The following is a 101,197-nucleotide window of genomic DNA, read 5'->3' as shown; positions in this document are numbered from 1 at the left end:
GGGAATTTTACAATTTATAATTCCCTCATCTTCCTTAGTCTCAGCATCCGTATGATGCTGATGCTCTGTCCTGATGGGACATCTGCTCAGCGCGGTGAGCAGATGGGACGTGAATTACAAATTGTAAAATTCCCTCATCTTCCTTAGTCTCAGCATCCGTATGGCTTGCAAATTGTAAAAGCCTTGGAGGTGTAATCAGAGAATTGTTCCCATGTTCCCATTGTTTTCAGTCTGGTGGGATGTAGAGTAACATTATGTTGTTTTATATGCCATCAGAGTGAAAACTTAGTCTATGTGATTTTAGGTTTATGTTCATTTCTATTATTAATTGATTATTTCCCAGCTAGAGATGTTCTTCTTAAATTTCTTTTTGTAGTAGTATTGACCAATGGGTGTTTTGGGGGTTAAATCCCCCCTAGGTTTATAAAGTAATGTAAAAAGTTTATTATTTAAAATACAGTTTAGGATTTAAATTAATATTTTTTATTATATTTAGATATAGACACCTGAATCTTTGGCACTACTACTATATCTTTAGTTGATACTTTAAATTAAACTAAAACCCAAATTTTAAGGACTCAAAATGGAGGTAGCATAAAAAAATTCGGTGCCAAGCCAACCCTCCCCTACAGAAAAATTCTAGGTGCGCCAATGGTATTGACACTCCTCCTTTTACATGTTCTTCCTTCCCTTTTCACTTTCACTCCATCATCATACTATGGTCATACCTATATATGTGTACCTATATAACTTATCTATGTTTGAGGTACCCTCTCCCCCTCCTTGGTTGAGTATGTTAAAATAAACACAATAATTACTATACCAAAAACGTATAATTGCTTTATTTGAACAAATAACAGATCATCTGGTTTAAAAACATATATTTAAAAATCCAATAGAAATATCACATTCCAAACATTTCGGATTTGATGCCGAGCTGCAAAAAAAAAATAGAAAATAATTAAAAATGGCTAAGAAAGGACATCGCACACATCTTATGGAAAATATAATGTCACTCAAATTCAATAAAATTTATACGAATAGATTCGTTTTAAATTAACGGTCAAATCTTATCATTGCGCCAACTCCATATTTTCAATAATAAGAGCAGAAATTGATATAAATAAATCTGAAATCAAATGGATACGTACATAAGTTAAAGAGAGAAAAAATATTTTATAATACCCAAATTGTCGGTACTCCATAAATCAGCGGATTAGTTTCACTAATCCGCTTAGGCCCAGCGGGGTTTAAGGCTCTTTTGAATAGCACCCAGAGCAATAGTAATTGTAACTGACAGTTTTACTGACTCCAAAAATGTAATTTCGATAAACTTTAATTGCAATTTGCGCCGTAATTAATCATAATTAAGAGTTGGCGCAATGATAAGATTTGACCGTTAATTTAAAACGAATCTAGTCGTATAAATTTTATTGAATTTGAGTGACATTATATTTTCCATAAGATGTGTGCGATGTCCTTTTCCTTAAGTGTATATAATGGCATCACACCCATATATATATACTAACCTGTATATTAGGCTAGCTATGGGCCGCTCTGAGCATCGAGGTGTAACGCCGATATCAAGGACGCCATTGGTCAATATTCATTTTGAGTGGTCTAGCCATCTTTGTCCGTCATATCAGCGGTATCGCTTAGTAAAAAGAGATAGATAGACCACCGATCGACTACTCGCGCCTTACGTTTTTTTGCTCAGTATGCCTTGTCTACGGTTAACATGTCAATGTCTCTGATCGCACCTCGCCAAGCACATATAGGCCTTTTCATCGATTGTGATTTGTTTCGAGCTTCTGTCATGTGTCACATAATATTAATATATCTACGTCATACGTCTTTGTTTTGTATCATTGGTTATATCAATAACGTATGGCGTAGATATATTAATATTATGTGACACATGACAGAAGCTCGAAACAAATGACTGTGAATGAAAAGCCCTATACGCTGCTATTTAAATGCATTGATTTGTTTCTTGTTGTTCATGTTTCACGTTGTTCGTTCTTATGAACAACAAGGATTTAGAAGTGGAAGATCATAATGTAACGATGCAGTTTTTGTAATAAGACAAATAGCGGAGAAATCATTCGAATATAACAAGCCAGCCTTTTCTGTTTCATAGACCTAGAGAAAGCGTTTAATGGAATAAAAATACAATTAAAAGATGTGATACACCTACATATGACAAAAATTTACCACTGGATAAATATCATAAAACTGATAGAAAACATATACAGAGAGAGTCTGTAATTTGGAATAAATTCAACATCTCAAATATTACTAATGATTTTTTTGAAAAATGCTCAGACCCGTCGATTAGTATTTCAAATTGTCCTTATTGTCATACAATAATAATGTATACAGGGTGTCTCAATTTAGAGATATAGTATTTTTACTACAAAAGCGATATTACGTAGGTCAAAATTTTTTACGTAAGAGAACTGTCAAAACATTAGAATGTGTCTTTTCATTATTTATTATTTATAATAAACATGGCAATAATGAAAAGTCACATTCTAATGTTTTGACAGTTCACTTACGTCAAAAATTTTGACCTACGTACTATCGCTTTTGTAGTAAAAATACTATATAACGTCATCGTTGATTTTCTTAAATGGCAACACTGTCATTTTGATAGCTATTTTGATCGGGTGTGTAAAGTTATACATAACTGCAAAATATAAAATTTTTATTCTCTGCCATTTACAAGATAATAAAAAATAAAAAAGTTATGTCTGTAATTTGGAATAAATTCAATAATTCAAATACTAATTGTATTTTTGAAAAATGCTCAGACCCGTCGATTAGTATTTCAAATTGTCATTTTTGACATACAATAATAATGCATACAGGGAGTCCCAATTTAGAGATATGACGTCATCGTTGATTTTCTTAAATGACAACACTGTCATTTTGATAGCTATTTTAATAAGGTGTGTAAAGTTATACATAACTGCAAAATTTCAAGTTTTTATTCCCTACCATTTATAAGATAATACAAAATAACAAAATTATGAAAAACAAGTACATAATCGAATAATAATTGAATTTAATTATTTCAATGAAGCAAATGCTCATAATGTTGCCCATTGACTATTTGACAATCATTAAGGGCAACATTATGAGCATTTGCTTAATTGAAAGAATTCAATTATTATTTGATTACTTGTTTTTCATAACTTTGTTATTTTTTATTATCTTGTAAATGGTAGGGAATAAAAATTTGAAATTTTGCAGTTATGTATAACTTTACACACCCTATCAAAATAGCTATCAAAATGAGAGTGTTGCCATTTAAGAAAATGAATGATGACGTCATATCTCTAAACTGAGACACCCTGTATACATTATTATTGTATGTCAAAAATGACAATTTGAAATAGTAATCGACGGGTCGGAGCATTTTTCAAAAAAACAATTAATATTTGAATTATTGAATTTATTCCAAATTACAGACATTTGTTATTTTTTTTATCTTGTAAATGGTAGAAAATAAAAATTTCATATTTAGGAGTTATGTATAACTTTAAACACCCTATCAAAATAGCTATCAAAATGACAGTGTTGCCATTTAAGAAAATCAATGATGACGTCATATCTCTAAATTAGGACACCCTGTATACATTACTATTGTATGTCAAAGAGGACAATTTGAAATACTAATCGACGGGTCTGAGAATTTTTCAAAAAAACAATCAGTATTTGAGATATTGAATTTATTCCAAATTACAGACTCTCTCTGTATGTAAGAAATAAAATAGAAATTAAAGTCAATGGAATAATAACAGAACCCATAGAAGCAAACACAAAAATCAGGCAAGGAGATTCACTAAGACCTCTACTGTTTAACATAATGTTGGATGCAATAATAAAACAAGTGAAGAAAGAAAAAGGGTACAAAAATGGGCGATAGAGAATAAAAATACTATGTTATGCTGATGACACCGTGTTACTAGCAGAGTTCGAAGGCGACCTACAAAGATTACTGCACGAATTCAACATTAACGCAAAAGAAATGAATATGAAAAGATCAGCCCAAAAAACAAAAAGCTCAGTAATAGCCAAAAGAATAAGATGCAAATTGGAGTTAGACAATCAAATTATACAACAAGTAATGGCTTTCAAGTACCTGGGAATTAATCTACCAGCCGACAACAATATCGAAGAAGAGGTAAAAGACCAAATAATAATTAAAGCCAGTAGAACGGCCGAATGCCTAAACGACAAAATTTAGAAAAATAAATACCTAAAGTGGAAACAAATGCCCGAGTATATAAGTCAGTTATTAGGCTAATAGTTATGACTTACACGGTCTAAACAAGACCAGATACAAGCAAAACACAAAGACATCTAGAGACCAACGGAATGAAGATCTTAAGAAGGATTACTGGAAAAGGACTACAGGACAGGGTAAGAAGTGAGGAAATCAGTCGCATATATGGGGTAGACAATATAAATACCTGGGTAAAGAACAGAAAAGAAGAGTGGAATGAGCACATAAGCAGGATGTCTGAATCAATGATAGTAAGAATATTCAGGGAAAAGTCACCGTTAGGCAGAAGAAGTATAGGACGCCCAAGGAAAATATGGAATGACAATTTAGGGACAGAATAAAAGGCACCGTTGGAGACACAGGCAGTACTGCCTATACAGGGTGTCCAGAAACTCTACCGACAAACGAAGACAGGAGATTCCTTAGATAATTTTAAGACAATTTAACCCAATTCACCTAGTCCGAAAATGCTTCTTCAGGGAGCTAGAGCTCTTTGAAGATGGCGCCATGAAATTAGTTTTTCTTAAATACCTCCAGAAAGCGTCTATTTAGAAAAACGAAAATTGGTATGCTTATTTACTTTTCAGAGATGAATCGATTCCATCCATTGCAAATTTTTAGTACTGGTCATAGGTGTCCGTTTTAGGTAGAGCAACGGGTATTTTATCGCATAACTTTTTTGTCCTTAACTTTTATGCATTTCTGACTCCGGATTATTAAATTGTGAGGTATTCTAGTACTAAAAGGTACTCTTGATTTAAGTCGGTAGGGCACACCGTTTTCTAGAAAAATCGATTTGAAAGTTTTTCGTTCTTGGAATTTGAAAAAAAATTGAAAGAACTTTTCAACAAAAAACGAAGTATTTTACAAACATAAAGTAAGAGTAACCTTTAGTACTCGAATACCTCATAATTTAATAATCTAGTGCCAAAAATGCTCAAAAATTCAAGACAAGAAAGGTATGCTATAAAATAACTGTTGACCTACCCAAAACGGACGTCTATGACCAGTACTAGAAATTCGCATTTAATGAAATCGATTTATCTCTGGAATATAAATAAATGTACCAGTTTTCGTCTTTCTAAACAGTATTTTTTTGAATTTTTTTTTAATTCATAAAGCGAAAAATTTTCAAATCGATTTTTCTAGAAAACGGTATGCCCTACCGATTTAAAACAAGAGTACCTTTTAGTACTAGAATATTTCACAATTTAATAATCCAGTATCATAAATGCATAAAAGTTAAAGATAAAAAAGTTATGCGATAAAATAACCGTTGCCCTACCAAAAACGGACGCCTATGATCGGTACTAGAAATTTGCAATAGATGGATTAGATTTATATCTTGAAGATAAATACGCGTACCGATTTTTGTTTTTCTAAATAAAAGCATTCTGGAGGTATTTAAGAAAAACTAATTACAAGACGCCATCTTCAAAGAGCTCTAGCTCCCTTAGGAAGCATTTTCGGACTAAGTGAATTGGGTTAAATTATCTTAAAATTATCTGAAAAATCTCCTGTATTCGTTTGTCGGTAGAGTTTCTGGACACCCTGTATAAAAGAAAAAGAAGAAGACTTGTTTCTTCAGCGATGTGCGTAGCGATGTGTCTAGCGAGGTGCGATGCTTTTTTTTTCTACACTAAGTGAATTTTAGATTCGCCCTAGTCTACTTTATTTTTTTTTTCGTTTGCCTTGCAAATTTTAAAAGGCATGGATTTAGGTTAGGATTGTCAACAGAATTTTAGTTTAAACGATAAAAGTTTTAGATTTTAGAATCTTAGGCTTCACGTTGTGTATAAAATATAGATTCATAGACATTCTATATAGCAACTCAATGCCGAATATAAAAGAAATCTAGTAAAAACGATTTAAAAAACTTTGATACCTACCGCTTTTCCTTCAATCACTGCACATACCCCCACATTGACAGCTGTCACACATGGATCTGAGACAATAAGTTCTGAAAGAGATAATAAAGAGATAATAAAAATGAATTATGTATCATTTACCATTTTGGCAGAATAAAAAAATATAATATTTATTCTCTCAAAGCTGCTTTACATCAAGGCTATGCGAGTCTCATGCTAACACATGGATCTGAGACAATAAGTTCTGAAAGAGATAATAAAGAGGTAATAAAAATGAATTATGTATCATTTCCCATTTTGGCAGAATAAAAAAATATAATATTTATTCTCTCAAAGCAGCTTTACATTAAGGCTATGTGAGTCTCATACTATGCAAGTCCGTCTTGCATGGCATATCTCTTGCCTAGCCTGACGTTTTTACATCAGAGCTATTTCTGTGCAATTGTTGATATAACGTTCATTGTTGCCAACAAAAGAGAAATATACCAAAACAGTAACTTTAGATATTTCAGTTGGAAATTTCAGTCCAACATTAAATACATTCAAGTACAAATCACAAATTATTATTACAGTGGAACCCCGTTAACTCGGATTAATCGGGAGCGCGGCCGATCCGGGTTGTCGAAAATTCGGGTTAGCCGGAGAAAATGGTAAAAATTATTAAAATATGGTATGCTTACAGATAAACTCCGTTATAATTGGCACACAGACACTTGTAAACCACGTTCGCGTTCCACACATACAAAGCGTCGTCGAGAGTCTCATTTTTAGCTTTCTTATCTTTGCACCGATTGTCCAAACTGTCTTTTGTTATCATTTTGAAACAAAAACAACATTTTAAGTTTTATTGCCATTACAAACACAAAATCTGAATATATTTACGAACGATTACAGAACGGAACGAACAATGCGACTTTACTACACACAATACCGTCTCGCAACGAGAACGAACTTATGTTATTTAATAAGAGTGAAGACTAAGACCATTGTTTGAAAAATAATTTTTTAATAGTTTTTTCTACACAATGCTAAGACAGTTTCAAGTAAATAAAGGATACTACAGATACCTGTTGGTTTCGATAACACATTTTTACTAAGGTATATTATGTATCAAATTACACAAATACGCATTATCTCTCATTGTATAATGTGTTTGACATTGAAAATTGAAACGAATGAACTACATAGGAATTCGCTAAATCGACAAATTTTTACGAAGAAAGTTTATTATGATAATAAAATTAGCCTGAAAAATATAAGATATTATAGTATTCGAACAATATGTTTATAAGGAAAGATAAAAGAAAATATTTTAAGATGTTGAAAAGAAATTGGAAAATCCAGCATAAAGGACATACATTTTTATTGTTGTAATGTTTGTCTGATAAAAATCGGTCCGGGTTAGCCGGACTTCCGGGTTATCGGGGGCCGACTTATCGGGGTTCCACTGTACTTCCAATAAATATTATTTAAATTTACACAATAAGGTTAGCTAAGTTTTATTCTAAACTGTAAATTTTGTTACATTGGCAACATGAAATTTGACAATTTGCATCAAAATAGCATGAAAAATAGAACACGTTTTAATTTTTCGTCTAGCACAGGAATTGCATGATCTGTCTTGCATGGCTCTTGCCTAGCATGAAAATAGCATAATGTAAAACTGTCTTTATATTACCTGGCCTTCCATGGCAAGTTTTCATTATTTTCATCATTTTTTCGAATAATTCTGCGTCGCTTTCTTTGATCCTCTCCATCAGCTTCAATGTTTCTTCAGAGTTCATGGTTCCGTCTTCATTTTGCTGAAAATAATAAGGTATCTATTAAAACTACTGTTGATTTACAATTAAGCTGAATTTTGTAATGATTGCAGCTCGCGCATTCGGCTCGTCAGCGCGCTATCCCACCAGACTTCCCACCTCTACCGAAGAATGTTAGGAAATGGGTTGAATTAGAGACGGTATAGAATAGTATTTTTCGGTAATAGGTTGGAACCGAACCTATTCCAAACATATACCTATTCCTGAAACCTAATGCGAGTTTCTGATTCCGAGGTGAAAAAACGATATATCGATCGCCATAGCTTGCTCCTTGTTCCATAGCTTGTTCCTAGTTGTGCCACTATAGACCAGGGCGCATCTGTAAAAATATTAGTACATTTGGACGTTGAGAGGTGACTCATACTTTTTTGCAGAAATTGCTTGAAAATAACTTATATAATAATACTTGAGTTATCCTCCCACTAAAAAAGGTCCGGAACATTGTTTAAATAATCAAAATGTCAAAAAATGAAAGAAAAATTCGATTTTTTTCTTCGTTTTTTGATTATAACTTTGAAATTATTCATTTCTGAGAAAAGTTGTGCTGACATAAAAGTTGCGCAATTAAATTTCCTACAATATAGAATTCGTTAAAAATTTTAAAAATTGTCACCCTTGTTGCAAAATAGCAATAATTGCGAAAAAACGATAAAAAACAAGTATTCGCATTTTACGGTTTTCAACCATTTATGCTACACTCAGGACCTTCATATTTTACCAAGAAAAACTTTATGATTTTCTGCAAAAAAATATGAGTCAACTCTCAACGCCCATCTCAAAAAAGATGCGCCCTGGGGCCTGGACTACTATTGTTTGCGCTGCATCTAATTTAAACGATCAAACTAGTGAGTACCTATAATTTTGTGTTTTTAATCTAGAGGATGTATTTAATTTGATTTTTAAATATTTATATTTCTTACCATGTTTTTCCTATAATTCGTAAATATATTTAACAACTAGGTACATATTAAAGCAAATTTTTCTTACAAATAATTATGGGTTTTAAATTACCTAAAGTCGAGGTTTATTTAAAATTCGTTTATGCAAATGGAAAATGAAGACACTAAGTTATTACAGAAGACAGAATCGATTAGATTATAGTCATATAAATAAAAACATAATGCGAAAGAGTCAAAATTTTAACAGTTTTAAATGATAACTATACCCTCCAAAAATTAGAAATCTGTTACAGCCGTATAGACCAGAAATTATTTGAACCCATCACATTAAACAGATGAGAGATGTTCGAATCGAAACAGACGCCCCCGATTTGTTTCTCTATGGTACCTATTCCGAGAGATCAGTTCAAGTTTCATTTCAAATCTCTTGCCCGGTCGCGTCGTTCCGGAAAGTGCACTCAACTACGGCCGACGCTGGAATCGAAACCGATGCCGTCAAAGTTTTGTCACTTGTAATACGTGGAATAGTCGATTGAAACAATTCCGACGTACCCGCTCCAGTTCCATCATGCCATCCCTAATCTAAACGAACGTAACCGATGCGTTCCCTGTGGCTTACTACGGTGGCTCTTTCGATGTCTAAATGGCTGTGCTAAAACCTACTCCGAGCCACAGCATAATAAACGCAACAGCAGTGACACACTAGAAGGCGGGAAAAGTTCGCGCACTATTACTGCGCAGATCGTCGGCCATTTTGTGCGTAGTACCAGACAGTGTAGAAAATCGACAGTGTTGCCGATTTGTACATGATTATCAGATTTACTTAACTTTTATGAAATACAAAATATTGACGATGAATGGCGATTGTATTGTTAATCTTTTGCAGAAATTTCAGAAAATATTCAAAAATAATCTCTTACGGGTAATACATCTAGTGCAATAACTGATACTGCACCAATGCAGAAATAAAAAAATCACGTTTTCTTAGATATCGTTGTATGTCGACGTTTAAATGCGATGTGTCAGCAAATATTAAATTAGTGTTAGCAAAAGCGAAGGAGTAAAAGAATGTTACTCCTTTCAAACAGACAAAAAATGTTAAATTATTTTAATCACATAAAGTCTTCATTTTCACAAGATGAGGATGACGAAATATTATTTGAAAGCGTTCCAGATGTAGTTTTATTATATTACAAATAATTTTGTTACACGTATTTTTGAATTAACAAGTTAAATAAAATAACTTTTTCTTAATGTATTTTTATTACCCTTAGAAACTACTAACATCAAAAATTTTAACATAATTTTTAGCAAAATCTGATCATTTTAGCAGTGGCTTAATATAATTTCATATAGTGACATCGGCAACACTGACGAACGAACACATCACATCACACTGAGATGTACTACGCTAAAAATGGCGACTCTGTACTTTTCAACTTCAAAGGCGGCATCGGGGAGTGTCCTTGCTGCAGTTCGAGTTTATTGTAAATTGTGGATTGCGGTCGATGCGGCGCCGTTGGAATCGAAACCGATGCCGTCGACTTTTTGTCACTGGTGCGTGCAATACACGATTGGAACCTATTCCGTGGTACCTGCTCCAGTTCCATCATGCCATCTCTAGCCGGAATTGTATAAAATAGCGATCTGGAGAACTGATCTGGTGATCAACTGGGCTTTAACGTATTTAGTTAAAGCCAAATCGCAGTCTACGGAGAACTGATTTGAAGACTCAACTGGTTCGACCCGGAGAACTGATCTGGCAAGAGTCAATTAGATATTATAGCCACATCATGTAGCGGTTCAGAATTGATAAATCGCTGGAGGCCCTTTTCACTCCGAACCGTGAATTGAACAGTTACTCCCGTGTTCTTCCTTACTTACTACCTGTCCTTTGTCGATTTGTGTGAATGTACTAAGCGCCGTATTTTCACGTCTAGTATAAACTGAACACTGAACTGAACGTCTGTTGTTTTCTTTTCGCGGTTGTAGATAAATGGGTTGTACCGTAATTATATTTTATTCTTATTTGTAGACAGTCAGCTGGAATCTTATATAAACTTGAGGATTAAATATTACTTTAAAATTTATATTTTATTTTGTTGGGTTTCAAAAATATATTTTGATTTAAATTAAAGCTGTGTTTTACTGAGTCTCTTTTGATCAAATTTTAATGTTTTTGTACGATAATACTTACGATTTTGAATGCTTTGTAGACACACGAGATCATGCACTTTCCTTCGTGACTGACTGGAATTGTATGTGCCATGATTTGGGCAACATCCTCTGTTAAAAAAAAAATGTTGCATTAGATATCTAAAAATGCAGAGAATTGCGAGTGTATTTTAATAACAAGCTGTTGAAACACAATAAATACCCGAAATACCTTGGGGTTACTCTAGACAGAACGCTCACATTCAGAGAACACCTGACGAAAACAGCAGCAAAATTGAAAACATGGGGTCCACAGCATCAACTTTAAGATCCTCTGTTCTTGGCCTGATATATCCGGTGGCAGAATACTGTGCACCAGTGTGGCTAAATAGCAGGCACGGCACACCCACCTGGTTGACACCTAACTAAACCATGCTATGCGTATGATAACAGGCACAATTAAGCCCACTCCTACAATTTGACTACCTACCCTTAGTAATATAGCACCACCCAACCTACGTCGCGAACATGCATTGGTTAAAGAATATAACAAAATAATGGACAGTCGCCAGCTTCTAGTTCACAACGACATCCCCGATATTATTGGAAACCGTCTCCGATCCAGGTTACCCCCTCTACAATCTGCTCAAGCGCTGCAGAAATCCAACTTTTACAGAAATACCCGATGGAGAGAAGATTGGGAAAGTAAGACAGATCCGCATTACCATAGTCTACCGGACATCATAAGAAAACCTAGCGAATTTAAACGTCCCCGTAAGATTTGGGCAGCCCTTAATCGAATTAGAACAAGCTGTGGAAGATGCGCCGACTCCCTCTACAGATGGGGTAAACTTCCCTCGCCTTCTTGTGACTGCGGCGCTGCAAGACAGACGATCAGACACATTGTTCAGGACTGCCCACGCAGAGCATACACAGGCGACCCTATAGACTTTGTAATGGCAACCGAAGGGTCAATCGAATATATAAAAAAACTGGACATCTGTTTGTGATGCATTGTATAATGCATAAATTTAAATATATTCTGTGATGTACTTAAGCCATACGCTAAATAAATAAATCTAAAAATGCTTAATTTTTAATATGGCTAAAATAGAGGAGAAAACTAAAGCATTGTGAAGATTATCTACGAGGAAACCTTTGGTTCGATTTCCTTTGGAAAAATCTCACATTTATTTACTTTCCTAATATTTTGACACCGCTATGGCGTTGTGATGTCGGAAATTTTGAATGACGTAAGCGTATTTTTGTATTAAAACAACTATACAATAAACGTCAATAATAAAGAGTTACTCACCACTCGTTGCTTTCGTCTCTTCCATACACTTTTCTCCAAATCTTGTAACTTTTTCCATAAATTCTGCGACTATTTTGGGGTCAATCTGAAAGGCATGATAAATTCTATTGATTAAATAGTACTTATGGGTTAAAGTGTGGTCTGTTTCTTTTGTAGTCAAAGAAATGTCAATTCAAACAAATTAAGGCAATATTTAAGTCGTCAGAGACGAGAATATCGGCGAATCTCTAAATATGACACGAACAAGCTGAATTTTGCAATCTTAGGACGTCAAAAAAGATGCAAACAAGTTTGCGGCTCGGCGGCTTCTACCCTTTGACTTCCCCCTAAAACCACCCTCGTAAGGGAGACAAAACAAAAAAACAATAAATGTAGCTGAGATAATTTTGAATAACAAAGTGTGAGCAAAGTGCTACTTTTCCTCCCGAGGATGAAGTTTATCATTCGAGGGAGGAAAAGGCACTTTACTCCCATGTTATATATATGATTTTTCTACCTTCCTCAAATATCAAGTAATTTTTTCATTTTTAAATAATTTCTTTATGTAACTAACTGACAAAATTTATTAGAGCACTAAAACTAACAAGTAGGTACATTATAACTGTCAGCTGTCAAATATAAGTCAAATTATTAATGTAAACATTGTTCAATCAAAATAACAATTTACTGTTTTTACCATTCTGCAAAATACAGGGTGCTCTATAAATAAACCTTAAAATGTATAGATACTTACGTAATAGATAATAGAATATAAGTTATTTCATCAATGACATACCATGCCGTCACTTTTACTTTTCCTCCCCAGGGAGGAAAAGTACTTTCCCTCCCTAGGGATAAAAAGTACGACTTTGCTCCCTACAATCAGGTCAGGAAAAGTATAGGTACTTTAGGTAGAGGTAGGTGGAAAAAATATGTATTAGCACTTTTCATGTAGAACGAACCGATTATCAACTCGACGGTAAAAATTCGATATCTTTTGATCAGATTATCCTGTTGACAAAAATCAAAATGCGTTTTAAAGGTGAAGGGTGTATCTGTAGTATGGAAGTATGACACACGTTTGAAATATACCTAAAACACTTTGAATTTAATCCTTCATATAACTAAAAACGATCTAAAACGTTTAAAACTGCTCCTTTTCTAAATATTTCTAAAACTATGCGGTTTAGTATGAACAACCTTCTATACAAAAATGTTCTAAATTAAATTTGAAATAAAAAAGGTACTATGCATAATCCTTCTAAAATGAACTGTTCCAAAGTTACGGTGGTAGTATAGTATAATTGGTGCAAAAAAAGGCCTAACCCAAACATCCAAAGTAAAAGTTTTCCTCCAACAGGGAGATGGGGGAGAAGTCAGTAAATTAGTAGTTTTTTACGTTTTTCGTCAATATTTCTAAAACTAGGCTTTAGCGTAAACAATGTTCTATACAAAAATGTTCCACATAAAATTTAAAACAAAAAAGTCCTATCCATAATTATTATAAAATCAACGGTTCCGGAGTTACGGAGGGTGAAAACTGGAGGTTTTCGATACTTTTTATATTTTTTGGGCAATTGATGATGATTTTGGGTGGTGAGGATGACGTTTCTTCAAGGGCTTATCACTAACATACCATCGGCCAGTGAAATAGCAAATTTTATTTACGAAACACAATCCTGTTAAAGAAAATTTCTTTCATCAGTAATAATGTTATAAATTGCCCAAAAAATAAAAAAGTATCGAAAACCTCCACTTTTCACCCTCCGTAACTCTGGAACCGTTGATTTTATAACAATTATGTATAGGACATTTTGTTTTAAACATGTAGAATATTTTGGTATAGAACATTGTTTACGCTAAAGCATAGTTTTAGAAATATTGACGAAAAACGTAAAAAAACTACTAATTTACCGACTTATCCCCCATTCCCCCCCAAACCGGACGCTCAAAATGGTGTAACCTTTTACTGAACAATATGTGGACCATACAGAACAATTTGGTGTTGGAGGAAAACTTTTACTTTGGATGTTTGGGTTAGGACTTTTTTTGAACCAATTATACTATACTACCTCCGTAACTTTGGAACCGTTCATTTTAGAAGGATTATGCAAAGGGCTTTTTTTATTTCAAATTTAATGTAGAACATTTTTGTACAGAAGGTTGTTTATGCTAAACCGCATAGTTTTAGAAATATTGACGAAAAACGTAAAAAACTACGAATTTACCGATTTCTCCCCCCTCTCCCCCCCAAACCCGACGCTCAAAATGGTGTGGCTTTTTTCTGAACATTATGTGGACCATATAGAACAATTTGGTGTTGGAGGATAACTTTCACTTTGGATTTTTGGGTTTTGGTCTAGTTATACCATACTATTAAAGCAAAATGCAGCAATTTCATACAAAAGCTGCATTGTTCATCTTTAGGACGCATGTTGATTTTTGTCGATGAAATTATTTCTACGGCATACAGATTCTTGGTAAATCAACGTTTTTCGTTTCCCCCTCTCATCTAATAGGTCTGGATCCCGCGTATGAAAAAAAAGTTGATTAATAGCAAGCTGAAAATATGTTAATAGCTTAAGGGTGTCTAGTCGGATAAACTTTGATATATGGGAACACTGAAACAGGGGCAGTTTTAATTGTGGAACAGGTTAAACATTTGGAACGGTCACACCACGAAAACGGTACATTTATTTTGTCCGACAGAACAGACTTAAACTCTCCGAACAGAGATTAAACTCACATGCAAAAATCAGACTGCTATTTATCACCTGTCATAATTCCTGTCATTTGACATATTCTACATGTTCCACTCATTAAAACGCCCATTTGGTGATAAATAGCAGTCTGATTTTTGCATGAGAGTTTAATCTCTGTTCGAAGAGTTTAAGTCTGTTGTGTCGGACAAAATAAATGTGCCGTTTTCGTGCTGTGACCGTACCAAATTTTTTACCTGTTCCACAATTAAAACTGCCCCTGTTACAGTATTTATATATATCAAAGTTTATCCGACTAGACACCCTTAAGCTATTAACAAATTTTCAGCTTGCTATTAATCAACTTTTTTTTGATACGCGGGATCCAGACCTATAAGGGGATATTTTAATGGGAAATCACGGGGGAATGAGTGGCAAACTTTTTGGCATCTTTTTGAGATCTCAAAATTGACATTCTTAGCTAAATTCAGCTTGTTCGTCTCGTTTTTAGAGATCAAATCTCTGGCGATTGGGCTATATTGGGAAGAAAAGAAATTTTTTGTTAAGTTATCGATAAATGTTAAAAAGTAAATTAAATAAAATAGTCGCCAGGAACAGATCTACCATATAACCCTTCCCAACCAAGTTATACAGAACAAATACAGACTCTCTAGAAGAAAGAACATCATACGCACGTACGCACGTAAGAAGTTATACTTCTATTATATGATTTCTTAAAAATAAATATACTTTAAACAGTTTGTTTTAATTTTTTTTAAACACCAAACTAATTTTGTGCTTACTGCTTTCAAAAAAATAAAAAAGTATAGGATTGCACTGGATTCGAACTCAAGACCTCTCGATCTCTGGCCGAATGCTATACTAAATACGCTACGACGACTGTGACTGTGTCGGTGCGGACGTACTTAATGACAATTCACGGTAACAAACAGACAAGGTGAATAAATATACAATAAAATGTTTTAATAATACTCATCTTACTCCTGAGGAAGACAAATCCAAAGACACAAAAATTATAATAAATATATTTACTAAAAACACTAATATATTCTTTTCACACCTTTTCTTGCACTGATATATTTATACATAACTAGAAAGATTTAGCAACTAAACGCCATACTGTCTGTGTGCGCATGCGCGCAGTATTATGAAATTTTACTCTCAATCGCGCCTAAAGAAGTATAACTTCAAAAACTGAAGAAAATTAAAAGTAATGGAAGTAAAGTCAGCTGGAGTTATAATAGAAAAATGCTAACTAACGGAGAAAATTCTGCAATAAATACTCTCCACACTTTTCTCAATCACATATGTTCAGAGCAAAATGCTCTGCTTCTTCTTCGTCTTCTTTCTCAGTTTTTCCCTTTTCAAGGGCCGCTGTTCCTTACTCTCTTCGCCAGTAATTTCTGTCCATTGTGTATTCTCCACCTAAACTTTTCGCTCTGAAATCTTCTGCCACATAATCCTTCCATCTTCTCCTCCTTGGTTTTTCATAAATTTCTAACAGCTATATCCTTTGTCCTACGTAGATTTCATTTCTAGATCTAACGTGACCCAGCCATTGCAGTCTTTGTTCTTGAATCTTTTTTAACACTGTAGTCTCTCCTGCTGTTTCCCCAATTAAGTTGTTTCTGATCCTGACCCTTCTAGTGTTATGTACCCAGCATCCACCGTAAGCAAAATGTCTTGAATAAGTAGAACTTCTTCTTCTTTTCTTCAGCCTGTTTGCATCCACTCCTGGACAAAGGCCTCCCCATGAGTTTTCCATTTATCTGTTTTGTGCTATTTGGTGCCAGTTTCTCCCCATTTTTGCTTTGATGTCGTCTAGCCATCGTTTTTGTGGTCTTCATCTACTACGACTGGGCTCGTATGCTCTCCAATGTACAATGTTTCTCGCTTACCTTTCGATGTTTTGTCGTACCACGTGTCCTATCCAGTTCCATTTCATTTGCACAATTCTTCCAGTTACCTACATCTTCCACCTTCGTCCTGCTTCGCACGTCCTCATTTCGTATATGTTCCCTCAGAGATACTCCTAACATAGCTCGTTCGATCACCCTCTGTGTCGTTTTTCTGTTGGCTGATACCTCCTGTAGGTGTCGTCCCCATTCCATAGGTCGTAACTGGTAGAATACAACTGTTGAATACCCTTTTCTTTAGATTTATTGGTATATTTTTGTTTTTGGTATATTTGTGGACAACACTTGAACCACCTAAGGTACGCCGATGACATCGTATTGATAACCGATAAAAAGGAAGAATTGTTTGAAATGATGAAAGAACTGGACATAGAAGCCGGAAAGATAGGCCTTAATATGAATTACAGCAAGACCAAAAACATAACAAATACAGATGAGGACATCACAGTGAGGATTGGACAAGATGAAATAGAACAAGTTCACGATTATATATATCTGGGTCAAATTATAAAACTTAACAAGGAAAACCAGACAGCAGAGATCAAAAGACGAGTTAGACTGGCATGGGCGGCATTTGGAAAACTAAGCTACATCCTTAAAAGCAAAAGATATCCACATCTTAAGACCAAGGTATACAATCAATGCGTACTCCCTGTTCTCACTTACGGTTCCCAAACGTGGACGTTTACAAAAGAAAACATGGACAAGATCATAAAAACGCAAAGAGCAATGGAAAGGCAAATGTTGCACATAAGACTATTGGATAAAAAGAGAAACGAGTGAATAAGAGAGAAGACCAAAGTTAAAGATGTTAGACAAGAAGTTGCAAAGTTGAAATGGAGATTTGCCGGACACACACTATAAGACAAAAAAAAAGACCGTTGGAACAAAATTCTCATAAATTGGAGACCGTGGGAATATAAACGAAGCAGAGGAAGGCCACAAATGAGATGGGCAGATTATGTCAAGAAGCACGTGGGCTGTAGGTGGATAACTGTAGCGACAGACAGAGAAGAATGGAAAATGATCGGGGAGGCCTATGTCCAAAGATGGACCGAAGAATGCTAATTAGATAGATAGAACACATCAATGAGTCTTCCTACTGTTGCCCAAGTCATTCGGATTCTTCTAGTTATTTCTGCCGTTTCATTCTGTTTGCTAGTTTGATCGTGGGTCACACGATCAAACTAAAACTACAGAATCGATTAACAAAAAATTCGTTCGATACCAATCTAACAAATCATCTTCAGAAAGGAATTTAGAATGAGTGACCTCTTCAGTGCCGGATTAAGAGGGGGGCTATGGGACTATTAGCCCCCGGCGGTAAATTTTGAGAGGCGGTACGTCGCGTCGCTCCCATCACGTTTTAATTCTATACGTGGATATTTCAAATTTATGGGGTTGCAGCAGAATGTACTATGGAAAGTACTTCTTTTTTTTAGTTGCTGAAGAATTTTTTTTTCTCAGCTTCAACTTACAGATGGAAACGACTCACTGATCTATTGAAAAATTGTGGCCATATAATATTTGTTCCAAAAAGAGTTAAAGTGACTCGATGGTGAGGACGATTTAATGCATTAAAAGCTCTTAATTTATGCTATCAAGATATAAAGCAAGCACTTTTAGAGTTATCCTCTAACGATTAGTCTATCCTCAAGCAAACAATGTACACGAAAATATAGCTACGTTAGAATTTGGTGTTTATATTGCCTTTTGGTTCGAAGTACTGGAAAAAACTGACCTAGCGAGTAAATCTTTGCAAAGCGCAAATATGGACTTACATACCTACATGTTCGTATTTGCTTATACAACATAGCTCATTACAACATTTTGACGAGTTTCTTCGTGATAAATGTAATTTATTTGAACAAAAGGGGCAGCTCTTATCACAACAAACGGAATACAGCAAAGAAATTAGAAGTCGCAAAAGAAAATTACAGTTTGACGAAGCAGATACAGAAGAGATCCTTACACCGCAAAATAAGATTAGAATCCAAGTGCTGTATAAAACAATTGATTATTTGGCAAATAATCTGAAATCTAGAGGAAAAGCTTATGAAGACCTTGCCATCACTTTCTCATTTTTATTTTCTCTACCTCTTTCAGAGGATAACGTGATTTCAGACAAATCGTCGGTATTAGTGAATATTTATTCGAATGACTTGGATACATCTCTAGCAAGTGAGTGTATTCAATTAAAACATTTTATAATGTCACTACTAGGCCAAGTTGAGTATAAAAATCCAACAACTCACAGTGCTACTTTTGTGATCGAGCTTTTGCACAAAAATAATATAATTGCAACCTCCCCAAACGTAGAGATAAAGAATCTTCTTATCGTTGATGGTTATTACTAACGCAACTGGTGACAGATCATTTTCCACTTTAAAACGGGTCCAAAATTATTTGAGAAATACGATGACGGAAGAAACATTAAATTCGTTCGCTGTTAATGATCTGCTTACAAAATTAGATTTTAATAAAATCATCGATCTGTTGGTAAGTAGGAAGTCCAGGAAAATTTGTTTGTAAATAATTATGTTAATTTACTTTACCTATAAGTTGTGAGTTTGTGTCTTTGTGGCCTTTTTGTATATTTGTAAAAAATTACCTAATAATATTAAAATAGTTTTAATGGATTGTTAATATAAGACGCATCTATACCTACTGGAGAGTGGCGGTATAGTATGACTGTATGACTTAGCCCCCGGCGGTCCATGAACTAAATCCGGCACTGGACCTCTTACTCATCGGCCAAGCGAGGCAGTAAGATTTGTTTATTTTATTTTTGCATATTTCAAGTTTACAGAATGGAACGACCACATAAGCCGAATGACAACTAACAAATAGGGTAGTAAGGAAGGCGAGAGACGGTTCCCCAATAGGAAGACGATCAGGTTGAAGACCAAGAAAACGATGGAATGACAACTTACTGGAGGCACATTGAAAAACAGACAGAGTAATGCCCAGAGCCGGATTTAAGGCAGTGGGGGCCCCTGGGCAGAATTAATGTAGGGCCCTACTTCCTACCATTAAAAAAATTGTTGTTATAACTATGGTATAGAGCCAACTACAGGGTTTTTCTTTTTAGAAATTAAAAAGAAATGTTGGTCTACCTTTATAAATATATTTGTAAATAATAAGAAATACAAGAGCTGTATCTTGTTACAGTAAAATATTAAAAATAAACATAGTAAGATGTGGGTTAAAATCCGGTTACTTTTCGAGATTTTTTAATTGAAAATTCCTTGATTATGTCGGACATGTCTAGTTGCTTTAAGACATTAAAGCTCATACTCATTATAGAGAGATGATTAAAACGCTCTTAGCCCATCATAGATTGAAATCGATTTTTAATTTACTTAAATTTTGAGGTTGTTCTGAAGCTATTTTCTTGTGGCATTATTATTTTGTATTATTATTATTATTATTTTTTGAGTATTATTTTGTATTTTGACAACGACACCCGACTTGGGCGTCGAAACGTTAATAAAATCATTTTTAGGTAAAATTGTGGCTTATTTCCCATTTGAATATACTTGATTAAATTTTGAGAATGAACTCTCCCCATTGCAAATAGTTAGCAAATAGTTAGCATCAGAACTAAATAGACACGAAGTGTCACCACAACGTTTGGTAACGCATCATTAACATTATTTTCTTTTAGCAATCAGTACAATTTTAAAGTTCTTTACTTATATTTGAGGCCATAAGAGTCAGAGTGGCCTAACTGATTTTAACATTACTTTACATATTCAAAGAACATGATCAGAAGCTATCAATGTCCGATTGTTTTAGTAATTGTATGTTGACCAAAAACGATTCTTGGTCAACATAAAACTACTAAAACAATCGGACATTGTTAGCCCCTGATCATTTTCTTTGATTATTTAAAGTAATGTTAAAATCAGTTAAGCCACTCTGGCTCTCATGGCCTAATTTGATGAGCCGATTCCCTCTTTAAATGAATTGAAAAAATCTACCAGCTTGACACCTAGGTTTTCATATATAATAATTGCTATAAATGTCGGTAAGGTTCAGTGAGTGAGCGTCGATTTCATTGGGAGTTAAATTTTCCAAATAATGTAAAAATCCAAAATTGGAATGAATGGATTCATATGCAGAAAGCCTCTGACATAAAGAGGAAATGAAGTGATCTATAATAGCGATAAAATTTTTGAGTAATAAATTTCTCTGAAGGTGTCGTTTCAGTCTCTGAAATATTCCTTAAAAGAATATAAATTCTTTAAGTGATCTAAGTGCCGCCACTCCTGAATTCGGGTCAATATTTGGATGTTGAAGAATACCACTTGTGCTGTTTGTCCTCTCTAAGATTTAATTCCAAAATATTACAAATATTTCTGTTTCCAGTAAACATATTCGATTATACAAACCAATTGCATCGCTACGAGTTTCAAATTTTTGCTCATCGTCTTCTGAAATGTTGGATAATGCTCCTTTCATCTGATTATAACTAGTGCTTTTGCGGCGTCACTTCTAGATGACCATATTAGTATTTACTCTTTTAGGAACTCAGCTTTTAAACATTCGAAACAAGTTGTATCTATATGCAGATGAAGTGAAAAATACATATAAGTAGTTCATAATATATAGTCCTTCCAAAAAATCAAAGAATGCTATGGCAGCAGGACACCACTCAGCTGCAGCTTTTGCAACTAAATTTAGAGAGTGAGCGGCACACAGAATCCACAACGCCAATATATTATGTTATCCAAATTTAGCCTGAACACCATTGTATTTTCCACTCATACTCATAAAATCGACGCATTGTCGTAAGACTGCTCCCTGCAGTTTTTCAAATAGATAAATAGCATCTTTTTGCAAGAATCTCATTAGAGAATTAAATATATATTCTGTTTTATGGCCGTGATTTGGAAAAGATATGAGAATCATTTCAACAGGAGTGAAACCTTCCATGTAACGAAATATCACAGTTAATTGATTGACAAAAATTACTCTGTGTGAATAATGTGCTGATTTTTTTAAGTTTGGGGCTTTGTGGGGGCCCACGGAATGTTGGGGCCCCGGGCAGCTGCCCAGCCTGCCCCCCTTAAATCCGGCCCTGGTAATGCCTACACAAAAAGAAGAAGAAGAAGAAGTTAACAGAAGTAACTAGAACGGTACATACTTTTGAAAATTTGAATAAAAATAATTTTTAAGCAAAAAGTAACTAAAAATCAACTTACTGCTTGTGCTGAGACGAAGAATATCGCAACAATCACGAGATACTTCATGGTTACTTGAGCTGTTTAACTTTTGTCAACACAATTTGTTATGACAATATTAACTCTTCTCCGACAATATTTATATGAATCCTTACAACCTTTAGTTCACCCATTATCTAATAGTTCTAAATTATAAATCTTTTGCTTCCTTAATTACTATCATCCGTCTAATGTTCATTGCGTTTTAATTTTATGTTTTCTGGTGACTGGATATTTTTTCATTTAAATTAATATTTTAATTGCTACCCTGCGATAGCCATTTATTATAGTTTTGACTGTAGAATTAAAACTTCATTTGCAATAATCATTCAATATGTTTGCCATTTGCGATGAAACTCATAAAACTTACGAAAATGACAATGGAAGGATCGGCGGCAGCAATAATAACAGATGACGGCATCCTCAAAAAGATATGAATAGCAACTGGAGTCGGCGCACATGGATTCGCTCCCAACCCCTATAAAACCACTTTTATTGTACACGAGTTGGCTCCGAAACTCATACCCGAAAGTTAAGTTATGACCGAAGGGTTAGGTCTTCCTACCTGAACCCGGGAGCGAATCCATGTGCAGCCACTGGAGTACGACATGGCCAGTGCCGCGCCAGCACGTGTTAGCGCCTGTGTGCAAAACATTTAGTGGCTCCCAAAAATAGGCATTTTTTAAAAAATCGTCCCGTTAAATTAAATAATGTGAAAATGAACAATTATTTATTGTAACCAAACAAAAATACCTAAAAACTCTCATATATGCAACAGGAAAATAAATCTGTGGCATAACAACATAAATAACTAAAGATACAGATAGAGATAAAGGCAGTTTTTGTTTTTATTTGATTCAGAGTTGGATCACCATATCCATATAGCCTATTTCAGCATCCCATGCATCTTCAGTGATGCTATGTAGTCACAACTCTGGACTCTGAAAGAAATATCAACAATCCTGCCTATTTAAGGGAAACCATCGCGATGCAATGATCACACCTTTTGAGACGCAATCCAGCGACATCTCTTGCAATGCGAGGAAAACAACGAAAAGCCCTAGATACAAAGTTTACTACTTTTTAAACAATTAGAATAATTGAAATAAAAATATAATAAACAAAATTTTAAATCTAAGACTTTTCGTTAGGGATAGTCAAAAGCTCGAGCTTAACTTGGCTTGGCTCAAGCTCAGCTCGTTAGCCGACCTCAAAAGTCCTTCTGTTTCTTGTGAGCCGAGCTTCGAGCCGAATCAATTTTTTTTCGAGCGAGCCGAGCTGAATTTTTAACGAGCCGAGCTTTATTAACGAGTTTATCAATGTTTTAGCTTCAATACTTTTTCTAATTCATTTATTTCTGCTACAACTGATACTTTTGTTTGAGAATAAGTAATTCAGACTACAAATATGTATTTTCAATATAATATTGTGTGGCCATAAAGTCTGGAATAAATTGGATATTTCCTAAACTAAAAGCCTTACCTCTGCTCGGCTCGGCTCGAAGGTTCGGCTTGGCTCGAACTATTCTAAATAGGTGCTCCGCATTCTTTATTCTTGTCCACTCCCTGATATTCTTCAACCAAAAGGCCTGTTTTCTACCAATTCCTCTGCGTCCTTCGATTTTGTCCATCATAATAAGTTGAAGAATATTATATCGATCTCCCCTTACTACGTGTCCAAAATAGGCCATCTTTCTACATTTAATGTTATCAAGCAGCTCGCGAGCAGCATTTGCTCTCTTATTTAAGGACTGCCACATATTTGTCAGCATAGCCGTCCATGGCATTTTTAGTGTACGTCTGTGCAGCTACATTTCAAATGCTTGACCAAAGACCTTAATGGTGGATATTTTTAATGTCCATGCTTCGATACCGTATAAGAGGATTGACCAAATGTAGCATTTAATCATGCGCTTTTGAAGTTGACGTTGCAAGGTATCATTACAGAAGAATGGCCTCATTTTTAAAAATGTCGTGCGGGCTATCTCGATTCTACATTTTATCTCTTTATCTGGATCTAGTTGTTCAGTAATATGACAAACAAGATATTAAAAACTGCGTACTCTTTCAATTATGTGACCATCAACATATAACCGTGAATCTTGATGTACCACACGGCTAAACACCGTGTATTTTGTTTTTGAACAGTTTATGTTTAGGCCAAACTCTCTTCCCACTGTGTCAATGGCATTTAAAAGGCATTGTAATCCATTCATATGATCACTTAAAATAACTGGATCGTCTGAATATCTGATTGTATTTATCAGAATTCTATTAACTTTCACGCCCCTTCAAATTATGAAGCGCTTATTTAAATATGACATCTGAATATAAATTGAACAACAGTGGGGAAAGTATACAACCCTGTCTGACTCTTATTTGTATTTATGTATTTTACACATTTCTGTTGAGTTTCCATTTATGCAAGCTGACGCTGTTTGACGCCTGTATAACGTCTTGACTATCAACTCCTTTATCCGTTAATATCTTAATTAATTTGTGATGCTGTATTAACGATCGAAGGCCTCTTCATAGTCAATAAATACAGCAAAGACGTCTTTCCTTTGATCTCGGCATTTCTGCAATAATACATTTAGTGCAAAGGGTGCGTCCCGGGTTCCCAGGTGGTTCCCAGTCCATTTCTAAAGCCAAATTGTGTTTCATCCTGGTCTTCTTCACATTTATATCTGATTCTACAGTAGATGATACGTAGAAATATTTTCAAAGTGTGGCTCACACGGCTTATCATTCTATAATCGTTACAGTTTTTCAGACGTTGTTGTTTTTGGTAGGGTTATGAATTCGGACTTTAACCGATCCTAGGGATATCACCACTCGAATAAACATCATTGAAAAGTTTGACCAGTATTTCAATGTTTTCGGTATCTTCCATGTCAAATCACTCAGGCAACAACTCAGCCAACCAAGAGTTATCTTTCACCTTTCTCTTTGTGAAGACAGAGAAATCAACTTAACCACCCACATGCTCGTGGTATATATGATGCTTTGAGGTATATCTTTTTAAATGTCACCCATCGCCAGGGTTTAATATATAATACACCAATGTAAGGCATTTAGTCGGCATGTATTTTTGGTTGCTTAGCATGTAGAGCTTGCTTAGAACACTGATGATGCTCTCTTTAGAGCGAAAACGTTCTGTTTTTTAATGTGACCCTTTATTGGTGTTTTCAAATAAATATACCTTTTACACAGAAGATCTTTTTCTTCAATTTTTATAATTTAAATCCTTCTAATCACGTAAAGTCCTATGTTTTGGCTATTTGTGTGCAAATTTTCAGCCAAATCTAGTATGATGTATTTTGGGAATGGAGGAAAATGTATAAAACTCTATACATGTACAATGTACACTCTAAAATTTGATCAAAAACTTGTTTTGACTCAAAATAACTTGTTATAATGCCATATAATGACATGTTTGAGTCTCTTCTATTAAAATATGTTATTTCTCAATTCTCATTGATACTTTACGATAGAAAATGCAGATTTGTTTACATAAATACCAAATCACTGTAAAATCGCTTAAAATAACATTTTGAGAAAAAAAAGAAGAAGAGGAAGAAGTCAATTCGACCTTAAATGTTTTATTTCTACATCCCGCAGATGCTATATACCAATTTTCAGACAAATCGGAGATCCAAAAGTGTTTTTGATCCAAAATTGAGTGATTTGAAATGGAATCACCCTTTCCTCATTTTTCAGCTTTAACATCTTTGTCGGTATGTGGGCAGTGCCTACGGCTTTCCTGTTTTTTGCCAGTTTTATGGCACAAGTAGGCACATAGCCTACTTGTTGTATTTAGGGTTGATGGGTATGCATATTTCTCATAGGAAAAGTTCTATAGTGTTGAAGTGTGGTACCTAAGTTCCTGTGGTACAATTGACATTTTTTAGCTTAAGTTAAAATAAAGACAATAATTACTATACAAATTTATAATTGTTTTATTCAAACAAACAGGTCCAAAATACAGGTATAACATTTTTGAAAATTTAATAGAAAAATCACATTCCAAACAATTCGGATTTGATGCCAAGCTGCAAACAAAAAAGAATAGTGTTAAAAACGGACACATTTTTGCTATAATAAGAAACTAGTACAATTATCTTAACATATTAAACAAAAATTATGAATTACAAAGCCATGCTAATTTCAATACAAAGCAATGTCCACTATTTTGGGGGCCTCTTCTGGCATTTGTCATAGTATCTACTTGTTATGTACTTCAGTTTGTAACTGTCTTTTTGTTTTTAGTTCCATAAATTTGGTTCCTAATTTTTGCTTAACAAGGAAGCGTGCATTATCAATTGTATTCTTCTAAAAAAGTTGATTAATAGCAAGCTGAAAATTTGTTAATAGATTCAGGGTGTCTAGTCGGACAAACTTTGATATATGGGAACACCGGAACAGGGGACGTTTTAATTGTGGAACGGGTTAAAAACTTGGATCGGTCAGACCACGAAAACGTCATATGTATTTTGTCCGACAGAACTTCCAGTTGATTTGTTACCCTTTCATTAAACTCTCATGCAAAAATCAGACTGCTATTTATCAGCTGTCATAATTCCTGTCATTTGACATACATATTCTACGTGTTCCACTCATTATAATTCCCATTTGGTGATAAGTAGCAGCCTGATTTTTGCATGAGAGCTTAATGAAAGGGTAACAAATCAATTGGAAGTTCTGTCGGACAAAATACATCTGACGTTTTCGTGGTCTGACCGTTCCAAATTTTTAACTTTTTCCACAATTAAAACTTCACCTGTTCCAGTGTTCCTATATATCAAAGTTTGTCCGACTAGACACCCTTAAGCTATTAACAATTTTCAGCTTGCTATTAATCAACTTTTTTTCATACGCGGGATCCAGACCTAACTCTACAGATATAGATAGCGAATGATCGATAACGAAGCGAAGGGTCAAAAATCGGGGTTCAGACGTCTTAACTTTTAGTATTTATTTTACGTTCATTTTTAAAATATTTTTATCTGAAACCCAATTTCAAAATTAAACAGATATATTTTTTACATTCACTCAGGCCAAAAATGAATAATAGCTGAATATTTTTGGCCTGAGAGAATGGAAAAACTATGTCTGTTTAATTTTGAAATTAGTTTTCAAATAAATTTTTTTTTTATAAATTAAAGTAAAATGGATAATAGACCTTAAAACGTCTGGGGCCCTGATGAAAGTAGTGTCGTCGAGAGACCGCAGTTGCCGTACTTACCTTAATATATATTCCCTATTTCCAGCTGATAGATTTACGTACGGTATAAGAAAAATAGTAGTGATTTTTGTTCTCGTATACTTTGTTGAAACATTCCAACAAATTCAGCATATATTGCCGATATTGTCTACTTATCCAAGCACCTCTATACCAGCTTGTATTTCATGTTTTAAGAATACGGAGACTATGGTCCGAATCTGTCATTGGAATAGGGCCATCTGCGTGGTGGATGTTATTACTCTTTGTACGTTTATCCTGATACCTTCTGAAGAGTGCGATAAAGCAAATACTATCTCTGAATAGACGTTAAACAGTATTGATGATATCACACAGCCCTGTCTGACACCTCGTTGTATTTCAATTGGCCTTGACGTGTTACCATTAATATTTATGATTGCTATCTGATTCCAATAAATAGCTTCTATAATTTGAGAACCTCTTTTGTCGATTCCGATGTCGTTAAATCTACTATCTAGGTCCTGTGTTGCACCCAGTCTAACGCCTTTTCAAAATCTATAAAATAGACAAGAAGTTCTGCTTGTTGATCTTTGCACATTTTTGCCAGAGTTTGAAGCAGGAATATTGCTGCTCGTGTCACCATGGCTTTCATCATCATCAGCATCATCATCATTTGGCTCTACAACTCTATGTGAGTCTTGGCCGCGTTTACTATTTCCCTCCATTGTTGTCCGTCCTGCGCAGCTATTTCCCATTGCTGTACTTCCATTTTGTGTAGATCACTGGCTACCCTTCCATCTCTTTCTTGGGCGACCAACTGACCTTTTTTCATCGGGCCTTTCCCAGAATGTGGCGTTCAGAAGTCTTTCGTTACTTGATCTCAGCACGTGACCCGCCCATCGTTTTCTGTTTGCTTCAATGTAGCGTACTATGTTTTCATCTCCATATATTGTCTGGAGTTCATCATTGTGTCTTCTTCTCCATTCTCCTGTTGTCAATTCTCTGCAAGGCCCATAGATAGTCCGCAGTATATTTCTTTCAAGTACCAGTAATTTTGTGGTTTCCCGCTGATTCAGAGTCCATGCTTCGCTTCCATACGTTATTGTGGGACGAATTATTGTCTTATATACTCTTATCTTTGCTGGTATTAAGGGTATTTTTAATCTAAGTAGGGTCCTTAATGAGTAATATGCCCTGTTTCCTGCATTGATCCTGGCTGCCACGTTTTTTTCATATTTATTTTCAGATGTTATGATCGCTCCCAGGTACTTAAATTTTTTGACGACTTCAAAATTGTATTCAATTTATGTTACGTTTTATCTAACCCTTGGTCTTGGGTTCTTCGTAACCACTATCTACTTGGTCTTGTCCTCGTTGACCTTAAGACCAACTTCCTTGGCTCCGTTCTCGAATAGGGTGAAAACTTCTTTTGCATCTCTGGTGGATTTGCAATTGTGTCCACGTCATCCGCAAAGGCTAATAGTATTTTTGATCCTTGGGCGGCAACTCCGTTTGTCAGTTGTAGCTGAGCTTTCCTTACTTCATGTTCCAGTGCGAAGTTAAACAGCAGGGGGGCGAGAGGATCTCCTTGTCTAAGCCCGGTGTCAATGAGGAATTCCTCCGAAGTGGTGCTGCCAATTCTGATTAGTGCCGAAGCGTTCTCCGTGCTCACCTTTGCTAATCGTACCAGCTTTCCAGGTACTCCCATTTCTACTATAGTCTCCCACAATGCTTCTCTGCTAACAGAATCGTAAGCTTGTTTGAAGTCTACGAATATTTGGTGTACATCGCGGTTGAATTCCCAGTTTTTTTCCAACACCTGGCGTAGGACGAAGATCTGGTCTATGGTCCCATGCCTTTCCTTAACCCAAATTGTTCTTGACTGGTGACCTCGTCACATCTTCTATATATTCTGTTCTGTATGATTCGTAAAAAAAACTTCAAAATGTTATTTAGTAGACTTATAAGGTTATATTATTATCAAACCTGTGAAAAATTATTCAAAAAACTTTGCTACCTACCGCTTTTCCTTCAGTCACTGCACATGTCCCCACATTGACAGCTGTCAAACAGGGATCTGCGACAATAAGTTCTGAAAGAAATAATAAAAATGAATTATAGCGTTTGTATCATTTCAGCATGGGCAGAATAAAACATGATATAATTTTTTATATTACCTGGTTTTCCATGGCAAATTTTGAACACTTTGATCAAGTTCTCGTACAATTCTGCGTCACTTTCCTTGATCCTCTCCATGAGCTTCAAAGTTTCGTCAGAATTCATGGTTCCATCTTCATTTTGCTGAAAATAACAAGATATTTATTAACACTATTGATAGTTTAGCATTAAGCTGAGGTTTGATAAAAATTTAATGGTTTTGTTCTTTCAACTTACGATTTTGAATGCTTTGTAGACACACGAGATCATGCATTTTCCCTCATGACTATCTGGAATTTTGTGGGCCATGATTTGGGAAACATCCTCTGTGTAAAGATATTTGCATTAGATATTTAAAATGTCTAATTAGTTCAGAGAAATAAGAAAAAAAATATCCTGTTGGTGACACAACCCCCTCCAGGCCGAAACCAAATTTTTTGAGTACTATTTACATCTATAATAATATCTATATGTTCCTGCAGCCGATTTTGATGATATGCATAGTTATAAACAAATGAAGATCAAAAACGGCAAATTTTCGCTTTTTCGTCTATTACCAAAAAGTTAAGCATTTTAAACAAATTTGAGAGTAAGAATCTCATAAATCGCACAAAAAACTTCAATATGGTGTTCGCAGAATATGTCTATCCTTATTGGTTGCTTAGAAAATTGCAAAATAAATCATAAATTTTGAGATTTTATATATATTCATAACTTATGTAAAAAAATAACTTATAACCGTCTTATTACACGGAATGCTGAGACTTCTGCTGCTTAAATCATATCCTAAATTTCAGAGCAATTGGTCAAATAGTTTAAAAGATATTTAATTTGTTTATCTAAAATTAATTTTTTATGCAACACTATAAGTCAGAAAATGATGAAATTACAGTAATACTTTGGATAGTTTATAAAAGAAGAAGATTAACACTATTAATTTAATTTAAAAAAATGACAAAAAATAATTCTAAATATTGCAAAAATTATTTTGCAAGAACATGTGAATTAAAAAGGGGGGGGTCTAACTTCGTCCATAATTGTCCTAGGACAATTGTTTTTCTTTCTAAATGTGTAAAAAAATTCAGTCTTTCTAAATGTGAAAAAATAATTTTTCTATGTGTAACGGTTAAAAAGTTATTCTAATTGTTTTTAAGTAAGCAAAAAATCGAAATGTTTTTGCAAAATAATTTTACACTGTTTAAAATTACTTTTTATCATTTTTATTTAATTAAGTTAATAGTATAAATGTTCTTCTTTCATAAACTCTCCGAAGTATTAATGTAACCTCATAATTTTCTGACTAATAGTGTTGCAAAAAAATTAATTTGGGAAAAATAAATTAAATAACTTTTAAAATATTTGACCAATTGCTTTGAAATTTAAAATATAATTTAAGCATAAGACGTCTTAGCATTCCGTCTAATAAGAAGGTTCTAACTTAATTTTTACATAAGTTATGAACATTTATAAAATCTCAAAATTTATGACTTATTTTGCAATTTTGTAAGCAACAATAATTAAGGATAGACATATTTAGTGAACGCCATATTGAATGCTTCACTTTTTAGTAATAGAAGGAAAAAGCGAAAATTTACCGTTTTTTGATCTTTATTTGTTTATAACTATGTATATCATCAAAATCGGCTGCAGGAAACATATATAGGTTATTAATATAGATGTTCATACTACTCAAAAAATTTGTTTTTGACCTGGAGGGGGATGTGTCACGAGAAAAATCTTATTTCTCTGGACTAAATCGTCAGTAGAGTTAAAATGGAGGAATATTATAAACAAATAAAACATTTTCAATAAAATAAGTGTACAAAAGCCGATAAAAGTATTTTTTTTTTGTTTTAATGGCATGGACTTTATGTCAATCAGCCAGTCACAACATGACTAATATATCAAGAAGATTAAATATTTAAAGACCGTATAAAATATCAATAACGAAGAAAAATTAGTTCAATAGCTGTTGAGAGGTAATTTATGTACTGAAATAAAGAGATGGTACTAAACTAAGGTAAGGAAATTATAGCCTCCTTTCAACATCATAGGTGTGTTCAAAAACGATCTGCAAAAATTTAATAACAATAATAATAAGATAAGAATAATAAAATAGAAATAATAATAAACAAGACGGTGAGGTCCTCAAAGTTCCATAGCAAGTTTTTTCTTTGTTTTTATCTTCCGCGGCCCTCTACTCAATTCGAAAGCCGCCTTGTTATGGACTGTCCAAGTTGCTCATCATATTTTCTCTATATACATACATACACATATACACACATATACTTTAAATACTTGACACTACAAAACTATTTTGGTACTTGACAGAAACATCACCAACGCATTATACTCTCTTGTCCATTGGCTAAGATACTAAGGATATTAAACGGAGCTGGTATCTTAAGTCTATGTAGCTGCTGAATAAATCGATCTGTTTCATTCCTACATTTTTGACATTCAAAAAAAAATATGATCGAAATCACCTTTTTTATCACAATTTGGACATCGATCATTTTCAAGAACACGAATTTTATGCAGGTGTGTGTGAATAAATATACAGGGTGTTTCATTGGGAAAGTAACATACGTTAACTGCAGAAAGAGGACACTTAGGCGGTCTCAAAAATACCATACTTAATGGTCTTACTCCATTAATAACAAAGATACTGAGTGTTTTATCTATTTTGCCATTATCTTAATTGGTTCATAACTTTTTAACCACACTGTATATTTATTTTATATTTGGCACGAAAATATCGTTTAAGGTGTACAATAAATGAAATTATTTACAATTGTAAAAAATCCAGATCCGGATTAAAAAAAATTGGAAAAATATTCCAACCCAAAAACAACACCCTGTACATTAAATTTTTTTAAAATGGATTTTTCAGTTGAAAAGAGGATAAAAAACTAAATTTAGTGGTATACTTTGAATTTTTGTCAAAATGATTTTTCTGGTCAAATTTTGAATTTAAATTCTGAAATTATGTGAATTTCGAGAGCTCTATGTAGAAAAAAATTGAAAAACAGCTTACAACTTGTCAACCGCACTGTATATTCATTTTATATTTAACACGCGAATATTCTTCTAGGTGTTCACTCAATTAATTGATTTACAAATAAAAAAAATAAAGGTCCGGATTAAAAAATATTGTATAAATGTTCCGACCCAAAAAAACACCCTGTATATTAAATTTTTTTAAAATGGATTTTGCATTTGAAAATAGGCTGAAAAAATAAATTTAATGGTATACTTTGAATTTTCGGCAAAATAATTTTTCTGGTAAAATTTTGAATTTGAATTTTGAAATTATGTGAATTGCGAAGCTCAAAGTAAAAAAAAAATTAAAATATGATTTAATTTTAATTAATACCATTATTTAATCTAAATTGGTAAAATATTAACATTTTGACACATAACAATAATTTTTAATGGTGGTAATTTTGAATAAGTACTTTAGTTTTGAATAGTTATGCTGCACATTTTCTCTGTTTTGTTATAATTTTTAGCTACTTTGTTGATTAAAGTGATGCATTCTTTATTGACTCTTTATTATTTATTCATTATTTAAAGATGAATTCGCCATAAACTCTTTGTCAAAGATAATAAAAAACACTGAAATGTTTTAACATTTTACCAATTTAGATTAAATAATGGTATTAATTAAAATTAAGTCGCATTTTAATTTTTTCTACTTAGAGCTCTCGCAATTGACATAATTTCAGAATTCAAATTCAAAATTTTATCAGAAAAACCATTTTGCCGAAAATTCAAAGTATACCACTAAATTTAGTATTTCATCATCTATTCAAATGCAAAATCCATTTTAAAAAAATTTAAAATACAAGGTGTTTTTTGGGTCGGAACATTTTTACAATATTTTTTAATCCAGACCTGGATTTTTTTATAATTTTAAATAAAATAATTGATTGGACACCTAAAAGAATATTCGCGTGTTAAATATAAAATAAATATGCAGTGCGGTTAACAAGTTGTAAGTTGTATTTATTTTTTTTTCTACTTAGAGCTCTCGCAATTCACATACATAATTTCAGAATTCAAATTCAAAATTTGACCAGAAAAATCATTTTGCCGAAAATTCAACGTATACCACTAAATTTAGTTTTTCATCCTCTTTTAACTAAAAAATCCATTTTAAAAAAATTGGATATACAGGGTGTTTTTTGGGGTCGGAAAATTTTTAAAATATTTTTTAATCCAGACCTGGATTTTTTATAATTGTAAATAAAATAATTGATTGGACACCTAAAAGAATATTCGCGTGTTAAATATAAAATAAATATACAGTGTGGTTAACAAGTTGTAAGTTGTATTTAATTTTTTTTCTACTTAGAGCTCTCGCAATTCACATAATTCAGAATTCAAATTCAAAATTTGACCAGAAAAATCATTTTGCCGAAAATTCAAAGTATACCACTTAATTTAGTTTTTATCCTCTTTTCAACTAAAAAATCCATTTTAAAAAAATTTAATGTTCAGGGTGTTGTTTTTGGGTCGGAATATTTTTCTAATACTTTTTAATCCGGGCCTGGATTTTTTACATTTGTAAATAAATTAATTTATTGTACACCTTAAAGGATATTTACGTGCCAAATATAAAATAAATATACGGTGTGGTTAAAAAGTTATGAACCAAATAAAAAAATGGCAAAATAGATAAAACACCCAATATCTCTGTTATTAATGGAGTAAGACCCATTAAGTATGGTATTTTTGAGACCGCCTAAGTGTCCTCTTTCTACAGTTAACGTATGTTACTTTCCCAATGAAACACCCTGTATGGCTGAAACCACGTTCTATTCGGTATTTTCTTTTGTATACTACAGTACCTAGAAGGGTTCGTATAAGTATGATTTGACCAACATTCATTCCAAATTGTGAGGTATTTCATTTTAATATAAGAGACTGCATCACAAAAACTTACAGATAAAGGTAGCACTATACTAATGGTATAGATAAAATAGGATATAATAACAAAAAAAAAAAGAGAATTAAAAAAATCTAATTCTTATTTCAGTAATCAAAGATACGACAGAAAACTACCAAAAATAAATTAAACTAGCGTTTGGAAAATCCAAAATCAATACTAAATTCAAAAGAACAGATATATTTCAATGTTATAAACCCCAGCTTCCCTCCTTATAATATACTCAATTATTAACTACACAAACCCGACCATATTATAGACTTTTTTCCTCAATAAGACCCAATTGACTTTTTTCTTTTTATACAGATTTTTTCTGTAAATCTTAACTTAAGATGAATCGATATGTTTAAGAAATTGAGATTAAAAATTATGAATCACAATTTTTGCAATATTTTGGAATGAAATCTTAGAGAAAACAAACAGTCCAAATCGTATTCTCCAAGATCCAAATATTGCCCTTAATTCAGGAGTGGCAGCACTTAGATCACTTAAAGAATTTATTCAGTCAAGACGTGACAATTTCAAAACATATGAGACGCGAGGCGCGATGGTAAGCGGAAGTCAAGACTATTCGACACATAGAAAATGACTACGGAATATTCGACTGTCTCCACTGGATTATCGAACAACTCAAGAGACTGAAATGACAACATCAGAGAAATTTAGGACTCAAAATTTTATCGCTATTATAGATCACCTCACTACCTCTTTAAGTCAGAGGCTTTCTGCATATAAATCCATTCATTCCAATTTTGGATTTTTACATCATTTAGATATATTTTGGTCATGCATATATGTACAATATTTTGGCCACGTTATGCGGCATCCAAAGAGATATAATATACTTCATTTAATAATACAAGGCAAAGTAGACGGAAGAAGAGGGGCAGGTCGAAGAAGAACGTCATGGCTTAAAAACCTGAGAGAATGGTTTAACAGATCCTCTACATCCCTTTTCCGAACTGCTGTGAACAAAATTACTATAGCCAATTTGATAGCCAATTCTCGATAATCAAACACGGCACATGAAGAAGAAGACATCGATTAGCTTCAGAGCTATCAAAGCTTAGGTACTGACATCTGTAGCAATGATCTAGATTCTAGATGAAATGCTAGGTGTCGAACTAATACAATTTGTAGAATTTTTCAAAGAGAATATCTGCTCGTTAAATATAAGCAAAGATCTTTAAATGTACCGATTGCTAGAAGAAAAGAATGTGAATGATGAGTTTCCAAATGTTGCGGTGATACTTCGTTTATATTTCTGATTCCAACTAACTGTAGTGGAAAGAGTTAATAGGGCTTTTCATCGATTGTCATTTGTTTCAAGCTTCTGTCATATGTCGTATAATCCGTGTATATTAATATTATACATAGATTATACAACATATATGACAGAAGCTCGAAACAAATGACTGTGAATGAAAAGCCCTATTCTCAAAACTTAAGTTAATTAAAAATTGACTTTGGTCTATGATGGGCCAAGAGCGTTTGAATCATCTCTCTATAATGAGCATTGAACACGATGTCTTAAAGTAATAAGACATGTCCGACATAGTCAAGGAATGTTCAAGTAAAAAATCTCGAAAAGTATCCGGACTTCAACCCTACATCCTACTATGTTTATTTTTAATATTTTACTGTAACAAATTTTAATTTTAAATTTTACTAAATTTAAAAATATAGTAGGACATGGCCCCCACAACAATTCTGCCCAGGGGCCTCCACTGCCTTAAATCCGGCTCTGATGTTCCCTATCTAATAATTTAAACTACGATTAATGTCAATAATAAAATGCTACTCACCACTCGTTGCTTTGGTCTCTCCCATACACTTTTCTCCAAATTTGGTAACTTTTTCCATAAATTCTGAGATTATTTTGGGGTCAAGCTAAAAAGCATGATATAAATTATATTGTTTAAATTTGTAGTGAGTTTCTTTTCTAAGAAAAAAAGAGAAGGATAAAAGACAGTCAAAGAAATGCTAGTTTCAAGAAATTAAGATAATAGAGGGATTATTTTTTATAATATAATAATTTGTTTAAGAACTGTTTCGCGGTTATCTTTTGTGCTAATTTCAATTTATCACTAAATCTTTTGAAAAATGAATATTTATTGCAAGGTTCAATTTGAATTTAAATGAGATTGATTGAAATTTTGAATTCTCGATGTATTTATCGAAAATATACATAAAATAAAAAAATGAGAAAAGTTTCAAGAAATTAAGATAATAGAGGGATTATTTTTTATAATATAATAATTTGTTTAAGAACTGTTTCGCGGTTATCTTTTGTACTAATTTCAATTTATCATTAAATTTTTTGAAAAATGAATATTTTATTGCAAGGTTCAATTTGAATTTAAATGAGATTGATTGAAATTTTGAATTCTCAATGTATTTATCGAAAATATACATAAAAAAAATGAGAAAAATGATATTATACATCTCTATACATAGAAGTGTATATCGTCATCCATGTATTTGATTAGACTGAAATCAAATTCAGTCTTTGTAAAGTGAACAACAAGAATAAGCATAACACATAGTTATGGAAAGTTAGAATTGCCACTTAGACATGAAAAAAGAAACGTATTGTAGCATTACATTAATTTAGTATTTAAAAAAATTTATTTCAAGAATTAAAATGCTTTACATGTTTAATCGTGATTTTGAAATTTTATACTTTTTATAAGCTAAGTTTTTGGCATTACTCACTTCCAGTTTTTCAATAAAAAACTAACTATTCTAAGATATAATATTATATACTATGTCCAAGAAATATTGGAGAATATAAAATATATTTTGAAAAAACCTAATTTAGATTCTAAATGAGGAATATGTAGAGGAAAAGCTCAATACTGATGAAATCCAATATTGTCAAAATTTCTACAGTTCTTAAGTTTTACAAAAAATTAGTTAGCTACCAAAACTTTTATAAAAAAATTGAATTTGGACTTTGTTAAAATAAATCTGACATCAATTATTCAAGTAGCAAACCTTCAAAAACGACTTTTATAAGTTTCCCAAAACCATATTATAGTAATATTTTATTAAAAATTATATTTTTTCGTTTTTATTTATAATGTTATAAATTTTTCTAAAATACCTTTTTTATTAAAGAAAACTGACTATTAAAGTATTCCGAAAGGATAGATTTTGTTTATTTTGTTTTTTCATATTTTAGGTAGGCTCAGAGAAGCAATTAGAAAACTAAGTAGGTACATACAGTGTGAAAATATGAATAATTTAAAAAAAAATTTATTTACAATTTAATAATTTTAAAAATACCAAGTTCATTAAAGAAAACTGATTACGAGTAGTATTAAAGTATTTCGAATTTATTTTATTTTTTCATATTTCAACTAGCTTCGTAGAAGCAACTAAAAAATACATAAATTTTGAAAATTTGAATAATTTTTAAACCAAAAATAACCAAAAATCGACTTACGGCTGCTTGTGCAGAGACGAAGAATAGAGCAACAATCACGAGGTACTTCATGGTTACTTGAGCTGTTCAACTTTTGTTAACACAATTTGTTATGATAATACTAACTCTTCTCCGACAATATTTATATGAATCCTTACAACCTTTGGTTCACATATTATTTAATAATTATAAATTACCAATCTTTTGTTTCCTCAATTATTATCATCCGTGTAATGTTCATTGCTTTTTAATTCATGCGTTCTGGTGACTGGATCTTTTTTTATAATTAATGTTTGAATTGCTACCCTTCGATAGCTATTCATTCTAGGTTTGACTGTGGAATTAAAACTTCATTTGCAATATTCATTCAGTATTATAGACATAATTTATAAATATTTTCCTGATACAATTTTCTATTTTTGTTCATTCATGATTTCTGTATAGTAATTTTTGTGTAAACCGAATAAACTACAGAACACAAAATATGACAATAGGAGTTGATAAAAAAAGGACCCAAACGATAAGGATGCCTATACATATCTAGTGTTAATGATTTTAAGATACAGAACTATGGATGAATAGCATGTGGATAGCGGATAAGAAGTAATAAAAAAATATAAAAAAAAGAATGTGTGTGTACTTTGTACGCACGTAAGAAGTTATACTTCTACTACATATTATGTGATTTTTAAGACAATACCAAAAATTTAAAAAAATAAAAGAATAAAACGCACACAAACACATTGAAAAATGCCACAAAGAAAAAAATGATTTCTGAACGATATGGCAAAAATTTTAAATACGCATTTTCTGAAAAAAAAAATTATGTAACAAATATACTTACAATCATAAAATGCGTAAAAAAATAAAAAAAATAAAAACTTGCATCGGGAATCGAACCCGTGAATTTCGGGGCGCTTTGATTCGTAATCGAAGCCTAGACTCACTCGTCCAATTCCACATTATTTGTCATGTGGAAAAATAGGGTAACTGAACGTTTTACTGTTTGACAGTTGTTTTGAATATAATTAAATTATGTAGTTTAAATTTTGTGGAAGAAAATATTAAAATATAACAAAACAGTAAGAAAACAATATATTAGATGAAGATTGGTAGAACTTTTGTTGGTAATCAAATTAAGTATGTAAATCAAAGCATTACATACCTACTAGATAAATAAATCTACGCCAAAAAATCATAATTTAAAAATAAAAATCAGACCTAATTTGGGATTTCTCTCTAAAATCCCCATTCTTGAGAAAATAAATGTACAGTAGAGCGTCGATTATCCGAACGTCGATCAACCGAACGACAGCTTATTCGAAATATCGACTCCCGCGTCCCGCACTCGAATACCGAGCAAGCGTTAGTAATTGACGCTTAAAATATCTTCAATTTTCTTCAATATTGTATCCAAAAATAATTATGTTGTTGCAAAGACTGCACTTTTTTGTTCAGTTGCTAGTTGTCATTATCAAGATATAAATAAATATGTAGGTATATAAATATGGCTTTTATTCACTTGTTGATAAATATGTATGACTATAAATATGTATCAATATATTGTAGTTCGATTATCCGAACAAATCGGTTTTCCGAACACCTATGTCCCCCAATTAGTTCGGATAATCGACGCTCTACTGTATTTCAACCTAGTCCAAATGTATAATTACAATATGATTATAATAAAAACTACTTGACAAATTAGAATGAGTTTTCCTTGTCCAAAATAGTCCAAAAGTATAGGTATATGAAAACTATTTAAAAAGGCAGTATAACTATAACTAACTTTTGTTTGTTGTTTCTTTTCACACAAATTTTAAAACGCAACAACCATAAATAATCTAACTACAGCTGTGCCACAGCCGCCATATTGAATAATTTTTGACATGTCATTTGAACATCCAATCAGAACAAAGTTATAATGCGCATGCGCCGGGATCATAGGTTTTAACATATAAAAATTCACCCTCATATCGCCGGTAAAGAAGTATAACTTCAAAAATTTAAGAAACGTTTTTCTTTAGTTACGAGAGACTAACATTAAAAATATTATAAAAAAAATCAACCAAAAAGCCAAAAATAAAAAAAATTGAACAAATCTAACACATTCGTCAAAGAAAAGCGTGGCGCATCTTCATCGAATAAACGGTTTTCGCCCCACGCCTTTCTTTAACAAACGTGTTAGATTTCTTCATTTTTTTTTATTTTTGGCTTTTTAGTTGATTTTTTATAATATTTTTAATGTTAGTCACTCGTAACTAAAGAAAAGCGTTTCTTAAAATTTTTTTTTCATATTTTTTTTATTTTTTACTTTTTAGTCCTATACTTTTCAAACATTAAAATATATCGTCATGTTTATTAAAATATGTATAAAACATATTTTGATGTACAAACATGAAAAGTAGTCGGAATCGGCAAAAAATTTGAAACTTTATTGTTTATTAATGAAGCGTAACGTAAACAATTAACGTAAACAGTCAAATTATGTATAGTTTATATATTTTATATTTATTTTATATATTTATATATAGTTTATATTTAGCTATAATCTGTAAAAGTTTTAAATTTCTTCATTGTAAAAAACAAAAGAATTTAAGCATTTTCCGTTAAAATCGTTTTTTATTTAAACAATTAATAAACATAAATTCTTTTTATTAATTATTCTTGTATTGTTCCCGCGAATGCATATGTCTGCAAATGTTTAGTCATTGGCTGCATTCAGCAGAAAACTGCGATGACTAATCGATTACTTAGCGATGTGTAATCGCTAACAATTCTTCTGAATGGTATACTTTCATGTACATACGAAATAGGTTATGACAACTGTCACATTTTTCAAAATGATTTGCAAATACGTGAAAGACACCCCAAGAACAGAAATAAAAATTATTATGAAATGGTAATTTATAAATAACCCCATTTAATTCATACATAGTTTCAAATTCTTGAATTTCTTGTGACATAGGTAAACCTAATAGGTACATACGAATATCCAACAAAGCAGCTCAGATATTTATCAGCGTGATTTATATGCCTTTCAGCCTTCCTTGCCTTCAATTCATGTTTTTTAAGATACATAACTTAAAATATACGTGTTAGACACACGTCATACGTCAATCTTATTTTGATTTGCTAAGAAATCATATTTCAAAACCGATGTTTAAAATGGCGACCGATAAGTCATCGAATGATAACTAATCGACAATTTATGTGGCATTCAGCAGAAAATCACTAAGCGATTAGTCATCGATTGAGTCTGCTGAATGCACCCATTTACATTGAAGAAAAGGCAGTCAAATTACCGTCCAAAGATTTGACCCAAACGATTGAACTGAAGAAACGCGTTTAATTAATTAATACGCCAAAACGAATTCTAATGTTAATTGTAGCACAAAACGTCACTACCGCTGGTTTTTATAAGGATAAAAATCCGATTTTTTTTAATTCGAGTTTTGGTTGAAATTTTGTTTCGTATCGTATTGAAATTTGACACGAATAAGCGCCGATTTTTATATAAACAAATATATGAGTGTTCAAAATTTGTAACCTTATTGTTTATTTATGAAGCATAACGTAAACAATTAACGTAAAAAGTGAAATTATGTATAGTTCATATCATTAGCTACAATCCGTAGAAGTTTTAAGTTTCTACATTGTAAAAAGCAAGAGAATTTAAGCATTTTCAATTAAAATCGTTTTTGAAGTTATACTTCTTTACGCGCGATATGAGGGTGAATTTTTATATGTTAAAACCTATGATCCGGGCGCATGCGCATTATAACTTGGTTCTGATTGGATGTTCAAATGACATGTCAAAAATTATCCAATATGGCAGCTGTAGCACAGCTGTGGTGTGGACGGTTGACGATTTGGTTATGTAATGTATGGTAGTTGCGTGTTAAAATTTGTGGGAAGAGAAACAACAAAGGTTAGTTAATAGTTATACTGCCCTTTTGAAGTTATACTTCTTTAGGCGCGATTTCATTGAGGGTGAAATTTTAGTAATCTGCGCACACAGGCAGTATGGAGTTCGTTACTAAATGTTTTAATTTATGTATTTATCAGTCCAGAAAAGGTGTGGAAAGAATATGTTAGTGTTTTTAAATATATTTTTCTACAAACGTGTTAAAAATGCAATTTATAGCACTCCATAGGAGCGTTAAAAATGCTACTTTAAAGCACCGGTGCTTTAAAAATTTTAAGGCACTGCAGTTAAAAGTGAATTGTCAAATTGTGAAACGTCAAAATATTTATATTTCATTTAGTAACATTAATAGATATTAATAATACCTATTTACGAATGTTTCTTCTAAAATTTAGAAATATATTAATTTTATAATACATTTAAGTGAATTAGTGCAGTTGACCCACTATATGGTAAACATCAGCCATTGTTTGTTGAGTACTAATACCTCAAAAATAGTGAATTAGCATCGTTTAAAAATAGTGAAAGTGGTCCAGCAAGAACATTACACTATCCACTAGGTGGGTAAGTGTTTGCCAAATTCAAAGTGTCCAAATAGACTATTAATTAAAATTAGAATTACACAAAGACTATATAGACTTTTTATCAGCAATTTATTTTCAAATGTTTTTATTTTATTATTCTTGGGTGCGACTCAATTGCACTAGACAAGAAATATTAATCATCCATTTATAAAAATGTTTTTGGCTGGAAATGGGAACGGATCCGGTCCAGTCAACAATATATATAATGCACAAATGAATCAACCCTCAAATACAATGATACCAATGCAACCAAATCATCAATATATGCAACAACACAACTCTGTATCAGCAGACATGATGCACTATTATCAAAATCAATTCCCACCTCTTCCAAATATGTACACTCATCCATCTAATTTCCAAAATTTATCCTTACCTCAAATGAGCCAAAACTCAGTTCCTCCGCAGCCAGAGATACACTCAAAAACTTTCGAAGAAGGAATAGATTATTCCCTACCGTCCTCATCAAGTGACGATGAAAACATGGAAAGTGATGCAAATGCTTGTCCGTGGCAACAACTAAAAGAGTCGAGATCAAAAAGAAAACGTAGAAAAATAGCAGAAACTACTGAGCAAGGTGCTTCAGTAAGCACATCTAATAGGTTTCAAACTCTTTCAGAAGAAAACGCAGATACAAACCAAATCCATACCAGTAAAAGAAACGATGACAACCAAAATACCCAAACAAAAGATCCCAAGCCGCCCCCTATTTATGTTTACGGAGTAATAGACTACAAAGCAATGACTGACTCTATAGCGCAAGTTACTGAAGATGAAACATATTATACTACCACTCTTCCTGAAAATGTTGTTAAAATAAATGCTAAAACACCTGATTCTTATAGAAAAATAATAAATTACATGAGAGAAGAAAAAATAGTACACCATAGCTATCAACTCAAACAAGAAAGAGCATATAGAGTCGTCCTAAGAGGTTTACACCATTCTATACCCTTAGAGCAAATAAAATCTGAATTATTAAGGCAAGGTCACACAGTCAGAAATGTTTTAAACATCCGGCACAGAGTAACAAAAGAGCCCCTACCATTATTTTTCGTCGATTTGGAACCAAAAAACAACAATAATAAAGTTTTTAATGTGGAATTTATATACAATACCAGAATTAGAGTAGAAGCTCCGAAACACAAGAACACCATTGTGCAATGCACTCGATGTCAGGCATACGGACACTCTAAGTCATACTGTTATAAACCTTATAAATGTGTTAAATGTGGAGGATTACACGACACCAAAAGTTGCACAAAGCCGAAAGACACACCTGCAACATGTACTCTTTGCAAGGGCAACCACCCAGCGAACTATAAAGGCTGCACTGTTTATCGAGACTTATTAAAAGCAAAGAACAGGAATAACGACACAACTGGACCTAGAAACACACAAGGATACATAAATCCCAATCCAGCACTGCACCAAATGACTCAACAATATGCGCAAAATGGAATGAATTATGCTCAAGTAACCTCAGGAAACATCAACAGACCAAATAATGGTGAAGATTTAACACACATGATGTCAAGCTTCTTAAATGAATTCAAAAATCTATTTAATCAACTTCTGAACCAAAATAGCATGATCCTGAACATGCTAACAACAGTCATTAGTAAAATAACGAATTAATGGCTCCATCAATTAGAATAGCCGCCTGGAACGCCAACGGGCTACCAAACCATGTACAGGAAATCACAGCATTTTTAAAAGTAAATAAATTAGATGTTCTTCTCATCTCAGAATCACACTCAACCGAAAGAACAGTAGTAAAAATCCCTTTATACACAACGTACCTTACTCATCATCCTGATGGAACTGCTCACGCAGGAACAGCAATTATTATTAAATCTTCTATTAAACACTATTTCCTACAAAATTACGCCACACCTAAAATACAAGGAACCATACTAAAAATAGAAACATTTACATGGCCACTTGCCATTGCAGCAATTTACTGTCCTCCTAGACACTCCATATCAATTGAAGAATACGAGACCTTTTTTCAAGAACTAGGACCCCGATTTATAGCAGCTGGAGACTGGAACGCCAAACACACCGTATGGGGATCGAGGCTTATAACACCAAAGGGTAGAAATTTATTGGCGTACTCGCAGAGAAATAATTTAAACTTCCTTTCGACAGGTCAGCCAACGTATTGGCCGACCGATCAAAACAGGATTCCTGACCTGCTAGACTTTACCGTTATCAAAGGTATCTCAAATATACATTACAAAATAGAACCCAGTCTTGATTTAAGTTCAGATCACACCGCAATAATCATAACACTAAGTACAACTGTAATTTGGAAGGAACCTGTGGCAAAACTCTGCAATAAAAGAACCAACTGGGAACAATTTCAAGCTATTATTAACACAAATATAAACTTAAAACATCGAATTAAAGAACCCCATGAAATAGAAAAAGCAGTCCAACATTTAACAGAAGTAATACAAGATGCTGCATGGAAGTCAACTCCAGATGATAAAAAAATTACCACCCATGATCATAACATTCCTTTACAAATTAAAGAAATTTTAAATGAAAAAAGAAGAGCTAGAGCCAAATGGCAGCGGTCAAGGAATCCCCGGGATAAAACACAATTAAATCGGTTAACACATCAACTGCGTACAGCTTTAATCCAGGCCCGTAATGAGACTTTTAAATATTACATCTCCAACCTAACACCTAATGACCATTCATTATGGCAAGCGACCAAAAAATTCAAGAGACCAATAACATCTATTCCACCAATTAGAAAATCGGATCTAAGCTGGGCAAAAACTGATGAAGAAAAATCAAACACATTAGCACAACACCTCGCCCAGGTACTTAGTCTACATACAGAAGTCAATGCTGAAGATGAAGAAGTATACACACTTCTCGACGCTCCTTGTCAATTATCACTACCACTGAAACCATGTACACCAACAGAGATCTGGAAGGCGATAAATAAAATAAACCCTCATAAGGCTCCAGGTTATGACTTAATTAATGGTGATGTACTAAAGCATTTGCCTAGAAAAGCGATAGTCCTGCTAACTATTGTATATAACAGCATGATAAGACTGTGTCACTTTCCTATTCAATGGAAATACGCACAAATAATTATGATTGCGAAACCGGGCAAACCGCCTACAGAACCCTCCTCCTATCGTCCTATAAGCCTTCTACCAATAATGTCAAAAATTTTCGAAAGACTTCTTTTAGTCCGAATTCTCGAAAGAATAAACATAAATAACATAATACCTGACCATCAATTTGGCTTTCGACAGAACTACTCAACAATACAGCAGTGCCATAGGATTGTAAATTATATAAAAGAAACTTTAGAGGGAAAGAAAATGTGTGCGGCAGTATTCCTTGATGTGGAAAAAGCATTTGATAAGGTGTGGCATAAAGGCCTGTTGTATAAAGTGAAAAAGAATATGCCTAATGAAATATACCTGATATTAAAATCATATCTGAACGAGCGATTTTTCCAAATCAAAGTAAATACCTCACTTTCCAAATATCATCCTATACAATCCGGAGTACCTCAAGGTAGTGTCCTCGGTCCCTTCCTTTATCTCCTTTACACTGCTGATATACCTGCTGATGATGACATTACTATGGCCACATTTGCCGACGATACAGGAATCCTTACATCAGACGATAACCCAGATAGAGCTTCTAACAAACTGCAAAACTATTTAAGTTCACTTCAAACATGGTTAACAAAATGGAAGATTAAAGTAAACGGTGAAAAGTCTTCACAAATTACGTTCACAACAAGAAGGATCGACTGTCCACAGGTTCATATTAACAACATTCCTATCCCCTTAAAATCAGATGTCAAGTACCTGGGACTCCATTTGGACCGAAAGCTGACATGGAAGAACCATATCAAAACCAAGAAAGCTCAACTAAATTTAAAAGTCAGACAAATGTATTGGCTGCTAAAGCCAGTATTGGGTAAAAGATCCCAGTTATCATTAGAAAACAAAGTATTATTATACAAAATTATACTAAAGCCGATATGGAGTTATGGTATAGAGTTATGGGGCTGCAGCAAACCGAGCAACACTAAAATACTGCAAACTTTTCAATCAAAGACGCTGCGCATGATAGCGAATGCACCATGGTACGTCTCCAATATAACTATCCATAATGACCTTGGGATACCATTCATCGAAGATGTTATTAGACTACAGGCAACCAAAGCCCAAGAAAGAAATTTCGCCCATGAAAGTCAAACTATTCAACAACTCTACCAGCCGCCACTTGTGGGAAGAAGACTGAAAAGGACATGGCCAGAGGACCTAACTGATTAGGTGTATTGGAGAACCATCGATGGATGGTGCCCAAAGCATGCCAGGATTCAAGACTTTGCTACTATTTGCTAAATACTCTGTGTTGTAATTGGAGTAGATTGTAAATTTGCACTTAATAAAATAAAAAAAAAAAAAAATAATACATTTAAGTATGTAGTAATTTTCTTTACAATTTTTACTTACCAATTTGTATTGTTTATACCTAATATCGCCGTTGTCTAGCAAGTGTCTGCGTAGATTAGCGGTAGGTGTATTTAGCTACGGACCCGTTAGTACTTGGTTCGATTCCCACATAAGGAAATTTTTTTTTGTTTCTTATTAATGGTTATTGACATCTTAGACTATTATTATATGGACTTGCTTATAAATGATTAAAAATAATTAAAAATAATTAAAATAATTAATCGGGATGTTGCCCAACTATTTACCGGGTTGCAAATTTATAATAATTGCCTATTTCAAAATGCACTTTTGAAATGAATTTTTCTTATGCACAAATGCAATTTCAGATTTCTTGTTCATTACAATAGTTCACAAAATTTCCTGACATTCTCACGAATCAAACGCACCAAACTGCATTAAAATCCGTCTTACTGCGCCAAAAATCGAGAGTAAGGCCTTTTTTTGTGCTTCAATGCCTCGACTAATTCGGCCAGAGATTGAGAGGTCGTGAGTTCGAATTCAGTGCAATCCTATACTTTTTTTTATTTTTTTGAAAGCGGTAAGCACAAAATTAGTTTGGTGTTTAAAAAAAATTAAAACAAACTGTTTAAAGTATATTTATTTTTAAGAAATCATATAATAGAAGTATAACTTCTTACGTGCGTACAAAGCACACACACATTCTTTTTTTTATTTAAACAAGTAATAAACATAAATTTTTTTTTCACTATTCGTGTATTGTTCCCACGAATGCAAATGTTTGCAAATTTTCATTCATTTGCATTGAAGAAAAGGCAGTCAAATTAACGTCTAAAGATTTGACGCAAACTATTGAACTAAATAAAAGCGTTTAAAACAGAATAATTAAATAACTAAAATAAAAAAACACAAGGTCTAGATAGGGTCACGAACAGGGCACTAAAAAATCTTTAAGAAAATCAATCGAATACATTACACAAATCATAAACTTAATACTCAGACGAAGAAGATTTACATACGTAGAAATGGAAAAAAGCATAAGTGAGAATGCTTCGGAAAGCGGAAACAAATGGCGGAAACATTCGCCAAAACTACTGACTAATTTTCCCATTATCATCAATAATCAAGGTTACAGGACTAGGATAATATTAGCTAGGTTTAAAGAAAATAATAAAAAAAGTAAGAACTAAAAAAGGAAGAAAAAAATCTTACTGCCTAGCAGACGATTCTAGATCCTAGCAGCTCGGATCAGCAGCAGGAAGGAGTATAGAGATAAACGAAAGAATTAAAGCAGGAAATAGAGTATATTGGAAATATCACCGACTACTCAAGGACAAAAACCTGAGCAAAAAAACAAAATCAAAAATATATACAGCAGCAATTAGACCAGGGATAGCCTATGGAGCAGAAATAATGTGCCTTACGAAAAAAGACGAAGAAAAGTTAAGAATAATTGAGAGAAAAATTATGAGAAGAATACATGGTCCAATAAAGACAGAAACAGGGGAATATAGCAAGCTGATGAACCATGAAATAATAAATATAACTGAAGGAGAAGATATAGTAAAATTAATTAAAGCACAAAGGCTCAGATGGTTTGGGCACACACAAAGAAGAGGGGTAGAAAAACCGATCAGGAAGTTAATGAACTGGAAACCAGTAAAAAATAGACCAAGAGGAAGACCAAAAATAAGTTGGGAAGATCAACTGCTAGACGATATATCAAAGATGGAAATTGCAAACTGGATAGAAAAGATTTAGGACCGGAGAGAGTGGAAGAAGATAGTAGAGAAGGCAAAAAACATCACAACCTATGAACAACGGCCTAAAGGAAACTGCGGACTAATTAACCGTGTGAAATGGATTAAAAGAGCTCATAGTATTTGAGCGACCTATACTCTAACAAGAGTGAACGGTCCATATATATATTCGTCGGTGGATCCATATCTCAAAGGCCTCCAATCTTTTCATTAGTGTCTCTGTAAGGGTGCAGCTCTCCATGTCATACAGCAATGTGGAGACGATGTAGCACGTATGTAGATTATGTAGACAACGTATTATTCTGATTTTAAAATTTAATCAAATATCTCTATTAATGAGAATTTTCTTAAGTTAAACCCATCGGGAAGATGTTTAAAAAATGCTCTAAATCAGTTGGAAGATTGGTGAATTCTATGGAAATCTGTTTCCGTGTTCACGAGTGTTTTCCTCGCTTGTTAGATTATTGATCGAATTTCTACTTTTGGGTTACACTGGCTATTTATATTTGCTTGCAAATGTTTTATAGAAGTTTCCTGTTCTATTATTTGTTTCTTATCATACAAATCTACGTTTATTGGTATCTTTGAAAAACCTAGAATTTTAGTTTTGGAAACATTTAGATTTACCTCGAACATAATCGCTATGACAAACTTCCGAATTTATTATATTTTGTAGTTCTTGTGCGTTGCTTGCTATTAGCACGCCTGGCCCTAAGGATTTTGCCGCCCCCACCCTGGTAGATAGATGACTCACCACGTTCCTTCAGCGATCGCCAATTTAAACCACGATTGGATTTTTACTGTTATGTGTTTTGTGATAAATTATTTAATACGCCATTTTCTTTTTTATTTGAACCACACACGCTAAAAAACACATATATTTGCAATATTTTCATGCAATTTTACTACATTACTATATCCTAGCATGATTTAATATCCAAAAACTCACTATCCATATCCATAGTTACAAACTTACCTTTTTAAGTAAGTAGCACTCTTCTTGCCCTTGCCACGGGAAAAGTGTTTTAATAATTCTCCAAGATCCAGGGACTCAGCTATTCCTTGTTCAATAGAGATTGCCGCTAGAGCACTCAATCGTTCCTGGGACATAGTTGATCTTAAGTGAAAGTAATTTTGTATTAGTTTTAACTTTGAAAAGCTTCTCTCTCCATAGCATAGGCCACTGTTACTGGTAGGGTTAATAAAATGGTCTCTAGAGGTGTACTCTTGGGCTTCACAATTGTGGAAAATACTTTGGGTTTATCTTTTAGATCAGCATAATTTAGATCTTTTGGCCCATCAAAGGTGAAAGCATCACATACAGGCCTGTATCATATAACAAATTTGTATAATCCAACTAAAAACGTAAGTGTATTAAAGGAACTTATTCAAAACAACACCATGTCGACATAGTGTAGTTTACCTCCGTGGTCCAGAGTTGTTCTCAGAATTTCAATCATCATCATCATCATCATCATCATTTTCTTTGCCTTATCCCTATGCGGGGTCGGCTTCCCTAATTGCATTTCTCCACACAATTCTATCTTGGGTCATATCAATGTTAATCCCCTTTACCAACATGTCCTGACTTATCGTCTCCCCCCAGGTCTTCTTTGGTCTTCCTCTCCTACTCCTTTCAGGAATTTGCACTTCAGCTATCCTTCGTATTGGATGATTAACGTCTCGACGTTGAACATGACCAAACTATCTTAACATATGCTCTCTCATTTTGGAATTAATTGGTGCCACACCTCCCACATAACAATGATGTTCGCATCATGTTCTAAGCATATCCTACCAACATTCGTCGGAGTATATTCTTTTTAGTATATGTGTAGTACAAGCATAGCATCTACCTTAAAAAACATTCTAAATTTCATGTTCTTTGTATATACTTCAAAGTATATTCTCGTACCGAATATACTAAGTATATTCGTGTACGTAGGATCTCGGAATATTCGTAAAAGTTTATTCTTAGAATATACCTTTATCGAATATTCTTAACACATACTTATAAGTACATTCTTAACACATACTTATAAGTAGATACTTTTAAAATATCTTAAAAATAATTTGTTTGTATAGGAAGTATAATATTAGCCTTACATATTATCAACTTCGTTATTTTTTAGAATACATAATTAATAAAATTTATGTATGTAGGTAGTATTGGACGAATTTCATTTCAAAATTTTTGTAGGGTAAAAAAGTTTAAACATTAATTGTATTAACGTTTACATAGATACTATTAAAAATTCGTTTTCATAATTAAAATGACTTTACCATTTCGAGTTTATCATGAATCATTAGTATTTTTACATCCTTGGAATTTGAATTTAGGTACATTCAATTCAATAGACCATTTCGCAGAACCAAAACGTGCCAAACTGCACAACCAAAGCAACCAAAGGATTTGGCGTTGCCAACCGTCGAGTAAGCTTTTTCCGTCAACTTACCTTAAAAATTCCCACTTTTATAAAAAAAACTTCCCTCCTGTTTACAAAATCTGAGAAGATATGTTGAATTATTTTCAAATATTTTGCTTTTTTCTTAATATTTTACAATTTGGACTGGAACAATAATTCCCTTTTGAGGTAACTTTTTCCCTTTATCACCGTTTATGTTGAAAATTCCCGCAAAAAGGGAAATTTCTCTCCGTTTGGCAACACTGACCACCGATTTTGTTATTCCACAATACATTCATAACCCCCCCCCGCCCATATTCTGACCATTTCTATTCTTACCTGAATGGATCAGGGATAGGAAAAAACCGTAAAATATGAAAAAGAAAACAGGCATTATTTCATTATTTGTATCATCTATGGATCTATACTATGCAGTGTTAAGGATGAAGGCGAATGATGTAGTACTAGGACTAAAGAACATACATAATCTGTTTATTTTGTTTGCGGTGCTTCAAAATACATATATAATCTATTTTGATAACTCAATATTACTTAAATAGGTAAGTACCTACATATAAGTATTATATAAATTTTAGTTACTTATTATTATGCATAGTTTAGTTTAGCTAAATATTATATAATGATTTATATAAATAACTAAAATTTATAAATATGTACTTACTTTTTAAGTAATATTGTAGAATGTAGGTACTAACTACATTCTCATTTGCAATTAAAATATGTAAATAGATATTTGGTAGAACCAGTAGAACCTAAGATGAGATTAGGTGATGCTGAAAACATACTTCTAAGCAATATAGCACTTGATAGCACTTTCTTAGTATATAAATAGAAGGTTTATAGCACTTCCTTGGAATATTCTAAAAAGTACCTTCTTGGTATAAACTAAAAAGATGTGCGGTAGTATGTTCTAAGTATACACATAGAAGGTTTATAGCATGTCCTTGGAATGTTCTAAAAAGAACATTCTTGGTATATACTGAAAAGAAGTGCGGTAGTACATTCTAAGTATATACATAGAACGTTTAAGTACTGTAATGTAGTATATACTCAGTATCTGCTCTGCACATTCGCAATGGTAATTACGCACATTCTCAGTATATACTTTTTCTGAAAAGTATGTTCTATGAATCTACTAAGAACATGAAATTGTTATGTGGGCTAGACTTCCCCTAATATACTCATTTCTAATTTTATCCTTCTTTGTCACTTCACTCATCTATTTGAGCATTCTCATTTTCACCACATGCATTCGTTGTTCCTCTTTCTTTTTCACTGCCCAACATTCAGTTTCGTAGATCATAGCCGGTCTTATGGCTGTTTTATAGAATTTTCCCTTCATCTTCATTGGAATTTTTCTGTCACACAACACACCACTCGCTTCTTTCCACTTCATCCATCCGGCCCTAATTCTACTGCATTCATCTCCATCTCTTTCTCCAATACTCTGTAATACCGATCCTAGGTACTTAAAACTATTGCTTTTCATATTCATTTTACCATCCAATGATGCAATGATACCATTTTATTTGTAGTTACTCCATCTTTAAATGAACATTCCAAATACTCTGTTTTTGTCCTACTAAGTTTACCTAGTTTTTACCTAAGTCCTACCTTTTCCCTCCAGAGCTTGTCTCCACTGTTCCAGTTTTTGTTCTAAGTCTCTTTCACTATTTCCTATTAACACTACATCATCAGTATACATTAGGCACCATGGAATGCTACCCTGTAGTTTCGCTGTTATCTGGTCCAAAACTAATGAGAATAAATAAGGACTAAGCACCGAGCCTTGGTGCATTCCTACTTTCACCTGAAATTTATCAGTCTCTAACACACCTGTCCTAACACTAGTCGTTACTGCCTCATACATATCTCTCACAATCTTTACATATTCGCCAGGGACTCCTTTCTTATTAGTGTTTATCCGGCCAGGGATCGTAGCCAGGGACTCCGATATTTCTGTTTAGTTTCGCTTTTTACTTCGATGTCCAGAACAAGCAGCTTATGTTGTTGGCTTACTGTCTCACTAACTACACATAGTTTCAAAAATTATGCATCACCCCTCGTATTCACGATGTTTACACTTTTATAAATCCGTATCTTTATCACATATTGAATGGGCCTTTTTTTATAAAAAAAACCTTTTTTGGTTTTTTATTTCATTTGAATACCCGTTTCTTAATGTTGTTCTGAAGCTATTTTCTTGTGGCATTTTTATAATCAAGTATATTCAAATGGGAAATAAGCCACAATTTTACCTAAAAATGATTTTATTAACGTTTCGACGCCTAAGTCGGGTGTCGTTGTCAAAATACAAAATAATACTAAATAAACAAAAATGTTGTTGCTTAGTAAAAAATTCTTCTAATAATTTATTTAATCTGACTCATTTATATCGGCAATTCAGACACGTATTATACATTTTAAAGTAGACGACTTTAAAATGATATTGCCAATATTGATGAGTTGCGTTCCTGGGATGACTTTACTAAAAGATAGTTCATTCATGGATATTCTTGAGTTGGGATTGATTTCATGTAATCGAATGAACTATCTTTTAGTAAAGTCGTCCCAGGAACGCAACTCATCAATATTGGCAATATCATTTTTAAGTCGTCTACTTTAAAATGTATAATACGTGTCTGAATTGCCGATATAAATGAGTCAGATTAAATAAATTATTAGAAGATTTTTTTACTAAGCAACAACATTTTTGTTTATTTAGTATTATTTTGTATTTTGACAACGACACCCGACTTGGGCGTCGAAACGTTAATAAAATCATTTTTAGGTAAAATTGTGGCTTATTTCCCATTTTAATATACTTGATTTGAATACCCATTTAATTTACCTGGTTTTGCCAAGGTGTAAACATTTGAAAAATTTATTCTGGTGAAATTTTTGAAAACGTGATTAAAAATGAATCGTACTTTAATTTCGGAGTTGGACCGTGTAAGAATTATCGATTTAGTTAAAGAAGGCCATTCACAGCGGTTCGTGGCGGAAAGAGTGGGTGTTTCTCAGAGTGATGTCTCACGGATATGGAATAGGTTCCTGGAGACAAACTCGATACGGAATAGAGCTCGGTCTGGTAGACCCCGAGTTACCAATGATCGACAGAATGAATATATCAGAATTTCCATCCGTAGAAATTCTTCTATGTCTCTACCAGCCCTCCAAAGAGAATTGAGGCATGCAACAGGAGTCAGAGTATCGTTGGCTACAATAAGAAGAAGAATTTTATACTCAGGTTTGAGGAGTCTTCGACCAATAAGAGTTCCTCAGCTACAACCTAGATATATTTTGGACAGCCTCCACTGGGCTTAAGAATACATACAGCTCCCCCAACAGTTTTGGAATTTTGTGCTTTTTTCAGACGAGACTAGAATCTGTTTAAATAGTGATAACCGGCGAATTCGTGTGTGGCGAAAGCAGAGGCGGCTCGCGACCTCAGTATGCGGGTAGGCTACACATATACTTCGGGTAGGCGACAAAAAATATCCTACAATTTGTAATACATTTTGAGCCGTCTTGCAATACTAAATGTAATCTATGAGCGCAACAATGTGTAAAAATTGCTTTTGGAGCATCTACTTTAATTTTTGAGTGTAATCCGTTTAAAGAGCCAGCCATTACACTTGCACCATCGTAAAATTGAGCAATTTATTTATTTTTGTAATCGTATGGCTCAAGCACGTTTGAAATTAAACTAATAGAGCCTCTGCAGATCTATTCTCGCCAACATCAAAAAACCCTAAAAATCTTTCTGTTACCTGACCAACTTTTTTAACAAAACGGATTGTTAAAGTACACTGTGATTTTTCGGTTATATCAGTAGTATCGTCCGCTAGGATAGAAAAAAATTGACTTTCATTAATTTCTGTTGAAATTTCATTTTTTACGTAATCGGCAAGGCAATCTATTAAATCATTTTGTATTGTTTTTGACAAACCCGTGAACATCCCTATTTTTTAATATGATCCTGGATTTCCTGATCGCGTTTAACTACTAAATTAAAAATTTCTTTAAAATTACCCATGTTTGAAGAATTATGGCTCTCATCACGACCGCGAAATGCAGGTTCTTGTTTTACTAACAGAATTGTAACATCAATTTCTTCAACTTCTTCAATCTTTTTCAACTTCTTCATTATATATCTTATTAGATAGAGAAATTTGTCCAGCTAAAGCACTGTCAATAGTTTGTTTATTTTTTTCTAACCGTTTTAAACCTAAGCAATTGTTTAAATGTTCTTTCGAAGATTCATGTTTTTTTACACTAGCTGATAAATTTTTCAAATCTGAATATCCCTGACTCACCCAAACATTTTGCTTCAAATTTGAGAGCAACAGACAAGGCCAACAGAAAAGTGAATTTTTAAAATAACTTCCGCTTAGCCATTTATGATTTTCATACCATATTGTTTTAAACGATCTCGAAAATGGTCTATTGTCTATTGTCTTATCTGTGGATAAAATTGTTAAATTTGGTAAAGGCCGGCCCATTGAAATAATTTCTGACCTTTCTTGACTAAAGTTTTTCCACCAATAAAACTAACACACCTACGTTTCAACAACGTCAAATATTACTTATTTTATTTTTGTATCAAATAATAATTTACTCTTTGAATAAATTGATAAGTTAACAATTAACCTCGCTTAAAATTTTTAATTATCTATAAATTCTAATAACACTTCTATCTATATCTATAAAATATAATGGACGACTGACAAATAACTATTCACATATTTATTTGTCGTTAGTGAATTATTACTAAATTAATATAAAATTAAAATGCCCTTCAATAGACCGATCTCAAATTTACCTGTTTATTATTCAGTTTTCATAAACAAATTTAATTTGTCCTACCTAGTTTTATTCAATACTTAACCTACTAATAACAGCCAAAATCAAAAAACAATTATTTTAAAACAGTTTCACAAGACACAAGAGAAGCAACTGATAAAATTTTGGAGGTCCGGCTATAAGACTTTGTGCCTATGTTCCCTTTCAAAATCGTAGAATACGCGAGACCTGCAGCAGGCCTGCTCGCGTAAACAGAGAGAGATCGAACGTCAATTCGGTGTTGGCGTCGTTCTATTTCAGGCTACGTTTTCAAGTGCCTGACCCAGGAAGAATATAGAATCTTATACAGTACTACTGATACTACAAGGAGCGTACAATAATTATAACTACGGAGAAAATTTTTTGGATATTTTTACAAATAATTTGGATAATTTTTGCTATTTTATTGTAGGTATTGTGTCACAATTTATAAATTACAATTTTGAAATAAGTAATTTATATTAATAGTTTATATTATTGTACTACATTTAAAGAGGGTAGGCGGCGCCTACCTTGCCTACCCCGACGGGCCGCCCCTGGGCGAAAGTCAACAAGAGCTACACAACTAGCCACACACGAATTCGCCGATTATCACGAGTTAAACAGATTCTGGTCTCGTCTGAAGAAAGCACAAAATTCCAAAACTGTTGAGGGAGCTGTATGTGTTCTTAAGCCCACTGGAGGCAGTCCAAAACATGTCTAGGATGTAGCTTAGGAACTTTTATTGGTCGACGACTCCTCAAACCTGAGTCTAAAATTCTTTTTCTTATTGTAGCCAACGATACTCTGACTCCTGTAGCATGCCTGAATTCTCTTTGGAGGGCTGGTACAGACATTAAATAACTTCTACGGATGGAAATTCTGATATATCTATTCTGTCGATCATTGGTAGGTAGGGGTCTACCAGACCGAGCTCTATTCCGTATCGAGTTTGTCTCCAGTAACCTATTCCATATCCGTGAGACATCACTCTGAGAATGACCCACTCTTTCCGCCACGAACCGCTGTGAATGGCCTTCTTCAACTAAATCGATAATTCTTATACGGTCCAACTCAGAAATTAAAGTACGATTCATTTTTAACCACGTTTTCAAAAATTTCACCAGAATAAATTTTTCAAATGTTTACACCTTTGCAAAACCAGGTCAATTAAATGGGTATTCAAATAAAATAAAAAACCAAAAAAGGTATATTTTATATAAAAAAAGCCCAATAAATATATGACAAAGATACGGATTTATAAAAGCGTAACCATCGTGAATGCGAGGGGTGATGCATAACTTTTGAAACTATGTGTATTACCTTGCAGTCCTTGCATTTACGTATGTCTTCTTTCCTTATCATGAAGTAGTCTATTTGGGATTGATGTTGTCCACTTTTGTAGGTAATAAGTTGAGTTTCTCTCTTTTTAAAGAATGTGTTAACAATCGCGATATCCAATGCTGTTGCTAATTCAAGCATGTCATCTCCAGCTTCATTTCTAGTTTCAAAGCCTAATCCCCCATGTATTGTTTTATATCCTGTCTTGGCTTGGCCCACATGTGCATTGAAATCACCTCCTATTATAACTTTCTCCTCTGCTGGAATATCACTCAGTACGTCTCCTAATTGGTCATAGAAAGCTCTTCTTTCATTCTCAATGTTCTCAGAATTTCGATCATTGTCAATAATAATTAAAACATACATATACTTCTTCATTCATGATTCTGCATCGTTGTGTTAACATATTTAAGCAAAAAGAGATTCTCATGTTCCCAATTCGTTTAGAAATTTGAATTGTCAGTCATCTGAAACTCACACTTCATGTAAATTCTGCTTGTAATTAAGCATTAAGCTTAATATTAGATAATAATCGCATTGTGAATAATGTATTTTTTGTTAATAGTAAAAGTGTAGGAGTTAGCCAATCCAATACTTTCGTTGTCTGAGTTTTTATGAGCTTTTATTTCATGAATAACTTTTTTGTTGGCTAGTTCAGTACCTTCTAATAAAGTGAAGTTTACTGTAACTTCAGTTTCTGGAAGTAAACAGTAGATAGAGAAAATAATATTATCCAAATTTTCTTTTCAATCTATTTTTACCATATCCAATCAAAGTGTTTCTGTTGCTTAACTTTGTTGAGGGAGAAAATGTAACGGACAAAGGGTCAGTAATTAACCAGAATTTGCCTTAAAAAAAGTTTTATTTAAAAAACAAATTAACAAATAATATTTTAAGCTTTTATTTTTATAATCTCTCTTCAATTTACATGCCAAACATTTCTGACTTGATTCCAGCCTGAAAATAAAAAAAATATATTAATTGGAGTATATAAAAATATTCCTTGATTAAAAATCATTTACAAAAGCAAAAACACGGGACAATTAAAAAATATTATTTTTTTAACAAATTTTATTTCCGGAGAAATAAAACCTCTAATGAGAAGAAGGTTTTGGTTACGCCTTCGTGGTTTCTATTACTTGCAAACCAAGCGATTTCTGAATAAAAGAAGACACGAGGAGGTCTAAAATGTGCACCTAACTAGGGGAATGGGGGGCATGACGGGGTCTCGAGGTAAGACGGGGTACCGCACACAAACAAGAAATTACACGTTGGTGAATAGCATGCAGTAACTCAATAGGAAGAGTCATTCGACTAACGGTCCCTGCAAGAGAAACCGTGAATGAAAGTGCACGCGTTTTTTGTTTACAAACGGAAAACTGTTTTAGCGACCCGTTGATCTAATTTTGTGCAAGGACAACCATCGTTATTTTAAGGTAATTATGATCACCTCATTAATGTCTTTTTTATCGTTGTTTACTAGTATTCTTATTTTGATAATGGCATATTGTTTGTGTGAATACGTTAAACATTTAATTAGTGAATTTTTTTTTGTTCAAAGTTATCTTTTGAGGCAAGATGGGGTATTGGGTGCGGGGTATGATGGGACATTGGTGGTAAGTCTGGGTTAATTTAAATTTCTTAATAAATAACATTGAATTATTATTTTAGATAATATCATGGTACGTACTTACAAGAAAAAAACAAAAAGAGGAGAGTGGTCGAGAGATGCTATGAAAACAGCCATAGATAAAGTGACATCGTCAGAACCCTGGGTAGGCTGCCAGATCTGTGGATGTTGAGCTCACAATGCTTGTGCTAGGGTGGACAATGAAGATCTGGAGCAAATACACATTTTTGTTGGTTTTGTGAGAATTAATTAGCATCACCATCATGCCCTAATTCCATTACCCCATCATACCCCATAGTATGGGGCAAGATGGTTTTTCATAATGTTCTTATTAATGGCTAATTGTTGAAAAATGTGATAGGTTGATTTTCCAAAGATTGTACCAAATCATAGTTAGATTAATGACGTAACGTGCCATCAATTAAAAATAGTAATAAACGTAGTAATTATGTTGTATTTTTGTTATTTTCCTTAGCTACCCCATCATACCCCCCCCTTCCCCTACCTGCCTATTCCATTCCTTGCCATTCCAGCGTGGCAAAATTCCAACGAAAACTTGGTTTCGATATTCAGGATAATATAACCCGTATGCACGCCAATGGTAAATATAAAATTCTTAATTTTATGTCAAAAGATGCACAATAACTAGTTCTTAAATCCTACCAAATTTCATTTTCATATCTCAACCGTTTTTAGAACAATAAATAAATCGTCAGTTTGTAAGAAGAAATTCAATATCCCGTATCTCGGAAACAAAGCATTTACGGACATATGTTTATAAAGCAAACGGTCATTATTAGGGAGCGGATTTTATGCTAAATGCATATTGCATGCTTATTTCGCATATTTGAGAACTTTACTAAATTTTGCATATTTTTAAAGAAACATGCATATTTTGTGCATATTTAAAAACATTTAAGTCAAAAAAAAATTTATTTTTTAATTCGAGACAAAATATTTCCCCGCACAGGCTGTCCTATCTATTAATTTGAGAACTACCTGAAGAGAGACGGCTCATTCACTGCCTTTTCATTTTTTCTTAAAAAATACCCGATCTTTACACAAAGTACCTACTTATAGTGCTTATAGTACGCCGTTATAAAATGATTGTAGGATGTTAAAATGATGATGGTTTACCGGGAAATCCGAATTTTATTTAATTTTATTATATTTAATACAATTTGTATCCCAATTTAATAGCTATAATTGTGGTGCATCTTTAAAATTCCCTATTGTTAAGAGAATTTACAGCTTTGACCATAGTTTTACTATTTTCTAATGGAATTTGAAATATTCATGCTTTAGATCAGATCCCGTCTTTAAACGGCTTTAAAATTTTGGAGGACATAATATGCGAAATTTTTAATGGAAATTTTGAAATTGATTTTGGTGCAGAATTTTCGGCTTTAACAAATTATTTTAAATAGGCCCAATTACTTCTGTTGATGTTGAAAGGAGTTTTTCTAGTTACAAAAAAATATTTTATCTGATCAAAGAAAATGTTTCCTCGTAGAAAATTTGGAAGAACACTTTGTAGTAAATTATAATCGAAGATATAATAGTGATATTGTTGTTTTATTTTAAATAGGTAACTATTGGTAATTATCAGTTTTTGTAAAAAATGTGAATAAATTGCATATATAAAAAATAATGATTTTATTTGACAGATAATAAATAAGATTGCCGCCCCTTCCTTTAAAGAACCCCCTGGAATAAAATAGAACAGAAAATTTGTGGTATCTCGATATGCGCATTTTTTGAATTTTTGTGCATATCTTGCGCATATTTCGTAGTTTTTTACTGCATATATATGCGCATATTTCATCAAAATTGATCGCATATAAATCCGCTCCCTAGTCATTATTATTTCATGTAGAATTACCCCTTAAAGTTTGTAGCCCTTATTTAGAAAAACCCTGTATTGATGAAGAAAATGGCTAGTTGTTAAAGTACCTAACTTTTTTACTATCCAACATAAGCCAATGGATCAAAAAACAGAATATTAATAAAACCTGAGGCTATATTTGGGTTTTAATTTCAGTAGGGTATGGAAAGGTATATTGGTGATACAAGTAATTTGGTGATAATTTTTAATCAGATTACCATACAGTTCCCTATACAAGCATATTCATGACACAGCGCTAGTAAGTTGTTACGAGTGTAAGCAGGAGCAGGACAAATATTACGATTTCGCAATGCGTGCACCCGCTTTTAGTAAACAAACTGTTTTGACCGTTGCGTTGTGCGACAGTCGACAGTGGAGCCATTTCTTATTGAATGTGAGAGACGGGTACATATTTATTGGAATAATTGCTGTTTTCTTAATAAAACTTTATAAAACCATTCAATAAACTAATTATCAATAAAAAAGCTGCATTGAATTCGTGATTTAGCCAAGGTAACTTAAATTACTTAAATTGTGGTTGTTTTATCAAATTTTCTAATCAATATCACCAATATACCTTACCTTACCGTGTCACCAACTTACCTAACTTAAGTTTGTATGTCAATTTGACATTTACTGTCATTATTATTGATTTTTTGTTAAATTAACTCTTCTAAACATTTGCTTAAATTAATAAGTAACATAATAAAGCAAAACTTATTTCTTGCTTAGTTGTCAAATTCCTATATTATTAGTATTTTTCATTTTTATCACCAATATACCTTTTCTTCCTCTGCTAGAGCAGAGGAAGACCACCAATACGATGGCAAGACGACTTACGAAAGACAACAAAAAACTGGATACAAAAAGCACAAGATAGAACACTTTGGAGACAAACAGGGGAGGTCCATGTCCAGCAGTGGATTGAGAGAGGCTGATGATGATGATGATGATACCTTTCCTTACCCTATTTTATAAATGCTAGAATATTTCACAGTGTGTGGTGAACTGTGAGAAAAAAACACAGTTTGATTGGTATTACACCTGATATACAAAGACAATTTTATCTAGCTACTATCTGACTATCTAGCAACAATATTATTACAGCGATATTGTTAAATGTAAGGCTGTAACATATTAAAAAAATCACTTGAAACAGGTTTAGGAAATTCGAGACATCAAAAATGATTCATTTTGTGCGGTGCCTGTTTTCTCTGACGCGCAGTGTACCTATATGGAAATATTCAAAAAAAATGGTACCTACCGCCCTTCCTTCAGTTATTGCGCACGCTGCCACATTGACAGCTGTCACACATCCATCCTCGTCAATAAGGTCTGAAAAAGATAAGAAGTGTGAAATATAACTGTTTATACTCCATTTATACAGTATACAATATACAAATATTTATCCCACAATATTATTAATTAGTACTTCTTCTTCTTGTTCTTCATCTTGCACCGCCTATCCGTTTCGGATTTTGGCGACCCTCATGGCAATCTGTATTTTGCACACTGCTACTCTGAAAAGATTTGTGGTTGTTGTGTTGAACCACGTACGTAGATTTTTTATAGAAAATTAGTAGAGTAAACTTAATTAATCTAGTATATGTATGTATTACCTTTTTTTCCTTGGCAAGTTGTGAACACTTTCATCAACTTCTCGTATAATTCTGCGTCACTTTCTTTTACCTGCTCCATGAGCTTCAAAGTTTCGTCAGGGTTCATGGATCCATCTTCATTTTGCTGAAAATTGCAACATATTTATTGATGCGGCGGTTCATGATGTACAATTGAAATGCGTTTTCGAAAAAAAAACAATGTTTTCGCATATTTAACTTACGATTTTAAATGCTTTGTAGACACAGGAAACCATACACTTTCCTTCGTGAGTCTCTGGAATTTGGTGAGCAATGATTCGAGCAACATCATCTGTAGAAAGAGACATTAGGTATATAGAGAAATAACTTATTTCGATATATTTAAAATACATGCCTATAAATAAAACTAAAATATAGTAAATTATGCTCATCATACATTATATTTAACAATTAATCAATCTTCTTCTTTGTGTGCCTGTTTTCAAGCGTTTTCTATCCTCGTACCCACATAACAATGATGTTCGCATCATCTTCAAAGCATATCCTACCAACATTCGTTGAAGTATATTTTTTTTAGTATATGCGTAGTATAAGCATAGCATGTACCATAAAAAACATTCTAAACATATTCTTTGCATATGCTTCAAAGACTATTCTTTCACCGAATATACTGAGCACATTCGTGTACGTAGTATCACGGAATATTCGTAAAAGTTTATTCTTAGAATATACCTAAATCGAATATTCTTAGTATATGCGTAAGTAAATGAAAAAGTATATGCTTAACACATACTTGTATACACTTTTAAAATATCTTAAAGAGAATATACTGTATGTAGGTACCTATAGGAAGAATAATGTTAGCCTATAGATTATTAGGTTCGTTAAGAATAATTAATAAAGTTTAGGTATTTTGGTAGGTACTACTGAACTACCTAATTCATTTTTTTAAATCGTTTTAATTGTATGGTAAAAAAGTTTAAAACTTAATTCTATTGAAAAAAAGGAGAAAGTCTCGTTTCGTTTTCAATTGAAATGAATATACCATTTTGATTTGAGTTTATACCAAGAGTATTTTTACGTAGACTTTTATTTTTAAGTACATTACATTCAGGTAAGCTTTAGCTGCCAAAACCCACAACAACCAAACGATGAAACGGGAATTCGGAAACGGCCATTCATTGTCATTCTGACCCATGCATATACCTGCACAGAAGAAGGGGGTAGGTAACAAGGGCAAAATATGAAAATAGTTGTTAATAGTTTCCAGTACAGTTAGGCATTTGTGTCTACGCTGTTACGACGAAGTGAAGACAAAGTATTTCTAGCTACATTGACTAAAACGCTTTTAGGAACATACATAAATAACTTTTTTATTTTGTTTGCGGCCAGCTTGAAAATAATAAATTCATGTTGGTACTTCAATATTTCTTAAATACCTAGTAAGTAAAAGTATGTATTGTATATACAGTGCGTCCATAAAGTAACGCATACATTTATTGTTTGGTAAACCGGCGACAATGAGGAAAAATCCCGAAACAGGTCGATTTATTTTTTTAAATTACTATTCGTAATCAATGATTTTTTTTTAAATGGGAATGGGAATACGGGCAGGACGACGTAATCAATGATTTTTTTAAATGGGAATAGGGGTCATGTGATATCTCATTTGAGAGGGTGTTCAATTCTCTATTCAGTAATATAAACCTTAATATAATTATTTATACAGGGTGTCCAAAAAATATTTTATTAATTAAATCTAGTGACACACAAAGATGAATGTATGTAATTTATTTAATTCTAAATACATTTTACTGCTGTCAGGAAACAGAAAAATAAATTATTTGAAAAATGAACATTGATTTTCGCTTAAACGAAATGTTCAAACTGCCAAGAGGCATGTTGGTGGTATCTTTAACATTTAATTTAATCCAAAAACAATATTTATTTGTCACATAAACATTTTTTCCTGTTTTCTGAAAACAGTAAAATGTATCTTAAATTAAATAAATTACATACATTCTTCTTTTTTCTCTTAATTAATTTAAATAAAAAAGTATTTTTTGAACACCATGTATAAATAATTATGTTAATATTTATAGTACTGAATAGAGAATTCAATACCCTTTCAATTGAGCTATACATGACCCCTATTATCATTTAAAAAAATCATCGATTACGTCATCACGGCCAGATGGATGACGTCAGTAGTATGATATATATGCCAAAAAATGACAATTTAAAAATAAAAATCGACCTGTTTCGGGATTATTCCTTAAAATCGCCGGTTTACGAAACATTGAATTTATGCGTAACGTTATGAACGCACTGTAGATACCTATAATTAATCTAATAAAAAACCATTATTATACATAGGTACCTATATAACTAACTAAAGTTTATATAGTTTATACTTACTACTTTTTAAGTAATATTGTAGAATGTACTAACTGTATTCTGATATGCAATTAGAATATGTAAATATAATATATTAGTAGAACCTAGGATGAGATTGGGTGATGCTGAAAACATACTTCTGAGAAATATAGCACATCCTTGGAATATTCTCCCCATATACTAAAAATATGTACGACAGTACATTGGAAGTATATAAATAGAAGGTATAATATATAGCACTTCCTTGGAATATTCTAAAAAGTATATACTTGGTATATACTGAAAAGAAGTGCGGTAGTACATTCTAAGTATGTAAATAGAACGTTTAAGTACTGTAATGTAGTATATACTCAGCATCTGCTCTGCACATGCCCAATGGTAATTACGCACATTCTCAGCATATACTTTTCCTGAAAAGTATGTTCTATGAATCTACAAAGAACATGAAATTGCTATATGGGTATTAACAAGCTGATGAAATGTTTCTCGGTCGGCAGCTATATGAAACAAATCCTCGACCGTTCGACCTGTCCATTTTCTGATGTTACGCAGCCAGGACAGTTGTTTTCTTCTAACCCATCGTTTTCCTTCGATTTTGCTCTGAATGGTCAAATAGGGATAAATAAATCAGTGTTCTTTTAGACGTGAGACTATCTTTGGCCGCACGGCCACCTTACTACAAATTTTAATATACCCCATTCCACGAATATACGACCCTCTTGGATTATAGCGACAACGAATATTTTACTGTGCAAAATATGCAGAACGAAAGTAAATTGCAAATTATATTGTTGTTTATTGGAGTAAATATTAGAGCAAAATATTTTCGTACTTCCTATTTTTCACACTAAAATATTCGTTAATTCGATAATCCAAAACACACCAATACACCATACCTAACAAGAACGAATAAAACAAAGACACATTTTTAAGCTAAACACAAATGTCACCAAGTGATGCAAAGAAGGCTCCAAAGAAGGGAATATAACTAGAATACAGTACTAGTTACGAGTCTACAGTTAACCAGTCAGAAATTTAGGCATAGAAGATGAACTAACTGACCCAATTAAAGCTAGCAATGGGATAAGACAGGGGATTCCTTCAGTCCTTTATTGTTCAACTTGGTCATGGATGAAATTATAAAAAAAGTCAAAACTAAAAAAGGATACCAAATGGGAGAAAAACAACTTAAAATAATCTGCTATGCATGCGATGCAATACTAATATCTCAAAGTCAAGATGATTTACAACATATGCTGCACCAATTTAATATAACTGCAAGAAATTTTTATATGTTAATTTCCCCAAAAAAGACAAAATGCATGGTTATGAAAACAGATCCAATAATATGTAAATTGGAGCTGGAGGGTCAGATAATAGAACAAGTGATGGAGTTTAAATATCTGGGCATCACACTATCTAGCTACGGAAAGCTCGAAACAGAAGTGGAAGATCAAGTGAATAGAGCAAACAGAGCCACAGGTTGCCTGAACAATATGGAGAAATAAAAATGTCGGAAAAGAAATGAAAGACAGAATTTTTCAAAACAGTAATCAGACTAATAATGACATACGCGGCAGAAACACGACCTGACACAAAGAGGACAAAAGATTGCTCGAAACAGCGGAGATGAAAACCCTTCGCTCTATGGAACAGAGCTAGAAGAACAGATATACGACAGAAATGCAAGGCGGTCAACATTAATAACCGAGTAAGAAACAGAAGAGTAGAATGGCATGACCACATAAGCCGAATGACAACAAATGGAGTAATAAGGACAGCGAGAGGCAGTTCCCCAATAGGAAGACGATCAGTGAGAAGACTACGCAAACGATGGAACGACAACTTACTAGAGGCACATTGAAAAAAAAAACAAACAGAGTCATGTCTATGCAAAAAGAAGAAGAAGGAAAGAAGAAGAAATATAGGCAATATACTAAGTACTTTTAAGCAAAATGTGTTGATATGTATTGGTCATTGGTCACGCTGGGTAACTTAAATAAAAATTATCGGCGACAAGATGTTGTCTTAATGTCCGATCATCAAGCAATTATTAACACGTTGATTGAAAACTACGAGATAACTCTTAGATTGCGTTCCTTTCTAGGTCTCTTCTTATCTACTAGTAATATATTGTGATTAAATAAATTTGTCATTTAGGCCAGTTCTTAAAATTTCCGTGGCAGTCAACGTGTTAAAACAAAACATTAAAAACAAAATTAGCACAAAGGTGATATGATTATGTTTAGGGAAGTTAAACAAACTCAACAGGGAAAATTTCTTTACCGTCTTATACTTCAGAGAAATAAAAAAATATCATGTTGATGACACAACCCGCTCCAGGCCGAAACCAAATTTTTTGAGTAGTATGGACATCTATAACAAAAAAGAATGTGTGTGTAGTTTGTACGCACGTAAGAAGTTATACTTCTATTATAATATAATTTCAACGAAAAAATATACCTACTTAACAGTTACAATACAAAAAATTAACAATCATTACCAAAAATGAACCAAAACTTAACAATGCCAAATATTAAAAAAAAAAAAGAAAAAAATATGAATCGTCCGGGATTAGAACTCGCAATCTCGCGATTTTTTGATCTCTGGTCCAATGCTCTACCAACAAGGCCATCAAGCCTATTGCTAGTTACCTTTCAGATATACATAATTATACATCACGGTGACAAGTGAAATATAAAAATAGATGTTTTATTATTTTACGCCCAAGGAAGACAAATCCAAAGACACAAAATTATAATAAAAAACCTTTTAAACCACCTTTTTCAAATTGCGCAAGTTGTATTATTAATATTAATGTTAATAAATGAAATATAAATATTTTGACGTTTCACAATTTGACTGCAGTGCACTTTTAACTGCAGTGCCTTAAAGTAGCATTTTTAACGCTCCTATGGAGTCCTAAAAATTGCATTTTTAACACGCTTGTAGAAAAATATATTTAAAAATACTAATATATTCTTTCCACACTTTTTCTGGACTGATACATACATAAATTAAAACATTTTGAAGTATAACTTCAAAAATATAATATGAAAACTATTTAAAAAGGCAGTATAACTATTAACTAACCTTTGTTGTTTCTCTTCCCACAAATTTTAAAACGCAACAACCATACATAACCAAACCGTCAACCGTCCAAACCACAGCTGCGCTACAGCTGCCATATTGGATAGTTTTTGACATGTCATTTGAACATCCAATCAGAACAAAGTTATAATGCGCATGCGCCGGGATCGTAGGTTTTAACATATAAAAATTCACCCTCATATCGCACGTATAGAAGTATAACTTCAATAACCTATGTGTTTCTTGCAGCCGATTTTGATGATATACATAGTTATAAAAAAATGAAGATGAAAAACGGTAAATTTTCGCTTTTTTCGTCTATTACCAAAAAGTTAAGCATTTTAAACAAATTTTGAGAGTAAGAAACTCATAAATCGTATAAAAAAACTTTAATATGGCATTCGCTGAATATATCTATCCTTATTGGTTGCTTAGAAAATTGCAAAATACATAATAAATTTTAAGTTTTTATAAATATTCATAACTTATGTAAAAATTAACTTAGAACCTTCTTATTACCCGAAATACTGAGACTTATAGTGCTTAAATCATAGCCTAAATTTCAAAGCAATTGGTCAAATAGTTTAAAAGGTATTTAATTTGTTTATCCCAAATTAATTTATTTTGCAACACTATAAGTCAGAAAATGATGAAGTTACAGTAATACTTTGGATAGTTTATAAAAGAAGAAGATCTACAGTATTAATTTAATTAAAAAAAATGACAAAAAATAATTCTAAATATTGCAAAATTATTTTGCAAGAACATGTGAATTAAAATAAGGGGGGCTAACTTCGTCCCTAATTATTGTCCTAGGACAATTGTTTTTCTTTCTGAATGTGTATAAAAATTCAGTCTTTCTAAATATGAAAAAATAATTGTTCTACGGGTAATGGTTAAAAAGTTATTCCAATTGTTTATAAGTAAGCAAAAAATCGACATGTTTTTGCAAAATAATTTTATACTGTTTAAAATTACTATTTGTCATTTTTTTAAATTAAGTTAATAGTATAAATGTTCTTCTTTCATAAACTGTCCGAAGTATTACTGCAACATCATAATTTTCTGATTTATATTGTTGCAAAAGAAATGAATTTGGGATAAACAAATTAAATAACTTTTAAACTATTTGACCAATTGCTTTGAAATTTAAAATATAATTTAAGCACAAGAAGTCTCAGCATTCTCTGTAATAAAAAGGATCTAAGGTAATTTTTACATAAGTTATGAATAAATTATAAAAACTCAAAAATTATGATTTATTTTGCAATTTTCTAAGCAACCAATAAGGATAGACATATTCAGCGAACGCCATATTGAAGTTTTTTATACGATTTATGAGTTTCTTACTCTCAGATTTGTTTAAAATACTTAACTTTTTGGCAATAGACGAAAAAATCGAAAATTTACCGTTTTTTGATCTTAATTTGTTTATAACTATGTATATCATCAAAATCGGCTGCAGGAAACACATAGGTTGTTAATATAGATGTCCATACTACTCAAAAAATTTGGTTTCGGCCTGGAGGGGGATATGTCACGAGATAAATCATATTTCTCTGGACTATTACAGATTAAGGACATACCGGAGTATAGGCTTATCTGGTATGACTAAAACATTATTGTGGAATTAATCATTATAATTAAATTCCTGAAGTAATCAAAATATAAGTAGATTGCAACATTCCAAATGTAGGGAAGCCTCGAAATCTTCTATATAATCAGAGGTTTAAGATTATATTAATTTAAGCGAAAGAGGACTAGGTAAATAGTTTACCTAACGGGATTATTTACTGGCCATTTTGATTTAAAAAATCACCTAAAACGATAGAGAGTACTATAAGATGTGTAATAACGCAGATACTCTGCGGTAAAGGATAAAACATCTATTAAAATGTATATTTTATTGTAAACAACCACAATTGTAATTAAACATATTTTATTTTACATAACAAAAAAACTTTATAGATGTTTGTTATTTACTCTGACACGAGTTTAAATGTTTACTCGATGAGAGATAAACTAGACACTAGACTTCTTAAATTGAAAATGTTCTCGTGTGGGCTGGTTGGCAGAATAATAATAAATTAGATAATTACGAATTACAGAAAGAATGGTTAAATTAAAAATTTTTTTGTTATACCGTTGCAAAATACAAATACAAAAACAATTGCGCATTTAGCTAATCATCATCATTTAGCCTTTACTTGTCCACTGCTGAACGTAGGCCTCCTCTAGTTCACCCCACAAATTCCTGTCCTACACCGCTTGGATCCAATTTTGGCATATCCACTTCAGATCATCTGTCCATCTTATTGGTGGTCGTCCTCTACCTCGAAAGGCGTCCAGTCTAGGTCTCCACTCGAGAATACGTTTCGTCCATCTGCCGTCCTTCGTTCGCGCCACATGCATAGGCGTATCCAGGATGATCCTAAGGAGGGGGGTTACAACTACTGGAAGGTCTCTGAGGGCTATGGTGTTAAGCGTATAGGGCTCAAAGTATATCCCAATGGGGGGGGGGGGGTTATAACCCCCAATATGATATGCGGAAATCTAACAGTCGGAAAGTTAAAGAAAAAGACGGAATGGTGGAATGCAGATATACAGGAAGGAGTGAGGAAAAAGAAAAAGGCATGGAAAAAATACAATCGCACAAGAGAGGATCAAGATAAAAAAGAATACCAAAAACACAGAAACATAGTGAAAGAACTAATAAGAAAGGGAAAAAAAGAGAGTTGGAAGAAGTTTGGTGAATCCCTAAACCAAAATTACAGAGACAACAACAGATGCTTCTGGAATAAAGTAAGGAGTCTAAGAGGAAAGAAAAGAAAAGAACTCAGAGGTGTAAAAGACAAACACAACAAACTAAAGACAAATACAACAGAAATACTAGAGGTGTGGAGAGAATATTATGAAGAGAAATATATGGGCGAGGAAAGTGAAGAAATAGAGACAGAGGGAACCATAGAACAGACAGCAGAGGACGAAAACCAAATGGAAGAAATAAGTACAGAAGAATTGGAAGAAGCGATAAGTACAATAAAAATAGGAAAAGCGAGCGGAGCAGATAAAATTGATCCCGAAATGATAAAATGGATAGGGAAAGAAGGAAAGAAGTGGTTGCTGGAAATAATGAGAGAAGCATGGAGAACAAACAAAATGCCGAAAGAGTGGGAAGAAAACTTACTGATCCCAATTCACAAGAAAGGAGAAGAATCCAACTGTGGAAACTATAGAGATATATGCCTCTCATCAGCAGTGTTCAAGCTATATACGAGAATAATAGAAAGCAGATTAAGAACAGAGGTAGAAGAAAAACTTGAAGACGAACAAACAGCATTCAGAGCCCAAAGACAAACAGTTGACAACATAAGCATACTACGAAATATAATAGAAAAAAATAACGATCGGGGAACAAACATATATATATATATATATATATATATATATATATATATATATATATATATATATATATATATATATATATATATATATATATATATATATATATATATATATATATATATATATATATATATATAACCTTCATAGACCTTAAAGCAGCGTTCGACTCAGTGGACCGGAAAGTATTGTGGAATACTATGGAGGAGCTGGGAATACCGAGGAAACTATTAGAGATAATTAAAAGTACGTACAGTAGAGTGGTGGGAAAAGTACAAATGGGAGGTAGCAGATCACTAGAATTTAGGATGAACAAGGGAATAAAACAGGGAGATAGCCTAAGCCCACTCCTATTCGTCATAATTATGGATCAATTATTTAAAAATGTGAAAATAAGGACTAATCAATTAAAAACAATAATAGGCTACACACACCTAACACCAGTTATGATAGAAGGATTACTGTATGCGGACGACGTCGTTCTCATAGCAGACAACCCGAGAAAGATGCAACGACTAATTGATGTATGGACTGAGGAAATAGAGAAAATGAAATTAGAAATAAACATCAGCAAATGCAAGACGATGAAAATAGGTCAGCAGGAGCACGAGATTGGAGGTGAAACACGAGTGCTCTGTAGAGGACAAGAATTGGAGAGGGTGACGGCCTACGAGTACCTGGGAACGATAATATCAAATGACGGAAAGCTAGACCTAGAAATTGCAAATAGGACAAAGGAAGCTACGAAAATATACTATGCGATTAATAATACGATACTGGGAAAACGGGAAATCAGCCAGGAAACAAAAATACATGTATATAATACAATCACAGCACCAACTCTTCTATATGCAAGCGAGACATGGGTCACAAATAAGAGACATGAAAGTGCCATAAATGCAGCAGAAATGAAGCATCTGAGAAAAATAGCTGGAAAGACGAAGATGGACAGGGAAAGGAACGAAAACATCAGAAACGTGCTAAGCCAGGAACCAATAGAAAAAAAAATTGAAAAAAGAAAACTGAATTGGTTTGGACATATAACTAGGATGAACGAGAACAGACTAGTAAAGAAGGTGACAGATGCCAAAAGACAGGGGAAAAGAAGAAGGGGCAGACCTAGAAAGGGGTGAATGGAGCAAATCGAGGAAATCGGGACAAAGAGAGGGAAAACAGTGCAACAGATGAAGGAAATGGCAGGAGACCGGAAGGCGTGGAAGAAATGGGTAAAAGATGGATAGGTGATACTAAAGTCCGACGCTCTTATAGGGCATAAGGACAACGAGAAGAAGAAGAAGAAGAAAGAATGGAAGTTAAATTAAAAATTTTTTTGTTATACCGTTGCAAAATACAAATACAAAAACAATTGCGCATTTAGCTAATCATCATCATCATTTAGCCTTTACTTGTCCACTGTTGAACGTAGGCCTCCTCTAGTTCACCCTACAAATTCCTGTCCTACACCGCTTGGATCCAATTTTGGCATATCCACTTCAGGTCATCTGTCCATCTTATTGGTGGTCGTCCTCTACCTCGAAAGACGTCCAGTCTGGGTCTCCACTCGAGAATATGTTTCGTCCATCTGCCGTCCTTCGTTCGCGCCACATGCATAGGCGTATCCAGGATGATCCTAAGGAGGGGGGTTACAACTACTGGAAGGTCTCTGAGGGCTATGGTGTTAAGCGTATAGAGCTCAAAGTACATTCCAATGGGGGGGGGGGGTTATAACCCCCAAAATCCCCCCTGGTTACGCCTATGGCCACATGCCCTGACCAGTTCCATTTCAAAGTCGATATGCTTTTGATTGTGTCGGTTACTCCCGATCTAAGCGCAATTCTCTGTTGGTTATTCGGTCTCTAAAGCCTTGGTTTCCTCGAAAGCGGCACCGACAAACTGAGACTGTAACACTGCGATGAATGACGTCAGATTACGGTGAGAAATTCAAGGTTCTTCACTTCGGCAATGGAATGTGCAAGCTCAGCAAGCGGTGGCTCCCAACGCAACCTTGGAAACCACTGTTATTATTTTGCGTGGTACAGTTTTTTATGACGTCATTCATCGCAGTGTTACGGTCGCAGTTTGTCGGTGCCGCTTTCGAGGAAACCAAAGCTTTAGGGTTAATCCCAACATGGACTGTTTCATTGCCCTCTCCTCCTCAGTCGTTTCCTCATTGCTGAGTGTCGTGATTCCCTATAATACGAGCAACTATCTCTTTCCATCGGCTTCTGTCCTGAGCTTCCCTCATGGATTCAGAGAATGTTTTTCCACTGGCTTTCTGTACTTGATCCGTCCATCGAGTAGGTGAGCGACCTCTACTTCTGCGCCCTTCAACGTTTCCCGAAATTATAAGTCTCTCAAGATTATCTTCACTTCTTCTTGCAATATGGCCGAAAAATTTTAAGACGGTGGAGAGTCAAATAGAGGAAAGTCGAGTCCGAATATTAAGCTCTTGGAGGATTGAGTGATTTGTTCTGTGTTCCGTCCATGAGCTCCGAAGCAATCTTCTCCAGCACCACATTTCAAAGGCGTCAATCCTTTTTCTGTCGTCCGATTTCATTGTCCATGTTTCGGATCCATAATTAAATATGGGAAAAATTAAGGCACGTTATAATCTTATTTTGGTGTTCTTCGACAAGGAGCGATCTTTCCAGAGTTTCGATAATCGACTCATAGCATTTTTGGCCATGCCTATTCTCCTACTATTCCTACGTTAACCACTTCAAACTGATCTAAGGCTCCTGTTGTCTAAAGTGAATTTGAATAATCTACTACCATAATTTTTGTTTTTTGTTTATTGATCTTGAGACCACATCTATTGCTTTCAGCTTCCACTAGCTGCAGCAGGCTGGACATTTCTTCCTTGGATGCAGTTATTAATGTTGTATCATCTGCATATCTGAGATTTGAGATCTTCTTTCCTGCGATAGAAATACCGCCATTTCATTTGTCAAGTGCTTTTCTCATTATGTATTCTCCATAGAAATTAAAAAGACTTGGAGATAGAATACATCCTTGTCGGACTCCTCTACCTATTTTAAAAGGATCGGACTTATGGTTTTCAATTCTTATTCTGGTTTCACTGTTCTCATATAGGCTTTTCACCAGAGCCCTCTGTGTTGTTCTAATTTGGTTTTTTTAGCTAATACAATCCTAGTAACTATTAAATTTGTTTCAATTTGCATTAAAACACAAGAATACGTCGCGATTGAAAGAAGACTTTAAATAGCCAGTTTATTACTTTCTTTTCTTTTGGTACGCCTAAAAACGTACTCTTGACAAGGTCTACCTAGTAAGTAATATAGGTTTCTTAAAACATTTATATAATTTTTATGGTTCCTGAGCACAACTATAATAGGTAATACTTGATAATTTTTATTATGATGTACACCTGAATGTTTCGATTTGTAGCTAAACTATATTTTTCTACAACCGTGTTAAATTAGTAAGGGAAAGTGGGGGAATGGTGCGCACTTAAGCAAAAATCGATTCTGTTGTAAATTCTTTTAATCTATCATAACATCCAGTACGTTAGAGTAAGCCCTTACTATTCTACTTTGCATATGTAAAATAAGTTTTAGAGAAATACAAAGTGCAAAATCATAATATTAAAAAAAGAAAAGAAGTGCCTTTGCGCACGATTCCCCGACCATGAGGGTAATCATGCGCACAGATTGGGAAATGGTGCGCACTAAATTAATGTTAGAAAAAAAAACATTAATTTAAAATTAATGTAATAAAAACACTTCTTTCAAAAGTATAAAAATATTATGAAAAAATAAGAATTGTATGGTATACTTAAATGTCATATTTTTAACGTAAACAAAAGTTGCATTTATAATTTTCTGGGGTACCTATTTACAGCAGTACATTATGCGTGATTCCCCGAGGCACTTAACACACTTGTATATCATAATCCTTTTTTTCCCTCTTTCCCCACAAATAGAGCATGTCTCGTTACGTGCAGTTGGTTTTTCTAATGGTGGTGGAATGAATCTTCATTCAACATCATCTAATTCGTCTTCATCGATAATATCTGACAAATAACCGTCTGTTACATCAGACGACTCAGGTGTTAGCTCTTTCTGCACTGTCTTCTTTTTTTGTTTGCCTTTTTTTGTTTTTCCTTTTCTCTGTCTGGCGAGATATCTGGCAATTCTTTATCAAAACATCTTCAGCAGTTGCCTTTCTTGCTGTTTTCTGTTCCTCCTTTCTCTTAAAATTCTCGTCCATTAATCATCTCTTTTCATGGGCTTCCTCCAATTTTGTCTTCATTGGTGTGCTTGTAATTGTTGTCTTAATGTTATATCAGGACTCCTTTTTGTAAACCCATAAAGCGAACTAGCTAACTTCTTCTCTTTATTAAAATTATTTAGGATATTATTTTCTTCAACATACCTGAATACCAATCATCTAAGTTCTTTATGTTAAGCCATAATGTAGATATGTAGATTTACTAGAGTAGGTTCGTGGCATCTGACAATAAAAATTGTAATTTTTATATTTACCATTTCATTGTTTGTGGGGTAATCGTGCGCACTCCTGCGCACTATTACCCCTTTGTGCCCTTAATACTAATCATCATCACAAACGGAAAACTACTGAACCATATCAACCAACAGATGCACCAAAATACACGTTAAACAACATGATTTAAATCAATAATAAGTCCAAAGCATTTAAATAAAGCCTAAGGACTTACTATCCTATTTTTTAGAGCAGAAAGACTAGAAGAATTCTTGCAATTTTCAATATTCGGATCTGACTTAGTCCACGTGCAATGGTCGACTGAAGATAATGGCGTAAACCGTTCATGAGATCGGTTGAAAGGTGTAGGACTGATTGAGTTCGTAAAATCTTCCACGGAATTTGAAATACAATGCAGCGCACGATTACCCGCACCATTCCCCCACTTTCCCTTATATTAAGTACGGAGAACGGTAAGGGTTTTATACCGATCGAAGACAATTGCTTGGAGGAGGAGCGGAGCGACGACTCCAATTATTGTCTGAGATCGGTTACCCTTAACGTTCGACATGCTTATAACGTTTTTTGTACGATTGATACCATTATAAATTATAAAATTAAACATTTTCGTCATATTGACTAGTTTCATTCATTTTATCAAGATAGATACTTTGGTTGTTAGGTAGTAACTAGGGTGCATAACAACAATGGAGAATTGAGTTTTTATTTAGTTGTCAATAATTTTAAGTACAATTTTGATTATTATAAATTAAAATATGAGCGAAAGTGAATTTGAAAAAATTGAACGGGCTTGGGAAGAAGGGTGTTCCGCAATTATTCCCGAAAAATCCAAAATCCGTTATCAAAATACCTACCAAAGTTTTAAAAAATGGTGCGAAGGCAAGAATTTAAGAATCGAAGAAAAGACTCTATTGGCATATTTCGTTCAAAGACATATGCAGTTGAAAGCTCCTGGAAGCCTCTGGGCAGAATATTCAATGATTAAATCCACCGTTTTTCTTTATGATGGCATTGATATTTCCAAGTTTTCAACTTTGATCGCGTATTTGAAGAGAAAAAATGTTGGCTATAGGCCTAAGAAAGCGAGCATTTTTACACGGGAGCAATTTGAAAAATTTCTGATGGAAATGGACACTTTCTGATACACCGGATGAAGAATTTCTAGTTCACAAGGTAATATAATCTAGTTTAGGTAAAAGAAATACTCTAATGAAGATTTTTTCATAATTTGTAAGTCGCAATGATATTGAGAATATCTGGTGCCTGTAGAAGAGAAGAATTATATAATATTACTATGAATGACATCCAACAAACCGATGGTTTAATGATTGTAAAAGTACCCAATACAAAAACGAACATCCAGCCGTTAATAAACGAACAGTCGTTAATAAACCAGACGATAAAATTCCATATTTATAAATTTTGCAAAAGTATATAAAACTTCGTCCATTACAAGTAAAATCAAATCATTTGTTCTTAAGATACGCCAAAGGAAAATGTTGTGCTCAAGTAATAGGGAAAGGGACAATCAGGGGCTGGCCTTCTCAAATTGCCAAATTCTTAAATTTGCCTAATCCCGAGAACTATACTGGCCATTCGTTCAGGAGGACATCAGCAACGCTTTTGGCTAATAAAGGTGTTGATGTCCTCGGATTAAAGCGTCATGGAGGTTGGCGTTCATCGACAGTGGCAGAAAGCTATGTAGAAGATTCTCTTCAAAATCAAATAGATTTTGCCGAAAAAATATTGTGCAATACTAGTAATACTACGAATATATGTGATTCTGCAGGAGTTTCTGTTAGAATTGAAACCACAGCCCAAACAAGTGGGATTTCATTAAATAATTTAACAAATTGTACCATAAGTTTCAATATTAATAAATAATTCGTTAGTTTTCTTTATTCTTTCAAAAAATAAATTAAAATTAAGAGATTTTTTAACTCGACGGTAAGTGAATTACTTACCGTCGAGTTGGAGTACTTACCGTCGAGTTGGATTACTTACCGTCGAGTTGCTAGTAAATGTCACCTACTGACGTAAAATCTGTCACGGTAAACCGTATAGGAAATTTTGATGTTATGTCAAAAAAATATAAAAACGGAATGTCAGTCAAGTTCAAATAAAAGTTTTTGTAGATATTGTCCAGTAATTACGTTTGTAGAAAAAATATGCGTGTTAAAAAGTACATTTTTAAGGCACTCATGTGAATTGCAGAACTCGCTATCGCTCATTCTGCAAACTTTCACATGCGTGCCTTAAAGGTGTACTTTTAACACTTATATCATAAATAACTATTATATTTATAAATAATGCAATAAATATGTTGACATTAAAGAACTACTCACCACTTGTTGCTTTGGTCTCTGCCATACACTTTTCTCCAAATTTGGTAACTTTTTCCATAAATGAAGCTACTATTTTGGGGTCAAGCTGAAAAAAATAAATTAAATTGTACTACAGTTCTTCTACTTTTAGTGGCTATTAGTTTCGAATACTGGAGATCATTCTGGCTATAATTATTTTATTAACTGATGCTTTAAATAGATTAGTTGTTGTTGTGGAGAACCATTTCCTCAGGTTCTTTAACCATGATATCCTTCTTCTCCCAATTCCTCGATTTCCAAATACTTTACCTTGAAGGATTACCTTCAGAAATCTGTATTTAGTGCCGTTTCTCATTATTTGTCCGAGATATTCTAACTTTCTTCTTTTAATGGTATACATCACCTCTCTTTCTTTGCCCACTCTTCGTAATACGGTCTCGGTGGTTATCTTGTCCGTCCATGATATCCTTAGGATTCGCCTGTATAGCCACATCTCGAAGGCTTCAAGTTTTTTCTCCATTGCTTCAGTGAGTGTCCAGGATTCAACTCCGTAATACAATATTGAGAAGATATAACATCGTAGGAGCCTTATTTTTATCTCCAGATTAAGGTTATGGCTTTTAAACAGTTTGGCCATGTTACTTAATGCACTCCTAGCCTTCTCCATTCTACATTTTATTTCTTATGAGTGATCCCATTGTTCGGTTTCTATGGTTCCAAGATAGTTATACTGTTTTACTAGTTATACTGTGTACTACAGTAGAACCCGCTTATTAGCGTACCGGTTATAGGAATATCAAGGTTTATGGAATATAAATTCGAGAACCCGAAACGTTTCCATTTACTCCCCGATAAATTTATCCGTTTATTGGAATACGTATTAATAAAATAATACCGCTTATTAGAACATTTTTTAAGTTCGACGAATAAATTTTTACCTACAATTTCCTAAAAATTTACATTATATCTTGTATGTATTATGGTTTCTCGTCAAGGGCCTCGACGGCCTGTAGTGCTGTTTTATATTAGGGTTGTCGGGTAATAAATATTTTATTAGTTTGTTTATGAGTACCAATTCAATCGGTCGCCGACAAATTCACGTTTTCAGGTCATAAAATAATTTTATTTGTGTACAAACTATACATATTGCCACCCACTTGCCTGTTATAAAATTTTTAAGAAACAGTTCGCCCATCCTATTTGCTTATAATGTTATAAGATAAGACGTTTTCTGAATGGCCAAACCAACGTAAATTTTTCTAAGTAGTCTACCGCGTATGCATAGAAATATCGACAATCTGCTTGTGCTTGTAGTCGGTTCAGTTCGGCTTTTCCCGCTCCGATATCGGGAACGTTAAGTGTATTCTATGATTAGAGGCATTAGAGGACCACAATAGATCTGAAACGGTCGCAGTGTAATAGCCGAAACGCCACCTCAGTGAATATATCTATCCAAAGCAACAAGTGACAATGTGAACGACGATGGTACCTATATACAGGGTGTAACAAAAATACAGGTCATAAATTAAATCACATATTCTGGGACCAAAAATAGATCGATTGGACCTAACTTACTTTAATACAAATGTGCACATAAAAAGAGTTATAGCCCTTTTAAGTTATAAAATGAAAATCGATTTTTTTTAATATATCGAAAACTATTCGAGATTTTTTATTGAAAATGGACGTGTGGCATTTCTATGGCAAGAACGTCTTAAAGTAAAATTATAGTGAAATTTGTGCACCCCATAAAAATTGTATGGGGGTTTTGTTCCCTTAAACCCCCCAAACTTTTGTGTACGTTCCAATTAAATTATTATTGCGGTACCATTAGTTAAACTCACTATTTTTAAAACTTTTTTGACTCTTAGTATTTTTTCGATAAGGCAGTTTTTATCGAGTTTCTTCGGCTTCTTTTTTAATATGTTTACATAAAAATTTTATGGGGGTTTTGTTGCTTTACACCCCCCAAATTAAACTATTACTGTGGTTTAAAGTTAAACTTTAAGTAAAACTGCAGCCAGCAGAATATCTTACAAAACTCATTGACAATACAAATGTTATACTGGTTTGATGATTTTTGTAAGATATCTTCCATGCGATAAATATTATATTATGGCAGCTACATGCGAACAACAGCCTATGGTTATGTTGCCGTTTGCGCGACTCGCATCTACAACAGTATCTATCGTTTAATGTTTTCCAAGCCATCTTCGCTTGGCTCATAATGCAAATAGTCCATGCTGTATGCTTGTCCCCATTAGGTAAATTATTCCGATTCATTTTTTTGCACAAACTTATTCAAAAACAGGTCCTTATAACAAATCCACATGGTGCCAGGCACTACCGTGGTCGGAAAATTGTTAAACAATTTTTTAAACGAATTTAAAAAATCAATTTTTTCACTTAGGACAAATTTGTTTTAGATTCTCTGGATCAACCTGAGCAAAAAAGGTCTCTTGTGATTTTTTTTTTATAAAATTTATTGTTGTCGAGTTACATGCAATTTAAAATTTGAAAAACGCGAAAATGGCCATTTTCAAGGCTTAATAACTCGATTAAAAATTATTATTTTGAAAGTCATAAAGTGACCAACTTAAAATTTAAAGCCCCCCCCCCCTGCAAGAGCCTGAAGAAATTTTTGTCATTATTTTATTACTATTATTTTTAATAATTAAAAATGAGCTCTAAGCACGTATTGAACCGGCCGTCCGCAAGAGAGATGTACAATTCATTGTACGTTTTAAAAAAATATCGATTGGAAGTCAAAAATACGTTTTAAAAAAATAAAACAGGAATTTTGAGGTTATATGTATTATACACTCGACCTACGGGTCTATAAAAAATAGATGTTTTGTAGAAGCCTCATAAAATTTTTAAATTAATTGCAACTTAACTAAACAAAAAAAAATAGAAAAATTGACGTTTTTGTGGGGACAGGGGGAGGGGGTGGTGGGCTAAAAATGCGATTTGTCTTATTTTTAATCACATATAATGTAAAAAAATGAAAAAAAACATATTCAGGCTGTATCGATCTCAAAAAATATAATTAGACCCGCAAAAATCCTTACAAAACTTAAAAAAAACATGGTTTTTGGGGGGTTTGAAAGTGTTTCGCCCAATTTTTGAATATCCTAATACACTCAGTTATTTTAAATTATACATAATCTATTAACAAAACCACAGTATATATAAGTTCCACAGTAAAATCACTCTTCTGTCGGCGCTTTGATCTCAGTAAGTAATACCGGCAGTACGCAATTGGTAATTCACCAGTGGTGGATGCGGGTTTTCCCTGTTAAAAGCCGTACGTTTCTATGGGAATAGCAATGCGAGAGTGGGGCAAAAGCGACTGCCAACATTGCGCGGTCCCCATGCGCGACTATAGATTTTACTTCCAATTTTTCGGAGAGTGGTTCTACTGTTCGTCTTTATACTGTGACAAAACCTTGAGTTGATCTATGTTGCAGTCTTTAAAATGGAGAAAATCCCCAAAAACCCCCTAAAAAACAGTTTTCTTGACGCAAAAATCTGAAAAAAATCAGAGAGACAGTTTTTGATAAAATACACCAAATGCAAAAAAATTGGACCTGCAGCCCCCTCCAAAAAAAAGTTATAGGTTTTAAAAAAGTTAAAAAAAATTTGAGGTTATGTACACTGGACCTATCGGTCCATATAAAATGGACATGTTTTGTAAGAGCCTGAGCTACACGTGTAAATTTTTTGAAATTTTTAAATCAATTGGAACCCAACCAAAAAAAAATTAAATCTAAAAATCTACGTTTTCGGCTGTGGGGGGAGGGGTCAGGGGGATGGCGAGCTAAAAATCCGCGTTATCCCATTTTTTAGTTGCACAGAACGTAAAAAAATTAATAAAATTGAATTCTGGGAGTGAGGGCATTTTGCCTATCTTAACGGGGGGTACCCTTTATGACCTGTATTGTTGTTACACCCTGTATATATATATTTAGATCTAGGTGTTCAAATAAACAAACATACATGTTTAATATTCCTGTTATTAAATATTTTTAAGTTTGATTACCTGCCATTTCCACAAATTTTCCAATGTAAACTTGTAATCATTTGCGATATATTTGCTGACGTGTTATGTTAATTGTGTAGGTAAATATATCAATTATATTTTTTATTGAATTTTGCTATTTATGTACGTTCAAAGAAAAGAATGATTGTTTAACAAATAAGAATAAATTAACTAAAATAATTATAGATATTAATTTAATTATTTAAGTGTTGGTACGTAAAAATTGACGTCGAGAAAAAGTATTATTTCAATTCAAATTATTTTTCCATCCAAATGTTATTAGAAAATATCTGGTGTGTTTTCGTTTAAAAAATTACATTAAAATAAATGAAATATTTGATTTTAATTGCTGATAAATAAATTATTAATTACCAAGTACAATATATCAAAAGATGTCATATCCATCACGCAATACCGGGTGTCCACTTATATTTTCCCCATTTTAACTGCCTGTAAGTTCTAAACGGCTCAAGATAGAAATATGCGGTTTTCGCTGAAATGTTTTATTTTAGTAATAGTCTAGTAAAATAAAATTACACTACATGTAAATCAAAATGTAAATTCGTACAGGTTGAAACAAATTTTATATCAAAGTTTAGGTGAGTACAAAAGATATTTTCAAAAAAGTATCCAAATCATACAAGGGGATCATTGTTTAAATGATTAAAAAGGGGTCATTTTTGCAAAAAAATTACTTTTTTAACTGCTGAGGTCATTCAATTATTAATGAAGGTCTTTAGGACTGTTTTCTGTAAAGTTGAAGGGTAAATCTTTCACATAAGACTTACTAAATTAAATTTGACCCCCTATTTATTTAAATAATTATACATAAAACTTTAAAAACAAATTTGCAAAAAATTATTTTTAGCTTTTTAAATAAGCACTATAAAATATCTTATTTTACAGGATAAGTTGCGCTATGTTATCAGTATTATTAAAAAAAAATTGGTCCAAAAATATTTAATATTTTTTGAGATATTGAATTTGTTTATTAAATGTTACTCTATTTTCAATTGAAAAAACGCGGTTGTTACCAAAGAAATAATTACCTATCTTAAATCTTATTATTTTTATTTTTATGTATATTTTCGACAAATGTATTGATAAATTCAAATTTCAATTAAACTTCCCCCTAAAATGGCATTTGAAAATAATTCAAATTTGTTTATAATTTATTTTTTTAATAACGTCGCGGGGATTAAATATTTTGAAATGCCGTTTCGATAATTGGGTTCCTGGGAATTTTTCACTAATTAACAAATTTTTTTGTCTTTTTTTCCTCTTCTTTTTTTTTCTTGGCATTATATTACTACGGGCCCTTTTTGGGTTAAGTTTCATTAAGAATGTCGAATCTCTAAGTTGTAGATTCTAGACCTAAAAATATTAAGATTGGTCTAAAATCACATAAATAAAATGTGGCTACTTACTGAGTTACAGGGTGTTTTATTTACAAATTTAAAAATTTTTTTTACCAAGTACTTTCAAACTATTTGACATATCCTTATCATACTTGGCAGAAAGTGTGGGTACTATACAGTCTACTAAATTGTGATAAATAAAAGTTTCTAGCTACCACCAGAGGCGTACGACAGGGGCCAGTTAATGGTTGACCCTTCCCAAATTCTACGCCACTGAGGGAATTACTATTTTAGCGAAATTGTTCGATTCTCCAATACTTTCTATGTAAATAATATACTCTTTACTGGTAACGATTAAGTCATTAGTTTTCGAGATATTGGTCGTTAAAAATAAAACGGCATAGTTATTTTGATTCATTCATTCATTCATTTTAAATTTCCAATATCTCTCAAACTGATGACTTTATCGATACCAATAAAGTTATTTACATACAAAGTATTGGAGAATCGAAAAATTTCGCTACAATAGTAATTCACTCAGTGGCGTAGAATTTGGGAAGGGTCAATCATTCTCTATCCCCTGTCGTACGCCTCTGGCACTAGCTAGAAACGTTTATTAATCACAATTTAATAGGGTGTATAATAGCCACACTTTCTGCCAAGTATGATAAGGATACGTCAAATAGTTTTAAAGTATTTGGTAACAATAATTTTTAAATTTTTAAATAAAACACCCTGTAACTCAGTAAGTAGCCACATTTTATTTAAAAGATTTTAGTTAAATCTTAATATTTTTAGGTCTAGAATCTACAACTCAGAGATTCTACATTCTTAAATAAATAAAATAAAATTTAACCCTAAAAGGGCCCGTAGTAATATAACTCAATGAAAAAAAAAAGAAGAAGAAAAATGACAAAAAAATATTGTTAATTAGTAAAAAATTCCCAGGAACCCAATTATGGAAACGGCATTTCAAAATACTTAATCCCCGCGACGTTATTAAAAAAAAATTATAAACAAATTTGAATAATTTACAAATGCCATTTTAGTGGGGAGTTTAACTGAAATTTGAATTTATCAATACATTTATCGAAAATATACATAAAAATAAAAATAATGAGATCTTAAGCAGGTGAATATTTCTTTGGCAACAACCGCGTTTTTGCAATTGAAAATATAGTAACATTTAATAAACAAATTCAATATCTCAAAAAATATTAAATATTTTTCGACCAATTTTTTTTCCTTAATACTGGTAACATAGCGCAACTTATTCTGTAAAATAAGATATTTTATAGTGCTTATTTAAAACGCTAAAAATAATTTTTTGCAAATTTGCTTTTAAAGTTTTATGAATAATTATTTAAATAAATAGGGGGTCAAATTTAATTTAGTAAGTCTTATGTGAAAAATTTACCCTTCAACTTTGCAGAAAAAAATCCTATAGACCTTCATTAGTAATTGAATGACCTCAGCAGTTGAAAAAGTAATTTTTTTTGCAAAAATGCCCCCTTTTTAATTATTTAAACAATGATCCCCTTGTATGATTTGGATACTTTCTTGAAAATATCTTTTGTACACACCTAAACTTTGATATAAAATTTGTTTTAACCTGTACGAATTTACATATTGACTTTTTTTTTATTTTATTAGGCTATAAAAGTTTTGTCTGAATTGATTGAATTTTTTATACTGCTTTCAAATACGAAAAAAAAATGGCGGATTTTTGAAAAAAACGTTGTTGACTTTTTTTAATGGAACACATATTTTTTTGTAAATTGAAAGAAAGGTCATTTACCTATCCAGTGATATAAAGTTTTTCGAAATCGGTTGTCAAATCACTGAGTAATTAATTTTTAAAATGAGAGGTGCAACATGGATATCACATACCCAAATAACATAACTAAGCAAATTGATATTATGTTATGTGATTTCCACATTGCATCTCTCATTTTAAAAATTAATTGCTCAGTCATTTGACAACCGATTTTAAAACATTTTATATCGCTGGATAGGAAAATGAACGTGTTTTCAAGTTTTTAGGTAAATGACCATTTTTTATATCGCTTTAAAATACGAAATGGCGGTATTTTGAAAAAAGGCGTTGTTGACTTTTTTTACTAAAACACCCAGTATATTTTTTCGTAACTTGAAAACATGGTCATTTACCTATCCAGAGATATAAAAAATTTTAAAATCGGTTATTAAATGGCTGAGCAATTAATTTTTAAAATGAGAGATGCAATGTGGAAATCACATAATATTTGATATTATGTTATGTGATACCTACGTTGCACCTCTCATTGTAAAAATTAATTACTCAGTGGTTTGACAACCGATTTTGAAATACTTTATATCTCTGGATAGGCGAATGACCTCTCTTTCAATTTACAAAAAAATACACTGGGTGTTCCATTAAAAAAAGTCAACAACGTTTTTTTTTCAAAAATCCGCCATTTTTTTTCGTATTTGAAAGCGATATAAAAAATTCAATCAATTCAGACAAAACTTTTACTAAAATAAAACATAAAGCATATTTCTATCTTAAACCGTTTAGAAGTTATAGGCAGTTAAAATGGGGGAAAATATAAGTGGACACCCGATATAACAGTCGAGTTATAAATAAATGTTTTTTAAAATAAACATATTATATGCCGTTAGTAATAATTGATGTTGTAACTGCTTAAGGGGGTAGGAGTTTAAGTTTCACTGGATTTTTCCAAAAGTACTGAAAAGAAATATAATGTATGGGTATTTTTAAACAGGAAGTTGAACGACCTGTAAAATGAGGTATCACTCAACTGCTCTTTCTATTAAGGATTTTGGGGGTTGTGTCCGCCTCCGCTAGAGGGTTGATGTAATTTAATTGAAAACTGATCTACAAAAACATGTCGCCCTCACAAATAAATTTGACGTGTTTTTACATATTATTAGATTTTCTATAGGGACCAAATTATAGAGGGTGGCAAATTGACACACTGTATACACAAGACATCATGAGTTAAATGATTCAAGTGACACCTAAAAGATCCCCAAAAAATCATTGTAATAATATTTTAATAAAATATGTTATTTTTTGATTTACGATTTTGATAATTTTTCAAAAATATTCGTAATATTTGTTTATTTTATTTTGTATTATTTCAAAATATGAAAAATCACCGATGCCGATGTTTTTAAGTAAAAATACCAAAAATGGACTTACTACTGCTTGTGCGGAAACGAAGAATAGAGCAACAATCACGAGGTACTTCATGGTTACTTGTGGTTTGATGTTTAACACTTGTTAACACAACTTGTAATGATAAGAATACTCTCATCCGACACTATATATACGAATCATTACAACCTTTGATTCAGCCGTTATCTAATAATTATAAATTGCAAATCTTTTGTTCCTTCAATAACTATTATTCGCATAATGTTCATTGCTTTTTAAATACACGCTTTGTGATGATTGGATATATTTTCTTTATCTATATCATTCTTTAAATTGTTTCCTTTTTGTAGCCATTCATTTCAACTTTGACGTAGAATTAAAACTTCATTTGCAACATTTAGTCATTTAGGATGAATGCAGTTAATAATTTTTGCCTAATGCAATTTTCTATCTTTGTCCATAACTTCTCTATGTTAATTCATGAACTGCATTTTTTTAATATTATCTTCAAAATACTCCTGGCAGGAGCAATCTTTATTTACAAACAACGGGAGGCCAAACAATGTCCTTACATATTTTTAACCAAAAATTTGCATTTAATACTATTCTTTTTATTATACCGGTTTTTATAGCGTTCTTCCCTTCCGGTTCCTAGTTTTCAGCTTCTACGGTTGTTTCATTTGCCAGGGTGAGGGTTCCTTTCCGACATTGCCTTCTGAATGCAGCCTAGCCAGGATTGATTCGGCCTTCCTTCTTTCCCTTAGAGTTCATTTTAAAATTTGGCCTGGCAGCCTGGCGTCGTCCATTCTTTCAGCATGGCCATACCAGATCAGTTGTCTCCTTTGAATTTCATCTATGATGGTTGACTTGACTCCAATTGTATTTCTGATTTGGCCATTTTGTATTCTTTCATTCCTTGATTTTCTAGCTGATTTTCTCCAGAAATCTATTTCCAATGCAAGTAAACGTTGTTTCAGGGATTTAGTAAGTTGCCATGGTTCGCATTCATAGAGAACTATATTCTTAAAGTTAGAGTTAAAGATAAGATTGGATTTTGATAGGTACTAAACCGCAACCAAAACAATACTTTTCTTTATAATCAACTATTTTCAATGGGAAATAAGCCACAATTTTACCAAAAAAAAATGATTTTATTAACGTTTCGACGCCCAAGTCGGGTGTCGTTGTCAAAATACAAAATAATACTAAATTAAACAAAAATTTTGTTGCTTATTAAAAAATTCTTCTAATATTTTATTTAATCTGACTCATTTATATCGGCAATTCAGACATGTATTATACAAATACAGATACAGTGGAACCTCGATAACTCGGATTAATCGGGACCGCGGCCGATCCGGGTTATCGAAAATCCGAGATAGCCGGAGAATATGGTAAAAATTAATAAAATACGGTATACTTACAGATAAACTCCGTTAGAATTGAAATAACATGAAATATATTTATAAATATGCACAGTACCTACTTATTAAAATTACTAAAAAAAAAACACCAAACACAAACGTAAGCAAACGGAAGCGAACAATACAAGACACACAATACAGTCACAACGATGTAATGTTATTTAAGAACAGTGAAAACTAAGGACCATTGTTTATAAAAGAATGTTTTAAATAGTCTTTCCTAAACAATGCTAAGACAGTTTGAAATAAAAAGGAATAGGTACTACAGACAGGTGACTGTTGTTTCTGCGGCGTGTGCTATGAGTCATCTTTAATATCGTATAGTTCAAATTACACACATACACATTATCTCTCAAATATTATATTACATACATTTTTATTGTTGAAAGGTTTGTCTGATAATTAACTATTTTGATGGGAAATAAGCCAGAATTAAATTGAAAAATACAAGATATTGAAAATCAAAATGTTTATTTGATGAAAATCGGTCCGGGATAGCCGGACTTCCGGGTTATCGGGGGCCGACTTATCGGGGTTCCACTGTATTGCCAATATTGATGAGTTGCGTTCCTGGGACGACTTTACTAAAAGATAGTTCATTCGATTAGGTACATGAAATCAACCCCAACTAAAGAATATCCGCCACAAAAAATCATAGCATGTGATCTGTCTTTAAAAAGACAACCAAATGCAATGATGGCAGTAAAATTCTCGGGCTAGAGATTCCATAGTAAATCACGAGGGAAAACCAGGAAAAAACCTCGTGATACTATCCCGACATCGTAAGTATTTGGGCTTACATTTAGTTTACTCTAGGTTTATTATAGTTTATTTACATTTTAGGTTGCCTTTTTAAAGACAGATCACATGCTCTGATTTTTTGTGGCGGATATTCTTGAGTTAGGGTTAAAAAAATAAAGCTTTTTTAAACACTTTAAAAAAGTTGCGATGAGTTTTTCCCTAAAAGTGCTTCATTTTTTGGTTATTTCAAGTTGAAATATTCGATTTCAAATTTGACGAATAAAAACCGACTTTTTATTACCTACACAACTCTGCTTTTACTAGGTCTACAGACTTCGTATATACACCATTTTTTATATTTTATAAGCTATATTTTACTAAGAAAATTTTTTCGATAAAATACTTACTTTTTGAGTTATTTGAGAAAAACAGTCTAAAAACGTTTTTTCTTTTGTTGAAAAATAATCATATTTACTCGCAAATATCTCGAAAAGTATTGACTAGTGAAAAAACACTATAGAACTAAAGTTGCGTAGAATTATTCGTCAGTTTATTCAATTCCTGACTTATCTTAAACGTCTGTTTTTTTACCCCCCGAGAAGAGGTGAAACTCGCCCCGCGGCAAAAGTACAAATCGGCACAATATCACTTTTTTTCTTTGACATGCTAACCATGTCTACGCCAAATTTCATGTCAATCCAAACGGTTGTTTAAAAATTACCGCAAAAGTTCTGAGTAAATGGACTATAAATTAGCTTGAGTTTTTATAAATATGTATATGCTAATATGCTATATATTTTATGATATATGCTGATTTATATTTTTAATGTTTATTAAAAACTTTGATATACAATGTGTGTTTTTATTGTGCGAGCGGGCCAGCATCCCAACTGGAACCAGCGCCCGCTGATCTATCAGTACGCCACTGCTGGTGTCATCCTGAACACAATGAAAAAAGTTGTAACTTTCTACGTGCTGTATTTCTTCTTCTTCTTCTTTCTCGAAACTCCTTATGCCCCTCAGGGGCGTCGGAGGTTTTATTCATCCTCTATCCATATCTTCCATTTCTTGCGGTCCTTTTCTAACTCTTTCATTTGTTGATGTGTTTTTCCTTTTTCCTGTCCAATTTCTATAATCTGATCGATGTACAGTCCATCTAATTTACTTACCGTTGCACGTCATTATCTACGCCAGAGATCTAAGTTGACATAGTTGCCAAAGTATAAAAAAATCCTGAATCCATTTTAAATCAAATATACCACATAATTATTTTAAACGTGGATTATACAACAAAACAAATTAATATTCAATGTAAATAAGTAAAATCTTAAGAAATAGAGAACAAGAATTATGTTACAATATTTTAAGATTTGCAGTGCAAGCGTTTTTGCACTGCATTGTTAATAATTAAAAAACGGCTCAGAACTCTTGGCATGAAGCCGGTAGGTTTCTTTGTATATGTCTGCAATAACAACTAAAAAAGTTGTCAGATACCTCGATTATTCCAAGTCGTGATAAAATTAGGAGAAATTTATATTTTTATAGTAGAGGATCATTTTATAGTAAAGTAAATAATAAAAACAGTAAATATAATAAAACAGATACCTACTTATAGTAAAGATTATAAACAAATATGAAGTGTCATCACCGCAACTGTCAAATAAATGTTACCAATTTATTCTAAAATGTCACCTTCGTTCGATTAAAGTTACAGTGTGTTCCGAACAAATCTGCTTCATAAAAACGCTTTATAATCCATTTATACAAATTAAATGAAACATATTATTATGTATTTATTTCGATTAACATTAATAGAAATCGTCAAATATTATTTCTACGCGTATATAATAAAATATGTCTAATGGCTGTAATTTCAGTGTACTAGGCAAAATGATTCTAAAAAAGAACACACCTACCGCCTAAATATTTCGTGTTGGTACCATGTGACGTCATAGGCTATGACGCGGATGACGTGCAACGGTTAGTAAATTAGACGAAGTATATTTAAATATCGATTTATTTTTTCCTAAATGTCCTGGTCTATTTATTAGTAATCACACCACTGATTCATTTGTCAAGGTCGTTAAGCCAAATGTTTACGCTCGCGTACTTGTTAATTGTACACGTCGTGTGAGTGCCCTGTTTGTCATAACGCTGTGAGCTCGTACGTAGAGGGGATATTTATAAATTCGCGAGCGCCAGTAGTGGCAAGTCTGTAAACGTTTACCGGAAATTTGACATTAATGTCGAAGTGATTAATTTAAAATTAAAATTAAAAACATTAATTATAAAAAATATTAGTTGGTCAAAGCTGTGGTATATATTTTTACCTGAAATATACTTACGTTTTAAATACTGAATTTACGTTTTTTTAATGTTCCGTAATATGTAATATCTATTACTCTTAGCGCCATCAACACGATAATAATTGTGAAAGTATCCGAAGTAAGAAATTAATATTTCATCAATAGAACGTCAAAATAATTAGCAAAATCTTAAAAAAATTTATTACAATTTAATTACTTTTTAGCGTTGTAAATATTAAGCGATAACAATTAAATAATAAATTTAAAAATTACCGGTGAAAGTTGAATTAGTAGTCCGCTAGGAGCGACACCGCTAGTAGTCCGCTAAGATATTAAATGTGTCGTGTTTTGTATTCTATTTACCCTTCCATTTCAAAGCATTTATCCTCTATCCACTCTTCCTTTCTGTCGCGATCTTCTGTCGTATGAATTTCTGTTTTTTGTTATATTCCTCCCTGGTGTTTCTCTGTTGCCTTTGCTCCATCAATTCAAGATTTTATTCTTTTGTCTTTAATTCTTTTCGGTACTTAAGTTGTGTAGTGGTAGGTAAGCTAAACCATTTTCGTACCTTGTGAAGCGAGGATGTTATTCTTTTTCTTCCTGGACCTCCTTTTCCATGCAGCTTACCGTGAAGTATGGCCTGAAGAGGTCGCATCGTTGTTAATTATACATTATATGGTTTAGATACTCCAGTTGCGCGACGTTTTATGGTTTACTAGGTTGACTAGGACTTTACCCATTCTTCGTAGAAGAATTTCGTTGCAACTGGAAACTGTAATCGTATTATATTCTAGTTCAATCAGAGAGTGCAGCAAGCATATCTACCGGTTTCGGGACTTCTTAGCCCATCATCAGGAGATACATATGCTCTTCTCTCTAACCGAACCAGGATAATATTCCGCGTGCAGAAATTTGAAATGTTTATTCATTTATAATTTATATATGTATTTACTGTATTTGGAGTACGAAGGAAACCATTCTCACTGGAAATTTATCGCCTGAGCAGATGGTATGTTAATTATAAATTGTGAAATTCCCTCATCTTCCTATAGTCTCAGAATCCGTATGGCTTGCATTTTTAGAAGCCTCGGATGGTGTGACCAGAGAACGTTTTTCACTGTTTTTAATCTGGTTGGATTTAAAATGGTATTTTAAATATCATTTTATGTGCTATTAGATTAAAAACCTAAACTTTTTTCTAGCAGATGTCACTAGAACATTCCTGCCATTTCGTTCGTTGCAATCTGTGAGTGCACGCATAGGAATTCTGATTCATTCAGAGAGAATAATGTATTTCCTGATGAGGGGCTAAGAAGCCCCAAAACCGGTAGAGATACTTGCTGTACTCTCTGATTGAGCTAGAATATTAATACGACTGCAGTTTCAGGTTACAACGCAATTGAAAATGTTTATTCATTTTTAGATTTAATTAATAGGCTTTTAAAATACTAATAAAAATCAGTATATAATCGTTATGCCCGCAGCATGCCATCAGTATCATAAATATTGCACGCTCTACTGAATGAAAGCCATATTGCAATAATTAAATAAAGCAAGTTTTTATGATACTTGCGGTGTATTTCCTATATGTATCTATTTAAAAAAATATTGCCAATAAAAATTTTGTTGTCTTGCAAATTGTCGACTCATCAAAATTACCCGGAGTTATTATCGAAAATTCATACTTACATAAGTACGATATTTATTACAATAAACTTAATAATTAACGTAATGACGGTAGCGTTAACACACTGAGTGACATTGAAAATGCAACAATCATTAAAGATCAAATTATTTATATATATATTTAGAAACTTTTTAATTTCTGGGTTTGCCGGCAAGTTACAAAAATATACCTACTGTATTATTGCTTAAGGGAGTAGGCGCAAAATCTAGGTCCAATGCTATTTAAATGCATTCATTTTTTCTAATCCTGAGAAATCTAATAAATATTTTTGAAAAATTTAAACTTAGTGAAGATAACATTATTACCGGGGGCCTAAAAGTCATTTAAAATAAACAAAAAGTTTCTGTTGAATGAAATATTTTACATTAAAAAGCACACCAAATTTTCTCTTTATTTCGCCTCGGTAACTTATTTAAATAAAAATTATCAAATAAAAAGTTTTCAGGGACTTTCGACCCTCGGTAATAATGTAATCTTTCCTTAGGCTATTAAATTTTCCAAAAATACTTATCAGTTTCCTCAGGATTAAAAAAAAATATCATTCGACCAAGATTTTGCGCCTACCCCCTTAAGGTTTCCGTTATCATAGCCATTTTGAATTAGCACTTTAATTATATAGACATTTTTTATTTTCCCGGTTTTTTATAGCGTTCTCTCTGTATAGTTTGTATTCTTTCAAGCCTTGATTTTCTAGCTGATCTTCTCCAGAGATCCATTTCCAATGAAAGTAGGCGTCGTTCCAGGGATTTTGTAAGATGCCATGTTTCGCATTCATAGGGCACTAAAAGATGGAGTTAAAGATGAGATGATTTCTTTGATTTGATAGTTCTTTTGACCTATTAGTTTAGGCAACCAATCACCCTTTTTCCTTTCACGATCCTTTGCTCTATCTCTTTTTCGGTGCGCCCACTCTTGTTAATAATTGTTGTTTCCAAATATATATATATATATATATATATATATATATATATATATATATATATATATATAAAACAAAAGATGAGAAGTTATTGGTTTAACGACCACTCGTACGATATCAATCAAATGAAGGGGATTTCTCCACATTCTCTATTTCATTTGATATATATGTATATATATAATTATTAATATGTAGTGACTGTTAATAATACAAAAAGAATAATTTTGGGGAATGCAGTCAATGTGTTTTGGGCTGATTAGAAGTGAAACACTTTGAACTTTTGTCGAGCTTTCGGACAATTTATTTCTTTTATCAAGACAATCTAAAAATACAAATGTTTAAATTTAGATGAAAACTAGAAAAATAAAAACTTACTGCTCGTGGTTTACAAAATAACTAACATAATTATAAAAAACATAAAAATTCTTTCTAAAAAATATAAATTGTAAACGTAAATTAATTTTGAAATATGTCAAAAAGACATTAATCAAATGTAGTTAGACTACTTTAATAACTCGATAGATTGGGAAAGAAGTTAGTTAACAGTGTATAAAATAATGATATAAAGATGTAAGTAAATTTGAAGTTATAATTATTAGTAAAAAAAAAACTGATAGTAATGTAAAACAAGTTGATTTAGAATGTTATAAATATTTTTCTTTTGATACTATTTAGTGAAATTTTAAAAATTAATAAGACCAAATTGTTTCTAAATTGCATAAATTAGTAATATCAGATCTCAAAATTAAAGTCAAAGTTAGTAAAAATTACAGTCAAAGTTAGATAGTCAAAGCCAAAATGTTATTATAAATAATGCTTAGATTATTGATATCAGATCTCTTATTAATACAATTTGATTTTTTTATCCAAACCATTTCTTTAAATTCTCTTTTACGTAAATTTACTTCTCTTTCCAAAATTGTTGCTTCTTGAAAAATGAAAACATGAAAAATAAAAAAAAAAAAAAATAAAAAAAAAAAATTTACGTAAAAGAGAATTTAAAGAAATGGTTTGGATAAAAAAATCAAATTGTATTAATAAGAGATCTGATATCAATAATCTAAGCATTATTTATAATAACATTTTGGCTTTGACTAACTAACTTTGACTGTAATTTTTACTAACTTTGACTTTAATTTTGAGATCTGATATTACTAATTTATGCAATTTAGAAACAATTTGGTCTTATTAATTTTTAAAATTTCACTAAATAGTATCAAAAGAAAAATATTTATAACATTCTAAATCAACTTGTTTTACATTACTATCAGTTTTTTTTTTACTAATAATTATAACTTCAAATTTACTTACATCTTTATATCATTATTTTATACACTGTTAACTAACTTCTTTCCCAATCTATCGAGTTATTAAAGTAGTCTAACTACATTTGACTAATGTCTTTTTGACATATTTCAAAATTAATTTACGTTTACAATTTATATTTTTTAGAAAGAATTTTTATGTTTTTTATAATTATGTTAGTTATTTTGTAAACCACGAGCAGTAAGTTTTTATTTTTCTAGTTTTCATCTAAAAAACATTTGTATTTTTAGATTGTCTTGATAAAGGAAATAAATTGTCCGAAAGCTCGACAAAAGTTCAAAGTGTTTCACTTCTAATCAGCCCAAAACACATTGACTGCATTCCCCAAAATTATTCTTTTTGTATATATATATATATATATATATACATATATATATGTATATATATATACATATATATATATATATATATATATATATATATATATATATATATATATATATATATATATATATATATATATATATAATGATGTTGGATAATCGAGTACAAATATAAAAATAAATAATCAAAATCATTGGCTAATACTCGTAAAGTGAATGTGAATTTAGTTGGAAATATATAAAATGATGAAAGGGTCATCATTCCATACATTTCATAACCTTGCTCCTGTAGTAATCCTTTTACAAGTTTACAAACAACTTTTTTAACTTGCTACACTATACTGACGAAGCCCAAATAGGCCGAAACACCGGTGTATATAGTTGCACAGAAATGTATGGAATGATGACCCTTTCATCATTTTATATATTTCCAACTAAATTCACATTCACTTTACGAGTATTAGCCAATGATTTTGATTATTTATATATATATATATATATATATGATATATGTATATATATATATATATATATATATATATATATATATATATATATATGATATATGTACAGTATGTCCCTGTAAGTTGGAACCATATTATAGAAAACTTTTTTATTATTAATTTTACGAAAAAAGTTATTCTTCATAAAAAGCTCCATATGGTCTAAAATCTAAGATTCAACTGTCAGATATCAAATCTTATGAATATTATACGAGGTATGTCAAAAAATATGAATTTCGATCAAGAGTAAAATAGCTTTATTTTTCACAATATTGAAAATTGTTATTATGAAAAGTTGTTTGGAATTACGAACTATATTCTAATATACAATAATTAAAAAAAATTGAAATATATTTTTTTAAATTATGGATTACTAACACTATTTTCAGTTATTTCAATTATTATAACTATTTTATTATTAATTTTACGAAAAAAAATTATATTATTCTTCATAAAAAAATCTGCATGGTCTAAAATCTAAAATACAACCTAATTTTATATCAAATTTTATACGAGGTAGGTATGTCAAAAAAGATGAATTTCGATCAAGAGTAAAGTACCTTTATAGTTCAGAATATTTCAATTAGAAGAATGTAAATACATATTGGAACATAGTTTTAATTCTAAACAACTTTTTATAACCACAATTTTTGATATTGTGAAAAATAAATGTGTTTTATTTAGGTAGTCTTGAGCGAAATTCATATTTTTCGACATACCTCGAAGAAAATTGATAAAATTTGGTATAAGATGGTTGTATTTTAGGTTTTAGACCACACAAACCATTTTATAAGGATTAACTTTTTTCGTAAAATTAATAATAAAAAAGTTATCATAATTGAAATAACTGAAAATAATGTTGGTTATCCATAACTTAAGAAAAAATTTCAATTTTTTCGTAATTCTTTCAATTTTTTCTCTTAATTCAAAAAAATTTCATAAACTTTGATATCTGATGGTTGAATCTTAGGTTATAGACCATGCAGAGCTTTTTATGAAGAATCACTTTTTTTCGTAAAATTAATAATAAAATAGTTTTCCATATGGTTTCAACTTACAGGGACATACTATACAGGGTGAGGCAGATAAAAGTCTTATTAGAAATATCTCGAGAACTAAAGAAAACAGAATCATGAAAATTAGAATGAAGGGGTTTTGAAGGATGATCTATTAAATGAAAATATTTTCATCTCTTTGCAACTTCCGGTTATACCGGAAGTTGCTTATAACTTCGTTTTTTAAATGGGACACCCTGTATATTTTTAGATTTTTGGATTCTCTTCGATGTCTTCTTTCTTAAAATATGTGGTTTTGTAATATTATACAGGGTATTTTAAAAGATAATGACGTTTCTTTATTAATTTCGTAGCAAAATTAACACCCTGTAGAATTGTAGTAGTTTGACATCTAAAACTCTACTTACGTTCAAATGATTTTTAATATACTCTACTATTGTTAAGAATCATTAGTATAGCTAAATTTTTAATTTTAGTATACAGGGTTGGTCGAAACTCGGAATGAGTATTTTCTGAGTTTTCTTAAATGGAACACCCTGTATTTTAGTATTGTAGGGAAATGATATTATATGGTACTTTTTTATTTCTTAAGCATTCCCTATACCTAACTGCTTTAATTTGTGCTTAATTGTTAATCGCACCAACAATCTTAACTAAGTAGGTATTTCGATAGCTAAACCATTATTGGTAATTTTAAGGAGCAGTCTGGATTAATATGTATTTATTTCTGAAAAATTATTTGGGATTGAGTATTTTCATGGCCAACCTAATAAAATTTTACGTATTTTTGTTGCAATTAATGTTTAGCTTGAATCACCAATAACTCACAAATTAAAGCAGTTAGGTATAGGGAATGCTTAAGAAATAAAAGAGTACTATAAAATATTATTTCACTGCAAAACAAAAATACAGGGTGTTCCATTTAAGAAAACTCAGAAAATACTCATTCCGAGTTTCGACCAACCCTGTATACTAAAATTAAAAATTTAGCTATACTAATGATTCTTAACAATAGTAGAGTATATTAGAAATCATTTGAAAGTAAATAGAGTTTTATATGTCACACTACTACAATTCTACAGGGTGTGAATATTGCTACGAAATTAATAAAAAAACGGAATTATCTTTTAAAATACCCTGTATAATATTACAAAACCTTATATTTTAAGAAAGAAAACATCGAAGAGAATCCAAAAATGTAAAAATATACAGGGTGTCCCATTTAACAAAACGAAGTTATAAGCAACTTCCGTTATAACCGGAAGTTACAAAGAGATGAAAATATTTTCATTTAATAGATCATCCTTCAAAACCCCTTTATTACAAGTTTCATGATTCTGTTGCCTTTAGTTCCCGAGATATTTCTAATAGGCCAGTTATCTGCCTCACCCTATATAATATTCCTCACAGTTCTTGATTGTTTCATGTTCGTTGACCATTAGATCCTCTACTTCATTCCCGATGCATAAATATTGTGTTTTGTTTCTATTTACAGAACGGCCCCACTCATGTTCAACTTGAACATCAGATGGAAAAACAGAAAAATACGCGTTCAATATTTTTCAAAAATCTATCGAATGACACCAAACACCCCCGAATGATCGAACCCCCCGAAAAATCTATCGAATGACCGCCCCTGGGAGGTGGGGTGGTGGGTTGTTTTAAAATTTTAAATAGGAACCCCCATTTTTATTGCAGATTTATAAATCTTAAGTAAAAATAAGCACCTTTCATTCGTGACATTTTTTCGAGTTGGCGCCTTAATGGATAGATGGCGCTATAATCGGAAAAAACTGTTTCTGGAAATGGAAAATTAAAATAAAAATGGAAAACTTCACTTTTTTGGTTTAAGGACCCAATCTTCACAACTCAATAGGTCCCTATGACGCTTTAGTAACTGCAAATTTAGTATTCAAGGCTCCCTTGCTATATGGTTTGATATTGAACACCGATAAAAAAATTATTGGAGTTTAAGTTTTTCTCATACCTTTTAATTTTAATTTTACTTAAAACAATCTTAGTGACCGGATAATTTGGCGGGATAGTACAGAAAAAAAATACCACCAAGAGGCACATCAGTTTGCTGCTTGACACTATACCTACCGTTATAAGCTTTTCTGTTTGCCAAATACATACATAACTAAAAGAAATAGATATAAATTTCGATATCGCTGACACATTTACTACAATATTAGCAATTACACTAATGTATAAACATAAGTCTGCTCATGTATTTGTTTTTTCCTTATTTTTAGTGCAAAAAATTCCCAAACTAAGACATAGACAATTAAGATATTGCTTCAAGGTTTAGTGGTACACCATTTTAAGTAAACATGTTACCGGTTATTAAACCATATAATAATACAAATTGCGTGAAATTATTCTCACTACTAAATTAGTTTTTTTATTAGATATTTCTGCTTAATCATCAAACCCGACTGGGATTCAAAAGTGATGTATCCGGCTTTTTTCTATAAAATGTTTAAACAATGAAAAATACTATTTTCTCCCTTTCCCATTCTCTATAGAGTTTACATAAAAGAAAACAGGCAAAACTAGAAACAATTAATAAATAACGCTAAGAAAATTATAACACAAAATGAAAGAAGGATAGATGAAAAAATTTAAGCAATATAACACAAAAAAAATAGAAATACGAATTTTTTTTTATAAAACTATTAAAGAATAAATAAAAACTACAACAGTTAAACAAACAAAATAAAAAATAAAGAATAAACAAATATGAATACCTACTACGTGTGTTCCAAACTCACGTATTTCAACAGCTAAAATAATTAATGTAAGGAATTTAAAAAATGTCTCACTTACCGCTTTGAAAATCTGCTCCATCAAATTTTTCCAGGAACGATCATTAACATCTTCGGCAACATTTTCCTTCGAAACATTTACTGCAGGGGAGATACTTTCCAAAATACTTTCTTTAATCTCTTCATAATTCTTCACAATGCTTTCGTTAGCAGCTTTAAGTCCAGAAGCAATATCTTCAAGTATATTTTCTTGAATCTCTTCAGCAGCTTTAAGAGTATCATTGGAAAGTATTGTGTCAGGGATTACAGATTCAAGAATGCTGTCTGGAAGGTTACCTTCGATTATTGTTGTGTTGGTATCTAAAATAATATCATGCGGTAGGTCTTGAATATCGGAGGATTGTTCGTCAGATTCTTCAGACTCTTTACAATCATTTCCAAGACATGTCGTTTCATAAGCTCTGCTTTTAACAATAACAGGTGCCTGCAGCTCTTTGAAATCTTCTTGAAGCTGCCCTCTATTAGCTATCCTGCTGGTGACTATGAAGTCAGTGCTGTTCTGTCTCATTTTGAAGAAGTAACTTTTTCCGTTACCGTTCAAATTTCCATCGATGCTTTTAGAAGACGACAGGTGAAAGTAAATCACTAAAACACACAACAATTTCATTATGAACGCCCTTTCTTGGTCTGTGAGTAAACGTTGTATGATGCTTTTTATTTGGGCAAGAGGATCTTAGTATTTAGCTTAAGTGGGTAATTTTTTCATCAAAAGACTTGCCAACTTTTATTAACTGATTCATTTGGAACGAGGTGGGCTCTTACAACTGTAATTATGCGGTTATATTAATGTAAGGTCTTTACTCTGTTAAACGGGTTGCATAAATATTTTTTCATGTTACAAGGATGCAAAAATTTATATAGACAACACGTGTGAGTTTTAAATAACTTATTCAATTGTTAGGGCGAGATTTTTGATATACATATACAGAGTGTCCAGAAACTCTACCGACAAACGAAGACAGGAGATTCCTCAGATAATTTTGAGACAATTTAACCCAATTCACCTAGTCCGAAAATGCTTCTTAAGGGAGCTAGAGCTCTTTGAAGATGGCATCATGAACTTAGTTTTTCTTAAATACCTCCAGAACGCTTCTATTTAGAAAAACTAAAATTGGTATGCTTATTTACTTTTTTTTACTTTTTAGAGATGAATCGATTCCATCCATTGCAAATTTCTAGTACCGGTCATAGGCGTGCGTTTTGGGTAGAGCAACGGGTATTTTATCGCATAACTTTTTTGTCCTTAACTTTTATGCATTTTTGACACCGGATTATTAAATTGTGAGGTATGCTAGTACTAAAAGGTACTCTTGATTTAAGTCGGTAGGACACACCGTTTTCTAGAAAAATCGATTTGAAAGTTTTTCGTTTTTGGAATTTGAAAAAAAATTGAAAGAACTTTTCAACAAAAAACGAAGTATTTTACTAACATAAAGTAAGAGTAACTTTTAGTACTCGAATACCTCATAATTTAGTAATCTAGTGTCAAAAATGCTCAAAAAT

The 101,197-nt window shown here is 32.5% G+C and overlaps 2 protein-coding genes across 3 annotated transcripts; both read right to left on the bottom strand.

Annotated features, from left to right (window-relative positions):
* Window positions 1-814: 814 nt before the first annotated feature.
* LOC114329397 (general odorant-binding protein 19d-like) lies at window positions 815-22,293 on the bottom strand. Of its 2 annotated transcripts, XM_028278485.2 has the most exons (6): window positions 22,170-22,293; window positions 12,348-12,432; window positions 11,076-11,164; window positions 7,838-7,961; window positions 6,181-6,251; window positions 815-937 (listed from the first exon to the last, which is right to left on the bottom strand). In XM_028278485.2, exons 1-6 carry the CDS (start codon window positions 22,215-22,217, stop codon window positions 905-907), a joined length of 450 nt encoding a protein of 149 aa, XP_028134286.1. In that variant the 5' UTR covers window positions 22,218-22,293; the 3' UTR covers window positions 815-904. The 2 variants fall into 2 exon arrangements, with proteins under 2 accessions (XP_028134286.1, XP_028134287.1); XM_028278486.2 differs by lacking the exons at window positions 815-937; window positions 6,181-6,251 and adding an exon at window positions 6,337-6,403.
* Window positions 22,294-26,121: 3,828 nt separating this feature from the next.
* On the bottom strand, window positions 26,122-100,353 carry LOC114329395 (uncharacterized). Its single transcript, XM_050642208.1, has 6 exons — window positions 99,696-100,353; window positions 78,083-78,167; window positions 62,603-62,691; window positions 29,567-29,690; window positions 29,411-29,481; window positions 26,122-26,238 (listed from the first exon to the last, which is right to left on the bottom strand). The coding sequence occupies exons 1-6, from the start codon at window positions 100,299-100,301 to the stop codon at window positions 26,206-26,208; spliced, it is 1,008 nt and encodes a 335-aa protein (XP_050498165.1). The 5' UTR covers window positions 100,302-100,353; the 3' UTR covers window positions 26,122-26,205.
* Between the last annotated feature and the right edge of the window lie 844 nt (window positions 100,354-101,197).

This window comes from Diabrotica virgifera, chromosome 1 (genome assembly GCF_917563875.1).
Source record: "Diabrotica virgifera virgifera chromosome 1, PGI_DIABVI_V3a".
NCBI classification, from domain to species: domain Eukaryota; kingdom Metazoa; phylum Arthropoda; class Insecta; order Coleoptera; family Chrysomelidae; genus Diabrotica; species Diabrotica virgifera.
The sequence above is the reverse complement of the archived record's forward strand: the minus strand, read 5'-3'. Positions and strand labels throughout refer to the sequence as shown.

Coding starts and splice junctions, on each gene's coding strand:
- LOC114329397 (XM_028278485.2), bottom strand. CDS start 22,217: ATGAAGTATCTCGTGATTGTTGCGATATTCTTCGTCTCAGCACAAGCA. Junction 11,165..12,347: donor AGAGACGAAAGCAACGAGTG/GTGAGTAACTCT, acceptor TTTTTTTAACAG/AGGATGTTGCCCAAATCATG. Junction 938..6,180: donor CAGTGATTGAAGGAAAAGCG/GTAGGTATCAAA, acceptor TTTTTTTTGCAG/CTCGGCATCAAATCCGAAAT.
- LOC114329395 (XM_050642208.1), bottom strand. CDS start 100,301: ATGAAATTGTTGTGTGTTTTAGTGATTTACTTTCACCTGTCGTCTTCT. Junction 29,691..62,602: donor TCTACAAAGCATTTAAAATC/GTAAGTTAAATA, acceptor TGTTATTTTCAG/CAAAATGAAGATGGAACCAT. Junction 26,239..29,410: donor CAGTGACTGAAGGAAAAGCG/GTAGGTAGCAAA, acceptor TTTTGTTTGCAG/CTTGGCATCAAATCCGAATT.